Source organism: Ahaetulla prasina, chromosome 2, assembly GCF_028640845.1.
Source record: "Ahaetulla prasina isolate Xishuangbanna chromosome 2, ASM2864084v1, whole genome shotgun sequence".
NCBI classification, from domain to species: domain Eukaryota; kingdom Metazoa; phylum Chordata; class Lepidosauria; order Squamata; family Colubridae; genus Ahaetulla; species Ahaetulla prasina.
In genome coordinates this window covers 156,424,284-156,556,879 of record NC_080540.1, presented here as the reverse complement: position 1 = coordinate 156,556,879, position 132,596 = coordinate 156,424,284, and the positions used below count along the sequence as shown (strand labels likewise).

General features: G+C 40.7%; 2 protein-coding genes across 3 annotated transcripts; one reads left to right on the top strand and one right to left on the bottom strand.

Annotated features, from left to right (window-relative positions):
• Positions 1-12,990: 12,990 nt before the first annotated feature.
• On the top strand, positions 12,991-90,215 carry ANKRD52 (ankyrin repeat domain 52). Of its 2 annotated transcripts, none has more exons than XM_058172820.1 (28): positions 12,991-13,369; positions 21,813-21,896; positions 26,729-26,807; positions 28,372-28,442; positions 32,052-32,252; positions 34,224-34,311; positions 39,655-39,797; positions 45,010-45,222; positions 45,344-45,422; positions 46,154-46,268; positions 47,104-47,186; positions 48,332-48,449; positions 49,337-49,405; positions 50,040-50,180; positions 51,162-51,239; positions 52,797-52,908; positions 55,140-55,211; positions 55,413-55,614; positions 55,750-55,837; positions 58,005-58,122; positions 59,525-59,744; positions 61,836-61,923; positions 62,232-62,315; positions 65,514-65,659; positions 67,400-67,482; positions 69,905-69,987; positions 71,820-71,941; positions 73,993-90,215. In XM_058172820.1, the coding sequence occupies exons 1-28, from the start codon at positions 13,343-13,345 to the stop codon at positions 74,235-74,237; spliced, it is 3,252 nt and encodes a 1,083-aa protein (XP_058028803.1). In that variant the 5' UTR covers positions 12,991-13,342; the 3' UTR covers positions 74,238-90,215. The 2 variants fall into 2 exon arrangements, with proteins under 2 accessions (XP_058028803.1, XP_058028804.1); XM_058172821.1 differs by having other exon boundaries at positions 13,000-13,369; positions 71,820-71,911.
• A 130-nt stretch (positions 90,216-90,345) lies between these two features.
• SLC39A5 (solute carrier family 39 member 5) lies at positions 90,346-116,378 on the bottom strand. Its single transcript, XM_058167928.1, has 12 exons — positions 116,199-116,378; positions 115,857-116,039; positions 108,308-108,744; positions 106,384-106,606; positions 104,976-105,150; positions 102,179-102,348; positions 101,540-101,677; positions 100,432-100,507; positions 94,807-95,058; positions 94,429-94,509; positions 94,068-94,258; positions 90,346-92,643 (listed from the first exon to the last, which is right to left on the bottom strand). The coding sequence occupies exons 1-12, from the start codon at positions 116,376-116,378 to the stop codon at positions 92,491-92,493; spliced, it is 2,259 nt and encodes a 752-aa protein (XP_058023911.1). The 3' UTR covers positions 90,346-92,490.
• Positions 116,379-132,596: the final 16,218 nt, after the last annotated feature.

Genomic DNA, 132,596 nt, shown 5'->3' with positions numbered 1-132,596 from the left:
ACTACCAGCCTAGCCTGCTTAGCATCTGAGCCAAAGATTCTTTAGAGTGCAATAAAAAATGCCAAGACCGTTGGCTATAAAGGTGCAATGCATATAAGTAACAGCATTGCAACTATCTCTTGACATTTTTTACAACCCCCAGCAAATATTTCTAATCTGAGACATTGTCACCTGCTTGTACAAAAGGTGAAACAACAAGGGAAACCATTGAGAAACCCCAAAACTGTAAACTACATTGGAAAGTAACTAACCAGGAGCAAATCTCCAGAAAGCCAATGGGAATAATTTTTACCAGCAGACTGCACAGAAATATCAAGGAGATTTTCAGGAATCAAATTCAACCTAAGGTGTAGAATAGACATAATTTTTCTTATAGCACGGAACATTTTGGTCTAAGAATTCTCAACCAGAGGGTTTTCTGGGGGGAAAAGTGTGAAATCACACATCTGCTAATAACACATAAATCCTGGAATGTGCATATTTTATCATAATTTCTGTCCAAGTGCGTAATTAGGCACAGTATTTTTATTTTACTCAAACAGCATGTCTCAAGGGTGCAAAATATACGTAACTATCTTCAATATTTATTTATGTATTTTTATCCTGCTATTTTTATTTTAAAAACTTCCTCCTATTTTCCCCACAATAACCCTATGAGTTGGGCTGAAAGGGAGAGTATAATTACACATTTACATATACATTTATATGGATATATATAATTACATATACACTTGTCTGGAATGGTATAGGTCAGGGGTGTCAAACCCGATTTCATTGAGGACTGGATCAGCATTGTGGTTGTCCACCGGAAGGGAGGGGAGGGGTGGTCGCAGCTGTCTGGGCGTGGCCCGGGGATGTGGCCTGCTTGATGCCACTCACATGGGTGGTGCCTGTGAGGGCTGTATGGAGTTAGGGAGGGAATCCAGGGTTCTCTGGTCGGTGGGGTGGTGGGTTGGATGCTCGTCCCACAGGATGAGGTGAGTCAAGGCAAGGGGCGGGGTAACTACAGCTGGTAACCGTAGACCACCACATGCTCCCAGCCTTTGTGTGCAGGGAGGGGGATGGCTTCTGGCTGTAGCTGCAGCCTGCTGGCCCTTCAGCTAGCCGGCTAGAAAGGCTGCGCTGCCAAAATGTGTTCAGTGCACGAGAGCAACGCTTTGCCAGCAGGCCCAGCAAGAAGAGAGGGAGGGTGTAGCGCTTCCCCGCCCACTATATGACCCAACACAAGGCATCTGGCTGAAGCGTGGTGGGTGGCGAGATAGGAAGTGGTGCCCATCCCAAGGCTGGAGGAAGAGGGCCTTTCCGCTGGAAATGAGCCTTTAAGCCCTGCCAGTGTTCTCTGCGCGCCTGCATGCCCGCTGGGATAGCTGGGCATGGGCATAGCAACACAGGTGGGCCCCTTACAAATTACAGGATGGCTGCACAGGCCGGATCTGACCATGTTGTGGGCCGGATCTGGCCCACAGGCCTTGAGTTTGATACCCCTGCTATAGGGCCTCCTGCTTGAGCATGGGGTTGGACTAGAAGACCTTCAAGATCCCTTTCAACTCTGTTATCCTGTTACTCAGTTACATAAGTTAACCATTACTACCTTTATAATGTTTTCAAAAGGAAATTACATTGTATACTTAGACATTTTAATATGCCTTAACACAAATAAGGACAAATAATTAAGATATTAGTTATTTATAATAAAGTGGAGGTTTGTCTACAGAAAAGTCTATCTTGCATAAGAATGAACAGTTCTGATCTGTGTAACTGGGATCAATCACTGCTAACTATAAGAAAGGGTAGTGCTTCAGTTATGATTTACGTTTAAACTTCGGTTTACTTCCTGGCTTCTTCGGGGAGTGTTGGAAAAGATCCGCCTCTGAAATGAAATAGACACAAGAATGTGGTCACATAGGCAACACTTAACCAGCCAACTTACATACAAACTTTTGTGAGCAGCACCCCTGTCTGAACTGCCACTGTCAGGCTCAGGTGGTAGCACACATAAGTGCGGCGCAGAGAAGGCCATTAAAATTTCATTGTGTATTTAAATGTATGACAATGTAGGACAAATGTAGGACAACAGGCAGCCTGTAAAATATAAATAGCCTTCACAGAGGAAAAAATCTTCTGGTTTTGATTGTGGCAGTACCCAAGTCCTTTGACAGCGTGATTGGTAGGACTTAAGTTATGAAATTGCGAGAATTATTGGTGTAAATGACAGCAGGTATTACCAGTCTCAAGAGTGTTTTGTAATACAATTAAGGATTCTGAACTCATAATGCTTCTCTCCCATCCTATATTATAATTCTGAAATAAAGTTGGCTTGGAGAACTAGGTGAATGATTTATATGTGGAAAATTTGGACAAATTAGAAATTCCATTCAGCTCAGGCCTTGAGCTCAGGTTTTGCATGGTTTTTTTTCTTTATCAGTCAAAGTAAACCAATATTTGTAAGGTTGGTTTCCAAACTAAATCAAGTTTTAAATCCAACACCATCTGTAATGCAAATCTATACAAGATGAATATTTTTTTTAAAAACTCTTCATTTTATTTGTGGCAGTTGAGTCTCATTTCCCAGTTATATAATTCTGACTGTTTAAAGGCAGAAGAGTTAGTGAAATGTGCAATTCCTTTTCAGAGCAGATCTTTTGTCAATGTATGAATTGCAATGTGTCATTGCAAGCAAATCCTAAAATTTACTGTCTTGGGAGATTTCCAGAATGAGTGTCCAGTGATGAACTGGAACATAGATAGTTATAGGTCAATAACAAAATTTTAAAAAAGTTCTTAGTCCCACAACTTCCAACCTTTCCTCCATGAACTCTTCTGAATCACTAATTCCTGATGAAATCCAAGCAAGAGCCATCTTGTGTTATGTCACATAGCAAGATAACCATAACATGCATTCCTTGCTTGGCCTCCACTCTATCAACATAATCCTGCTTTAGCATTTTATCACAACACAGAGAAACAACTATTTCCTTCCATTCCTCTAATTCTAAAAGAGTGCATCACAACAGAGAATGTGTAGTTTGTCTTCAAGAGATCCGTGCAAGTTACTCACGATTGAGACAGTTCTACCTCATTACCTCATCTAAAGTGAAAAGCCAATGCAGGTGGTTTTCAACTTTCAACCACAATTGAACCCAAAATTTTTGTTGCTAAGTGAGACAAATTGTCCCATTTTACGACTGTTCTTGCCACAGTTGTTAAATGAATCACTGCAAGTTATTAAGTGAGTAACATGGTTGTTAAGTGAATCTGACTTTCCCGTTGATTTTGCTTGTCAGAAGATCGCAAAAGGTGATCACGTGACCCAGGACACTACAATTGTCATGAGTCAATTGCCAAGCATCTGAATTTTGATCAGGTGACCATACTGCAACGGCTGTAAGCGTGAAAATGAGAAGTCACTTTTTTCAGTACTGTTGTAACTTTGATCAGTCACTAAAACCATTGTAAGTCAAGGACTACCTGTAATATGTATAGGCTCTTTTTCATTTGGAGTGGAATTTATACGTTTGATGTCATAACTAGTAACAGAAGTACAAAATTAATGGTTTGTTTGGAAGCAAATGCTTAATAAAAAGAATAGGTACAAGGAAGTCCTTATACGAACAAAACCAAGTCTAGTGACACCTTAAAAATTATACCACGATAAAAGTTTATTTGTTTTGGTTTAATATCTTGAATCAAGCCATCTAGGTTTCATGTTATCCCTTAACCCAGTGCTTCTCAACCCGGGAGCCACAATCGGTGGTAAAATCTGAACTGGTTTGCTACCGGTTCGCTGGCCGCACATGCGCAATGCACACTAAGCATGCAATGCATGCACATGTGCAGTTCACACCAAACGTGCGCTGCGCGCACATGCACAATACACAACAAAAGGAGGCGTGGGAAGGTAAGTAGAAAAGCTGGGGGGGAGGAATCAGTTCTGGTGCACGATCTTGGGAACCTTTTTAAAAACTTTTTTAAAGCATTTTTTTTACTACCTATTCGCCAGAACCGGTTGTAAAAAAATGTTTTAATTTTTTTTTAAAAAAAGGTTCTGACAATCACGCGGCACAGCTGTGATCTTGGGAACCTTTTTTTACCTTTTTAAAGCATTTTTTTACTACCGGTTCCAGAGAACCGGTAGTAAAAATTGCTTAAAAACTAAAAAAAAAGTTCCGATGATCACACGTCACTCAGCTGATCATCAGAAGTTTTGTTTTACATTTTTTTTACCACTTATTCGGCGAACCAGTAGCATTTTTTACTACCGGTTTGGTCGAAAAGGCCCAAACTGGTAGCATTTAATCCCTGCCCACAATGTTGTCACAGGGTCCGCAAAGGCTTGAAGAAATGTTATGATTTAAATCTTGAGTTAAGTCTTGATGGTCTGTTGCCATGGTCCATGGCCACAAAAGGTATTTAAAGGGGGTACGTGGTGAAGATAAAGTTGGAAACCATTGCCTTAACATATTGAACCATACAGTCTATTTGGGTTTATTCAATAAATTAGGGTTACCATGACATGCAATCCCAGCCTAGCATTCTTTGTCTTAAACAGATATATACAGCAACTGGACTAAAGTTGATGGTTAGACTTTTTGTATTTCCAGATGAGGCTTTTGATGCACAATTGTTCCCCCTTATGCCCAAATATTTTCTATTACTTCTTTCCATTTAAAGACCATGTTTTTCCACCATTAAGGAATATATCTATAAAGAGTGAAGAAGAATTGTTGCTTAATGCCAATTGTTTTATGGTACTATCAACTATATATATGGAAAGACCCTTGCAGTAAATCAATAAAACTTTTTGAGTCCCTACTCTTTAATTGTTCAGTTAGGGAGCAGTCTGATCTTGAAAAGCTAAGTAGGGTTGACTGTTGTCAGAACTTGGATAGAAAACAAAAGGAAATGCCAGATTGAAGACTAATCTGGGAAGAAAATCTGGAATCAATAAAAATCAATATAAAAAAAATAAAATCAATAAAGAGCCATATCTCTATTGTTGCCAAAAATCTACATGGCCATCATGAAGTCATAGGAATTGAGCCTAGTCTAAGAGATCTATGGTATACATTAATACTTAACCTTGTCAATTACTTGAAAGTCTGAAAAGGAGAAAATCAAGAATAGAGTTTTATGTTCACTGTGACATTGATCACAAATACCTGCACTAAATATACATTCAGAGGTAGGGTGTTCCTTAATTCTTAGAACTGACTATGAGTTTGTATTATGACCTAACTTTGTTCATCTCTATTGATCAAATGTATCAATTATCTCAGGTGTATAAATACCTGGGTGAAGGACAGGATTGGATTATAGACACCCATACAGAAGTGACGTGGCAAAAGCACAGAGAGTAAAGATTACATTGATCTTGTACAGTATATTCAAATTGAACATAGTGACCTTTTCCAAGTGTATTGTAGGATTGTCTTAGTCTATTTGTGTTTGTGTACCTTTGTATCAGTGTTGACTCCTGGTCACTGCCTGGAAAGTTCCCTGCAGTTTTCTTCGCAAGATTTCAGAAGTTTCCCACTGCCTGCTTCCTAGGGCTGAGGGAGAATGACTGGCCCAAGTCACCCAATGGCTTTGTGCTTAAAGCAGGGCCAACGTTCAATTTGCTGGTTTCTAACCTGATACCTTACCACTAGACCAAACTGGCTCCAGTGTTAGTCCATGGTAACCCCACATCAGGAGTCAGGAATCTCTAGTGCTTTTTCAGACTAACAATGTTATAGTATTTTATTTATTTATTTTATTTTATTTTATTTTTTTATTGAAAGAGTTTTAAAAAAAACAAAGACATTTCCCCCCCTTTTTCCCCCCCCCTCCCAAAAAACCCCCTTCCCCCCTCCCTTCCCCCCCCCAGCTTCCCGGGTCAATCACAAGGTATTGTTATACATAAACCAAACATAGAATAAAATTTTCCCTTCCAATCCAATTAACCACATCCAAAGCTTTTCATCTCCCAACCCCTCCCCATTACATAAAATAACTTTCTAATTATTCAAAGGCAATCTGATATTTCTTAATCTGATATCTGTTTTGTAGATAATCAATCCATTTTTCCATTCAATTAAATATCTTTCCTGCGTATTGTCTTTTAAAAAGCTGAGATTTTAGCCATCTCAGCCAAATTAATGACTTTCAGTATCCATTCTTCTATTGTAGGTACTCTTCTTCTTCCAGTATTGTCCAATCAACAGTCTTGCTGCTGTTATTAAATTCAGAATCAGTTTAGTCTCAATCCCTGTACAATCCGTTATAATTCCCAAAAGGAAAAATTGTGGCAGGAACTTTATCTTCTTCTTCAGTACATTTTGAATAATCCACCAAATTCTTATCCAAAAGACCTTAATTTTCTTGCAAGTCCACCAAATATGAAAATATGTAGCCATCACAATCACACCTCCAACATTTCGCTTGGATATTAGGATACATACATGATAATTTTTGGGATCTAAGTGCCATCTATAAAACATCTTATAAAAATTTTCCTTAAATTCTGTGCTTGTGTAAACTTAACATTTCTAACCCAGATTTTCTCCCATGTTTCCAACATTATTGGTTCCTGAATATTCTGTGCCCATTTTATCATACAGTCCTTTACCAAATCCTTTTCCGAATCTATTTCAAGCAACACATTATACAATCTCTTTATATGCTCCTGGGTCTGATTTCTAATTTGCTTTATTAAATTTTCCTCCCTTTGCATTATACCAATTTTTTGATCTTCTTTCCATCTAGCACTTATTTGCCCATATTGAAACCAAGTATAATTCCTCCCTTCTTCATTTAATACCTGTAATGATTTTAATTGCAATCTACCTCCTTCAGCATACAAAAGTTCTTTATAAGTAATCATTTCCTGTTTCTGTTCTATATTTATATTCTCTATTGCATGTCTGGGGCTCGCCCATATAGGAATCTTGTAATCTAATTTATAAGAATATTTTTTCCAGACCCGCAAAAGAGCACTTCTCAACACATGATTCTTAAAAGCCCTATCCACTTTTTTTTCATAAAATAAATACACATGCCATCCATATAACAAGTCATAACCTTCTATATTCAAAATTCTTTCCTCCGTTAAATTAAATTTTATTTAAAAGCATACATTTCCAGGGTACTAAATGAATTGCAGCGAGTGAAAACTTATGGCTTTAAATAAAATTTGTGAATCCAAAAAAGGTCTTCTTTTCAACAAAGAAGTCTGCCAGCCTCCAAAGTTGTCTGATATGCATATTGTTTTTTTTATTATTGAAAAAGTTTTACAAAGCTTTCCCCCCTCCCCCCACAAACCCCCCCCTTCCGCCCCCCCCCCCGACTTCCCGGAACAAACACAAGGTATAGTTAAAAATAAAACAAACATATGCTAAAAAAATTTCCCTTCTAACTGATATGCATATTGTTATATGAATGAGGCAATATCAGTATCACATACACCATCTGGTTTAGAACAAGCCTTTGCCCTTTGACTACATATCATAAACAGAAAGTTCCAAAAAGAAATTATTCTAAAACTAAAATTCTCATACTTGCCCAATGCCATAGAATCTGTGCTTGGTGGGTGATAAAACACCTTAAAAAATGCTTCAAATCTTAAATATTTGGGGATAATATTTTATTCTTCTGGTAAGTATAGGGCACATGGAGTGTATCTTCAGAATTTCCCCAAATTATCAATACCCTGCAATTTTTCTATTATTCTACATGGGCATTATTTTTGCTGGTTATTCTTTATATATTTGAAGCAAAAATTAATACATGGCTTATTTTGCTGCCCTTTTAGGTCCATAAGGTTCTTTTGCCTCCTTGAGCAAAGCACAATCTAAATTCCTAAGGGTTATTTTCCAAATGGCAGGAAATGTGCCTAATGTGATCTTTTGTCGTGATTCTGGGTATGATTAGAATGAAAACCAGCATACGGTTAAGCATATTTTGGTTGAAAGTATTGTTTTTCCTGTGACGCATCTGAGCCCTCAACAGCTGTAGTTGAGGCCTAGTCATGGGTCAGAAAAAGCACGTCGTTTTAAAGCACTGTTTCTCAACCTTAGCCATTTGAAAATGCATGGACTTCAACTCCCAGAATTCCCCAGCCAGGATAGATAAGGTTCAGAAACACGGTTTCAAAGGATAGCCATAATTAGGTCCTGAATGGAGGAATATCTGCCTCTCCTGATCATACTGGATTTTTCAGTTGTATTCAGGTAACTTTCTGGATTGTCTGCAAGGGTTGGGAAATGGAGACACTGATTTGGCCATACTCCAAAATCTCAGAGCTCTTTTACCAAGCAATGGTAAATGACAGCATTCCTCCCTCCCTCCCTCTATTTTTCATCAATGATCAAATTATGGAAGGAGAACAAAGGAGGAAAAGGTCACGCTAGAGATGGCCAAGAGCAACAATGCTTGACTTGAGCTAGGATTTAGGCTTTTGTATACGCTCCAGATTTAATTAAGGACACAGTTCACGTGAGCATCTAATATGGCTGCTTTGTAGTTTGAACAAATCAAGAGTCTTTCCTCCACTGCTGTAGAAGCATAGGTTGCCCAATCCATGAAACCTAGTTGAGCATTCCATCCATAGGTTTTAAAAGCAGAAGGAGAAAACAATATGCTTTTAACAGTGATTGCTGAAAGATATCGTTTGGAGAGGGCTACTACTCTCTAATCCAAGTTTATTAGGTTCCTAAAAGCATCCAGCTGGGTTTGGAGTGACACATTATTAAACTAGATGGGGTTGTGGTTTGATTCAGTATAGGCTCTGTTCTCAAAGAAAAGCTATCCCTATATAACCGTTTATAGCATATGTAGTCCCTGATATGTTAGGCAGACATGGCGTTTAAAATAAACATAAACACTTGATTTTTAAATAATTTCTGTTTTTAAAACAGGTGGAGACAGATTCTCCAAAATCGGACCGCATGTTCATTTCCCAGAGATATAATATGGCCATGAGAACTGGCTATATATTAAGTAGCAGTAATTGCTACTGTATACTAATCTAATAAAACAGTAGCTTTATTAGCAGAAATTAATGGGTGAAATTTTTACAGTATAAAGATAAAGCATTATTATCTGGACATGTCTGCTTATTCAACAAGCATGAAAGGTAAAATGATAGGAGTGGATTTAAGAAAGATAACTATAAAACTAGTAATTATATGAGACACTTTTGATCCATGATGCTAGAAGTAAATAAAGAATGGACAGTGCCCTCTACTGCACTCTGCACATCATTTCACAACCTTGGAAAAAGCTTCAGTCCCCATAATCCTTAATCAAAATAGTGCTGTCTATGCTAAATGGGAATCGTGAAAACTAATCTAACATTGTAAAAGGCATTAATGGCAATTTTTACCATTTATTGTACTAAGATCCATTGTACATTTAGAACAATAATTACTTTCCTTTCATATAACTCTTGAAGTTTAGATATTGACCATCAGTTACACGCAACCACAAGTTACAAGGCTTTAGGATAAGGTGTACAACGAAGATCAAGTCTTACCTGCATTGTAGCACTTCAAAGGAATAATATACTCTGCAACCTTTCTAAAACATTGTTACTAGCCAATAATGAAAGGCACACCAAATTTTCACCAAAATTCCAATAAATCAAAATGAAATAAAATCAAATATTCAACATTGCTTTTAATAATACAGTATGAAACAACTCTAATGTTATTTAAGTTTAATAAAGACAGCAACTCAGTATTTTTTAACTTGAATCTCTGCAAGTTTGGAATGCAGTGATAAATGGACAGAAGATCAAAGACTCTTAAAACATGATGAGCAAGAGGCCTATCCTTAAGAAACACAAGGGAAGTCTATAATGTTATATTTGGGAAACAGTCATAAACATTTGTCCGTCATTGGCTGACTCGGTTATAATTATATGCTTACACAGAGTTAAACAGAAATTACAAAGGGAAGTTCTTAATTTCTTAAATAATTATGAAACTGTTTTTATGAGTTGTGGGTAGCATTTGAGTCAGTAGAGACCTTTTTATCTGTATCATGTTCAATTAACCACAAAATCTTATATGGATACACAGAAGATACTCAGTAGAACTTTTCACTTGAACGTAGGCCCTACTGAACACAATTCCAGTAAAAGGGTTTCCTGCCTGGGCAGGGGGTTGGACTAGAAGACCTCCAAGGTCCCTTCCAACTCTGTTATTATGTTATGTTAAAATGCAATTAATATACATCTGGCATTTTACCATCTGCATTTGTGCAACACATTCCAGTGCATGCAACACCATTTTATGAAGGAATCAATATTGTGCGCATGGATAAGCAATGAAACTGCTTACTTAAATGATACATGGAATGAATATATATATATATATATATATGTATATGTATATGTATGTATATGTATGTATGTGTGTGTGTATATATATATATATATATATATATATATAGATCTTTGGTTGTTGGGTTTTCTCCGTGTAAAATTGGAAATGTCTTGGCAACATTTCGAAGTCTCATTCGTCATCTTCAGGCTTCAGCCGTGCTTCTGGGAGCAATGTGATCCCAGAAGCACGGTTGAAGCCTGAAGATGACAATGAGACTTCGTCAAACGCTGCCAAGACATTTCCAGTTTTACACGGAGAAAACCCAAACAACCAAAGACCTACATACAAACACACGTGAAAACCTCAGAAAACAAATATATATATATGTATATATATATAGTGTCTTGGCAGCGTTTGACGAAGTCTCATTCGTCATCTTCAGGCTTCAGCTTCATGCTTCTGGGAGCAATCCCAGATTGCTGAAGCCTGAAGATGACGAATGAGACTTCGTCGAAACGTCGCCAAGACACTTGCAATTTTACACGGGAGAAAACCCGAACAACCAAAGACCTATATACAAACACCCGTGAAAACCTCAGAAAACAAATATATATATATATATATATATATATATATGTATGTATGTATATATATATATATATGTATGTATGTATATATATATATGCATTTTATAAATAACCTTAAGCACTCTAAAGGGAGTAAGCCTCAGATGAAGTTAATCCCATAAATGTTAAAATTTGGAGCGCAGAATATTTTAAACACTCATCCATCTATCCACACTCTACTTTAGTCTAAATTAATAGAGTGTGGAGATACCACATTCTAATTTTTCTCAGTGGAAACTACTAAAGCCACTTTAACTAGTGATTCATATTTCTACAACTCATGACTACATATTTGTGTTTGTACACTATGTTTAAAGGTGAACTCTTGAAAGAGAAAGGAGGTAAAGCAATAGTTAAATAAGGGAGCTTGTCCCGGGTGTGGAAGTGTCCATGTGCTGATTCTAGGGTGATACTTGAGGTATGTGTATATTCTTGTGAACATGCAGTTCCATTGGGAGATCTAATATTTGTGTTTGCAAACATCTTTGAAATGTAGATTAGGTCTGGGTTACTTATTTGGGAGTTTGAAGAATTTTGGGTAAAGGATTTTCCCCATTTGCCGGCTGGCGGCCCCCAGGGGAAGGGCCTTCTCTGTGGGGGCGCCCACACTCTGGAACGAGCTTCCCCCGGGTTTACGTCAAATACCTGACCTTCGGACATTCCGTCGCGAACTGAAGACACATCTCTTTATCCGCGCGGGGCTGGCTTAAATTAGATTTAATGTGAAATTTTATCAATTTTTAAACGGGGTTTTTAGTATGGAAATTTTTAATTTTAGGCTAATTTAAATAAGTTTTTAAAATGGTATTTTAATCTGTATATTGTATTGTTTTATCTTGCCTGTACACCGCCCTAAGTCCTTCGGGAGAAGGGCAGTATAAAAATCAAATAAATAAATAAATAAATAAATTTGCTATTTACTTGATTAATTTCCTTTCATCTTGACTATCAATTATCTAGTGGAGACACTGATTTGCAGACCATTGTGGATTCTGTTAATGTTTTAAAGAAAGAAGGCATAGGACACGGATGTCAAACTCGATTGCGTCACGTGATGTATCGTGACATAGCATGACTTTTTTGCCTTTGTGGAGCCAGGGTGGACATGGCTTGCATGTGATGGATCTGGCCCACAGGCCACCTGTTTGATAGCCCTAGTGTAGGAAGAAAGAAAAGATCCATCTGGTTCAGTTCCAAGCTGGGAGAAAGGTGTTGGAAATAAAACGGAGGCTGAGTGGAAAGGATTCCGTTTTTTGTTGAGCAGAACCACAGCATGCAGTTCTGGGGCAGCTGACAAATTAGCTTGATGAGTGCAAGGATTTTTATCAAGGATTTTTCCAAAACGCTGCAGGGATTGTGCAATGTAATGAGCCTGGTGTCTTCCTTATTCTAATGGCGGTGGCTTAATCCTATTATATCCTAAAAGGTCATTATGTCCTAAAAGACTGGAATCTGGGTTAGAATCTGGGTTCGGGAAAGGTTGTAAATTTTAATCCCATCAGTGGAGGTGAAGGTGTTTTGTTTGTAAATTGGCCCAGGATGTCTTAATCGGCATCTGCTGTAGGCGCTTAAGAAAGACTGGGGGCTGCTTTCTGCCTCTAATAACATGTTTCTCCATTTCTCTTTTGGGGAAATATAATATCCTACCTCTTTTACTATTCCCCAAAATATTTCATTGGGGGGGGGCTTCCCACAATGGAAACAGTATAAAACTTCTCATAAGGTAAAACTCCAGGAATTTCACAGAAAACGAAAGTTGTAATTTTCTGGCAATATTCTGGTTATGGGAGTTTTTGCTCCTGGCTTTGCTTCAAATTGTTTTTAAACTTTTAAGAAACTTCCCACTCTACCCTGGTCTCCCATGATCCAAATATTATCCACAACCCAGCCGGCTTAACTTTTGGAGGGCAAAATCAACCCAGCAGCGCCAGCCTCAGACGCGGCGTTTTTTTTTATTTGCCTGGGTTCGGACCCGCGGATGTGTTTGCACGACACACACACGTGCGTGGCCATGCTTCCCGGAACCAGGGTTGGCTCAAGCCCGTCTCTTGGGTTTCCCGCCCCAGGAGCCGCTGCCTAAGCACGCAGGCCCGGCGTGCGAAAAAAAACGACCCGGGGAGACGGTGGAGAGGAGACGGGAGCGCAGCTGCAAAGAGGAGAGCCGGTTTCAGGGGCTCCCCGGCCTGGTCCCCGGGGGCTGGGAGGAGCGGCTGGGCGGGCTTCCCCGGCAGGGGTCGCTACGTCGGCACGGCCGGCCTGCTTTCCTCCCTCCGGTGGGCGGGCTGAGTACCTCCCCGCCCGCCGCCCCACAAGCAGCCGGAGGGCGCCGCGGCAGCCGAAGCGCGATCGATGCCGGGAGCGCGGAGGAGAAGGCGGCGGCGCTGCTGAGAGGGGGGGCGGCCCCGCCCGGAGATGGGGATTCTCAGCATCACGGACCAGGTATGGCGGGCGTGGGGCGAAGGCGCCTCCGTCTGACCCTTTTCCCGGCGCCCAGCTCTGGCCTCGTCCCTCCCTCCCTCCTTCCTTCCCTCTTTCTGCCTCGCTCGCTGGCCAGCCGCGTCCGCTACGCCAGCCGGGGGATGCACGGCCTAGTTGCACAGCCGCCCACTTGGTTTCAGCGGGAACCAAGCTGGCTTCTCCCTCCGGCGTGCAGCTGGGGCCTGGAGATGGAGCCAAGCGAGAGTCGGCGGAGCTGGCCTGATCCCGGCCAGATGCTTACCACCCTCCGAAGAAGGCCGGCGGCGGTGCCCGGGTTGAGAGCCCGGCTGTTTCCCGCCTAAGAAGAAAGAGTTCTTGCCGCCCTTTTGGCCGGCGCGCCTCGGCTGCGCCTGCTTTTCTCGTCCCCCGAGGCAGCCCTTTCCCACCGCCTGCCTCTGTTTTGGGGCCCTTAATTCTGCCTGCGGACTCTCCTCCTCTCCCCGTCCCTCTTTTCCTCCCTGATTCCCCCCACCTCCCTCTCTCCGGTTTCTGGAGCGCAAGGACTTCTCCCCGCAACCCAGGCAGGTCCTCGTCTTAGCAGCAGCGGCCCCCAAAAGGGAATTTTGTTTGTTTTTTGCAAGCCGTGTAGATTTCTCCTAGCATCACATTGGAGGAGAAAAGAGGATTTGGGCCTAGTGGGGCTTAAAGTATTCTGTATTAGTTCTTAAAGATACAGAATCCTTCTCAGATCGTTTACCGTATTTTATGTCTTCATTCAGGAGCTCGAGGTGGCATATAGAGAGGACTGGTGGTGGCATAATAGAGGACTCGCTCCTCCAGTTTTCCCCCTCAGCAATAACCCTTCTTGTGTGTTTGTGCATGCGTGCGCGTGCATCTGCGTGTATCCGGCATATCCAGCAAATTTGCCTTTTTATCCTTATTCTCCATCGCTGCATCCCTTTCCGCTTCATCCTCGGACTGCTACGTTTCTTTTTTTGGGTACTCTTAGTACTTTGTTCACATGGGGCAAGATACCAGTACAAGATTCCAGTTTTTTTTACTTGTCCCGAAATAACATGTTTAAATCAGTGGATGAGGTCAAATAATTTGTTTCTGGGTAAGTATTTAGTCACACTTTGTGTGAAGCTGTATTGTGATACATTCGGCCAGTTAGAGAAGTATGTTTTGGTCGCCCTTTCTGTTTTGGAACACTTTGGAAAATAGAACTTAAGTCCTTTTTTTCTCATTAGGCCGCTGCCATGTTTGTGATTTGCTTGGTACATTTCTGGTACAGTTTCCTGTCCTTTGTTTCTCTCATAATCTGCATTTCTTTTCATTTGCATTTTTCCTAGGAGTTTATTCACATCAGTTCTTTTGCAATATCCATATATCTATAGCACTTTGGGTTGTTAACCATTTCCTTTCATGGTACCTAAATGGAACGCTGGCTTTCTTTTGTGGGTTCCTTTGAAAGTTGTAACTTGTCTAGTTTTTATCTTAGTCTTGATTGTATGTAGCGCAGTGTTCAGTTGCTCATCTTAACAGGGTTTAAATGAACCTTCCAAGTAGTATGATTGCATAATCACATCATATACTACTTCTCTTTTTTTATGCAGAAGACTATGATTTGATTTTAGCTGAACATGTTATGTGAAGGCAGCCATTTATCCACTAAGCTACAAGTCATGTTCATCTTCTCCAGTGTTCTGCTACTTTGTGCATAATAGAAACATTTTAATACCAACCCAGTTCCAGGGTCTTTTTCTTTTCCTTGGATGGACATTTTTGCTACAAAGTGGTTTTATTACAGTGTACTGAGTTTTAAGATATGCTTCATATAACTATGTTTTTATTAGGATTGTGATGAAGGGATTTCTTGTCCTGCTTACCTGTGGGTATAAGGTTCTTCAGAGGCAGCTCTGACTTGTTTTCCTACATTATAATGGAAAACGTTGAAATGGAATTTTAACAGAAACACGTGTATACCTCTTCATCTAGATAAAAGAAGTTTGATGTTCAAAAAAATATAGTGGAAGATACTTGTTTTGGCGTGGTAGTTGAACATATAATAAATAATATGTGACCAATATGAGTCAGCAGTGTGGTACAAAAAGACAGACATAATTTTCAGCTGCATCAGTAGAAGTATAATTTCCAAAACACAGAACATAATTTAATGCGCTCTGCACTTGTCAGACCCAATACTGTGCTTCTGGGAATTACACTAAGAAGGATCAGAGAAGAGTAAACAACATGTTAATGAAGCACGAAACTTAAACCTGACAAGAAGAATTTGAAGGAAATAAGTATGAGTTGGATTGTTGCACCAGAAGGGTCTTGCTCTGCAGGATACAAAGTGATTGTAATAAAGCTTTAACAGATTCAACTTGAATATAGTAAAACAGTAAAAAAGCTGTTCAGGCAACGTTTAGCTCTGTTTGGTGAACGTGTTTAAATAGAGGCTGCATGATCATCTGTTGAGATTGCTTAATATCTGCTGGATTCCTGCTTAAAAGAGGTTGGATTCAGTGGTATAAATGGTCCCTTTGAACTTTCTGATTCTAATTCTTTGGATCCCATGGCCCCCAGCAGATGGAAGCAATGTCTCAGTTAATATCTACCTTGTATGACTATTGATACTATTTTGTGTCCTACCCCCCAAATCTGGAAGGCAGCAGGTTATCTACCCTATATGTAGAGATTAGGTATTTCCCTTACATCAGCTAGGTATAGATCATCCTTGACTTACCATCACAATTGAGACTAACATTTTTGTTGCTAACAACTGTGTAACAGGGCAGTTGTTGTGAGCTGTGCCTCATTTTATGATCTTTTTGCCACAGTTGTTAAGTAAATTACTGCAGTTGTTAAGTGAATCTGGCTTCCTCCATTGGCTTTGCTTGTCGGTAGCTGGCTGGGAAGATTACAAATGGTGATCACGTGACTCCCAGACAGTGCAATTGTCTCATATACATGCCAGTTGCCAAGCACCGGAATTTTGATCATGTGACCATGGGAATGCTGCAACAGTCGTAAGTATGAAATATGGTCATGACTTTTTCAGTACTGTTGTAACTGTTCACTAAATGATTGGTTGTGACCAATGCTTGTGTACAGTATAGCATTCATATGCACAAACAGAAATATTGCCTCATCCATTTCTTTGAGCTGGAAGTCAGAAAGTGGCTTTTTAAAATACAGATTACATTGACTAATAATCTCCACAGTATAATTAGAAAGTGTGTTAATATTTCTAATTTAACTACATGCCAATTTTGCAAGTTAATTTTTAATTCTCAGTCCTGGAAAAATCCTAGGCTTCTAAATTATAATATCATTAGATTCTCCACCCCCCCACATGCCCTTTCTAGATGTCTGGTTTAAAACATCATTCTAGAATTTAAAATATTTTATTCCATTAACCTGATTCATATAGATGGAAAGTTAATGTGAAGTTTTCAAGGTTCAGCATATCTGATAAAACATATGTGTTTAATTTAGATTTTTTTTGTGGCCAGTATTTACCTTAAGGACAGTGGGCAATACATCATATTAGTTGCTCCAGGAACTTCATGGCCCAAGATCGTAGGGCATAATCAGTTCTATTATTAAAAAAAGATATATATATTTTAAAAAAGATGAATACTGAGTCCACTGCATTCCATATGGATGACTCATCTTTCCCCCTTTATCCTCCCTCTTTTTGTCATTGTGTCCAAGGATTTGGATGGAAGTAAGCCTGAGGTTAGCCGAATTGAAAGACTTTTCTGAAAAGAGATGCAGAGGCTGAAGGTTTTCCTCTGGAAGATGAGATGAACAGATGGGATTAGATCTGCCTTGTACTAGCCTGTGCTGAGCGTGTAGGAGGACCAGGAGGGTATTCAGCACAGTTCTCTGTTGTATGTGTTTTTTTCTTTTTTTGGTGGAGGATTGCAGTTAGAGTGATGCCAGGAAGATAAGGGAGTTGTCTTGTTTGTGTTCTTTGATTACGTTTCTCTTTGGTGTAGGACTTGTGTACAATAAAGTATTTCTTTGTTGTGGATTTCTAAACCACCAAAGTAACACAACCCTTACCAGTAATAGGTTATAGAAATAATCCATATATATATATATATGTATGTATATATGTATATATATATATTTTCTGAGGTTTTCGCAGGTGTTTGTATGCAGGTCTTTGGTTATTCGGGTTTTCTCCCGCGTAAAATTGGAAGTCTCTTGGCGACGTTTCGACGAAGTCTCATTCGTCATCTTCAGGCTTCAGCTTCGTGCTTCTGGGAGCTTTTTTCACATAACAACTGTAGCAAGAAAGGCTGTAAAATGGGGCAAACTCAGGTGTCTTGCTTAGCAACTGAAATTTGGGCTCAATTATGGTTGTAAGTTGAAGGCTATATGTAATGGAGATACATATAGCTACCTGGATTTGGGAAATTGTCATTGGGTTTTAATGGTAGGGGGAGCTGTTAATGGTTTTGAAAGAAGCTGTAGTGTGCCCCTTCTATCCCTGGATCTGATACTCTCAGACAATTACTGCTCGGTCTTTCATTTCAATTTGTGGGGGAAGGTAATTAAAATAATGGTTGGTAGATCAGTTATATGGCATCCTTGAAAAAGTGGATTATGTGGACCCTTTTGAATCAGGGTTTAAGCTTGAATACAGGTCTAAGATAATATTTCTCACACTCCTGGATGATTTGGGCTTGGATAATATAGTGTACCTCTTATGGTTGGAAGAAAAGTGAAGTATTGGTAGAAAAGAATTTTGGTAGAAAAGTGTTCAAGTCGTTATGGTGAATAAAGTATTTGCTGTTTCCCAGATCTTGGTGCAAATGGACTATGCTGTCACAAATCATACCCTTTTTTCCCACTTAAAGGAAGTTTTGGGCCTTTAAAGCTTCTTTTAGCTTGCCATCTAAGTAGGCCTACTCTGCTTTGAATTGTCCCAACTTGTTAGATCAGCTAGGAAGAAAATTGCCATAGTTCCGTATTTCCAAGAAGCAAGGAGGGAGTGGAAGGTAGAGATGCTGCTTTGGAACAGCCTCCCAACAGAGTTCAGGCTGGCCCTCTTCTTAATTCTTTTCAGGAACAGGTTAAAGACTGGGTTGTTGTTGTTGTTTGTTTGAAGAGCATCGTCCATCAGTCAATGAATTTTGCCATCTTTTTATTTTTATTCTCGTTTTCATTTGGTTTGGGGTTGTGATGTATTTTGTCTTATATTTATTTTAAACTTACTGCGATGGTTTTTATGTTTTTCATAATGGTGTTAGCCACCATGTAAATTAATTAAATTAATATGATAGAACTATTATATTTATAGTTTTAGTAGTAAACACACTGTCATGTGTTTCTTTGATATGCAAATATACCCATTGTGGCATAGCATTATGTGCAATCGTTTGCTCTTTGTGTGTGAATGTAGCCATTCATTTTGTTGGTGCCCAACATTTCCCCAGGATCAAGAATGCAGAATGAGGCCTCCGAGTGACATGTCTCCATGTTTTGAATGAGACTTTGACTATTTATAAAAGTTGTTGCTGAATTGTAGTTTTTAAAGTGACTGAAGAATGATGATACACATGAAGAGTAATCATGTTAACTACAATGCAATGAGTACATATGACTTCCTGATAATTATTATTCTGTATTTGTTTAATACTTCTTCCATCACATAGTTACACTGAGACTTGTCCAGAGCTCTTCCACTTGGTGTATAACTTGTTTGCAATTGCATAACCAAGTGCAGTCTTACCAAAAAAAAAGGTGGGCATCATTAGGTCAGTTTGTACCTAGGAAGAAAATGAAGTATATAGTCAGACTGCTGCATGCTGCCTTGTCTTCCATCATGGAGAAAAGCCAACAATCGCATGGAAGATATAGTTGTGGGTATAAACCTCTAATTATTCTATTGCATTTGTTCAAGTTAGGTAGCCTATAGTCTGCATAGGTGTTGCGTATGGGCTGTTGTATAGGATGGAAGACCTTGTGTTCTCTGCCAACATAAATATTCATATTCCTGGAAGGAGGCTACAACAGTGAAGTAAGCAAGTGCAAGAGGATAGAATTTGAAACTGATGAATCTTCACTATGTTTTGCATCAGAGGTATTAAAAAGAGCTTGAGGCGTGTTATGTTATGCCATAATATTTGTTTAATTTTTACTTAGAGTGTTGTGTAAACTTCACTATGGTGATTTAGAAACCGTGATATAATTTTATGTAATTATTTAAAATATTTCATGGAAAGTTACAATCCGTGAAAAATATAATACTTTAAGTTGCAGTATACTTAAGAAACAAGCTGATTTTCAGGTTCAGGTGTCATGGAATTGATAGCAAGAAGTAAGAAAGGAAGTCTCCATTTTAACTTAAAAGGTTTTACTGACAATTTGATTCTTTTGGCTTTCTGATTCATAAACTGGTGGGATAAGAGGCCAAGTAAGGTTGATTTGAGGCCAAAATTTCTGTTGCTAAATGAGGTAGTTGTGAGTTTTGCCCCATTTTATGAACTTCCTTGCCACAGTTGTTAAGTGAATCACTGCAGTTGTTAAGTTAGTAACATGTTTGTCAAGTGAATCTGGCTTTCCTATTGACTTTGCATGTTAGAAGGTCGCAAAGGTGATCACACGACCCCGGGACACTGCAGCCATCATAAATATAAGTTGCCAAGTGTCTGAATTTTGATCATGTGACCATGGGGATGCTGCAACGGTTGTAAGTGAAAAACAGTCGTAAGTCAATTTTTTTCAGTGCCACTGTTTAACCATTCACTAAACAAATGGTTGTAAGTGGAGGACTACTGGACAAGAAGCACAACCAGGAGTACTAATTCTATTTTTATTATAAGGTTACATTAACAGGATCTTGCAGGACTGAAAATATTTCTCCTTTCCCTTTCCGGAAAACTAGGGAGGGTTTCTTTTGAAACATTTCCTATGCTATTCCCTCTTCTATGGCTGGGGCATCTTTTTCATGCGGTTGTCTAGTCTGTAGCTTTCCTTCCTGTCTCCCAGCATCATTCCTGCATACCATTATAGATCTTGATGATGCAGATCAACAGATGTAAAATCTTGCCTTATATCCCATGGTCTTGGCAAGTTGCACAAGAAAGTCTATGCCAAAATGTCTGTCTGCTTCAAAAATCAGCATGACATACAGCTTCCGTTTTCTCTTTCTTTTCTCTTTTGGCTCGAAGAAGGGATTGAGGCCTTTTATTGCAGTATAATCAATGTTGTGTTGTTTTTGCATGCTACAACACATTCATTCCTTCTGTACTCTTTGCAGGCAGGTTATTAGAAAAGAGCAGAATACATAGTTGCCACAAATAATGGGCCAAAAATGATCGTGAAGCCTTGCATCTATAGTGGAAAAAAGGCAAAAAAGATCTACAATAGTTTTCTGCCATCATCTTAAAGCAGTGCTTCTCAAATAGTGGGACGCGCCCCCCAGGGGGGGCGCGAGGCTCCATAAAGGGGGGCGCGTTTGACCTCGGCAAACACTGTCATAACAAGCTAAGCCCCGTGTTTATGTCTCTGTATCCAATCAGAGAACAACGGGAGCATCTGATTGGCTGTCCAAAACCCTTGTGACACGAGCCTGTCGGAGCCATCTTTAGTGTGGGACGTCCGTCCACACTTACTTTGTTGCCCGACGGATGTGCGCATTATTTTTTTTAATAATGATACTATTTACAGTCGCGCGGGGGGCGCGAAAAATGTTTTCTTCTTCCTAGGGGGGCATGACAGAAAATAATTGAGAAGCACTGTCTTAAAGGAACTTGCGCATATGCTACTATGGTCATTTTATCTACTGTACCCTCTTCATCAAATGGTGGTTTATGTTATTTTGTGACTAGAGGATTACAAGCCGAGATGATCAGAAAAAAACTAGCAGATTTGCTTTCTGGTGCATTTGGAAGTGGAATTTTGGTTGTAAATCATGATGGCTATAAGTCGAGGCACCCATGTGATTGGACCCAATTCTACAATTGTTTCTATGGCAGTTGCAAATCACACAGTTGTAAGTGAGAAGGCATTCTCCCAAATGGGTATCTTTTGTGGAAACAGGTCATGTGAACACAGGATGCTGCAATCGGTCATAAAATGTGAGCCGGTGGCCAAGCGCCTGAAGTATGGTCATGTGATTAGAGGGGAGTCTGACATTGTAGGATAGCTGGAAGTGTTTTGCAGAAGGTAGAGCACCCTTTCTGTGGCTATCCTAACTTCAAATGGTCTTTAAACGATCAGTGGTAAGGAGTGTATCCAGAATTCCAATTATTTTGTGTGAGCAGCTATGACATTAAAAGTCAATAGCTGAGGATTCAATCACATCACCCCTTCTGCCTAAGGATTAAGGAGACAGTGGATTTTTAAAAATTCTTTGCTCAGATTTGTGGGTTTCCGCTATTAATGGTTGATTTTTTTTCTTCACCATTCTAAATTTAATCTTACTGTTTTCTGTCTTTTGTAGCCTCCTCTGGTCCAAGCCATTTTTAACCGTGATATAGAGGAGGTACGGTCATTACTGAGTCAGAAGGAGAATATCAATGTGTTGGTAAGTCTTGGAATAACTCTTTTCTCCTGGTGTTTCTGCTTCTCTTGGCTATGCGCACACAGTATATTTTCCCGGAATTGCCCTTTCCTTCCAGCTGGCTATTTTATGTCGTCTTTATCTCCTAAATTTCACAGGTTAGACATTAGAGATGACATTCCCACATCTTAAGAGGGTCTGGGTTTGGTTGGATTTTCAGTGGGCCTTTTTCAAACCATTTTTCATATCTTGGCATTGGTTCCAGATTTGTAAAACGATTATAATCATTAAATAATTCTAAGGTTGGTGTAGTTATAAATAGATAAGGATAGCAAAGTACTTTGTATATTCAGAATTAGTGCATAGCAGAGAGGATTGTTCATTATTGGTAAATAGCGACTTTGTTGGGAATTGGCTGCACAGTACCAGATGTATTGGTCTAGTTGTACTGAGCAGTGGGTGGTACCGGAATTAGCAGTTGTGTTTGGCATGAAGCGTGTTCTGGATTAGTCTTGTGGTCTCTGAGTGAGAACAGCTTGTGTTATAGGTTTTTTAATTTTATTCTTGTACATCCCATGAAGCTGTATTTGGCTTTTCATTTCATTCTGGCTCACTAAATAGAGGCACGTATACAATACAGGCCTATTTAGTACATAAATCTTGCCACAAATTGTGCTACTTATAAACTGCTTTGACCTGGGAACCAGGGAGTGGGATGGAGAGTGATATTTGGAATGACAAAATCCATCTGTATTTCATTCACTTTGAATAAGATTATTCTTTTAATTGGCGTTGAGTTTTCAAAACTTTGTTGCATTTGCTTCTAGGGGCACAGATAATCCCTATTTACGACCATAGTTGGGATCAGAATATTGGTTGCTGAGCGAAGTAGTAGTTAAACAAGATGCCATGTGATTGCTTCATTCAACAACTGCAACCCCAGCAATTTTCTGGGTGGACAGAGTGAAAGAGCTACCTATCAAAGAATTTCAGCTCAAAAGCCTGCAGGGAGAATTCCAATCCTGTTTCTGCAGCCTGCCAAAGGATTTCCCCTCCCCTCCATGCACAAAGCAGAAATCCTTCCTGGGGCTAAAGGGACAGAGATTTCTGCAACCCATTGAAGGACTTCAGTCCTCCTTCAGCCTCTTCCTTTGCAGCCTTTCCTTGCCTGCTTCCTAACGCAATTTCTGGGGAAGTCTGCAGAGAAGATTGCAAATGGTCAGATTGCAAGTGGTTGTGGAGCACTTGGCAGCCAGTCAGTCTGGTTGCCAAGCAGTAAATCTGGTTGGCAGTCTGGTTGCCAAGCACCTGTAATGTGGTCATGTAATTACGGAAGGGAATGCAGTGATGTTTTAAGATGGCCAGAAGTGCTCTGTGGTCCGTAAAGCAACCTTTACAGCTGTCATAAATTTGAATGGTCTTTAAATGACCTGTGGCAAATTGAGGACTATCTGTAATGAAAGCTAGAGTTACTGAAGTAACTGCCAATTGCAGATTGTCCTCTATTTACAACCACGATTGAGCGCAACATTTCTGTTGCTAAGCAAGGCTGTTGTTAAGTGAGTCATGTCCCATTTTATGACCCTTTGCCATGGTTATTAAGCAAATCAGTACAGCTATTTAGTGAATCATGCAGTATTTAGGCAAGTCTGGTTTGCCTCATTGACTTAACTTGTTAGAAGCTCCCTAGGAAGGTCGCCAATGACAATCCTGGGACACTGCAACCATTGTAAATACATGCCAGCTGCCAAGCACCTGGAGTTTGATCATGTGACTCGGGATGCTGTACCGGTCATAACTGAGAACAGTGCCATTGTTACATAACAGTCGTTCAGTGAGTGGTTGTAAGTCAAGGACTACCTTTGGAGGGTCTGTCACAAGTTCAGACAGTTAATAACTAGCCACCTGTTAATTCGAGGCCTACCTGTACACACTTGCAATATTGCATGTCAGTACAGTTGCATTCTTATTTAACGCAGTGGGATTGATTCTGATTCGGCTGGCTAGTTAGATGTTGATTTATATGTCAGAGAGGAAAGCAGAGATGTGAGTGGAAATGTTTTCTGCAGAAGGTTTTCCAGAGCAAAAGTTTCCCACTGAAAGCATTCTGATTCAGGTGAATTTGGGACTTGAGAGTTGTATGAGATTTTGTTGTTTTCTTATCTATTGCTCAATGTTCTTTCCAACATTGCAGTAAAGATATGTCAAAATGTTTAGAGCTTTTTAAAGCTATGATTGCGCCGTTAGTTGCCTTACATTTAATTGCATTTGCCATTCTGAAGTGAGCAAACTGAGATTAACCATCTTGCTACCAGTACATGTTTTATAATATGAACTATTCTGCTTTCTGGGAAATTTGTGTATATAATCCAGGCACATTGGCAGAATGTCACTGTATTGCTAAGGATTTAAACGTATGTACTTGAATACCTTCAGGGATTGAGCCCTTGCTAGGCTTCCTCTTATTTTCTTTCAATAACACGCAATTAAGGTTAAATCATGATTGTGCAAAAATGTCAGTAGTTATAGACTAATTGGCTTTTATAAAAAACATGTTCACAGTTACTGAGTTTTATTCACTGGTGAGCCATTGTTAAGTGTTAAGAAACCCTAGAATTTGTAGGAACAATTTGAAAATACTTTGAGACGTTTACTCAATTCTTTGTAGTTGATTTTTCCTTGAAATTCATCAGGAAGAAAACATCCAAATAAAAGGTAAGATTACATATTCATGACAAAACACCTTCCCCCTAATGAAGATAATTGAACTTGGCTAAGTTAAAATGAATAACTGAACTCAAAAAGCGGCCCAAAAGAGCCAACTTGACATACGAGTTGAAAGAAGAGGTCATGATGACTAGATAGTGAGGACAGTTGGATTAATTTGTACTTTATGTCATCACAGGAGAAAAACAAGAATAGTTGGGTATACTATTATAATAGTTGGGTACTCATACAGGTAGGCCTCAACTTACAATCATACATTTAGTGACTGTTCAAATTTACTATAAAAAAATGACGTGACCGTTTTTCACACTTAAGACCTTTGCAACATCCCCAACATCATGTGGTCAAAATTTAGGTGCTTGGTAACAGGCATGTATTTATGATGGTTATGGGGTCATATGATCACCCTTTGCAACCTTCTGACAAGCATAGTCAATAGGGAAGCCAGATTCATGTAACAATCGTGTTATTAAACAATTGCAGTGATTCCCTTAACTGTGGCAAGAAAGGTCACAAAATGGGGCAAAATTCACTTCACAATTGCCTTGCTTAGCAACAGAAATTTTGGAGTCAATTATTATAGTAAGTCAAAGACTACCTCTATAAGATTTACTGTTACTAACGTTGTATAATTTAGTTTATGTTCTGTCTACTCAAAGGATCCTCAGTTATTTCTGACTTGAGGCAAATTATGTAGCTAATCGAACATGACTGGCTTTATTTATTTATTTATTTATTTATTTGATTTTTATACCGCCCTTCTCCCGAAGGACTCAGGGCGGTGTACAGGCAGAATAAAACCAACAAAGAACAATATACAATATACAAAGTTAAAATCAATTAAAAACTTATTAAATGAGCCTGAAAAATTTAAGAAATTTACCATAAAACCAAAAACCCCATTAAAATTGCTAAAAATTTGAGTTTAAAATTCCATTCAAGCCAGCCCCGCGCGAATAAAGAGATATGTTTTCAGTTCGCGACGGAATGTCCGAAGGTCAGATATCTGGCGTAAGCCCGGGGGGAGTTCGTTCCAGAGTGTGGGAGCCCCCACAGAGAAGGCCCGTCCCCTGGGGGCCGCCAGCCGACATTGTTTGGCGGACGGCACCCTGAGGAGTCCCTCTCTGTGAGAGCGTACGGCTTAAGTATATATGGAAGATATGCTTACTTGTAGGCAGACAAGTTTAATATTTTTGCTACCTAGTATCTGGCATGTTGGATAAAAATAAGTTTTTTTAAAAAACTCATATAAAGTATAGAAATATACAGGTAGTCCTTAAGACTGTAATTGGGCCTGGAATTTCCATTGCTGAGTGATGCAGTTATTAAGTGAGTAGCAGATGATTTGACAACATTTTTTGCCATAGTCTTTAAGTGAATCACCATGCTTGTTAAGTGAATTGCATGTTCGTTAAGTGAATCTGGCTTTCCCCATAGACCTTGCTTGTTGGAAGCCACCTGGGAAGGTCACCAATGAGGATCATGTGACCCTGGGGTGCCACCACTGCCATAAATACATGCCCGTTGCCAAGTGCCCAAATTTTGATCATGTGACCATGGGGATGCTGTGATGGTAAATTGTGAGGACCAGTTATAGCAACTTTTTTCAGTGCTGTCATTAAATGAATGATTGTAGGGCAGGGACTACCTGCATTGCAGTTCTAAGCACAAGATGATTTTAACCACCCAGAGTTACTCTCGAGAGCAAGGGTGGAATATGTATTTAGTCAATAAATAAATATCCTTAGATTATGTAGAATATAGAATGCACAAATATACACACACGCACACATATATACATATACATATACATCAGTAGTGGGTTTCAAATTTTTTTACTACCAGTTCTGTGTGGGTGTGGCTTGGTGAGTGGCATGGCTTGGTGGGTGTGGCAGGGGAAGGATACCGTAAAATCTCCATTCCCAACCCACTCTGGGGGAAGGATACTGCAAAATACCCATTTCCTCCTAATCAGTTGGGACTTGGGAGGCAGAGAATAGATGGGGGCGGGACCAGTCAGAATTTTTACTACCGGTTCTCCGAACTACTCAAAATTTCCACTACCGGTTTTCCAGAACCAGTCAGAATCTATATATACATATACTGATTATTTTGTTTCCCCAAATCAGGACCAAGAGAGACGAACCCCTTTGCACGCAGCTGCATACTTAGGGGACACCTCTATAGTTGAACTCCTAATACTATCAGGTAAGGATGGGGAAATGGTCCCATTTTTTAAATTTTATTTTGGACATGCTTATTTTATCATTGGCCAAACTGTCAGGGATTTAATATTGGAGTGGTAATCAAGTTTCTATAGAGTCCTATTGTTGGCTTTGAGTAGGGGAGATCCAGATGCAGACTTCTGCAAAGCCTCTGGCAATCTTTTAAAAACAGGAAGTATAACTATCTATGACTTGGATGGTCACAAAGAACAAATGAGAGAGCTCATAAGCATCATCATGCTTTCTACCTTAAAAGTGCTGTAGCTAGCAGATTGCCGTTAGTAATATTCTTATTGCTAGTCATGATTCTCAAGCAGCGGAGATTTATGGAAATGTTCTCATTCTGTTCAGTGAAGCTATTTTAAAACTGACAGCCCTGTATACTGTAACTCTTCCTGTGTAGGTTGCAGGGCTGAATTAGCCTTCTGGACAGCAGAGCCAACACAGATGGTTTTTGATCCATGTGCTAAATCTTTCCAAATTAACAGCCATAAAAAACACTGGTTCATGATAACCTAAAGCAAGCGATAGTCTTTGAAGACTGCCAGCAACATTTCCCACATCATTTTTTCTCTTTTTAAAAAAATCTGCATGAAGATTGGAATGAGCTTTGATCCTTTCAGTCCCTTTATTAGGCTGATTAGGCATCAGTAACTTTTCTAGTTACTGATGCTTACTGAATGTCAAGACTCTAGAAAGAGTACAGAAAAGAGCAACAAACATAATTAGGGGGCTAGAGGCTAAAACAATTGAACAGTTGCAGGAATTGGGTTTGTCCAGTCTAGCGAAAAGAAGAGCTAGAAGTGACATGATAGCAGTGTTCTAATATTTGAGGGGCTGCCACAAAAAAGAGGGGGGGGGTCAACTTATTTTCCAAGGCATCAGAAGGCAAGACAAGAAACAATGGATGGAAACTAATCAAGGAGAGAAGCAACCTGGAACCAAAAGAAATTTCTGTCAGTGAGAACAATTAACCAGTGGAACACTGAAGTTCTGAAGTTGTGAGTGCTTCATCACTGGAGACTTTTAAGAAGAGACTGCACAGCCACTTGTCTGGAATGGAATAGGGTTTCCTGCTTGAGCAGGGGATTGGACTAGAAGACCTCCAGGGTCCCTTCCAACTCTATTATTCTGTAAGAGGAATTGTGTGGAAATCTATGGAAGTTAATTCTGGAGATTACATCTTTTTCAGATGTGATTCACAACCCCTCCCCCCCGATTTTTGAAATAAATGGCCCTGATTTAGCATATAGAATGTTTGGCAGGTAATGGGACAATTGTTTTAATTTTCAACCACATTTTTTGAAGACAAGGGATGCCTCTTAAATGCAGTACTAATGTTCTTATTAATCAGTTGGCAGTTTCCTTGGGAAATAGCTGTTTGTTAAATAAGCACTGGGATTAAAAATTAAAAATGGTCTTATTGTTAAGATGAAAGTCTAAGGAATGCCTTGCTATTCAACCAGTTTAATATAGTGTTTGTTTTCTTCTCTTAATGAATCATGCTTGAGAGAACTTGCTTCATCCTTTTTCTTTTCTTTGGATAGGTGCTAACGTCAATGCAAAGGACACTCTTTGGCTAACCCCGTTACACCGTGCTGCGGCTTCTCGTAATGAGGTAAATGTCAGGTCTTTCACAGGGTGCTATAGCCAGGCTGCTAGTAAAGCCACAAAGTAAATTCCAGACACTGAACATAATAAACTGCCGTGTTTAGGGCCAAGTTCGTTTCCCCTCTTGGTCTTTTTCTTCTTCGTTGTACTAAATATTTTGAGAATCTTGTAGAACAGTCTTTATCTCCTTGGACACATTGGGTAGCAACACCTTTTTGGACAGTAGAGTTGAAAGAACTGCAAAAAGGCTTGCAGGCTGTTACTAGCAGTACATTTTCCCATGGGACAAAGGTGTGAGGCAGGAGTATAATGGTGATTGCCTTGCAGTGGCTCGTTCCTGAACATTCTTCTTTACTGAGGAAGCCTTGTGTCTGCACTATATGAAATGTAAAAGAAGATCTACTGGTTTGTTGTATCAATTTATATACTGCCCAATCACAAATTCTATGTGGCTTATACAGTTAAAACAACAACAACAAAAAACCTTCCTTTAAAATATTAGCAACACTGTGATTAAAAAATCATACCTTTCAAACACCCTAATATATATATATATAGTGTGTGTGTGTGTGTGTGTGTTATTATCAGGGGATGTCTTATTTTGGGAAAAACGGTATATATATATATATATGTATGATAATAAGCCCAGTTGGGCTTTCGAGTAAATGGCAATAAGACCAAGCGCTTATTTCAGGGTTCAAAAAAATACAAGAGACAGTCTTATTTTCGGGAAAACACGGTGCACGCTCACACACATACATATCCATACATGCACATATATAAAAACAAGGTCCAAAACCAAAATAACAAATGCCTAATTAGAGCAGTAAGGGTAGCAAAGCGACAGAACTCCTCCGCCCCTCATTGTGTCTGCAGACAACTTTCTGGTGGCCTTGTTTCAGGTGACACACAATTTTGGATAAAGGGATTTTGGAGAACCCCCCTACAAAGCCATCCAGAAAAAAATTGCTGAGCATCTATCAAAGTATCTCAAATTCATTCTCAATTGGACATGGGCCTTGTTGTAAATCCTGAGGGGATGCCCGGTATAGTCTTACCTTGCTATCTGGGAATGGTTTCAACCAGTTGAGTCTGAGGAAGTGTATAGGATCCTTACGACTGTGAGCTTAGCCACCTGTTCCTATGATCCATACCCATCCTGTCTTATCTAAAGCTGCCTTTGGGATGTTGTGTGAGTGAATTCTACAGGTAGACAATTCTTCCTTGAGTGAGGAGATTATTCTTCTGGTTCTTAAGGAGGGGCTAGTCTGCCCCTCCTCAAGAAACCCTCGCTGGATCTCATCATACCGGACAGTTTTCTAAGAAGGGAAGGTGATTAAGGTAGTTGCATTGCAGCTACAGAGACCTGTGGATGGAGAGTAATATATGGAGCCCTTTCAGTCAGGATTCAGGCCTGGTACAGGATGAAAATGCCATTGGTGACATTTTTAGGGGATCTCTGGCAAGAGTGGGACAAGTGTTGTGTATCTGTCCTTGCTGTGCTTGACTTCTCAATGGCTTTCAGTATCATCAACCGTGGTATCCTTCTGGTTTGAATCTATGAATTGGGGGTGGGTGGCACTGAACTGTGCAAGTTCTGCTCCTTTCACTGAGGTCAATAGCAGTCAGCATTGATTGGGGTTGAGAGATTTTGTGCTTGGCCTACTGTAAGAACTGCTGCTGGGTTTGGTGTTCTCTCTCTCCTATTTAATACGTGCGTGAAACCATTGAATGAGATCATCTATTATCATGGGGTAAATTGCTGTCAGTACATTGATGATCCCCAATTATATGTTTTCTCTCTTGGAGAATTAGGCCATACTGTTGATATCCTACCTCAGTCCAAGAGCCTGCAGGGGTCTGGATGGGAAACAACAGGCTGTAGCTGAACGCTTTGGGTTTGGGAGTCTTCTATTTCTGGGACTTTTCCCATGTTTGAGACTGGATGGGGTTGCACTTTCCCTAGCAGACCCAGTGTGCAATCTGTGGGTCCTCCTGGACTCATGATTCCTGTTCAAGTATTGTGCGCCTTTGCGCCCGTTCCTGAACTGGAGGCTCTTCTCGCAATCACTCTTGCCCTGATTACCTCCCAGGTGGACTGTTGCAATACGCTTTTTATGGGGCTGTCTTGAAGAGTATTTGGAAGCTTCAGTTGGTAAAAAATGTGGTGGTGCAGGCAGTTATGTGTGCCCTAGATTGGCTCACATGATGCTTCTACTCCACAAACTGCATTGTTTGCCAGTTTGCTTCTGGATCCAATTGAAAGTGCAAGTTTTTACTGTTAATTGGGACTGCGCTCTTCCCAATTACATGTGCCTATCCCTTCCGTCCTGCAAAAGGGGTATCTTGCAGATCCCAAGATACCTATTAAGAAGTTATATTTTGGGGGGGGGGACTCTGGATGCACCCTGTGGAAGATCATTCCTCTTAAGGTGAGATTGACTCCCATCTCTGCCAACCTTCCGAAGGTCTCTCAAGACAAGGTTATGTCAGCAGGCTTGGGGATCTCAGGTAAACGGAGAACTGGCGAGATGGCTACCCAGTGTTTAATATTGAAGATGCTCCCTCCTAGTCTTTTAAAATAATGTTTCTTACTATGAAATTATTTTTACCGTTTGTATCTTTGACAGTCTGTTTTTATTGTACTCTGCCTGGAGTCATGTTCATGAAACAGGAATCTATGTAGATGAAAAGAATGAATAAATCAACCAAATAGAAGCCAATGAGATTTAACTAACTTAGTATGAACCTAGCTGTCTGCAACGTAATCTGAAGCAGGGGTGAAGCGATGGCGGCGGGTGGTTCGGAGAACCTGTAGCAAAAATCCCTCCCCCACCCACCCATGCCCACCCAATTGCCTGGTCGCCTGCTTGCCGCTTCTTTTAAAAAATGCTTTTAAAAGGTAAAAAAAGTGGCTCTGACGAGCACAGCTGAGCCACACAATTGTCAGAACTGGGTTTTTTGTTTACTTTTAAAAGCGTTTTTTTACAACCTATTCATTTCTGCTCCTAAAAGTAAAAAAAAAAAAAGGTTTGTGCGCCACAGCTGTTTCTGCTTACCCCATGCCTCCTTTTGGCATGCACTGCATGTGCGCACACCTCACATTTGGTGTGTGATGCACACTGCACATGCGCGCATGTGGCACACAATGCGCATGTGCAGCCAGCGAACTGGTAGTAAATTGGTTCAGATTTCACCACTGATCTGCAGGTTTTGTTAATTGGGGTTTCACTATGCTAATAATCCATGCCTCCAAATAGGAGATTGAAGCATTAATTATTCTTTGTGAAACTGCCCAAAATTTCAGGATATCTGAGAATTTAGGGAGAGATACTTTTAAGATAATTGAGCCTGTTTTTAAGGCTACTGTATTGCCCTATAAAGTTGCTCACTGTCCTTTCTTGGAATTGCTAGATCGCTCTAAATTGTAGCATCTTATCTCTTCTCGGTACCTTCCGTATTATATTCCCTATTCTCTCAGGTTTTACAGACTTAGTTTATATTAAACTCCTCCTGTTCATAACACAGTGCTATCTTCTCACTTGTTAGTACTTACTTTTTTTGTAATAGTACTTTGTCCAGACTTAAAAGCTGTCTTATGTTCTTCCCTTGGCAGAAAGCACTTAACCTCCTCCTAAAGCACTCAGCAGACATCAATGCTCGTGACAAGTATTGGCAAACACCACTGCATGTTGCTGCTGCCAACAGAGCTACCAAGTGTGCTGAGACCATCATCCCGCTGCTTAGTAATGTTAATGTGGCAGACCGCACTGGCCGCACAGCACTGCACCATGCTGTACACAGTGGGCACCTTGAGGTAAGGGATGTCTTCGTCCTTCCAGAGACATTTATGCATGACTTCTCCATGGGGTAGAGATGAGGTATAAGGGAGCAATGAGGGACATTTGTTTTGCTGCAAAGAATATTTTCCCCATAGAAAAGCCACTCAGAGTCTTTTGTTAGCCAAACAAACAAATAGTTACACTCAAACTCACATAATAGAGTCTCCAGCTACTATGGTTAATGAGGGGTCCTTGGCACTCTCTGAGCTTAGTTGTTTTCTTGCAGATGTTTCATTACCCAAAATAGGTAACAGCATCAGTGCTAGGAGTAGCGCTGATGATGTTACCTGGTTTGGGTAAAGAAATGTCTGCAACAATATAGCCAAGCTCAGAGAACATCCAGGACCCCTAATTTCAACACTGAGCTAAAATATTCCCCTATATTAGCAATAGCACTTACATAGCACTTCAGAGTGCTTTCCAGCCCTCTCTAAGCGGTTTACAGAGTCAGCACATTGCCCCCAACAATCTGGGTCCACATTTTACCGAAGTCAGAAGGAAAAAAGGCTGAGTCAACCTTGAGCCTGGTGAGATTCAATCTGCCAAACTGCTGGCAGCCGGTGATCAGCAGAAGTAGCCTGCAATACTGCACTCTAACCACTGCACCACCGCAACTCATATTGGTGCTATGGTTAAGGCAAAGCCCTTTGGAACAGTCCTTCATGGCAGTAGATTTGAAGTAAAGAAAGAAAATGAGGAGAAAATATGTATCTTTTCCCCCCCCTGGATTTCAACTATTATAATATTTTATTTTATTTTATTTTATTTTATTTTATTTTATTTTATTATTTTATTTTATTTTATTATTTTATTTTATTTTATTTTATTTTATTTTATTTTATTTTATTTTATTTTATTTTAAAACTGCCCATCTCCCTCACAGAGCATCCCTGGACAGTGTGCAAATAGTTCTTCCTGCTGCCTTTCTGCTGCTTTTCCATGTTAGAAACATAGACAATGTTGCGTATGATGTGAATGAAGCTTTGGCTTTTAGGATACTGTAACAGTTGGACAGAATTCTTTGCTCTTCTAGCAGTAAAGTATTTTCTCTGTCCTCAACTTTTAAGCTAGTAGATATGAGACTATTGGAGAATCATTAGGGCTTGAAGGGGTTGAGTTTCTTTTTGTGTAAAGAACACATCGGGTGAAATGTTTCTGGCTGAACCAGTAGTAATAAAAGCTACCAGTGCGGGTGAACCGGTAGTAAAAAAAAAAAAGCTACTGGTTTGTTTTTGTCAAAACCAGTATTTCCGACGATCAGCTATGCTGCGCGATTTCTATTCATTAGAAAGCAGGAATTCCTGCTTTCTAGCAAATCTAAATTGTGCGGCACAGCTGTCCCCCCTCCACCCCTGTTCTACTTATCTTCAAACGGCTCCTTTTTCCATGCGAAGCACGCATTTGGCACGCACTGCACATGTGCGCACAGCATGCATTTGGCGCACAGTGCACATGGGTGCTCAGCGTGCATTTGGTATGCAGTACGCATGCGCGGGCAGTGAACTGGTGGCAACCTGCGGAGGATTTCATCACTGGAACACAGTGTGTGAAACAAACAATTGGATACATGTGAACTTGTTTTTTCAGAACGTACATCAGAGTATAACTAACATAGAAATAACATACTGATGCATGATTCATTAATTAATATAAATAATAACATAATTCAACAGCCGTAGGCTATTTTGTCTTCCATAGCAAAGTTTAACACACAAAGAGGTAGTATTTGATTTGCAGGCAAGGCAAGGTTTTGTTTTATAATAAGAATGGACTTTCAGATTATCCGTATCTGGATTTCATTGTTCCATTTCCTTGTGAAGCACAGATCCTGCATTTACATACATAAAGTGAGCTGTAGCATCCATAGGGGCAAGTGGCAGGGAACACCTTGTGTTTTTATTTTAGATTATTTAGATTATTTAATTTAATGTCTGTCTTCTTTCTAGATGGTAAACTTGCTCTTAAATAGAGGGGCCAATCTGAGCACATGTGACAAGAAGGAGAGACAGCCAATACATTGGGCAGCCTTTCTGGGTAAGTCCCCCTCCCACCTTTTGCATATCCCATCTATTATGCTTGATAGATTTGATATGTAGGTCTTTCAGAGAAACTATATATATTTGCCTAGTAAGAACAAAGGATACTCAATAGTAGTGAGCCAGCGGTAGTACATTGCTGTTGGCATACAGCTATTCCTCCTCCCCCATTTTGTTTATTAACATTTCTATATATTGCTGTACCTCAAACAATTGATTAACATTAATAAGATCCAGAAACCAGTCAGGAATCTCTAAATAATGGTAACAAGTCAAAATCTTTATGAAATGCTTCCATCTTGACAGCCTTCTTAAATGGGAGGGTGCTGTCTGAATGACTGGGGTGATGCTGTTTGTTTCAAAGGAGTTTGGCCTCTGTAGATAGGTGTTCCACCTCCTAACTCACCTATCCTTCACCTACCACAAATGGCACACCAGCTGAAGGTAGGCAAAGGCTTCTCAAGTTGTGAGTCCAGAAGAATCCCTGCTCTGTTCCTTTGGGGGGCAGTGCAACCCCATCTAGAGTCAGAACTGGACCTGGCAGAGAACAAGGGTTTTGGACCAACAAGATCTCCTTCGGTCAAGACTTACACTACATCTCTGGTTCGGCCAGTGGGGAGGCATATATCTAATGCATACTAATGATACCTCACTCAAACTAACTGTTGTGACCCAGGCCCAAGTAGGTAGTAGGAAACTCCGTCAGTGAAAAAACATACAAACTTTTATTTGAACAGCTGAGAATTATTTCATTCCCAGCGTAATCCAACTAAATTAAAGTAAATCTCCCCCCCCCAACACAAATTTCTCAGTCCTATAGCAAACCTATAGCAAACTTTGGCAAATTGCCAAAGGCCTTTCTTGGCAAATGTTCAGAAGTCACAAAAATAAATGCAAGAAGACGATGAAGCTACCAACATTGTTTTCTGACAAAGCCCAAACGCCATTGCTGGCCTGTTTTAAGCCTTATGGGGAGGGCCAATCATCTCTTGGCCCTACTCCCGAGTTGTCCTCTCTGCTTGAGCTGCTCTTGCCTTCTGGCAGCTCTTCTCATGCGTGCATTAGGAACAGGTTCCTTCTGTTCCTTTGCCTCACTACTATCAGTCTCTGGAGGTTCTGGAGTCCGCACCTCACTCCCTGATGGCCCTGGCCTCACCTCAGCCTCATCGCTGTCCGACTCTGTTGCCAGCTCCGCAGGCTGCTGGTGGACCATAACACTAACTGATGATTTCACCCACGGATTTCACATAGATGGCATAAATGCTAGTGCAGGGGTTCTCAATCCCTGGGCTGCAACCTGGTACCAGGCCGTGGCCCATTGGGAACCAGGCCATGCAAGTGGCAGATGAGCATATGAAACTCCATTTGTACAAGCAGTGGGCATGCGGACTCAGCTCCATTTGCACAATGGTTCCTGCCACTTGTACAAATGGAACTTTGTACGTGAGTCCGTTTGCTGCTTGCGTGGAACCATCCCTCTCTCCCCCACCACTGCTGTCGTCACCACTACCAATCCACAGAGCCAGAAAAGTTGGGGACCATTGCACTAGTGTGGGTGTTAGCAACACGCGACTCCAGAGCAACAGAGGGATGAAAGAGCTGTTGGCTCTTTGAATGTTTAAGGTTACAGACCCCTGCACTAATGGTAAGAGAACCAAAGACTCTGGGACCACCCAGGAGTAACCACAGGCCAGTTCTTCCTCCTTCCACATGCGTGCTGGTATTATGCAAAATTATCTTCCCAGAAAAGGTTAATGGGAGATACATTGGTAGGAGCAGAGATCCAAAGCAGAACCAGGGTGGCCCACATAGGCAGGAACCCAGTGAATCTGCCTCATATCAGAACAATAATCCCAATTAAGTAACTCTGACTGCCACTTTGTGTCCCACCAGAGACAGAATTACCTCAGAGGAATCTGTTTTACCTTCAGCAAGGTGTAGAAAGTCACACTAAAGTAAGTGGCAGCTGTTACTGCTGTTGCTGCTGCTTTTTACCCTATCCATCTTTTAATTCCTATCACCTGCTGATTTCATTACTCTTGCCACATTCAGTCAGCAATCAGTAATGAATTACATAATCCCCACCAGTTAGATGGAATTTAATTCTATGCAGAGGCATTAAGATAACATTAGCATCTGTTAAACTGTTATTTCCCCAGTAATCTCTTTTTATACTTCAGCTGAGAAGCAAAAATTTGGGATAGAAAAAGTTGCCCTTTTTTAATGTCAGGGAACAAACTTGTCTTTTGTATTGTAATTTCTTATTGGAAGCAAACTCCACATCTCATAGAGTTTCAAATAAATTGAAAGTTGGGTATCAAATTAAAGTACCTTTCCCTCATGAACTTGTCTCCCTCTTGAGACCTTTGCTTCATGTGCATATGTTTATGAGCATACGTAATACCTGTCCATCTCCTATTACAGGTTTTCTATGTTTATTCAATGAAATTATTTCATTCTGCAGCAGTAATAGGTGGCATTAATCTTGCTCTGTTTAGCAAGATATTTATTAGATTTGTATGCCACCCATCTCATCTAGAGGTGACTGCTATAACAAATGCTATATGCCAGTGATTGCTAACCTTTTTGCCATCCCATGCAGGGGGGGGTGCACGGGGCTCACGCATGCACGTGGCCACACCCATAATTCTATGTACCCTGTGCATGCACACACAACACCCGCCCCGCTCCTGGCACGTGATGGCCCAGTAGGCCCGTTTTTCTCTCTCACCTGGCTCCAGAGCCTCTCTATGAGTCTGGGGAGGGTGAAAACTGCCTTTCTCACCCTCCCGGAGGCTCTAGAGAGGCTCTGGAGACTGAGGTCAGCAAAAAATGTCAATTCCTGTCCAACCGGAAGTTGGTAAATGGGCCGTTTCTGCCCTTCGGAAGGCCTCCAGCGGGGTGGGAAAGGCAGTTTTTGCCCTCCCCAGACTCATAGAGAGGCTCTGGAGCCAGGTGAGAGAGAAAAACGGGCCTTCCCCATCACCACCCAAGCCCTCTGGAGGCAGGAAATAGCCTGTTTCCCTACTTCTGGTGGGCCCAGAAGGCCCAAAAATCAGACCTGAGCTCACGTGCCCAGTGATATGGCTACGCGTGCCATAGGTTCGCCATCACGACTATATGCTATAGAGATGCTATACTATCACAGACCACAGCCTTTTTTCCCAGAGGCAGTTTCCATAAATGTATTGCAGAAATTTGTGTTACTTGATGTTTTCACTCTTTATGTCCCATGACATTCTTTTAGAATTTTGCTTTATTTACTTCTACCTTGTTTTCTTACTATTTTATTATAGTTGGGACTAAAGAGACATCCCTAATAGAAAATATACAATGATTCTCCCTATCTGTCACATATATGTTATATCTTTCTTAAGTAATTAAGACTTAAGGCTTAGCTTAATTCAAAACATTCACCTTTTATAGTCTAGTTATCTTATACACAGCTTTGGTTACTAAAAATAGACTAACAATGCAATTTGGAGGTGAGTAGAAAAATGTGCTTTTTAAACCCAACGGATGAATAAACTGGGTACATAATGAAGTATATCTTTAAAAATATTCTTTAAACAAGGATATTCTCTTTTCAGCTGTGCATTTATTTCATATATGAGGCTTCTGAGTTTGAGCAGAAAACATCAGGTTTTCGAGTCACAATCAAAGACAGATTAAACCAGCACACTTACTTCTTAAATTATTACACTTACAAACCTTTGATCATGACACCTTTTTGAACTTTCAACTACCAATATTTGGTTGGATGGAATTGACTGTCAGAAAGGAAAAAAAATAGTAAGAGAGACTGTAACAGATGTGTGTACTTTGTGCAACAGACAAAATCTAATTTGCATGATGAATGCAGCCGACTGGAGCTAAATTAATCCACTTGGCCTTTGGGAAAACTACATTTTCTAGTTACTCAGTCTGAGTGGGAGTAGCTCTACTGACTTTGTGCAAAGTAACATTGAACTTAATAAGCATTTCCTCATACACACAGCACTTACACACTGAACCTATGCATTTCCACACACATGTACACACACCACACACATACAACTTTTAAAACAAATAAAACACCAGAACTAAAAAAAATATAGATTCTTTGAAGCTAACCAATATCTTTTATGTGGAATAAATCAAAAGAAGATGAAATATGAATGCTGTAAACATATTAAATGCAGGATGCTAAAGTTGGACCGTAATTATGCTTCCAGAAATGCTAATGCTGCTTAAATTCTTGTCTTGATTAAAATTCTTGTCTTGATTAAAAGAGAGGCATTGGGCTGCTCGAAAACATGTTGCTATTCTTTGGAGGACAACTGACTCCGTCCACCAATTAAATAGTTTGAATATTGTTGCCATTAAAATAATTAGGTTTTAACTCCAAGTATTATTGATCCTCATTTAATGTTGCACTGTGATTAATAGTATAGCAGGAATTCATGCTAAAGCAGACTCTTATTGGGGGGCGGAGGGTAGAGAATTTACACCCCTGCATTATACTCATAGTCTCCTATTCTATACTGCTTGAATAATTTTATAATAATGTACTTGGAATCCAAATCCTGGCTTCTCTTGCATTCTGTATCATGCTCCACATAAGACAAATGGAAAAAATCCTTCTTACCTAGAATCTTTCATGATAAAATAAACTCCCGAATCTTGCAAAATAGAATAGAATAGAATTTTGTATTGGCCAAGTGTGATTGGACACACAAGGAATTTGTCTTGGTGCATATGCTCACATTATACATAAAGTATACCTTCATCAAGGTACAACACTTATAACACTTAATGATAGTCATAGGGTACAAATTTAACACTTAATGATACAACACTTAATGATAGTCATGGGTTACAATTAAGCAATCAGGAAACAGTCAATTACAGTATAAATCGTAAGGATACAAGCAACAAAGTTACAGTAATAAGTGGAAGGAGATGGGTGATGGGAATGATGAAAAGATTAATAGTAGTGCAGATTTAGTAAATAGTTTGACAGTGTTGAGGGAATTATTTGTTTAGCAGAGTGATGGTGTTTGGGAAGAAACTGTTCTTGTGTCTAGTTGTTCAGTTGTACAATGCTCTATAGCGTTGGTTTGAGGGTAGGAGTTGAAACAGTTTATGACCAGGATGTGAGGAGTCTGTAAATATTTTCACAGCCCTCTTTTTGATTTGTGCAGTATACACGAAGTATATAATAAAAATATTATATGATCATTTATTCATAAGATTTGAGTCATCCTTTCAGACTCTTTTCTTATCTAGAATATTGTAAGCCCATTTGCTATAGCGTGGAAGCATTTGAATGGTTTCAGTCTTTTGCATTGTCTTTTCTTAGGGCATTTGGAAGTCTTGAAGCTACTGGTAGCCCGTGGAGCTGACATCACGTGCAAAGACAAAAAGGGTTACACACTGCTGCACACAGCAGCAGCCAGCGGCCAGATTGAAGTTGTGAAACATCTGCTGAGGCTTGGAGTTGAGGCAAGTGTGATGATACTACCAGTTTTAGCGCATGCCTGGTTGCTTTGTACTGTGCCTATCCTCTTTTCAGGCTTGTTCCCTTCAGATGTGCACGCGTATACTTTCCGGCAAATTAGGGTTACTGTAATGATACACATGTGAGTTTATATTAAGCTCATGAGTCAATTTTGTATGCTGCTTGTTTTAAGTAACAGGTAGTCCTTGGGTTACTACAGCTCATTCAGTGACTTGGGAGTCATGCCGAACGAGGGGCACTTATAATGTGTCTTGGGGAATTCTGGCTGTCACACTGTTCCTGTAATCATGTGAGCACAATTTCTGGCATTCCCTGCTAACCTTCCGTGAACAAAGTCAATAAGAAAGGTGGCAGGAAGTTGGAAGTTGCAGTCACATGAGCTCCTTGCTGAACTTTTGCAACCCAAACGCTTGTCACTAGGTGACATGGTCATTAGGGCTTAGAGCCAGGGTACTTACGGGACCGCCTGCTGTTACCGAATACCTCCCACCGACCTGTACGCTCGCACAGAGAGGGACTCCTTAGGGTGCCGTCCGCCAAGCAATGTCGGCTGGCGGCCCCCAGGGGGAGGGCCTTCTCTGTAGGGGCTCCCACCCTTTGGAACAAACTTCCCCCTGGACTTCGACAATTGCCGGACCTTCGGACTTTCCGCCGAGAGTTGAAGACCTATTTGTTTGTTCGCGCAGGACTGGCATAGGATTTTAATAGGATTTTAATTAGTTTTAACGTTTTAATATTTTATAAATTGGGGTTTTATTTTTAATTGTTTTAATTCGGCCATTTGTATAATAAGTTTTTTAATCATGTTTTTATGTGTATTTTGCTGTTGTTTTTTATTATGGCTGTAAACCGCCCTGAGTCCTTCGGGAGAAGGGCGGTATAAAAATTTAATAAATAAAAATGTGATGTTATGCTTTACAACTGCATCTCTTAGCAATAGCAATTTCCAGTCCCAAATGCTACCTGTAGCGTTTAAAAATTGAGAGTAGCTGTCAAGAGGAAATATTTTCATCTAAGTTAAGATGCAATATACAGATTTTATAAGCATTACAGCTTTTCAGATACAGTAATGCAAATCAAGGGAGATTTATAGTATTATCCTATATACAACTTTAAAGGAAGACCTTATGAATTCAGCGGAACTTCCTAAAAACGGGATTTTACTTGATTTAAGCAAAGTACAACGAATATTAGCTGAAGTTTGAAGATTAAGACAGGGTTTTCTTAATGGAGTTGTTGAGAATGTAGGTTGCAGGAATAGCCATTAATGGTTCTTGATTATATACAGAGTCTTTTTACCCAGTTCCTCCCTCTGAGAGAGATTAAAAATTCTTTTAAAATCAAGGGGGAAACTGGGCAACAACTGGAACTGGGTGATCACGTGGCGCAAGATGAGAGCACCAAAATCTGGAATGGCAGAATATTTTTTCTCTGGGAGAAAGTGACAATAGAACTAAAAACCACCCACAAATAGCAGCTTCTGAATTATTTTTAAATCACAAAGAAACTGGAGAATTCCAGGAAGTTAAGGGCCCTGCTATTTCCATAGAAATAGATAATATATCTAGCCAGGAAATTGTGCTAAGTCTTGATCTCTGCGTAATAACCAATTCTCTTTATGTAAGTTAGAGAATTAAGGGTAATAGCATCTATTCATTCTTCAGACACTGTTCAAGAAGAATTTTTTTTCTTTAGGATCCCCTTGTAATAAGAATAAAAAGAGGAATGCTATGAAACATTTCTTGCCTTTGCTTGGATAAAGACTCTTAGTTTGTAGCCGAACAGCTGTTCTGTCTTATTTATTTATTTATTTATTTATTTATTAAATTTGTATACCGCCCTTCTCCCAAAGGACTCAGGGCGGTTCACAGCCAAGTAAAATAGACAATATATAAATACAGTTAAAATACAGTTAACCATTGTATTGAACCATTGTATTTTCTTGTCAATCATGATCCGGACAGTTCTGAAATTTAATCTTTGACATAACTCTAACTTTTTTTAAAAAAAGTTGGTTGGCTTATTGTCAAGATAAGATAGCCTGTCTTATCAATTTATCTCCCAAAGGAGGAGGAAAGGATGAACTTGCTAATCTCCATGCTTATATGCTGCCTGGTTGCTTTGTACTGTGCCTATCCTCTTTTCAGGCTTGTTCCCTTCAGATGTGCACGCGTATACTTTCCGGCAAATTAGGGTTACTGTAATGATACACATGTGAGTTTATATTAAGCTCATGAGTCAATTTTGTATGCTGCTTGTTTTAAGTAACAGGTAGTCCTTGGGTTACTACAGCTCATTCAGTGACTTGGGAGTCATGCCGAACGAGGGGCACTTATAATGTGTCTTGGGGAATTCTGGCTGTCACACTGTTCCTGTAATCATGTGAGCACAATTTCTGGCATTCCCTGCTAACCTTCCGTGAACAAAGTCAATAAGAAAGGTGGCAGGAAGTTGGAAGTTGCAGTCACATGAGCTCCTTGCTGAACTTTTGCAACCCAAACGCTTGTCACTAGGTGACATGGTCATTAGGGCTTAGAGCCAGGGTACTTACGGGACCGCCTGCTGTTACCGAATACCTCCCACCGACCTGTACGCTCGCACAGAGAGGGACTCCTTAGGGTGCCGTCCGCCAAGCAATGTCGGCTGGCGGCCCCCAGGGGGAGGGCCTTCTCTGTAGGGGCTCCCACCCTTTGGAACAAACTTCCCCCTGGACTTCGACAATTGCCGGACCTTCGGACTTTCCGCCGAGAGTTGAAGACCTATTTGTTTGTTCGCGCAGGACTGGCATAGGATTTTAATAGGATTTTAATAGGATTTTAATTAGTTTTAACGTTTTAATATTTTATAAATTGGGGTTTTATTTTTAATTGTTTTAATTCGGCCATTTGTATAATAAGTTTTTTAATCATGTTTTTATGTGTATTTTGCTGTTGTTTTTTATTATGGCTGTAAACCGCCCTGAGTCCTTCGGGAGAAGGGCGGTATAAAAATTTAATAAATAAAAATGTGATGTTATGCTTTACAACTGCATCTCTTAGCAATAGCAATTTCCAGTCCCAAATGCTACCTGTAGCGTTTAAAAATTGAGAGTAGCTGTCAAGAGGAAATATTTTCATCTAAGTTAAGATGCAATATACAGATTTTATAAGCATTACAGCTTTTCAGATACAGTAATGCAAATCAAGGGAGATTTATAGTATTATCCTATATACAACTTTAAAGGAAGACCTTATGAATTCAGCGGAACTTCCTAAAAACGGGATTTTACTTGATTTAAGCAAAGTACAACGAATATTAGCTGAAGTTTGAAGATTAAGACAGGGTTTTCTTAATGGAGTTGTTGAGAATGTAGGTTGCAGGAATAGCCATTAATGGTTCTTGATTATATACAGAGTCTTTTTACCCAGTTCCTCCCTCTGAGAGAGATTAAAAATTCTTTTAAAATCAAGGGGGAAACTGGGCAACAACTGGAACTGGGTGATCACGTGGCGCAAGATGAGAGCACCAAAATCTGGAATGGCAGAATATTTTTTCTCTGGGAGAAAGTGACAATAGAACTAAAAACCACCCACAAATAGCAGCTTCTGAATTATTTTTAAATCACAAAGAAACTGGAGAATTCCAGGAAGTTAAGGGCCCTGCTATTTCCATAGAAATAGATAATATATCTAGCCAGGAAATTGTGCTAAGTCTTGATCTCTGCGTAATAACCAATTCTCTTTATGTAAGTTAGAGAATTAAGGGTAATAGCATCTATTCATTCTTCAGACACTGTTCAAGAAGAATTTTTTTTCTTTAGGATCCCCTTGTAATAAGAATAAAAAGAGGAATGCTATGAAACATTTCTTGCCTTTGCTTGGATAAAGACTCTTAGTTTGTAGCCGAACAGCTGTTCTGTCTTATTTATTTATTTATTTATTTATTTATTAAATTTGTATACCGCCCTTCTCCCAAAGGACTCAGGGCGGTTCACAGCCAAGTAAAATAGACAATATATAAATACAGTTAAAATACAGTTAACCATTGTATTGAACCATTGTATTTTCTTGTCAATCATGATCCGGACAGTTCTGAAATTTAATCTTTGACATAACTCTAACTTTTTTTTTAAAAAAAAAGTTGGTTGGCTTATTGTCAAGATAAGATAGCCTGTCTTATCAATTTATCTCCCAAAAGGAGGGGAGGAAAGGATGAACTTGCTAATCTCCATGCTTATATGCTGCCTGGTCAGGAAACAAGAAGCAAGGCTGGGACTTTAACTAAAAATCCCATAAATTGCTTTTTTCAGTGCGGTTATAACTTTGAATGGTCACTAAATGGATTGTTGTAAGTTGAGGACTACCTGTAATGGTAAACTAAATAAGTACAGTGTATGTATATGTATATGTATATGTGTGTGTATAGATAGATAGATAGATAGATAGATAGATAGATAGATAGATAGATAGATAGATAGATAGATAGATAGATAGATAGTGTGTGTGTGTGTGTGTGTATGTATATATATAGCCTTATAAAGCCTTAGTAAGACTGCATCTAGAATATTGAATCCAATTTTGGTCACCACACTATAAAAAAGAAGTTGAGACTCCAGAAAGAGTGCAGAGAAGAGCAACAAAAATAATAAAGGGACTGGAGGCTATAACATATGAAGAACAGTTGCAGGAACTGGGCATGGCTAGTTTAGTGAAGAGAAGGACCAGGGGGACATGAAAGCAGTGTTCCAATATTTGAGCGGCTGCCACAGAGAGGAAGAGGTCAAGCTATTTTCTAAAGCACCAGAAGGGCAGACAAGGAATAATGGATGGAAACTTAACAAGAAGAGATTCAATCTGGAAATAAGGAGAATTTTTCTGGTAATGTGAACAATCAACCACTGGAACAGCTTGCCTTCAGAAGTTGTGGGAGCTTCATCACTGGAAGCTTTTAAGAAGAGATTGGACTGCCATTTGTCAGAAATGGTGTAGGGTCTCCTGCTTGGGTAGGGGAGGGGGTTGGACTAGATGACTTAAAAGGTCCCTTCCAACTCAATCTGTTAAGATTTCTTGGAGAGAAGACGAGCTTGAGTATAACGGGTTGGGCTGTCAGACAGCAACAGCATATGAATTCCCCACCCCCACCCCTTTTTGGCCAAACCCTGTACCCAACACAAAGTCTCAGCCTATTCAAATGCTACCTTCCTGTGTTTTCTTACAGATTGATGAACCAAATTCCTTTGGCAACACTGCACTTCACATTGCCTGTTACATGGGCCAGGATGCCGTGGCAAATGAACTGGTCAACTATGGCGCCAATGTCAATCAGCCCAATGAAAAGGGCTTTACCCCTCTGCACTTTGCTGCCGTCTCCACCAACGGAGCCCTGTGCCTGGAACTTCTTGTCAATAATGGAGCTGATGTGAACTTTCAGGTATGGCCAGATGTCCTGCATTGAATAAATAGGGCCACGGGGAAAACGAAAATGACTTAAGCATTCCTGGGGATAGCAAATGGACCTCCTTGTTGGCTGACTAAAGCTTTGATGTTTGCAGAGTAAAGAAGGGAAGAGTCCTTTGCACATGGCTGCCATTCATGGACGGTTTACACGGTCTCAGATTCTCATACAAAATGGTAAGTTGTCAGCTATTTCCTGTTAAGGAAAACCATCCTAATATTTTACAGTACTGTTTTTTCAGGCTGAGCTCTTACAAGACTGAAACATCATGTAAGTTTTGGGGATGCTGTTCAAGATTTCAGTTGTTTATTTGTTGACACTCATTGCCTTTAAAAAGTTACCAGTCCCTGAAGGTATTCGAACTTACTTGCATGTGTTACTTTCAGTATTTTTTTGGTCATTTTGAATTACAGCAACTTTGATTTCCTCCAGATTAATTTTCTCTTTATTGTTCTGAAAGTTAGGCACAAAGGGACATGTATGTAAAGTTATTAAACATTCACTCTCAGTGGATCCTACACTGAAGAGAGGGTTGAATTAGATGACTTCTATGATCACTTCCAACTCTTATGACTCAGTCAGTAATTTTGTATCATACCTGGGCATTTTATGTGCTGTGCACCATATCCGGCCCGTGGGTAATCCAGCCCAGCCCGTGGCAATGGGGTGTGTGTGTGTGTCAGGCATTGGCAGCATTGGTGGGGGGCAGGGCGGTGGTGCAAGGGCAGCGACAGGATAGCAGCCCTCCACAACAGATCACGTTTCTCATCTAGTCCCATGTAAAAACAAATCGCCTAACCCTGTTCTATCTGGTACATTCTGATCTCCTGGTGGCTACAGTGGAGTCACCTGTTGCCTCGGAGCGAATTGAAGAAAAAAATATTGATGCAGTCTGTTTGTTTCTCAGGCAGTGAGATTGACTGCGCTGACAAATATGGCAATACCCCCCTCCACGTTGCTGCTAGATATGGCCACGAGCTGCTAATTAGTACTTTGATGACGAATGGTGCTGACACTGCAAGGTGAGGGCATATTTCTTATCCGAATTAATGTTAAGGTCATAGATCTAGAATTCTGACTTTTTTTTTTTTTTTTACATTTATATCCCGCCCTTCTCCGAAGACTCAGGGCGGCTTACAGTGTGTAAGGCAATAGTCTCATTCTATTTGTATATTTACAAAGTCAACTTATTGGCCCCCCCCAACAATCTGGGTCCTCATTTTACCTGGAAGGCTGAGTCAACCTTGGACCTGGTGGGACTAGAACCTGCAGTAATTACAGGCAGCTGTGTTTTAATAACAGGCTTCTTACAGCCTGAGCCACACCGCGGCCCGATCATCAGGGCAGAAGAAACCACACTTACAATTGGCTTAAAGTAATGCTCAGCCAAATGTATACTCTGCTAATTAGCCACAACCAGGTTGAAATGTGAGATTATTGGACTCTATAGTAGAGTAGTGACAGTAGAGTATATCAACACATTGTTGAGGATGATGGTACTTTGGAATTGATGGCATGCAAGGTATTAATAGCAATAGCACTTAGATTTATATACTGCTTCTCAGTGTTTTACAGCCCTCTGAGCGGTTTACAGAGTCAGTATATGGTCCCCAACCATCTGGCTCCTCATTTTACCAACTTTGGAAAGATGGAGAGCTGAGTCAACCTTGAGCTGGTCAGGGTCGAATTGCTGCCAGCTGGTAGAATTAGTCTATAATTATTGCACTCTGACCACTGCACCACCAAGGCTCTAAATGAAGTCAGTGTGCCCATGTGGGGGTGGAGATCACTTTGTTCCTGCTCTGTTTGCAGCCTTGGCCTTCTGCCCTATCATGTTTTCATCTTTTATTCTTCCAGGCGTGGGATCCATGACATGTTCCCTCTGCACTTAGCTGTTCTCTTTGGATTCTCAGACTGTTGTCGTAAGCTACTTTCCTCAGGTAAGTTTTCCATTGGCCTGTGGGGGCTTGGTTCATGAGGAGACGGTTGTTTTTGTATATGTGGCTGAATTCAGAGCAAGCCAACTGTGTGAATGCTTAAAAAAATAGAGGAATTGTCTAAACATATTACCTAGTAGTTGGCAGATCTGAGGCATTTTTTAGCAAGAATCTAAATTCAAGGTGTAAGCCTGTGGCTTCAAGGCTGCCACAGGGACTCTAACTTTGGCAAATGACCAGCAAAATCCCTAGTCAGAATTGCATCCAAATTTATAGTGTTTCGTATGATGGAAGGGGTAAGTTAGTAAGTACATAGTTAACTGCATTTATTAAAATTAATAATTAAAATTAAGTATAAATAGGCATTAAATAATATTTACTTATTTTATCCTAGCTTGATACTTTTTACAGTCCAGCATATAATTTATCATTTAAAGGCCAAATGTAATCCTCGGTGTAAAAAAAAAAAAACTAGCCTAAAGAAAGGTGGTGTTGATTTTAATCAGTGCCAAAAGAAATAGGTTAAAGTGATTTGGTTATAGCAATAGCACTTAGACTTATACACCGCTTCACAGTGCTTTTACAGACTTCTCTAAGCGGTTTACAGAGTCAGCCTATTGCCCCCAACAATTTGGGTCCTCATTTTACACACCTCGGAAGGACGGAAGTCTGAGTCAACCTTAGGTGGAGAAAATAAATGAGGATTGAATTTAAAAATAGATTGAAAGGAAGATGGAAAAAAAATCTGGTTGGATGGAATTGTTGAGATCATCATAAAAAGAGAGGTGGAAAATTTAAAGAACGCAAGACAACATATGAAACAGCCTACAAGCGGAAAGTGAGAATGGTTTACAAGGATTGAAAGTTATGGAGAGAGATCGGAAACAGGATTGGTAGAAATTAGATCATTTATATTTCCTTTTCTTATCTCCTACGTATTTTTTTTAGCTATGTTTTCCATTACATTTTTTTATCCCCAAAGGGACTAGCATAATACATACCTAGGAAGTGTGGCTTTCCTCTATATAGAAGAGGTTGATTGATAATTTCAGTAAATTCCAGAATCATAATTTCCATGGTATCTGCGACACAGTCATGGTAAATTAATCCCATTTCTCAGTCAACTTTCACTCTCTTCTGATTCTCAGGTCAGTTGTACAGCATTGTCTCCTCACTCAGCAACGAGCATGTGCTGTCTGCAGGCTTTGATATCAATACGCCAGATAACCTCGGGAGGACCTGCCTCCATGCTGCTGCTTCCGGAGGGTGAGGAATTAATTTACTGTTCATGTGGCAAGACATTCCTTGGGATAACTCTGAAAAAAAGATTCCCAATCTTATTATCTTTAGATTAGGAGAAAGAACGGTTAACTTTCAGGTAGTCCCCGATTTAACGACTGGTTGCTTAGCCACCATTCAGAATTATGATAAACCTCCCCAGCGGTATTTATGACCCAGTTTCAAAGTTCTGGCCACTGCACGCGCACACACCCAAATCATATGACCATACTTCAGCCACTTGACCACCGGCTCACATTTATTAGCTGTTTGCAGCATCTCACAGAAACATTACCAATTTTACAACATTTTCTGCAAAACCAATCTGCAGCGAACATTTGGTTCGCTTAACGACTGCTGCAAAAAAAAAAAAGGTTGTAAAATTGGGTCAGTCACATGGGTGATTATGACCATCAAATAGTATCTGTAGAAGAGCATCTGTATGCAGTTGACCACTTCTGTCCAGTTGGAGAAAAATAGTCTTGGAGAATAATCTATTCTTGGAATATTACTGTAGTCAGATGGAGACAATTCTCTGTGATCAAAGCAAATATTAGGCTAATCTTTGTTAGCATAGAGTAATATTAATTAATACAGCATTGCCTTTTGCAGAGGTAGATTGATTTTCCCATGCCACATCATCTTCCACTGTTACTGCATCATGCAGTAAAAGACTTAAGAAATAAGGCTGGCATCTTTCTCCATCCCCACCTTTCCCTTCTACACTGGACATGACTGGTACATGGAGGGTGTCTGTTGGGTTAACGTTCTGCATTTGGAACTGAGACAAATTCTCAGCCTGTTATTTCATCTGGGGGAAAAAACCCCACAATGTTATTCAGAAATATCTTCTTTACCCTTTGGCTTCTCTGCAGGAATGTTGAATGTCTTAACTTGCTGTTGAGCAGCGGAGCTGACTTGAGGAGGAGAGATAAGTTTGGAAGGTAAATATAGAACATGGTATCTTTGAGACCCTGGGTGGGAAAGAAATGTCCAAGATTAAAAAACATGTGCTGGGCCTCCTTGAGAAATGAAGTTAGAAGTTCTGTTAAAATACTACTGAGATCGAGGCGCTCGCTTGCATGTGTTTTTTTCTACCTGGCTGACCCTCAGTGCTGTGCTTTTGGGAGTTGGATAGTTGAATTTGGCACTTTTTAGTTTGCTGATGTAACTCAGTGGTAGCAGTTCTGGGATGCAAGATCTGCTTTAAAGGTGGCAGGACTGGAATTTAAAATCCCTCTCGTCTAATAGACTGAATTCTGGATCTGTTAAAATGGCATTCTTAGAACAATCTTCAAAGGTTGCTTTGAGAATAAAACACTGCAATTGTGCAGTGCTTTTTTGTACCGGAGCAGTTTTAAAAACAACGAAAAGGATTCAGACTTCTCATTCCTCCAATATATTACTTGACTAGACTTGGTCGAGTAGCTGCTTCAATCTGGGGCTGTTGTCTTCTAATCCGGATCAGTTTGCTACATGAACTTGCCATTGAGTTGATGAACTGGTGTAACCTGCTTATATGTCACATAGAAACATTATCTGATATTCCCTTTCCTGCTTTTTTTTTTTTTTATCCAGGACTCCTTTGCACTATGCAGCCGCGAATGGCAGCTATCAGTGTACGGTGACACTAGTCACTGCCGGAGCCAGTATTAATGAAGCTGACTGTAAAGGCTGCACCCCCTTACATTATGCTGCTGCTTCAGACACTTACAGGAGGTAGGAAGGAAGGAAAAAAAAGGAAAGAGTATGCCTTAGCTGAGTACAATTAGTTTCAGTTTTCTCATCAGAGAATCTTTCCATGGAATTATCTTATTTGGTTTCCTGGCACCAGAAAATAAGATTGGGGAAACAATTCAACACAAAAGCTCTTCCTAAGAAACACTGTGAATCAAGGAATCAGTGTCTACATTCTATTCTATGAGCTGTTTAGGATAAAGTAGGTCTTCAGTTTTCTATCTGTCTGAAGTATAATGCCCTTAGTCTCACTTGTTCATATGTTTAGAAATCTAAACTCTAAATCATGCTCTAAATTACTGCTGCTTAAAAATATCATAAACTTGAGGCTGTTGTGACAAGGCTTCCTGCTTTTATGATACACTGATTCAAAGAAAGATCAGCTTTGATTCTCACGGTGTTTCTTGGAGTGTATACATTACCTTAATGTCTGTAAGCCTTTCCCCTCTATTGTAAGGAAAGCAGAAGCCAATGATAAGCTTCTGCCTCATTGCCTGGGATTTAGTTTAATCTCATTTGGGTAACTGTTAATTTTTGGTGAGATTCATCTATGTGAAGTTTAATAATCCATTAAGCTGTTGTTGCCATCAGTCCTGATTTAGTATATTTTTTTTAACAAATTCTCATATGTGATTATTATAAAATAAATTTTGTAAATAGATTCTAAAATGCAGAGTTTTATTGGATAATATAGACCTGGGCATTTACGACCCATGAACCACCTCCAGCCTGCAGGCAGCCGTAATCCAGCCTGCTATGGCTTGGGTGGGGCATGGGTGCAGTGGAAGTGTTGGCAGGGCAGGGCAGAGCAGTGGCAGCAGCTGGGTGGTGGCCTTCCACAACAGTCCCAGTTTCTCACGAGTCCTCTTGGGACAATCAGTTGTCCACTAGTGGGATAAGATATTCACACATTATGTGTCTCCTGTATATTGGCTAAACTAATCTAGTTTTCTGCTCTTGCAGAGCTGAGACTCATTCAGGAAACAGCCATGACACTGATGAAGAGCCACTGAAAGAGTCACGACTGAAGGAGGCCATCTTGTGAGTAGCTCATCCGAACTCTCTTTGTTATCCCTTGAATAAACTTGGCTATCTCTTTTCTCCACATACTTTGAATGCAACACAGTTGATGTTTTAGAGAACATTCATCTTCTCGAGATTCCATTAAAGTAACTCACATTGTTCAGCATTCAGCCTGTGTTAAATAGGGATAGAAAATAAACTCTTTAGATGTTCTTTTGTTTTTCCTGCCTCAGCTTACAAAACAACTCTAAACAGATATCCTTTATTTTTTTTTATAAATGCTCGATGGGTGTGCACACACATCTCAAATTTTTCTTGAATGTGTTTTTGTTAAATGCCCAAGTATTAATTTGCTATAAAACAGGAAATCATCTGCGTTTTATATGTGGCGTGTTAACGATACAAGAGAAAACACAGAAGTTTCTTTCCTGGGAGCTTCCTATGGACTATGGCTACTTTTTTGTTGTTGTATTAAGCTGTATGTTTCCAGAGGTGGTGTTTAGCTGGTTCGGACTGGTTTGCCCTAACCAGTAGCGGAAATAGCGGGTGGACCCGCCCACCTGCCCAAGCTCTATGCTAGTGATGGCTAACCTTTTTGCCATTGCGTGCCGTGGGCGGGCGGGCGGGCGGGAGGGTGGGGGGTCACGCGCATGCCTGCCCACACCCCTGCGCATGCGCACGCAACTCTTCCCCCTTCCCGACATGCAATGGCCCTGTAGGCCCGTTTTTCTCTCTTACCTGTCTCCAGAGCCTCTCTAGAAGTCTGGGAGTCTCTGGAGGCCAGAAACGGCCTGTTTACCAACTTCCGGTTGGACAGGAAGTGACATTTTTTGCTGTCCCCAGCCTCCAGACCCTCTCTAGGAGTCTCTGGAGGCTGGGGAAAAGCAAATATGTCACTTCCTGTCCAACTGGAAGTTGGTAAATGGGCTGTTTCTGGCCTCCGGAGGGCCTGGGGAGGGATGGGAAAGGCAGTTTTCCAACCCCCAGATTCCTAGAAAGGCTCTGGAGCCAGGTAAGAGAGAAAAACAGGCCTTCCCCACCACCACCCAGGCCCTCTGGAGGCAGGAAACAGCCTGTTTCCTTACTTCTGATGGGCCCAGAAGGCCCGAAAATCAGCTGGCTGGTGCGCGCATGTGCACTGGAGCTGATCTTGCAGGCCTGCTGATATGATTACACGTGCCACCTGTGGCTTGTGTGCCATAGATTCGCCATCACGGCTCTATGCCATCCTGTTTAGGCATGTTTTTGAGGCTGGGCGCATGCGCGGAAGGCAAGCGCGCAAGCAAAGCGCATGTGCGAAAAACCAGGCGCATCTGTGGAAGGCAGGCGTGCGTGCGAACCAGGCATGCATGCACACGAAGTGAGTGTGCATGCATGGGGCAAACTGGTAGTATAAGAAACCCACCGCTGAATGTTTCCCTATTCCATGGAAGGAGCTACTGTATCTTCTTTACTGTGGTTTGTGTGAACTGGTTTTATGATTTAGTGACCGTAACCAAATCTAGATTTCCACAGAATTTTCAGAGCTTTTATATGTATCTGATGCTTGGGTTCATTGAATTGTATTTATTCCAGTTGTTTAGAGTTCTTACTGGATAATGGTGCTGACCCCTCTCTCCGAGACAAACAGGGATACACTGCTGTCCATTATGCAGCTGCCTATGGCAACCGACAGAACCTTGAGTTGGTAAGTCTCAACTAAAGCTTGGACAATTGGACTTTAAAAGTGAGGAAACTTCTGTGGACACTTGAAAGGATCATAGTTTTCTGTTGATGACTGTTATATGGTTGATTTCTTGTAGGGCATTGGGAAATGGCCAGATTAGAAACAAGACAGGTTCAGATACAGAAATTGGGTTGCTAAATAAACTCTCATGAGTTAGACAGTAATCTCCAAGACTGCAGATAGATTCCTTTTTCCCCAGTTTCCAGTTAAAGCAGCATATCTGTGTTTTAAATACAAAAATGTATACACTGCTGTGTATTTTATTGCTCTTCTTGGTCTTCATTTTAGATGTGCTTCTGCATACATTTTTCTTCTGTTATTATAGTGTTTGTATGTACATATGGTACTCTTTGTTTTTATTTGCTCCCAGCATTATAAAATTAGTAACATAATTAGTACTTCATAAGATGCATCCCCAATTGCCCCTTGTTTTTCCCCAACTGTTTATCCAACATGCCTGGAAAAAAAACCTCTGGTTTCAATTGTACACATATTTTAAAAATGTTCCAAATTAAAATATATATCTGATCTCAATAGCTTATTTTTTTAATATGTCCATCAAAAGTTTTAATATGTCCATCAAAAGTTATAAAAATTCCCTTTGAATTGATTACATTTCCAACATACTGTAAATTTGACACACCATTATACCAGTTTTAAATTTTTAAAACCATTATTTTCCCTTTTTGATCCAGAAAGAATGTTGACTCACCAAGTTGAATTCTCCTATCCTGTTACTTAGAAAATCTCTCTTTAGATACCGTGTTTCCCTGAAAAAAAAGAAAATTATATATTTTTTAATCACGAAATAAGCATATGGCCTTATTTTTGGGGAGGTGTTATTATTTTGGGGCGCATGGAGCTCCTCTTGCCATCTTTCCTGATTTCCAGCTCTGCATTTAAATATTTCCAGGGAGGGCTTATTTTCGGGGGAAGGAGGAGGCTTATTTTAACGCATGTGCTCAAAAGCCCGATTGGGCTTATTATCAGGGGTTGTCTTATTTTCGGGGAAACCGGGTATAAATTAATTACATCCAAAAGTGCTTAAGAAAGCTTGTGCAAATGTTGTGTCTGCAGAGGCTCCATCATAGCTATGAGCTAGATTAGAATCTCTCCATTCCCAAGCGTTCAGCTCACGAGTTGACCGCACAAACCTTAGTTCCTGCAGCATTCTGAAGTGGGCAATTTCATGTCTCCTTTATATCTGGAAAGACAGTGCAGGCCAGAATTCGTCCTCTAGCTGCTGATCGTTATCACAATGCTATCCCTCCCCCACCCCTGCAGGGACATCTGGTTCACCAGAGATCTTCATTTGCAAGCTCCAGGGTGGATACTTGCAATGGAAAAACACTTCCTGCAGTTTGTATATTAAGAGATTTGAAAAATATACAGGTAGTGCTCAATTTATGCCCTCAATTGAACCCAAAACTCCTGTTGCTAAGCGAGACATTTGCTAAGTGAGTTCTGCTCCATTTTATGATTTTTCTTGCCACATTTGTTAAGTGAACCAGTGCAGTTGTTAAGTTAGTACACAATTAAGTGAGACTGGCTTCCGCAATAACTTTGCTTGTCAGAATGTTGCAAAAGGTGTTCACTTGATCCTGGGACATTGCAACCGCCATAAATATATGCCAGTTGCCAAGCATCTGAATTTTGATAATCGTGGGGAATTTGCAACAGTCATAAGTGTGAAAAATGGTCACAAGTCACTTTTTTCAATGCTATTGTAACTTTGAATGGTCACTAAATGAACAGTTGCAAGTTGAGGGCTACCTGTATTTATTTTTTCCTAGGCAACAATTATTCTTGTATTATATATTAAAATGCCTTCAGAAATATAGCAAAGTAATATATTTATAATGTGCTGCTGAAGTACCTTGGGAAATGCTTTCATGATTAGGAATTAAATTTTAGGTACTTAAAAACAAGTTTATTGTTGTCAGAAGCTTTGTGCCTCGCTCCTAAATTAAAAACCTACCTCATCATTGTCTTAATACATATTATTTTAATAATAATTAAATTTTGGGGAGCACATAGTATAATTCCTAGACGAGGTGAAATGATATATACATTCTCTAGTCATTATTCACAGAGGCTCTTCCCATACGCTAAATAAATCTCAGGGGTCCCAAGAGCTAGATTGTTGAAGCGTTTGTATGATTGGAATTAGATTCCAAGCTTTTTCATTTCAGCTCCTGGAAATGTCGTTTAACTGCCTGGACGATGTGGAAAGCACCATTCCAGTCAGCCCTTTGCACTTAGCTGTAAGTCTCAACGTTATAAAACCATATTGGTACATATGGTACAGTTGGGTCAGATTTAATTACAGTAATTAGCATTTGAATGCCAATGTTACATTGGTCAGTGAGGAAAGTGGACCTAAGCTGTAGGTCTGCATCATTTACATTAAATCCCTCTTGATCTATAGCCTCCCTAAATCAGTTTGTCTGTTGATGCGCTTTCAGGCCTATAATGGTCACTGTGAAGCCCTGAAGACGCTTGCCGAAACCCTGGTGAACCTGGATGTGCGGGACCACAAAGGGCGGACGGCTTTGTATCTTGCCACGGAGAGGGGCTCTACGGAGTGCGTGGAGGTGCTCACCAGCCATGGTGCTTCTGCTCTTGTGAAGGAGAAAAAGAAGAAGTGGACACCCCTCCATGCTGCTGGTATGAGAATGGCTTATTTCCTGTGGAGATGCTCTCTTGGTTGCTCTTGGGGGCGTCCACTGGGTCTTTAAAGAAACGACAGTTATTAAGAAGCAGGAAATCCTGTTCATTATAGTCTCATTTTATTTCTTACAGCTGCCTATGGGAACACAGATTCCTTGCATCTTCTCATTGATAGTGGGGAGAGAGTCGACATCACTGATGTCATGGACATCCATGGACAGTAAGTCTCCAGCTCTGTGTGTGTGTGTGTGTGTGTGTGTGTGTGTGTGCACGCGTGTGTGTGTCTATTTATTTGGCCTATAAGTCATTCCAATGGCAAACAGGAATGGGCTTGTTTCTTACAAATTCCAGTTTACTGTACAAATCCGAAGCAGGGCTGCAGGTACTGCCAGCTGGGCTCTGAATGTGTCTAGGCAATAAAGGGCCGCAGAGCCAGCTGAACCCCAGTATAGACAAGAGAGAGATCTTATTCATTTGGGAGTGAGCTTCTACATTGAGGAGAAACACCTGAAATACATTTTCCCCTAAAGATTTGGTTTGCAGTTGGCAAGTCTTTCTAGATCCAGCATTGAATTTGGGGAGTCGAGAAGCATCAGTGAAAAGGAGAAATTTTTTTTTAAAAAAATACTTCTGCTAGTAAATTCCCTTTCTTAGAGGGGAGATAGATGGCTTTGGTGATTTATGTGCTTATGTAACTCCAGTGATTCATTATTATGATGATATGCTTTTTATGGAGCAACCCTTCAAGCTATTCAAGAAATTTCATCTGGCCCAGGATACAGAGCACAGGTAATGAGTGATGCTTCCATATTCAAACAATTTCACAATTTCCAGTAATTAATTCAAAGATTCTGCAAGGGTGGATGTTTTATGTGGTCAAAGACCAAAAAACTGATATGGCTGCCTCTTCTTATACAGCCTGCTCAACGCTCTATGATCATTCACAAGCAGCTTTTGTGCACCCTCCCATAGGGACATCAGATCTCTAGAATATATTTTTCTAACTCCATGATGGGACCCATATGTTGTGGCAAAAACTGTTAGCAGAGTTGAAGACAGAATTCTCCATTTTGCCATTTATTTATTATTAAATTTATTTGCTTAAATAAACTTACATTTGTTTATTTAGGTCTTTTAATAATAATAGTTTTAGTGAGTTTTGTTTTCTCATTATTTTAAAATGTCTTATTTTGTTGTTTTAATTGTTTTCACAAAATCTATTTTAAATTGTATTTCTTTAAGGAGCAGATGGCATACAAAATATTCTGAATAAATTAAAATATTTTCTTTTTTACTTACTTAGAAAAAATATATAAAATATAATTAGAAATAGAACATCATTAAAACCTCAAAAGTAGCTCTGTACAAACCTGGCCCCAAGCCTAACTCCAAATTGTAGAAGTTAAATCTCTGTTTTTAGAGCCTTTCAAAAAGATTCAAGAGAAGGTACAGGGTACTAAACTAAAATGTATTGGAGCACCAGAAGTGTGCTAAAAAATGGCCAAAAGGAATATTTAGCTTTCTGAAAATCTCGGGGAAGAATAAATTTCAGTGAAAATAATATGAGCAGATAATAGTCTTAAACCATGTCCCTCTGTTTGATCCACAAGGAGGTGTCCTAATGAATTCAAATATGTGCAGGTTTTTTGTTTTTTTTTAGAGTTTGGTTCGTTCTGCTAATCATCGTTTTAAAATGCAAAATCCTTTCCTTCTACTTGCTATCTATAATGAAAAAATCCTTAGGACTGAGATCCCAACTCTTTTCTGTAGACGAAGATGCACTGAAATAAGCTTTCTTTAGTGCAAAGCTACAGCTAGAAGCTTTCTCAGTATATTCCACCCAAATGGCTTTTCCATTTCTGCTACTTTTTTCTTTCTTTCTTAAAATTGGCAATAGCACCTAGAAGCTCTAACTCCTTTTGAGCTTGATTTCCTACCTGACACATTGAATAAGAATGCTCAACTTAAATTTGTGGAATTCTTACAATTTTAATGTGACTGCTAAAAATGGGAGAATAACCATAGCAATGGTATTTAATTACATTTTAATCAGAATTAAATATATGAAGTCAAATTGAGTTTAGCCCTACTGCCACTTTCTGAATTACAGTCTCTGGCATGATGTTTGCCAGTCCTCAGATATATATCTTTATTTATATGGATCGATCGATAGATTTTTTGACCCCTCAGAATTTATGAGACTAATTGTTTTGTAGAAACTTCTTGAAATTAAAGACTTTTTATTTTTGAGTTTCCCTCTTATTTTAACATCTGGGGTACTCTCAGTCCATCCTGCCCTTCATAAAGATAGGACTTATTTTCTAAATTAGGGATAAGCCAAATTAGTAAATCAATAGGTGGCTGACCTATTCTTGATTTTCTCACAGGACCCCATTGATGTTGGCAATCATGAATGGCCATGTAGATTGTGTCCATCTCTTACTAGAGAAGGGATCCACAGTGGATGCAGCAGACAGAAGAGGCAGGACTGCGCTGCACCGAGGGGTAAGTGGAGGAATAGCTCTATATTGAATTGATTGAACAAGGTCCTGAAATAGTCTTGTAGTTTTGGATGTGGAAGATTAAACATTTAAGTGTTCCACACTTCAAGCCAACTGGATCATAGTGAGTAGATCATTGTCTGTTCCTCATCTTTGAATTGTCGCACTTGCCATTGAATCCAGAGAGTGTGCTTTGAATTTGGTGTACTTTACAGGTATTGGTCACTTCCCAACCATTTGTTCTGTGACCAAAGTTACAACATTGCTGAAAAAAATAGCTTCACAGATCATTTGTAACCTTTGCAGCATACTTCAGTCGTGCAATTGCCATTATAGTCAATGCAGGTAGTCCTGTGTCTGACCTGTGGTGTTTTTTTTTCCTTTATTCCCTTCTTGCAGAGCAGAGAGATTGGAGACAAATCTCTTCTTGAAACAGATTTCAAGAGAGTAAACTTAACTATTCATTAAAAGCAGGGCAATCATACTGGCAGCAAAGAAAGGGTCAGGCAAAGGTCTATCAAAATTGCTTGCTTTTTTTTTTTTTTTTTGGCCTCCCCTTTCTCTCGCAATAAAGTGAAGCGATTGGAGCAAAAGGGATTTCAAGAGCACGAGTGGGTTGCATACGGCATCCATGGCTCCCAGCCTCAGCTGTGGCACAATCGCATTGCTTTTGATGTGTGCGAGACTGGAAGCAGGCATTCCAAAGGGCAGGGTGGTGGTGGTGGTGGTGGTGGTTAGAAGCAAACAAGAATCAAATATGTGAATCAACAAGAGTAATTTTGTCTCCTTCCTGCCAGTTGCGGTCATGTGATTTCCTACTTAGCTATTGCTTTGTTTAGTGGTGGACTTGCCAATCCCAGTTAAAGTTGTTAAGCAAGGACTGACTACCTGTATGAATACTGAAAATATATTTGTTTAAATATGCTGGAAAGGAATATTTAGGTAAAAGAAATGCTAGTTGAGCAGCATCAGTTTTAATGCGAAATAAAACTTTCTATTGTTTATAGTGTAAAATGTATTGTTATTATTACATGGTACTTGGATTACAAGACTGATTTACTTCGATCATGTCATGAGTGCAAATTCATTGGAGAAATTAATGATGCTAAGAAGGGTTAGTGAAACAAGAAGAAGGAGCAAGCAAATAGCATGCTGGCTTGATAACATCAACACTGATACAAAGATGAATTTCAAACAACTAAAAGAATCCATGCTTGACAGGGTATCATGTCCTTTAATCATACCTATAAAGTCACCAACAGTCCGATAGAACCGAATGATTAAAACAACAACTTGGAATTATTATTGAGTAAAGAGAATATTTTGAGTGCCTGCTGTGCAAGACTTATTTCAACTTGTGATAGATACTTCATTTTTTTTTCATTGCTTGCTGTTCTTTTTTGTAGGCTGTTACTGGCTGTGAAGACTGCCTTGCAGCACTGCTGGACCATGATGCCTTTGTATTGTGTCGGGATTTCAAGGGCCGGACCCCGATCCATTTTGCCTCGGTGTGTGGGCATTCTGAAATCCTGAGGACCTTGCTGCAGGCAGCGCTCTCTACTGACCCTCTGGACTCTGTAGTGGACTATAGTGGCTATTCACCAATGCACTGGGCTTCGTACAGTGGTAAGAATGTAGAGATTCATGCATATCTTCCTTTGTTATTTTCTTGTGCCAGGGAAAGGCTAAGATCTTACGGGTTCGGTTAAATCACAACTACAACACTGAACAAAGTTAATTGCTATAATATGACATGATGTTTACAGCAGAAGACTGTGATGGCTAAAACTATGGAATGTTCAACAATTTTATGTATCTGATTTACCTGAAAGGTGATTATGTCTCCAGCAGATTCAGTGGGTCAGTAGATTGTAGGACAGATCTTTCTTTCTCCAAGTCATCTGTCAAGATTCTTTAGACTGTTGTTGTTAGTTGCGAAGTCATGTCCGACCCATTGCAACCCATGGACAATGTTCCTCCAGGCCTTCCTGTCCTCTACCATGTTTTGGAGTCCATTTAAGCTCATGCCTACTGCTTCAGTGACTATCCAGCCACCTCATTCTCTCTCGTCCCTTTCTTCTTTTGCCCTCAATCTTTCCCAGCATTAGGCTCTTCTCCTTCCTTCTCATTAGGTAGCCAAAATATTTGAGTTTCATCTTCAGGACCTGGCCTTCTAAAGACCAGTCAGGGTTGATCTCCTCCAGGACTGCCAGTTTGATCGCCTTGCAGTCCAAGGGAGTCACAGGAGTCTTCTCCAGCACCAGAGTTCAAAGGCCTCAATTCTTTGGCGCTCAGCCTTTCTTACGGTCCAACTTTCACAGCCATACATTGCAACTGGGAAAACCATAGCCTTGACTATACACACTTTTGTTGGCAGGATGATGTCTCTGCTTTTTAGTACGCTGTCTAGATTTGCCATAGCTTTCCTTCCCCAGGAGCAAGCTTTAGATTATTTGTGGCAAATACCTTATGGCTGAAAAGTTCAGTTTAATTTCTTTGGATTCCCGAGTGCTGTGTGTTGTATAGGAGATTGCCAGCAGGGTTGGTGTCCACATTTTCTACAGGGGGGATTTTGGTGGGCAAAATAGGGAGTTCCAAAACTCTCCAAAGCCTTCCAAAAATCCTACTTAAAATCTGCTCTCAGGTCCAAAAGGAATTCTGTGGGTCACAAATAGCTATGGAATAGTTTATCCATTCTTGTTCTAGATTTTATCTTGTTCATACTGGCTTTAGTGGACGAAAATGGAAGACCGCCCCTCTTCAATATCCTGATCTTTTCAGCTGTTTTATTGCAGGAGAATTCAGTGGTGGTAGGTAATTGTCTTTCTGGCAAGCATATCTGCTATCACTGATTTCTCATTGTGGATCATTTGATAAACATCTCCGGAAACTCTATGGGTTCTTTGAAAACATAAAATTTTTGTGAGGGAATAGCAGTAGTTGCTTTATTATGATCAGGAGCTTTCTTTTTTGCATTAAATCATGGGATTCATGTAGTGATTGTGGTTAATTTGTATTTCCTTACTTAATTCGGGGGGAAATTCTTGCTCTGGAGTATTCTTCTGAAAGGTATCTTACCTTTTCTTTGTCAGGATTTGTATATTACGTTAAAGCAGAAATCTTACCTTAATATAGAAGGTGGGGAAAAGAAGGCATGCAGCTGACTCCCATTCTACCCTACGTGAACAAACCCAACAACACTGATTTCTCCATTTCAATGTCATTTAAATAAACTCGCCGGTATGGCTAAATGCTTGCAAAGAAGCCAGGACTCATAAATCAACTCTAAACTTCAATTAAAATCTGACTTCTAATCCTACCCGGCCATTTAGAAACACTTAATTCCGAGTTGAATGGTGTTGAAGTGTCAGATTCCTAATTATTGTAATGTTTAGGTGAAAGAAGGAACAGTGCTTCATGAAAGACTCTGTGTGTTTGCGTGCATGTTTTGCATTCAAACTTGAATTCATTAAGCCATTTTTTCCTGTTACGATACGCAAACACTGCCTTTGTTACAGATTGGCTCATTTAAATCAAGACTCAAAAAAGTGTGTCTATTAACTTCCAATTTCAGCCTGTATTAAAGCTGCCTAAACATCTGAAAGGTTTAAAAAAAACAGCTCATACATTGATTTTGCCTGTCATACCCTTGATTTTGCCTATAAAAATGCCATGGGATTAGAAGGTGATCTAATAAATTCTCTTCTCTTTTTCCAGGGCATGAAGATTGTCTTGAATTGTTACTTGAACACAATCCATTTGCATACCTAGAAGGAAACCCCTTTACTCCATTGCACTGTGCAGTGTAAGTCATGGTAGGCCCTGGAGATGAAGTGTGTGTTTGTGCAAATGCATTAGGATAAGCTATTCCAAGCAAAACAAGATGTGGATTTTGCTTTTCAAGTAGAGTTTGAAACTGTCACTCAAAACTGCATTCCTGCTTTGGATAACCCTTATGCCAGGGGTTATAGAGATAACCTATCTGTTTTGGACCTCTGAAACCCAGATTCAGTAGAGAGGTCTTGAAATGCCGTTGCACTTGTTTGTCACTCTGAAATAAATAAAATCAACCGATGCTTGTGTATTGCTTCTCACACTTTCTTTCTTCTCCAGAATTAACAACCAGGATGGCACCGCTGAGATGCTTGTTGAAACATTGGGTGCCAAGATTGTTAATAGCAGAGATGCCAAAGGAAGGTAAGTGATTGTGTTTTCCTGTTCTTGGTGAACACACAAGTTATATTACTCGGTATCATTGATCGGACCAACATTTGAAATGAGCGGTATCCCTACATCAAAGAGACTAAAGACATTCAGCAGCATGAATTTTGGTGTCTTAACTCCTAAAGTTCTTGTCTTACCTAGTGCAAATACCCAGGCTCCATGAAGTTATACGATATGAGATTCAAGACAGCTTAAATCTGTTTTTTTTATTGATTGGGTCAAGTCTTTTTTAAACAATGCTAACAGTAATAATACAAATAAGTATGCATAATCCTGATCTTCCAACTTCAACAGTACCATTCTCTTTATAATTCTTTATCACTTTTCCCATTAATTCATTTAAACATAAATAACATTTCTTTGTGCCATGTATTCATTAGTAACTTAGTAGGGGATAATAAGTTGGAAAATCAGGATTATGCATACTTATATATAATTATGTATGTATTTATTATCCCCTACTAAGTTACTAATAAACAGGACACGGTGGCTCAGGGGCTAGGACATTGAGCTTGTCGATCGAAAGGTCGGCAGCTCAGCGGTTTGAATCCCTAGTGCTGCCGTGTAACGGGGTGAGCTCCCGTTACTTGTCCCAGCTTCTGCCAACCTAGCAGTTTCGAAAGCACATAAAAATGCAAGTAGAAAAAATAGGGACCACCTTTGGTGTGAAGGTAACAGCGTTCTGTGCGCCTTTGGCGTTGAGTCATGCCGGCCACATGAACATGGAGACATCTTCGGACAGTGCTGGCTCTTCGGCTTTGAAACGGAGATGAGCACCGCCCCCTAGAGTCGGCAACAACTAGCACATATGTGCGAGGGGAACCTTTACCTTTAAGTTACTAATATTTAACATTTTGAAAATTACTCATTCCACCATAATTTCAATATCCTAAATGTCTAGGGCTATTAATAAAGCCAAATATTAACAGAATTTAATCAATGGGAATATATCTCAAAATCCCCACAATTTCTAATCCTTAAAAGTTTGTTCACAATATATTTTTGTTGTTGTTAGTTGTGAAGTCGTGTCCGACCCCATGGACAACTTTCCTCCAGGCCTTCCTATCCTCTGGAGTCCTTTGGAGTCCATTTAAGCTTCAGTGACTCCATCCAGCCACCTCCTTCTCTGTCGTCCCTTTCTTCTTTTGCCCTCAATCTTTCCCAGCATTAGGCTCTTCTCCAATGAGTCCTTCCTTCTCATTAGGTGGCCAAAGTATTTCAGTTTCATCTTCAGGATCTGGCCTTCTAAAGAGCAGTCAGGGTTGATCTCCTCTAGGATTGACTTACTTGTTTGCCTTGCAGTCCAAGGGACTCACAGGAGTCTTCTCCAGCACCAGAGTTCAAAGGCCTCAATTATTTGGCGCTCAGCCTTTCATATGGTCCAACTTTCACAGCCATACACTGCAACTGGGAAAACCATCGCCTTGATTATACACACTTTTGTTGGCAGGGTGATGTCTCTGCTTTTTAGTACACTGTCTAGCCATAGCTTTCCTTCCCAGGAGCAAGCGTCTTTTAATTTCTTGGCTGCAGTTCCCATCTGCAGTGATCTTGGAGCCTAGGAAAATAAAATCTGTCACTACCTCCATTTCTTCCCCATCTATCTGCCAGGAATTGAGAGGGCCAGATGCCATGATCTTAGTTTTCTTAATGTTGAGTTTCAAGCCAACTTTTGCACTCTCCTTCTTCACCCGCATCAAGAGGCTTTTTAGTTCCTCTTCGCTTTCTGCCATTATATTTCTGCCAGTATACTTTAACACACTATTAATATTAATATTAATAATACAATTAGATTACCTAATCCTACTTCCACCTACTAGGACAGTTGAAATCTGAATTGCCATTGTGTGTATCAAATGCTAGCCAAATGGATTTTGATCTGATATGCTCTAGCATCCTTATATGTGAGTGGCAGGATCGCTAACCTTTTGCAAGCTTGGACCTGCTCACAAAATACTGTGCCTTTACACTCCCTTAATTTACTGAACTCTCACAAGTTAGAAATCAGGCAATTATTGGGAGTCCAGCAGACATTACATTTGCCAACTGTGGCCTTGCACTTTCAAATAGTGCTAAAAAATACTATTGCTACTAATAGTTGTTCAAGGGACCTACATTCAAGTTTATGATCAGTTTCTTAACATGTGTCTGTGTGTGTATTTATTATAGGAAATACGTGTTTGCTGCAATAGCAATGTGGTAATCTATAGTAAACCAATTTATGTCCTGCCGTTTATTCTTATTCTTGTTTTCTACCTCTTTAATCAATATTCAGTTAAGTTTCATTAAAGTGTGGCAATTGAAAGTGAGTTTTAATTTGGATTTTTCTATATACTACTGGGCAAGAAATAGATACACAGAAAGTTTGCTTTCAGTGGCTACTACGCACCTTCTAAAAATAGAGTTGAGAGATCATCCAGTGAGAAACTACTGAGCTTCTAAAGAAATTGAATGATATCAAAACACATTGTAGGAATGTGTATGTGTCTTTTAAATGCCAAAATAAATAAATAAAGTATGTAGCATAAAATTTTTAAAAATGACAACAATGCTGTATAATTTACAATTATGAGAATAGAATAGAATAGAATAGAATAGAATAGAATAGAATAGAATAGAATAGAATAGAATAGAATAGAATAGAATAGAATAGAATTCTTTATTGGCCAAGTGTGATTGGACACACAAGGAATCTGTTTTTGGTGCATATGCTCTCTGTGTACATAAAAAGACAAGATACATTCGTCAAGAATCATAAGGTACAACACTTAAGGATAGTCATAGGGTACAAATAAGCAATCAAATCATACTAGGAAACAATATCAATATAAGTCATAAAGATACAAGCAACAAAGTTACAGTCATGCAGTCATAAGTGGGAGGAGATGGGTGATGGGAACGATGAAAAGACTAATAGTAATAAGTAATGCAGACTTAGTGAATAGTTTGACAATGTTGAGGAAATTATTTGTTTAGCAAAGTAATGACGTTTGGGAAAAAACTGTTCTTGTGTCTAGTTGTTCTGGTGTGCAGTGCTCTATAGCGTCGTTTTGAGGGTAGGAGTTGAAACAGTTTATGTCCAGGATGCGAGGGGTCTGTAAATATTTTCACATCTAAAAAATAGAGTTCTTTTTGAAAGCATGTCAAGTCCATCTTTCCTCTTCTTCCAAGGACCCCCCTTCACGCTGCTGCCTTTGCAGACAACATCCATGGTTTACAATTGCTTTTGCAACACCAGGCTGAGGTAGATGGAACTGACCAATTGGGGAGGACCCCTCTTATGATGGCTGCTGAAAATGGCCAGACAGCAGCAGTTGGTAAGTGGTGCATCTCCTGTATTTATGCTTTTCTCTCTCTTTTTTTTTCCAACCATACTATTATATCAGCTTAAAAGAATCCATACAAATACTAGGTTTGTATCTCTGAAGTCTTCTCTTGGTCCAGCATAGATCCGATTCTATGTGGTTCAGTTTCCTGCTAAGCTCATTTCTGATAATATATCAGAAGGTGGCAGAGGTGGTTTTTCAAGAGACATCTGAACTTTCTGGTTTCTCTTTGATGATGTTTCGCTTCTCATCCAGCTCATACTGAGCTGAAGAAGCTTCTTGGATGAGAAGCAAAACATGGTCAAAGAAAAGCCAGGAAGTTCCGTTGCCTCTTGAAAAAGCACCTTTGAGACAACCATGACCTGGAAGACTGAGAATCTCCATAGACATTTGACTAATTTGTTTTGTAAAGATGTAAATATTGTAGATATTCTGTTGGTTTGGGGAATATCTTTCTGTAGTTACTTTCAAATTACGTTTTCCTTCTTAAGTCTACTGAAGGGTGGTCTTCTTTCTGTCTATCATCATCGTAGGGAGGAATTAGGAGCTCATGTGAGCACTTCCATGAATTTTGCATGATATTTTTGTGCCTGAGATCAATTTTTTTTCTCCCATCATCCAGAAATAGCAACAACATGCTGCGTTCTTCCAGCATCTGTGACATAATATGAATAGCTACACTTTGCCTCACTCTAGACCAGGTGTCCCCAACCACCAGGCTGTGGCCCATTCAAAACCAGGTTGGGCAAACATGCATAGCTCCACTTGCACACCTGTTACTTGCGCAAATGGATCTGCACGCGTGAGTGCGCTCACCCGCTGCTTGCATGGAACCATTCCCTCCTCGTTTCCTGCCGCCAGTGCCGGTCCACAAAGCCAGAAAGATTGGCAACCGCTGCTCTAGACACAAGCCTGCTTTGACTTGCAGGGGGAAGCAGGAAGTCCATCTGAAGGGTCTCTGGTTATTTGAGTGCAGGATTCCTTCCAACCTAGAGGATGGTTAAGAAATATCTGAAACACTCTTTGCAATTTTGGAGTGACCTAATTATGCAAATCATTCGCAAACAGGTTTCAGGCATACTACCATTATGAAGGGCTATGGAGATTCTCAGTCATTCAGGTCATGGTTGTCTCAAAGACGCTTTTCAAAAGGCAGCTGGACTATGTCTTGGATGAGAAGCAAAATGTCATCTTCTTCTTCCTCAAGGGAAAAAACTAGAGTCCAGTTGCCTTTTGAAAAAGCACCTTTGAGACAACCATTATGAAACCTTCCTCCATCACATTTTGTAACATGTAAAGGTTAGAACTGAGGAATGGTTTAATGTTATTTGAGGGTGAAATGTATTGTCCCATAAAAAGATAAGAGGGAAAAAGAAATGTCACAAGCCAGTGCATTGGCTCTCTGTATCTTGAGATACAGAGTTCTACTTCAGTTCCTTTGCTTTTTGGTTGACCTTTCTGCCTTGATGCTAGAATTTTGAAATGTCTTCTCCAATATGATTCCCCTTCTGGCAAAAGACAAATTATTTCAGAAGAGGACGGTGACATCAATCTAGTGGTATAGAAGTTATCTGTCTTGATTTTTGGATTAAACTGCCCTCCTTTTTCGTTCTTCTCATTTGCCATTTTAAAGTTGGAAGTTGGCTTCTATGACTTTGGGGTGAATGGCTTATAAGAATCTTTTAAATAAATATAGGCACAAATTTTCATGTTGCATTCCACAATTTTCAGAGTTCCTGCTGTACAGAGCAAAAGCAGATCTAACTGTGCTGGATGTCAACAAGAACACAGCTCTTCACCTGGCCTGCAGTAAGGTACAATGTCCAAAAGTGGGACCTATAAAATTGATTTTTTTGTGGGGGGATCATTTTCTGTAGAATTTAATATGTAAAATTGGAAGATTATGATGAAAGTGATGCCAGATGTGATTAAATATTTCCAAACAATGAGTTTATGTAAGTTGATTTTTATGGGAAGAAGAAAAATAACCCACTAGAGTTTTTTAAACAATTGATTTTTTTAAACAATAAGATTTATTAAGAATTTACAGAGTAAAAAACAAGGCAGGTGGAGGGGGGAGGAAGGAAGGAAGATTATGAATTATAATGACTTTTTCAATTTTAATTGCAATAGTAAAAACTAATGCAAGTAAAAGAAAAGTATAAACATAGAAAGAATAAAAAATGCAAAGAGAAAAAAGAAAAGGAAAAAGTAAAGAAATAGAAGTGACTACAAACCTTCATCACAAGTGCAAACAATTTTAGTATCTTTCCATCTTCTTTTAAATCACAACAAATAATCTCTTTTTTGCCACACCCCATTTCTTTATAAACAAATCCATAAAACATTGTAATTTCAGTCATGATGTCAGCAAAAATCCATTAAGGGTTACCAAAAATAACAAATAAATAAACTTTATATTCATTTCTTTTACTTCTAACAATCTTAATATTTAATCTATTCAGATGAACTTGATTTCATTTCTTTTTTGTTTCTTTTCATGAGTTTCTTCAAAACTTTGATAAGATTCTTTTTTAAGTCCAATGTAGAAAAATTATCCAGGTTACTCTTATTTTATTGTTTGTATATCACTTTTAACTACTAAAACAACCAATCTCTTCTATATGTCCGGTATAACGTCTTTTTCTATGTCACTCTTGTAACCTGTCATTTGTAAATCCACATTCAGCTCATTCTGTTTTGTGAGGTAAAACTTATTCCTCTTCCATAATACCCTTTATACAGTCTATCCCTAGAAAAAGATATTGCTGTTGACATTGTTAATATTAACCTGACTCCACTTTTCAAAAATGCCCTTCAATATTTCCAGTGTTAGAAAATTTTGTACCATTTTGTAACTATTAGTCAAGTTTATGTGTTCTTATACTTTAATTGAAAAATTTTAGTATCCAGAATTTTAAAAGCTTACCTTACTTAAAATGTTTTTAAAACGATTTGACTTTCCTATGGAAAGAATTGTTCGTAATTTCAAATTTATCTGGAACCACTTATAACTTTCTAAAATCAGTCTTAACTAACTTTTTGCTCTTTATTTTTTTAAGTTGTTAAGTTTGTTGATTTTTTTAAAATTAAGGATTGAAGGCACACTCATCCAGTATTTTCAGACTTGTCTCTCCTAAGGTTTCTAATAGCAGAAAGGTAGTTAATAAGCAATTTCTAGATGTGATTAGAAAAGAAACTTAATGTCCTTTTAAAGCTGCCGTCCAAGGTTTCAGCAAGATCACTATTCCCTCGTTTCCCAGTGCTTAAGACCCACTAGAGGCCGTAGTCTCCTTGCAAGGAGCAACTGCTGAAGTGTTTTTGGGTGATCCCTCTTTGTGCAGAGAAATTTGAAGAATTGTTCTACTCACTGACTCTTCATTCGTTGCTGTGATTATGAGCTCTGGTTTTTTGCAAAGCCATCTATAGCAGAGGTCTTAAAGTTGCCAAGGTTGGAGACCTCTGATCTGTGTACCTTTTCTACAGAATGAATGAATATATGAATGCAGGAATTAAAAAAAAAATGAAACTACCTAAAATTATGACTTCTGATCTTTTCCGTATATAATTACAATCTTACAATCCCCACTTCTCTTAGATATTATCTTATACAAGTCTCATCACCCCCTCATTTAATTCATATTTTTAAAAAATCTTCAAACCCATAAATCATTTTGTTTCTTCTTTTAGCAAAAATTCTACATAAGTTTTCCATTCTTTCAGAAAAGTTACCCGGGAATGATTTTTATGGTTGTAATAGAATGATAACTGAAGGCCAAGAAATCTGTCCAGTGAATGGTAAATCCTTGAAAAAAAAAACTTTTGGTAATAGATGGGCAGTATTTTTGGTTTCCTGTTCTATTGCTGAACTCACACTAATAATACAGCAAATGTAATCTTCTTTTTCTCCCACTAGGAGACAGTGCAGCATAATTTCAAATAGAAACAATCCATGAGCATACAATATTTTCCAGCTCCTTTGTCATACTTTAACCCTGCTCTCCCCAAACCATTGCTTAAAGTTTAAGTTTTTCCTATTGGGTCTTACGTATTCCTGTTTCTGTTCCATGTTAATTCTGTCCTTTATGTCCAGGCTGACTTTACTGTAGCCCGTTGTGGCAAAGCACATATACTTGCATGAAAAGGCCATGATAAAAAACCCATGTCATATTCCTTACCAGAATTAAACTGCAGAGCTGAGTGCAATTTTGGACTTCTTTTATCTTTTCTTTCCAGGGTCATGAAAAGTGTGCCTTGTTGATTCTGGGGGAAACCCAAGACCTTGGCCTTATCAATGCAACAAACAGTGCTCTACAGATGTAAGTACTCACACAGCTTATGGAAATGTAGAGTTGGATTATGCCACAGAGAATTAAATGAGAATGGAGGCGCAGGGTAAATTATTTCCACTTTTGACAACTTTTCTGCATTAATAGACAAGATATGGAAAAAGGACAAAATGTTGCTATTCCTATGATTAAATGTCAGTTGTACTGTCTGTAGCAGGGATGTTGGACCCACAGCTGCAGGATGCATGTGGTCCTCCAGCATACAAGTAATCCTTGACTTGCAACCTTCATTCAGCAACTATTTGAAATTACCATGATGCTGAAAAAATGGACTTAGGACCTATGCCCAAAGTCATCCGTTGCAGCATGCACTCACACATGCGTGCGCGCACACACACACACACACACACACACACATAATCAAAGTGTAGATATTTCGTAGCACCCACTTTAAACTGCAGGGTATTTTTATCTCCCCTCCCCAAACTATTTTATTTATTCAAACTTAGTCATTGCCCATCTCACTTTTCAAATGAGTCTGGGCAGTTTACAAGTCATAAAACCATAAAAGAGAGACATTGTTAAAAGCAAAAACAGAGTGAAGAACAAAATAAGAACAGCGTTTAAAGAAAAAACAAGTTAAAAGATAAATGCCCACAAACCACCCAAAGAGCATTGTGTGTCACAGCGCTCTTTCGGTCACCATGCACAGTGGCACTCAGCAGCAGGAGGGCTGGGAGACTTTCAGCAGTCTCAGCCATCTGCTCCCATCCCCAGGCCTCTAGTTCAGCCCCTGCCCTGCTGCCGCCACTGAGAAATGCCAGCTCAGGGCCCACCTCATGAGCCTTCGCTGCCAGACACCATTCTCCAAGCTGTGCTTCCCATTCTTGCAATCCTTCAGAAACGTCCTTGCTTTTCCCATGTCTTCCAAGAACAAGAAGTGTTTTTTTTTTAATTTGCATTTATATCCCGCCTTTCTCAGAAGACTCAGGGCGGCTTACACTATGTTAGCAATAGTCTTCATCCTATTTGTATATTTATATACAAAGTCAACTTATTGCCCCCAACAATCTGGGTCCTCATTTTACCTATCTTATAAAGGATGGAAGGCTGAGTCAACCTTGGGCCTGGTGGAACTAGAACCTGCAGTAATTGCAGGCAGCTGTGTTAATAACAGACTGTCTTATCAGTCTGAGCCACAGAGCCCCAACTCATGTGTCCCATTCGTTCACATTCTCACACCATCCTCATAAACAGTAGGATGGGAATAAGTTAGAAACTTATTTACTTGTTTCCATGATTTGTGTGGCCACCCATCTTAAACAATTCTAGGTGGCTCACACCTCAATCCTTAGGCTGACAAGAGTTGCAGTAAAGCTCCATATATGTAGAGCAGGCTGAGGGCAGCTGTTACATTGAGCCCCAAAGTACACTTAGTTTTTCTGAGCCATTTTTTCCCTCACAAATTCTTCCAGTGGCAAATTTCCAGTTGCTACATGGTATATGTGCATAAAAGAGACTTAAAACAAGATGGACCGACAACATCAGCAAATACTGCAGGCCCTGTTGGCAAAAGAAAGCTCAGGACCATATAGGTTGCAAACATGCAGAAGAGGCCTTCATCCTGCAGTGGATAGACAATGGCTAAGATGATGATGATATGACGTATTTTTGAGGGCACACGAAAGTGAGCTGTGGAGAAGGTCCTGTTAGTGCAGTGGCGGTAGAATTTGAGAATCCAAGTAAATATTAAATGTTCCTCTTTGCAAAGAGAGAGCAGTGAAGTGAGATTGGGGTGCAAGAGTCCTCCTCTTGAATTTGGCCAATAGCATAACCATCCTTTCTCTTCCCACTGCACACAGGCCACTCCATATTGCAGCTCGAAACGGATTGGCCTCTGTTGTCCAGGCTCTGCTGAGCAGAGGTGCCACTGTGCTTGCTGTGGATGAAGAAGGTATGCATCATTCACATCTGGAAGCTCAAGGCAAGAGTTCGTTTAGTATGGGGAGGGGACAACAAACTTTGATGCAGTGAAGATGCTGGTCAAGGCAGGAAATCAAGAGTCCAGGCAGTTCAAATGAATACATAGGTTTATTATACGCTAAAACACTATAAGAAACTGAACTACTAACAATCAAAGCAAATTGGTGGTAGAAAAGAGTCAATAGAATTCAAGATGGACTGGACTGAGATCTCTTGTGGACATGAAGGGACTCGAGACTGATAACATGTTTGACTCCCTCCCTCAGACTCAGCCTGGTCAACTCTTGCAATGCCTATCTTAGTCTGGCTGAGGCAACTTTCCAATCTGGCACTCTGCAGATGTGTTGTAACTATCACACAAATCCCAGCCTTCACAGCCAGTGGAATTATGAGAGTTCCAGTTGTAAAGGTGGAAGTTTGGTATAATGATTCTTTGTCTCTCAAGACAGAATATAACATTGTGAACTATTGTGTAGAAGGATTCACATTCCTCAGAAATAATATTGTAGAGTTGGATTTTCCTCCAGCCCTTTGATTAAGGTGGATGGTGGGCCCCATGGTGAAATGTTTGTTTAACAAAATGTTATTTTGCTAATGCTATGTACACTTGTTATTTTTTCCAGTGGTGGAAAAAAGATAAGTGTTCTTATCTATTTTTAGTATATTATGCCTCCCAGAGTCAATATGAAGCCTGGTAGCTTTATAAAGGACCTGCATATTATAAAAATGTGGATTTATAAGAGGCATTTCTTACATACCCCACAAAAATGAAACTCAGTGACTGGTGTTAAGGACAAGAAGATTTCTGAGAAGTTAAAAATGATTTGCACAGCACTTGGTTAAACGGTGGTGTTTGTTGGCATGAGTTAGTTTGCGGATGCTCCACTTAGATTGTTTGAAAAGGGGATGAAGCAAATTCATGGCTCTCGGAGCAGGAAGTCCTGAACGAAACAGTCATGTGACATCTTACTTAATGATTACTTTGCTCAATAACCAAGATTCTGCTCCAATTGGGAGCAGAATCTTGGTTATTGAGCAAAGTAATCCTTAAGTAAGATGTCACATGACTGTTTCGCTTAGCGACTGCAGTCTGGCAGTTCAGTTGTAGCTGTTGAGCAGTCTCATTCATTAAGAGGATGGAGTCCCATGTAGGGAGTATGGAGTGCCTGGGGTGGATGGACAGAGGCTGTGCATGAAGATCTGTCCTCTTAGGAGCTGAAAATTCTACCTGCCAAAACCTAAGCAGCATTTTCAGCCTATAGGTTGGAGAGACACTTGTGTGTGATCTATGCTGGGCCTCCCACATCCCCCCTGAAGCACCCCACATTCCTTATATTACCACACTGCCTCTCCACTAAGAACCTCTCATCCCTGGGGACTGGCTGAAAGAGTTTCAGCTCTGTGTCTGCTTGGATTTCAGTAGGGAGCTCTTTCAGGCCGTCCCATAGAGACAAGGAGGAGCCTTGTCAGCAAGTGGCAGCCAGCGACATGCAACCTTTCCTGCTGACTTCCCCATTGACTTTCTGGGGAAGGCAGCAGAGAAGATTGCCCATTCTGATCGCATGATTGCAGGGCGCTTGAGAAAAGTGCAGTCAAAAGTGAATAAGTTGCCAAGCATCCACCAGATTGCAATCACATGACCTGTGTATGAATGAGAGACAGACAGACAGACAGACAGAGAGATTTTGCAATGGTCCAGATGTATTTTACAAGCTGTAAAGTACCTTTCCTGAGGCCGTTGTTAATTCAAACCATTGTTAAGTGAACTTTCAGGTGACAAATCAAGGACTACCCGAACCACTTAGCCTTAATGGCTGTCTCCTGAATTTTAAGCAGGATGTGTGTTGTTTTTTTTAAATGAAATAGAAACAGTATCATCTTAAAATACCTGCTTTGTTGAAAATATATAGTCGACATTTAATGTAAGGCATTCTGAACAAATAGTCCAAACCGGCCCTTTTAATTTGTAATCTGCTGGCCTCCTTTCCCCAGGAATGGCTTTGCTTTTGTCGTTGCTGCTGCTGTGGAACTGAATTTGCTTGTCTTTTCCAGGCCATACCCCAGCCTTGGCTTGTGCCCCCAACAAAGACGTTGCTGACTGCCTGGCACTTATCCTTTCCACCATGAAGCCTTTTCCACCTAAAGACGCCATCAGCCCTTTCAGCTTCAACCTCCTCAAGAACTGCGGCATTGCTGCCAAGACAGCCGCCTGCAGCTCCCTGCCCAACGGGAACAGCTGCCCCTACACCAAGGATAGGCACAATGCCATCGGCTTAGATGGCTGTTATTCGGAATAGCTTAAAAAAAAACAACAACGATGATGGGTGATCTAGTATCTCTTCTATTTATTTAGGAATTCTATCAATATAGGACACTTTAAAGGAGAACAAGACTGGGAATGGGCCTTCTAAAAGGTCCTAGGAACCAAAAAAAAAAGGAAAGGAAAGGAAAGGAAAAAAAAAACCCTAGAGAAAGTGATCTCAGCTTCTGCATCCTACCTAGATACTTGCTTTGACCACTAGCATTTCTTTTGCTATCAAAATTAACAAAAGGAAGTGTGGGTTTTCGAACATATTCATCCTTTTAAGACATTTTTGTTTAAAATTACTCTGTGAAGCTTTTAAAAAAAAATCTGCTTGTATTCTTCTTTCCCTTGCTGTTTGCCAAAGGGCTCAGTTCTTCTGAGTTCAATGTTTTTTAAGCAACCCACATTTTTTTCAGTCCAAATTCCTTAAAGCTTGATGCTTTGAGTGAAGAGCCAATTCAATTTGTTTCATGCACGGGGTTGCGGCGGCAGCCAAAGGACCTGAATTTGATCATCTGGATCATCATCTTAACTGTGTCTCCCACACTTCCCCTCGGTCAGGCCACCTTATCATTTTGGGATCATTTTCTCTATGCCCTCAGAGTAAAAATAATTCCGAGGGACCCAGCAGTGTAGGCAGGGAGCAGAAGCCTGAATTGCTGCTGCTTTTTGTTTTGCATTTTGAAATCAGGACAGGGAGGACCGCCAAGAAGGGCAGCAGTTGCTGGCAAAGTGCCACTATCATTGCTTCTTCCCGTATGGTAACGTTTGTTTGTTAGTTTGTTGTACTCGCCCTTTTTGATTCCGGTGAAAAACACTTGAACTGAGGACTACTGTACTTGGATACTCTGATATTTTAGGCAGCTCATAGTCCCTTGCATGCACCATGGATGCTGTTGCCCAACCAACGCGGTTCCTCTTTAAAAAAAAAAAAAACTTAACGTATGCGCTGCCAGAATTATCCCAACCACATCAGGCACTTTAGGGATCTTCTATTTTTGGAGGCTGGTTTTTTTTATTTTTTTATTTTTATTTTATTTTTTTGTGGTGGGGGAGAGGGAAGGTTATCGGGGTTGCAAAACATTGGATCCCCAAAGAGATTTTTTTTTTGTGGTTCCCCCTGCCCCCTCCCGTCTCTGTGTTGTGCAGCGTTTCCCATTAGACAAGTCAGTGTTGCCTAAAGAAATTATTTATAAAGAAGCAAGCATTTTCTCTTTTGAAAAATAGCAAAAAGGAAAAAAAAAAGGAAAAAAGCTTTCTGCAAGGAGAGAACAATGCACTTCAGAATCTTACAATCCTACATTTGTATTTATAATTTTTCCAACTAGAATAACATCCAGCAGATTTCATTAGGGTGTGTGTGTGTCTGTCCGTCCATCTATGGGTGGGGCTCTAGTATGAGTGCGTATTTTTTATTTTAAAATTCCTATTTATTACACATTTGAGCGTGTGCACTGTTTTTCTTTTTGTACTGTAAACTGTATCATGTGTAGAAACTAACAAAAAAAAAAGATTATATCACAAAGTATGTTCAAAGCCAAAGATTGGGATGTAGCAATCAGATGAAAGCTGCTGGGTCAAAACTTTATGACTTAATAATCTTTTCCATCGCTTTCCCAGTCCTGCAGAGCTGTGGTAGGCTTGGGACTGCGTTTAGCAGAACATGTGAATTTTCAGAAAGAATTATCCCAAGGCATAGTCTGTTTGGACCAGCAAGCTTTAAGGCTAGTAACCCTGGGAAACAAACTGGCTTTTATTTCCCCCCCAGGGTATCTTCTTACAGACTATCTTTGATTGTTAAGGAGAATATATGAGCCAGCTGTAGACTTGAATTCTTTTGCATCACCGTGCATTTTACATTTCGAACAATGTATAGGAATTTAAAACCCAGAATTTAAATGGACAGGCAAGCTATACCTCCTCTGCCCTGGCCTTTTCATTACCAGATTTATGATGCAGAGTGGACACCGATGCAATTGCTAGAGCCTTATTTGTTTGCATTGACTGGTTTTCCAAAAATAGAAATAGAAGAATCGGAAACGGCCAATTTAGAGAGTGCGGCTAATGGCTAGATCTTTCAAAGAGGAGAGTTGAATCGGGAAGTGAGAAAAGATTGCAATGAAACAATAAGTGTAGACAAGACACAAATCCCTTCCTTTTGGCACTGTTTGAATTTACCAAAGCCAAATTCCTACAGCCAAATGACACAGCCACTATCTTGCCCTTTGCCAAACAGTGCATTTTTAAAAGGATACGATCACTTTGTTTTTCTTCTCTTTTTATGGAGCCTTCCACTGCCTCCATCCCTTCACACCCAGCCTCCCTCCCCCTTCCCCCCCATGGGCTTTGTCTCAGAGATTTATTAGAGATTTATTACACGTCATTTGGGATCAGTACTTCTAAGCATTTGCTGAATTACTTTGTTTGTTTCCTGCATATGGATAGATTGCAAAAAAATAAAATAAAAATGGGGGCCTTAAAGGTAGTGAATTCTAGTCTTCAAACAAACCTAACAATGTCCTTCGACTAAGCCTTCTTCAGAGACTAGGGCGCTACTAGCTTAGCTGTTTCTTCTTTCTTTGATGCCCAAGGAATCTTAAGAAATCTTTTCATTTTTGCAGCTGCCGGGTAATGAGCATATTAAAATTTTCAATGCACTTGCCAAAAAAGCACAGCGGACAGCCTGTTGCAGATTGGCCATTAACGTTTTTCACTGCACTATGGTTGGGTTACTTTTCTCTGCCCTCGGTTACTCCTCATTCTCTACCTTGAAAGAAAGTGTTAACCTTTCTACACCAAATACCTCACTGTTGGAATAGAAATGAACAAAACTTGAAGACTCCTCTTCTCCCCTGTCCCCCACTTTTTGATGAGAAAGGTCCTTTTCGGCATCCTGTAGATGGAGAGCTGAAAACAAAACAAAAACAAACAAAACAAACCACTTGTTTACATTTTATTAGGTACTAGCAATTTACTTTTCAAATTGCCTAATTTTATTTTTAGCCTTCTAAGCGCAATCCTTTTGGGGTGGGGGCTCCCCCCCACAGAAGGGCAAAGAGGACATAAGTTGGGAGGGCCAAAGTAAGTCTGAAGCCACTCTTGGTCATTGTTTGATTTCTTTTCAAGGGCTAAATGAATAATCCTCTAAAGGCAGAAACTGGATTGAGACATTTGTAGGGAAATGGGTGGGGGAGATCCAGTGTTTCTTGCAGCGCTGAGAACTAGGAGGCCTTCAGGTATTCTGTCTCTTCCCACAGGTGCAATGGTTTAAACCAGGGGAGGGGGGGGTGTCCAACCTTGGCAACTTTTAGGACTTGTGGACTTCAACTCCCAGAATTCCTCAGCCAATTCTGGGAGTTGAAGTCCAAGCCATGTCTTTGTGGCCTAGAGGAATGTGGACTCATTGAGAAATCCTAGCGCCTTTTGTTCTTTTAGGAGAGAAAAACCCATTTTTCCCCCTTTTACTCCTGTGTATTGAATTGTAGTTGCTTCTGTAGCAGTTTTGGGGAATGAATATAGCTTGAATGGTTCACAATTTCTACAAGAGGTCTTGAACCAAGGAGGTGAAGCTTCCATGGACCACAGTCCTTAGAGAGCAGAAATGCTCCCTTCTCAGTTTTTCTGTTTTATTGTTTTTAAAAAAGCAGGAATGAAATTTGAAGGAAGGGGCAGAAGCTGAGATACAATCAGCGTTCTGAGATAAGTTTTAGAATAAGGGAATTTCCTAACCCTACTGCCAGATGAATTGGGCCTGCATCAATTTTATTTCTTATATTACCTCTTTATATTAGAACTGTCATCGGTTTGTGCAGAACTTCTTTTGCTGAACTGATGAAAAATAATCAGGCAGGATCGTCTTTTTAATTGCATTCTTGCAAAAAAAAAAAAAAAAAAGGCATTCCCTTTCTTACATTTCACCCTAAAAATGGAAGATATGACAATCAATGTGATCTTTTTAAGGGCTTCAGCGTACTTAGCTCTGTAGCATCGCACATTATTATATTTTTAGTGTTCCATTTAACTTTTTCCTTTTCCTTAAAAACAATGACAAAGAAAAAAAAATGGAGTGGAAACAATTCCAGCAGCGCATATCTAAATTAATATATTTTGTTGCTTTTTTAAAAAACAACACAAAACAAAGAAATGGAGGCAGCAGTTGGGTTGGGTGTAAAGAAATGTGGCCAGCTCTGTTTTAGTTGCCAGTCTTGTTCTCCTTTAATGCTGTAACATGTACATTTTGACAGCACAGCTTGACAGTTTTAAGTAATAATTCAAATGTCTGGTGGTAATAACTTGCATTATTGTGCTAAGATGAGAGTTGGTTTTCCCTGGGTGCATTGCAAAAGAGGGCTGGAGGCAAACTTCCTTTTTTACTTCCTCTCTTTTCTCCCACCACCCCTTCCCTCCAGTATTCTGCAAGCACATTTGACTTCCTGGTGTGCAGTATTTTACACAGGGTTGGGAGGAAACCCGGGAGTGGGGCAGAAGAGGATCTTGGCTTACGGCGTCTTTCTGTTGCCATCTTCCTTAGGAATGGCATAAAAATCTATTTTAACCGTGCATCCTTCTTTGCATCTTAGAAGACCCTGCTCCTAATATTTCTGGATGGTGTTGTTTTTTTTTCCTCCTTTTCACTCGTCTCAAAAAGCAATCAAGGAGCTTCCCTTCTTAACCAATCCAAATAAGGAAGTTTTTCTCCAACCACCTTTCTCCGAAGCACTTGCTTTACAAGTTTAAAAAAAAAAAAAGCACTTTTGTTTAAAAGCATGAGGGTCTCATTCCCACTTTTATAGCAACCTATAGGAGAAAGGCCAGCAAGGGAATAATACGGGATCAGGAAAAGCCTATTTTCCTTTTCGTCCCTCCCCCCACTTTTTTTTTAAATTTTATTTTTTTATTTTTTGGTCTATGTTGGGTGGGAGGTGGGTGGAGAATTCTTTTAATTTACTTCAGGGCTCTAGAGTCATGGTTCTAGGGTTCAGAGAATTAGAACAAAGGGAAGTTGTGTTTTAAAAAATAAACAGCACAAATACATTTCAGCTTGACAAGTGTATTTGCACTGCCATTGTTAGATAAATGGGCCTTCCACTGGGAGCCCAGCTGAGCCATATAACTATTGACAAACACTGAATGTAAATGTCCTTGTAGTGGGCAAGTACTGAGAAGCGATAAATTGATCATATATTCCTAAGTGGGCACTTCAGCGAATTTAAAATAATTGATCCTGATAAAATGATGATGCTGTTCCTTTTTTTTCTAAAAATGACTTTATTTTGTTTACTTTTCCCCAGAGGTTGCTGGAGCTTAAGAAAACCCATTTGTAGCATTGCTATTGTTCATTACTTCTACATTTATTTGTCCTCTTTCCCCTACCCTGCTGCCCAAGGAGTTCAAAATCATGGGATATAGACATCCCCCTCTAATAATTCTAAAGAGCTGTAATGTAAAAAAATAATAATGAATTTACAGGATTGGAATCTGTGTCCCTGAAAGTGATTTGTAGATTAGCACCCACAACCCTTGTATATTACTCTAGCCTGGTTTCTTGGTTCGGTGCAGTGGATTACCAAAGGGGCCTGCTTTTGGCCAGCTTCTGTACAGGTCAAACACGCAAGAGACTTTGAATCTCCTTTAGGGCTAATGCTCACTTTGTATTGAGAGCTAGATCCAAACATTTGGCCTCCTTCTGGTAGGAATGTGATAGGATAGGAATGTCCTTTATCCAAGGACCTGTCAGAATACCTTGCAGGTGAGGCAAATTGGGGTGGAAAGATTTCTCTAACGACAGGAAGTTTTAAACTCCAGCCTGCATAAGGTATTCTGGCATAGCTATGAACCTTAATGTGAGCAATCGTCTTCTTTAAAAAAAAAATCAGTTATTAAAACAAATATCCAAGCAAGTAACCTCCCTTCCTCTCCTTGCTGAGTATTGGAAAGTATATTTATATATCCCATATTTAACTCTCCTTCTCTCTCATTACTCCACGTATTTTTCTCAAAAACGTTTTCCATGTCAAATTGTGGTGTGATTCCGTTCTGATTAGCTATTCGCCCAATAGTGCCAAAGAGATGATGAGATTAGGAAGGTGGTGGAGAGAGATTCGGTGATCTTTCATAGCATACTTGGCTTTTTAAAAACAAATTATTTAACCTCTAAGCTCAGTTCAGCTTGGCCTTGAGCATATTTTTATGTGCAGGGAAATGGTGGGGAGTCGGGAGAGGAACCACCATCCGTATTGGAAATGTAAATGTGAAAACCTTGAATTGTTTCATTGCTTTAAACCTTCTCTTGGTGGATTTTTTTTTTTTGTAAATGGGTGCTTCAGTATCAAGCATGTAGCATTTGAGAAAAAATGTGACTTCAGCATCGCTTAACTCCTACAGAGTCAATGTTAAAGGAAGAGATGGGGATATATAGATTATTTTTCCCCACTGAAGCAAGGAGGAATGTTAATTGCAGTTGGGATTCTGTGAACTTTGAAGCAATGATTTCATTCGAATCATGAAGCTGGGGGACAAAGAAAAAGCTGTTAACGTTACAAATAGGTAGAAAATATTTTGGGCTGGGTTGGGAGGGAGATAGATTTCTAAAGTCTCCCGTAAGGCATCTGTAGCAAGTTCTTAGTGTCTTTCTTTCAGTGATCTATATGTAAATGCTGCACCGATGTATATTATGCACATAAAAACATTTCTTTGAATAAGATAGGACAGACCTCATCTCCAGTCAGGTATAAACTATTCTTCTTCTTTTGTGTGTTGGTTTTTCTCTGTGTGTATGTGTGTGTGTGTGTGTGTGTGTGTATACCTGTATGCGATGAGCATCTTTTCAAATTCACTTTTGGTGCAAAAACAAAAGGGATGAAAAAGAAAAGAAAGAAAAAATAGCCTTACTTTTAATTCCAATCCTATCTTAGTTTGTCAACTTGAATATAATAAAGCAGAATTGCATGAAAGTCTTTGAAACTAGCTGAGCCTCGTGTGCACGGTGAGTGGCAGTAAACTTTTTTCTAAACAAAAAATTAGTATGCAATTTCAGCCACATAGCTTTTAGAAAAATCCCTGCATTTTGTTTGTTTGGGTTTTTTTTGGTTTGTTTTTTTAAAGAATGGCGCGCGGGGGGGTTGATTATACCAGCTTGTGCCTGCTTTGCCTTCTGAAAAACTTGGGAATTTGTTCCCACTCACTCACCCTTCATGCTGACCAGAAGAGAAATTTCATAAAGAACCTTACATTGTTGTTTGTTTGTTTTTTAATGAAACCAATGTTTTCCAGATGGTAGTAAGACCTTAGATAACCTCTTTGGACATCAGGTTTACTGACAGTATAGATTAACAGCATGTTTAGTTATTGGAGATAATATCATGGGAGGGGGGTGGTTAGGGAGGAAAATAAGGATAAATAATATCAGCAGATGTTTCAGATTATCTGCTTTCCAAGGTAATGCCTTAGGGTTGCATCCTGTTTGGCCTGTATAAATGATTACTACATTTTAGATACACTTGCATTTTGCACTTCTATCAGCAGTAGGGAAAAGACCAAAAAATCACTGGAAGCGTGGAAATTACTCTAGTTCAGGGCTGTTAAACTCGCAGCCCATAGGCCAGATGCCTCACAAGTTTGACAGCCCTGCTCTCTGGTCTTTTGACCTGCATGGTGGATATATGAATCTATTGTGTAATTTTTGTCCCAGGCATTTGGTTGCAGCACTGTAAATCTGGGATCCCTTCTGTCAACTTGATTATGAAGATCAAGAAAAAGGTTAGTTTCAAGTCCTGCCTCTTTAAGGTTTGTCAATGTACAGCTGTCCCCTCTAAATTTACTATTCTTAACAGCAGTCCTCTATGATTGTTCATCTTTAATTTAGGAAATGCAAGTAGCCTGGATATTTGGGGGAGGGGAAAAAATAAATGGAATGGCCTCACAGAAACAAAAGTTTCAGACTTGAGAACAAGCCTAGGTTCTTACATTCTGGTAATTTATTTGGTATCTGAAATTTGCACTAATCGATTAAAGATCCCTTAAGCAAAATTGGAAATAGAGGCATTAACCAGCAGAGCACACTTTGAGAGATGCGAAGTTGGAGATAAAAGATCAAAACCAAAGGGAAAATTGGTACTGTGGGTTCTTGGAATTTGACACAGAGAAGACTTCCATATTGTGTTGGGCATCTTGTAGACAATATTGAGTAGTTTGGGTTCACTTTTTAGAATCCCGCAGTATACCAAAGTAAACTCTTTTTATACTGACAAAAAACAGAGGCCAGTGAAGGAATTAGCTTTTAAAATGAGAGAACTAGAAAAGACCATTATCAAAGGTAATATTTGGAAGCATAGCTTTATGGACTAAAAGTGACTAGGGCATTATTGGATTGTGTTAGTTGCCAGTTATTAATATTTTGAAAGGCATTTTTCGTTGATCCACTTGAAGATATTTATTGAAATGGCTGCTGATAGTTTTGTATGCATGTCCTTACTTGAATGTTTTGGAAAAATAATAGTGAAAGGAAGTTCCTGGAATGCAATTGCAGTTAACCTAGGTGTTACGTCAGCGTCTCTGGCTTGCTGACATTGGAGTAGGGAAGGAGTAAGACCGAGGGAAATGCATTTGAAGGCAGCCTGCTGGCATTTCTCCAATTCCTTTCCTTGCTTCTCCTCTATCTTGAGATTACTCTTTTGGCACTATCAAACTGACTTCTGATTCTTTTAGAAAGGGAGAATGTTAATCCAGGCAGCTAGATTTAAAAGTAGAAATTGAAACATATATTGTATTGAAAGAATACTCTTAAAAATGTTAACCATTCCAGACGCCTTAGCTACCTGACATGAATGTAGCTTGTTTACCTTATGAGAAGAAGCACCTTACAATGTTCTTCTATCTTCCTTGTAGTGAAAAGGCTAATTCAGCATTGATAGGTTACATTCAAAGCCCATTTTGGTAGGAAGGATTGCACTGTATAAGGGGAGTATGATGGTATTTGGGTCAGGTCCTTCTCAAGTATGAACTCTAAATTGGCTACCCCATCTCGATTATTGTTTTGCCTAACTTCACTTAACTCTTATCCTTCATCTCATAAAGAAAAGCAGGCAGACGATTTAGGATTTATTTTTATTTCCCCTTCTCTCAATTTTCTCTTGTATACCAAGGTGACGGATCTCTTGGGGTTTTCTTTCCTAAAGTGAGCAATGCTTAGTCATAAAGCCTTATGAAGTATGCCAGCTTAGTCCATGTGAAAGTTGGATGATATTGGATCTCAGGTGGAGTGGGATGATGCAGGACGTTAATTTAGCTTCTTCAAACCTAACATTGCCTTCTTTCTGTTTCTGCAATCCATACATATTACTCTAGTACCTTAAAAATTAGTTGCGGGTATGGTGACTCCATTCTTTGTATGTTTGGTTCTGAGATGTGTAATCCCACTTTTCTGGGGTGGTTTTGAGATTTATAATCCAACTTTTCTGGGGTGAGAACACCAGCTTTGGAAAAGCTGAACTAAAACAAAATGTGTTAATTCTTGCTAGGGTAGTTTTCTTTCTGCCCTGCTGTAATATGATGCTATGTTGTATAGATTCAGAGCTTTTAAAATTGCACTAAATATGTATGTGGCAATTTCTGATTTTTCACTTAATTTCTCTTCCCCCCTCCCCCCCCCCCAAGAAATCAAGCCGTTCCTTCTGTTAGTAGGGAATGGTATCAGTTATTTGCCATATCTGTTATTCTTTTTGGCTTTCTAATGGCTCTTGCTTCCTTTCCCACTAAAGCAGCACTGTATCGAACCTAATGCTGAATTCTTCAGTTTCATTCATTATTATTATTTAATCCTTGTGCTAGTTTATTTTACAAATTAATATTTCTCTCCCTCCGCCCCATATTTGCAAGTGATTTCAATGTATAGGAACAGGGCTACAATGCAAGACTTCAGTCCCAGGGCTTTGGGCCCTCCAGGCTTCTACCAAAACACAGATGGAGGTTTATATTTACAAGTTTATATTTGCAAGCAGAAATTGAGAAATAGAGTTTCTCTCCTCCACCACCAGCCCTTCCCCAACTGCTAGCTTTTCACATGGGAAATGAGGATACAAGCTATAGCTGAGATGTCACCCTCTCCTTTTCTGGCAGGAAGCTTAGGCCTTCCACAAGTGGTTTTTTTTTTTTTTCCCCAGAAGTAATGGCTAAGTAGAACCTAATTTTGTGCTGAAGAATTGTAGAAAAGTGGGAATTACTGGTCATATACCGCTGGCTAAAGCCGCCTGGCCCTTTTCTCCTCAGCACTTGGGCCTTTGAGGCTGAACTAATTTGGAGTGAGAATAGGGCCTCCTCCTGCTTCTCTTAAATATCCATGTTCATAGAATAAAGCACAAACAGGGAAGGGTTTCTGTAGTAGATTAATTAGCAAAAGAAATCGGCAATAAAACTAGGCAAGTGCCCAAGCGCTTGCTTAATAAAGAAATGAGAATTATAAGCAGCCAGGCAACTTTCTAGGATCCTATAAACTAACACTATCCTTATAATAGCACTCCCAAAAGTGATGATAAGAGCTACTATCCTCATAGTAGCAGTCTTAATCACTTTTCAGACTTATGTTGCAGTGAGAGTACACTTAGAAAAAGAACACCCGCTTTGACGATTTGTTGAGAATTTGTTGAGGCAAATATGCCCAACTATAAGTGGAAGTGGCTTGAACTTTTCGCAAGTTTCATTCTTTGTTCTTTTCACAAGAATCTGTCAGAAGTTCGCCAGTTGCATTCATATGTAAGAAGTAATTGTGTTATGCACCCGCCTTTAGACTGTTTACCTTCCAAATTAAGAAAAGACAGGAGAAATGTTATATTGGTGCTGATTGGCTAAGACAGAGGTCTTTAAACTTGGTGGCTTTAAGACTTCGTGGACTTCAACTCCCAGAATTCTGGGATTGAAGTCTTAAAGCTGCCAAGTTTGAGGACCCCTGGGCTCAGATGTGCTTAGGTATTTTTATGTTAAGAATGCAAATGCACCTCTCAAAGAAATAGCTTCATAACATTATTTTTCCACTACTACTTATCCAAGTCCCATCTTAGCATCTTCCAGATATTCTGGGTGCCAGCATTCATCATCCTCACCCAGTGTGGCCATTGGCCCACAGACCAGAAATTAGAGAGTTGGTGCAAGAAATTTAGAGGGCACCAACATAGAGAGAAGACTATCATCTTGTGTAAATTTCAGATCTAAGCCCCTTCTTTAATTAATGTTATGGTGAGGGATGTATAGAGTAGCTCATATTCCCCACCTCCCCCAAAAAAGGTAGAGGACTCCTAAACTTCCTAAAGTCTAATATGAATGCTAGAACTTTCAAACCCACTCAGGTGTGAGAAAACAGTATGTCCTGCATGTTGCTCAGAGGGAATAAGTTACATCAATGAGACCTGCAGATTGTCCTTAATTTTTCTCCCCCCCACTTCCCCCCCCCTCCAGCAGTCTATTTTGAATCTAGGATAGGGAGACCATGTTGACAATCTAACTAGAGTGTGCCTGCCTTTGTTTTCTTGAAGTAGAACTGTGGACATAACTATTATTACTTTTAGCATTCCTGTTGCATGTTTGTTTTGAATTACTGGGTCATGCCTTCTCTGCAATTTGGAAGTCATGAACTGGGGTGAAATTGGAAGCTCGGGCGGTTTTCCTTTGAAGACCTGGAAGAGTTGCTTTCTTTTCCTCCCGTTGGGTTCATGACAGACGCAACGCACGCCCTTGTAACAGCCAACCTGCTGGGTCTTTTTTTTTACTAGTCGTGGGCTTGTCTTATAGCAATACTTGTTGGCTGTGAGCTTGCGGGCAACTTAAAAAGTTACCTTTGCTTGAAATAGATTTCTTCTTTGGGAGCAGCAATAAAGGGGATAGTAGGAGGGGAGGGAGAATAAAACTGATTGCTGTGTTGAGGGTTTGTAGTCCATTCTTATAGTTTGTACTATTGGGTGTTTCGTGTTCTGTTTTATTTAAAAAAGAATTGGGGGGGAGGGTGCATTATAATGATAAATAGAAGGATTTCTAAGTATTGTGATAAGATTCTTTATAAGCACTGATTTTCAGCCCCAATGGGAGCTTTCTGCTTGAAAGCTTCGATGACCTTTGATCTCTCATGTACTGTACCTTCCCCATAGTTGTCCTCGTTGCTTTTACCAGTTCTTTCCTTCTCCCTTGGTTTCTTTACCCCGAGATGCACAAATGGTATGTACCTTTTAAGGGGGCACCCTAATTGTGTTGGGTTTTTTTTGTTGTTGTTGTCTCTGTAAGGTAGATGCAGCCAATATTTTGTGACCGTGTTTGTTAGGGGTGACTTAGACGATATAGTCTTTCTGCATGAGCCGCAAACTGTGCTTCTCTCCCCACCCCCTACTCTGTCTTCTCTTCCCAGCCGTAGCTGCAAGTATGCAACAAGAGTCGGGGAGGAAAGTGTGAGGGCATTGCACACATTTTACACTTTCCTTGTTTTAGCTAGGGAGGGAATACACACGTGTATTTTCCAGCCTGTCTTCTAAGGATTGACAAAGATATCTTAACTGTCAGTGCTAACTTTTAGCAGATTGTGGAAATAATGGTGCAATTGTTTCAGGGTGGTTTTAATCAGCAGAAGATCAGGTCAGGCGTATACATACATACATACATACATACATACATACACACACACACACACACACACACACACACACACACACACACGTTCATATATATTCTTGTATAAATAATATAAAATCTTAAAATATGAATTCACTCAAACACCCTTTTGCCTAGCTCCTTTTTCTTGGCCGCTGAGCACTTCTCAGTTTCTTGCATTTCAGTCTGGGACCAAAAAACTTTATAACGTAGGTAGCCCATAATAGCTAGGAGAACCACAATATACCGTCAAAGGAAATCTTGTCACATCCACTGAAAATGGAGACAGAGCACTAAAGCAGCCTTTTCCAACTGCTGCTGGCTAGATGTGCTAGATTTTAACTTGCCCATCCCTTCGGCTGTGCTGGTTTGGGCACTGTGGAAGTTGAAGACCGACCAGCTAAAGCTCAAAGGTGGGAAGGGGTGCCCTACAGTATTTTTTTCCCCCCTGCTTAACCTGTAACTGCTGCGTATAAGTGGAAGGCTTTTTGTCTTCCGTGTTGAATCATTTGGTCCAAAGGCATTCAGAGAAGAGTGTATATTCTGACACCACGTCAGTTTAAGCATTCTGTTAGCTTTATCTGCACATTTGGGGCAAGGTTTTTAAACCTTGGTTAGCATTACCATAGTATTTTCTCTTGATTGCATGGAAGCCAGTGTGCTTCTCATTTTGGCTTCGGCATCAGTTCTTAAGGGAACTGAGAGGGAAATTGCACCAATTTAGAAGTTGTTTTACTAGAATTTTTCCTTTTCCTTTTTGTCTGTTACAGCCAGCTGCAGGAAGGCAGGAGCCTTGAGGAGCCCTTGGCTCTACAATAAAAATGGTTCTCGTCCTCCTTTGATTAAGCTCTCTGCATCTGTGGTCAGACCTGTAGTTTCTGTCTACAGCAGGTCAAGGATTTCCACTTAATCTGTGTCAAAAAAAAAACTGATTTGGAGAAGAGGAATGGATCTTAGCATTTCCCTTTAAAGTTGCTTGCCCTTCGTGCAAGCACTTCACATTGTGTGCATGGGTATTTGCATGCAGAGTCTTCATATGTATTCATGACAGGTGGTGTTAAGATTGGCTAAAGTGGTAAAGTCAAATCTTCTTTTAATTCTTTCATATTTAAAATTAAGAGTTTTAGGGTCCCTCTGATAAATAAAACATTTAGTTCTAGAAGGAACTCTGGGAAGTGAGCTTCCATGACAAGAGTTTTCTGAAACAAAATCATCCTTTGTTACCTTTACCACTTTAGGTGCGATCTGAATTAATTCTAATCCGCATAAGTTTTATATTTGGGATATTTTATCTCCCATTCCTTCTCCTCCTGCCAGGGTGGGAAAGCTCTGAAGGATGATAGAGATGCCTGTACTATATTAAAAAGGATGGGTGTCTTGATAGGGAAGTCAGTCTATATTTCAACAGTTTGGTTAGGGTATGGAGAAAGAAAGAATGGGTCTTCTTACCTAATTCTTACAGTAAAAACCTGAGCAAATCAGGGCACACAAAACCCCTTCTTGCTGTTAAGATGCTTCACATCTTAAAACACCAGGCAAGGAGGGAAAATCTATGGGGTGGGAAATCTGTGTTTCCCATGAAACCTTTAATGAGCATTAATGTGGGAGGAGGAACGGAAGGCAGTTCTTAAATCAGCACCTCATATTTACTGTACCTGTTTTGTATTTGGTCTTTTGTATTTAATAGGGTAGAATGGGATTGGGAAATATTGTGTTTTCACCTTCAGAGCACTGAATCTACAACCTGCTGATCAAGACCAGCATGCAACCATGTTGACCTCCTCTGAGGCAGGGGCCTTAATTGGGATGGTTTAGTTAAGCAGATATTTTTAAATTAGATGCCTCTTTGTGTGTGTGTGTGTGTGTGTGTAGGTGTGTGTGTGTGTTTGTGTATGTGCAGGCGCGCATACGTATGTACGTATGAGTGTGTGTATATGTTGTAATAGGTGAGTGAAGATGGGAGTATTGTTCGAATGGTAATATTTTGGGTTTGGGGATGAATGATGGGTTAGTGGAACAAGAATGGAAGTGCTGCCTGTGAAGCATCGCCCTTCTCCATTGCTTGTACCTTTGGAACCATAATGATTGTGTGGAAGTTTAACTTTGCCCCCTTATCTTGGTAGTTTTGGAAAGCTTGGACCAATGTTTAGAAGAGATTATTAAAAAAATAAGCATTCAAATCAGCTCACAGGCTTGCCTTCTTACTTGCAGACACATGATCTTCCTTCAAACACTGGTTTAAAGCACAAATATATATATATATATATGCAGGTTTTTGTATGTTCGGGTCTTTTCCCGTGTAAGATTGGCAACGTTTCGATGAGATCTCACTCATCATCTTCAGGCTTTGGCTTTGTTCTTATGTGACCAAAGCCTGAAGATGATGAGTGAGATCTCATCGAAACGTTGCCTAAATACTTCCAATCTTACACGGGAAAAGACCCGAACATACCAAAAGCTGCATACATATACCCGTGAAAACCTACGAAAACAAATATATATATATATATATATATATATAAGAAGGGGGTTGTTTGGTTACAGGGCAGGAGTTGCCAAGGTCAGTTCACATTCCCCAAAGTCTGCTTTTAAGCCCAATGCAAAGGAAGTTCCTGATACGCAGTCAGAGTGTTGCTCTTTTGAGATTGATTGGCAATCTCCCTTTCTTATAGATCTCCTTGCCCTCGTTTTTTCCACTGGAAGCAGTCCCTTCAAGGATATTTTTTTTTACAAAGTAATTATGTTTCCCTCAAGAGCAGAGGTCTTCAAACTTGGCAGCTTTAAACTTGTGGACTTCAACTCCCAGAATTGAAGTCCACAAGTCTTAAAGCTGCCAAGTTTGAAGACCTCTGCTCAAGAGTTTTATTCTTAGATAAGGCAGGTCTATCAAACCAACCATCAACTATTCTTCCTTTTCTTCCCACCCTGACCCCAGCCTGGTTGTTCCATGAAATGAAAACATGTTAAAGAGATCTTATGTAAAATCATATTGAATAACAATGCAGTGAGGTATCACAAGCCATCCATCCCCCTTTCTACACATCTCAGTCTTGCGCACAGTGTGGAAGCCACCTTGTATAAGCCCTTTACATGAATTCAGTGAATGGTTAACTTTTTTTTTTTTTGTCTCAGATGATATATATGCATTTTCAAAATTACTGCATTACCTTGGGGGGGCGGGGAGGTTGGGGAAAAAGGGTTAACAGGAACTTAAAACTAAAATTAAAAAAAAAACAAAGCATTCAGACTTGATCTATTTTCTACAATGTATGCTGCGACCAGGTCCTGTTATTCATATTGTGGCTTTGAATCAATTATGTTGATTAAAATGCTGTTGCTTCTATTTGCCTTGCTTTTTTTGCGTCTCCAGATACAATGTAGGTAAAAATACAAGAGATAACAGGTGAGAATTCTTGATGATGTGACTGTAATTTCATAATCTGAGTCAAAAATACATTTTCAAACCACAGATAATTTTACAATCTGTAAAACAATCCCCCCCCCCCCAATCAATATCCTTTTATACCATTTTGGCTTGTAGCCCAGACAGGGCAATTCTATTTAATCACCCTTGAGGTGCAGAAATATTTTAAAAAACCATTCCTATGCAGGAGCTTGGTTTTGACTGCATGAATTCAAGATATTTCTATAGAGGTACATGCCTATTCAGTGTGGTTTACTTCTAGGTAAAAAGTAACAGTTCCTTTGTGCTAAGAGAAACTTGAATAGGATGAAACGGGGGAGGGATTGGAGTATTTTTGCTACTTGAGAAATGAATTCAACTCAAGTGATACCATATCTCAGAATGTAATATACCAGCGAACTACTCTAACTTAAAACAGCGATAGAACAAACGCATGAGAAAATTATATGACAGTCTAATGTGGCTACTGCCACTGCCATGCTAGAAACAACCTACTTGGAATTCAAATGGTCAGTAAAGCTGAAGTTGATGGCAGCTCAGTTTCTCACCACCACACACCCCCAAAAGTCACCAGAAAGTAAGCAGGGGGAGTTTGACCAGAGTGTGTTTGTAACAATTGCCTATTTCCACACCAGTTATGGATTCCCAGAAACAAAGACAACCAGCACAGAAAGCAATCCTGCACAAATACTGAGGGATCATTGCCTGTTTCGGTATCCTGGGTATAACTCCAGAGCCTTTCTCTTTAGATTTACAAGGGTGGGGAACACTGGCCCTCTTAAGACTTGTGGACTCCAGCTCCCAGAATTCCTGACCCAATCATGCAACTCCCAGAATTCTGGGAGTTGAAATCCGCAAGTTGACTTTGTATATAATATGCAAATGGATGAAGACTATTGCTAACATAGTGTAAGCTGCCCTGAGTCTTCGGAGAAGGGTGGGATATAAATGCAAATAAATAAATAAAAAAGTCATCAAAGGGCCAGCTTTCCCCACCTCTGCTTTAGAATATGATGTCCTCCCAAACCGAAGACCATTAAGAATGTTCTGGCTGTGGCTATCAGAAAAGGTCCCCCTCTCTAAAATAGGCCACTTGGACAGTCCTCCCCTTGTATCTCAGCTGCTTTTACCCATGTATTATCTTCCTGCCTTTTGCAGTTGTTTATTCCAACACTACTGGGCCCTTCCTTGACATCTTGGAAATCTTGTTCTTTACAATTTGTGCTGGAGACTTTGGAAGTTTCCTGATTTAAGAGATTGAAATTCTGCCCCATTGCCTCCAGCAACCTTGCGCAGCATATGAAGTGTCCGTAGCAGGGACATTTTTCAGATATTCTTATTGGTAGTGTCAATGAATGCTGCTGAAAAAATAAAATTTAAAGACAAATTTCATCTCCCCTTTTAGCAAGTGCTTTTTATTGCTTGTTCTAGGACTTTCTTAGATTCCTTCAGAGGAGACATTAATGCAGGGCTGGCGTCTGAGCGTCTTCCTGTTTCTGCCTCTTGTAGCTGGAAAAAGGTAGCCCTTATCTAGCTTTTCTGTTCTATATTTGTACCATGCACACACCTACAGGAATCCTCTCTTCCCATCACAGAAAATCAAATCTCAAGCTCCTCTTGGATGTTGCCTCAGGTTTAACTGAGGTGTTTGTGGCTTTGAAGACCCAAATTTCTAACCTGGGATAACTGCTGCTTTTGAAACCATTATTTAACCAAAATGCAGCAGGAACCATGAGTACCTGGTACCGTACTAGAACCAACGGGTTACCTAGAATAGGTACACTTTCTTAAATAATTTCACTTTGCGTTAAAACAATACATTTAAATTAAGTCCACTCTCTCTTAAGACAACTTGCCCCCTCTTCCATTTAACAAAGTATAATGGGTTTTCAACATGCTAATTTTAGTGGCAACCTGCTTTAGTTTATAATGTCAGGCAGGCTGAATCAGACATACATTTTCATGGCACAAAGTTTTATTGGCACCATGCCCATTAACACAGGTTTGGGGCAGTTGGCAAAAGAGTTTTTCACTCTTCCAAACTTTCTTTAGTTTTCTCCAACTTCCTTGGATTACCCAATTACAGTAAAGGATTTTACAGCTGCCTTTTCAGCTATAGGGAGAAACAGTCATAACTGACAACAGAGCCAGGAGTGCATTTCGCCTTGCAGCTTGGAACTCCTTTTGAAATGTCCTACTCATTCATGCGGACACTGATATGTTCTTCAAAGAGAGCAATGCAGAGCATAAGGCCACCTCCACTGAGAAAGCCCAAGTTCTGAAGAATGAAGTGTCTGAAGGATCTTTTTTTCCTGCTGGTAGAATGCCGCTGCAACAGTTCGGGTAGCTAGAGAAAAACAACCAGCTGTTATCACCTTGGCAGCATTCATAGTCTAGACCAGGGGTCTGCAAACTTGGCTCTTTTAAGACCTGTGGACTTCAACTCCGCAAGCTGGCTGAGGAAATCTGGGAGTTGAAGTCCACAAGTCTTAAAAGAGCCAAGTTTGCAGACCCCTGGTCTAGTACAAACTAATTGACAGGATCTTTGCCTGTAAGAAGTCAGCAACAGCAAATGTATCAGGGGTGAAATCCAGCAGGTTCTAACAGGTTCTGGAGAACCGGTAGTGGAAATTTTAAGTAGTTCGGAGAACCGGCAAATATCACCTCTGGCTGGCCCCAGAGTGGGGTGGGAATGGAGATTTTGCAATATCCTTCTCCCAGGAGTGGGGAGCGAATGGAGATTTTGCAGTATCCTCCTGCCACGCCCACCAAGCCACACCACACCCACCAAGCCATCCCTACAGAACCGGTAGTAAAAAAAAATGGTTTTCACCACGGGGAAGAAATTTTAATATTCCAAATAAATGGTTTAAAATCTCAAGAGACAAGATGCTGAATTCAGAAAGGTAAACTTGACCTCATATTTCCACTTGAACCTCCCTTGGATGTTGAAAAGCTACAGCAGATGGAACTAGGCAAGAATCAGGGCCAGATATACCAAGGTTCAAAAAAAAAATAATCCTCAAATTTTGCATAATCCCTTCCCATTGCTTGTTTGAGGTTAAAGCTTTAGATTTAAAAAAAAAACACATTTTAATACCCCTGCAATTTGGACATCATTGTCTCTCTCCCAATTTAACTACAAGATTGTTAGATTAAAAAAACCGCTTTGTGCTTTCCATAAAGAAGGGTGAGGAAGGAAGGAATAAGTAAGAAGGAACATTTAACATTCTGTGGTCTCCCGAGTGACAGTGTGATGATTGGACTTGGAGAAGAGAGGCCTGGTTCAAGGCTCCAGGTGCCTACACAGTTCAGTGGGTGACCTTAGGCCCTCTGGTGTCAGCCACTCTTTCATTGCTACCATCAAGATAAAATTAGGGAAGACTCCCGCATATGCCACCACGGAGGTGGGTTTCGGCAGGTTCTGACCAGTTCTGGAGAACCGGTAGTGGAAATTTTGAGTAGTTCAGAGAACCGGTAGTAAAAATTCTGACTGGCTCTGCCCCCATCTATTCTCTGCCTCCCGAGTCCCAGCTGATCGGGAGGAAATGGGGATTTTGCAGTAACCTTCCCCTGGATTGGGGAGGGAATGGAGATTTTACAGTATCCGTCCCCTGCCACACCCACCAAGCCATGCCACACCCACCAAGCCACACACACAGAACTGGTAGTAAAAAAATTTGAAACCCACCACTGCACCACTCAAGGTCAGGTAGTAATAAATAAATTAAGGCTTGTACCATACAGAGAGACATGAAACATAGTCCTTACCATATCAACCAGAGCTACGTAGAGAAAAACACCAGCTGTGGTGGCAAAGATCCAAGGAGTGACTTGGGAAGTGTTCTGACTGACAACTGTCCCTAACACCATGCCCCAATAAGCCAGGAAAGCAGACAGCAGGTTAAACAACAGCACCCATCGGAGTGGCATGCCCGCCCGGATTAGGACAGCACAATCTCCTGCCAAAGAGAGAAAAAGTTAAGGCTACCTCAACCCCTCTGGAAGCCAGCCAATGTCTAGGCATGAACCTGTCGTGGCAGGTATGACTACTTTTGCTTTCCTGGTGCTTTGGGCACCAGGCAAAAAGATCAGGTAGTCCTGAAGCAGGATTATCCCCTTGTTCACTCACCCAGTTCATGGGGTAGTTCGTGGCAGAGGACTGCCAACGTAGTGCTTAAGCCGCTGGAGAGTCCATTCGAGAAGGCAGCCCCTAGAGAAGAAGAACAGCATAGCAAGGCATGTAAGCCTAAAAGAACCTATGTGGTGTAGCAGTGTTGGGCTAGGAGGGAGACGTTCCGGGTTCTAATCCACCCTCAGCCATAGAAGTTCCCTGGCGACTGTGGGATGGTCACTTCCTCTCACCCCGGCCTCCCTCAGGGTTGTGGGGGGAGAGGAAAAGCAGGAAGATGTTTGCCACCTTAAACTCCTGAGAAAAGGTTCTGCGAGAAGGAGATATTTTGCTTTTCTGTCACAGGATGGGAGCAAGGCGTGCTTAGAAACCACTGACCTATTGCCAATCCATCTGTGAAATTGTGTACCCCATCCCCAAGGATAACCATCCAAGCGATGTCAGCTATCCCAGCCTTGAGAGTCCCAGCTGGGCTGTGGGAATGACCATGGTGATGTATCTCTTCTGTTTGCTTTTCCAGGCTTGTCCTGTGATCTTCCGAGTTGTGAATTTGAATGGAGCAGTCCTGGATTTCGCCGTATACATTTCCAGTGTCCTCTTCTGGCACTCTCAAACTCTGCAATTCAGCACCTGAAAAGTTTAGACCATATTAAAAGAAGAAGAAAAAAGCGGTTTAACTTGCCTCTTTGACATGACGTCTTAAGGTCTTAGAACGTGTGACTGAGAGCCTAGGAAACGGAGAACATGCCAAACAATGCACATTGTCTAGAGCAAGGGTGTCAAACTCAAGGCCCGGGGGTCAGATCTGGCTCATGGGATGCTTAGATCTGGCCCACAGGGGAAACATCAAAGTACCGGCCCACAGTGCCTCTCCCAACATGTGGCCCTCCCAACATGTGGCCCTCCCAACATGTTTTCGCTGGCAGAGGGTTGCAGGAGGCCGTTGCAGCCAAAAATGGAGCTCAGGAGCCCATTTTCACTGGCCGAGCACTCAGACCACCACAGGTGCCCCCAACACAAGTGACATTGAGCTGCCCACCCCCAAGGTCAAACACAACCCTGATGTGGCCCTCAATGGAATCGAGTTTGACACCCCTGCTCTAGAGCTATCTCCAAGAATAGAGGAGCATAGGTTTGGAACAGCAGTTTGGCTTGTTTCCGAATCTGATTCCATTTGAGAAATAAAGGCACTGAGGTTTCAGGGAAACATGTTAGACCTTTGACCCACCTATCAATCCATTAGGACCTAGAGAGACTGAGCAAAGACACAGGTCAGATTCATGCCATTTTGCTGATGAAGCACAATATTCTCCCTCGATTGTACTGGATGGCAATTGATCATTTTAGAGATTCTGGACTAGGCCCTTCAACAGATGCTGCCTGCCCCACTCTCTAGTCATCTTGTTTTATTTAAAACATTTATATGGTCACCCATCTTTCAGCCAACTCTGGGTGGGTGGCTCCCAATCAAAGATTAAAAAACATATAAAATGATTTTTAAAGCTATAAAACCAGTTAAAACAGAAAACATTTTTTAAAAATCTGGCACCAATCTGTGTTAATGTGCTATCATCTAATCTTCTCCCAAAGCCTGGAGGGAAATCCAGGTCTTTAGGACATTATAAAAGATTAAAAGGTGGAGGCCTGCCAAACTTCAGGTGGCAGGATGTTCCATAGGGCAAGGGTTGCCATGGAAAAGTCATGCTTCCTAGTTCCCATTAGATGACAATATTTGGAGGAAGGAACCAATGGAGTGTGCCCATACTATTTGACCTGGTAGATGGATAGATGTCCTCAGGGAAAGGCGATACATTAGGTAGTCTGGTCCTGTGCCATATTCAGTACTTCTATCTATTGAACGAAAATGGCCCTTCACAATTATGGGATGCATTCTATAATAACATGGGATATGGGAAACATATTACCTACTAGTGTCTTTGTGTTACAAATTCATTTTTGTTTCTTCACTCAGTTCTAAATATATTTATTTTTGTTCCTTGCTGTATGTCTTTGAATTAACAGATTAGCTTCTAAAAGCTTCCTCAAACCTAACTATTTATTTATTTTATTTATTTTATTCGATTTTTATACCGCCCTTCTCCCGAAGGACTCAGGGCGGTGTACAGCCAAGTAAAAATCACAGTATAAATATTAAAAGAAATTAAAACAAACATATTATTAAGGTGGCCGAATTTAAAACAATTTAAAACATTAAAATATAAATAACCCCTATAAAATTTTAGGCCAGTTCCTCTTGAATAAATAGGTGCGTTTTCAGCTCACGGCGAAAGGTCCGAAGATCAGGCACTTGACGTAAACCAGGGGGAAGCTTGTTCCAGAGCGTAGGAGCTCCAACAGAGAAGGCCCTACCCCTGGGGGCCGCCAGCCGACATTGTTTGGCAGATGGCACCCTGAGAAGGCCCTCTCTGTGGGAGCGTACGGGTCAGTGGGAGGCAAAAGGTAACAGCAGGCGGTCCCGTAAGTACCCGGGCCCTAAGCCATGGAGTGCTTTAAAGGTGGTAACCAAAATATTAAAGCGCACCCGGAAGACCACAGGAAGCCAGTGCAAACTGCGCAGGAGTGGTGTTACATGGGAGCAACGAGTTGCTCCCACTATTACCCGCGCAGCTGCGTTCTGGACTAGCTGCAGCCTCCGGGTGCACTTCAAGGACAGCCCCATGTAGAGAGCATTGCAATAATCCAAGCGGGAAGTGACAAGGGCATGAGTGACCGTGCATAAGGCATCCCGGTCAAGGAAGGGGTGCAACTGGCGCACCAAGCGTACTTGGTGGAAGGCCCTCTTGGAGACGGTCGCCAAATGCTCATCAAACGACAGCCGCCCATCCAAGAGGACACCCAAGTTGCGCACCCTCTCCGTTGGGGCCAGTAACTCGCCCCCCACAGCCAGCTGCGGCTGCAGCTGACTGTACCGGGGTGCCGGCATCCACAGCCACTCCGTCTTGGAGGGATTGAGCTTGAGTCTGTTCCTCCCCATCCAGACCTGTACGGCTTCCAGACACCGGGACAGCACTTCGACAGCTTCGTTGGGGTGGTCCGGGGTGGAAAAGTACAGCTGCGTATCATCAGCGTACAGATGATAACTCACCCCGAAACCACTGATGACCTCGCCCAGCGGCTTCATGTAGATGTTGAACAGGAGGGGTGAGAGAATCGACCCCTGAGGCACCCCACAAGTAAGGCGCCTCGCGGTCGACCTCTGCCCCCCTGTCAACACCATCTGCAACCGGTCGGAGAGATAGGAGGAGAACCACCGATAAACGGTGCCTCCCACTCCCAAACCCCCCAACCGGTGCAGCAGGATACCATGGTCGATGGTATCGAAAGCCGCTGAGAGATCTAACAGGACCAGGGCAGAGGAACAACCCCTGTCCCTGTCCCTCCAGAGGTCATCCACCAACGCGACCAAAGCTGTCTCCGTACTGTGCCCGGACCGGAAGCCGGACTGGAACGGGTCTAGATAGACAGCTTCATCCAGGTACTGGGGAAGCTGCCATGCAACCACACTCTCTACAACCTTCGCCACAAAGCGAAGGTTGGAGACTGGACGATAATTACCCAAAATAGCTGGGTCCAGGGAAGGCTTCTTGAGGAGGGGTCTCACCACCGCCTCTTTCAAGGCGGCAGGGAAAACCCCATCCAACAATGAAGCATTTATAATTCCCTGGAGCCAGCCTCATGTCACTTCCTGAGTAGCCAGCACCAGCCAGGAAGGACACGGGTCCAGTAAACATGTGGTTGCATGTAACCTTCCCAGCAACCTGTCCACGTCCTCGAGAGTCACAGTCTCAAACTCATCCCAGACAACGTCAACAAGACGTGCCTCCGCCATCCCACTTGGATCATCGCAATTTTGGTCTAAACTATCCCGAAGCTGAACGATTTTATCGTATAGATAACCGTTAAACTCCTCAGCACGTCCCTGTAGGGGGTCATCCCGCCCCTCCTGGTGAAGGAGGGAGCGAGTCACCCGGAACAGGGCGGCTGGGCGGTTATCTGCCGATGCAATGAGGGTGGAAACGTAGGAACGTTTCGCCTCCCTCATTGCCACTAGGTAGGTCTTAGTAAAAGACCTCACTAGTGTTCGATCAGCCTCGGAATGGCTAGACCTCCAGGTGCTCTCTAGGCGTCTTCTCCGGCGTTTCATCTCCCTCAGCTCCTCAGAAAACCAAGGAGCCAATTGAGATCTACGCCGGGTCAGAGGCTGCAAAGGCACGACACGGTCCAAAGCCCCAGCCGCGGCCCGTTCCCAGGCCGCAACTAGTTCTTCAGTCGTGCCATGGGCAAGATCCTCAGGGAACGGCCCAAGCTCCGTCCGGAACCTCTCAGGTCCATCAGGCGCCTGGGACGGAACCAACGCATTGGCTCCGTCTCCCTGTGGTGGTGAGCGGCGGTCCGAAAGTCTAGGCGAAGGAGAAAATGATCTGACCATGACACCGGTTCCATCACTAAATCTCCCAATTCCAGATCATTAATCCACTGTCCAGAGATAAAAATCAAGTCTAGTGTGCCTCCCCCCGTGTGTGTAGAGCCATCGGTTACTTGAATCAGGTCCATGGCCGTCATGGAAGCCAGGAACTCCTGAGCTACCGTTGACGACAAGCCGGCCGATGGCAAGTTGAAATCCCCCATGACCAAAAGTCTGGGAATCTCAACTGCCACCCCGGCAAGCACCTCCAGCAGCTCAGGTAGGGCTGTAGTCACGCAGCAAGGAGCCAGGTACGTGATCAACAGACCCATCTGATTCCTATGGCCCCACTTCACAAGGAGGGATTCACAACCAGCTATCTGAGACACAGTGGACTCCCTCGGCTCTAGGCTTTCCTTAATCACAACCGCCACCCCCCCACCCCTACCTTGGGCCCTCGGCTGATGAAATGCACGGAAACCTGGTGGGCACAGTTCAACCAGGGGAACACCCCCCTCTGTGCCCAACCAGGTCTCCGTAATGCCCGTAAAGTCAGCAGACTCCCTCTGGATAAGATCGTGGATCAAGGAAGCCTTATTAACCACGGAACGGGCATTGCACAGCATCAGCCGAAGACCCAAGCTCTGAGGATCCTGACCATCCGGGGAACGAGTAAGGACTAAGGGGCCGGAGCACGTGATCGCTTTAAGACATCGAGCACGTGCTCCCAGAAAACGATACGACCCCTTGCCTCCGCCATATCTGCCTCTCCCACTTACCGTACAGATGGGATAACACACTCCGCTCTGAACATCCCCCTCCCCCCCGACTTCGGACCCGATGAAATAGTGCCGTGAGCATGCACTGGGATTGGCGGTCCCCTCCCCCCCTTTAAACCCCCCCCCGACGGGCTACCCCCATTACCCGACCTTACCCTCCCACCCCTTAAAAATTCCCTATTTAAAAAACCCCACAGGCTCTTTTTTTTCACATGCCACCTCTTTACTTATTTAGCTTTTTGTTTATCAGATTTATTTACTGCCCATCTCACAATTCCAGGCAACTTTATCTAAAACTAACAGCTTCTTGTCATGTACATCTTGTCAGCTAAATGTAGAACTGAATCACAATTTTGAAGGGACAAGTAGTATCAGCTAGATACTGATCGCTGAGACAATTTTCAGCTACTGTGTTTTCCCGAAAATAAGACCCCGTCTTATATTTTTTTGAACCCTGAAATAAGCATTTGGCCTTATTGCCATGTGCTCAAAAGCCCGATTGGGTTTATTATCAGGGGATGTCTTATTTTGGGGGAAACAGCGTATCTATCCAATAGCTGGACAAAAGAAAGAAAGAAGTCTTAGAAAAGAGCTGCCACTCAAATACATATTTTTATATATTTAAAATGCATTTATTCAAGTGGGCTCAAAGGTGTATAATCATTGAATCATGGCACATAAATTCCTTTGAAACCAGATTTCTAGGAGACACACATCTTCCCTGCTAAAATAGAATGTAAAGCATAGCAAAATACTAATATGGATTTGACGTACTGTACTAAGTAATTTACAACTCACTATGCAAAGTCCTCTCTGCGTCATTCTCATCCACCTTAGTAGACGATTGCTCCGGTTGCTTTCTAGCCGCACGTTTCTATCCAGAAAAAGCAAAACTTTTTTTAAAAAGCATGTTGAGATTTGAACCCCGCCCTAATCATGCCAGAGGGTATCGTCTCCTTGTAGTGGAGGGAACATGGCCATAGTTCAGAGATGCTTTTAACATTGATTGTACTTGATGGCAATTGATCATTTTAGAGATTCTGGACTAGGCCCTACAACAGATGCTGCCTGTCCTCTATGATTAGCCCCACTCTCTAGTCATCTTGTTTTATTTAAACAAATAACATGGCCATAGTTCAGAGATGCCTTTTCTTGTTCTAGGGCAGCGGTCAGCAACCTTAAACCCCCAAAGAGCCACAAAGGTCCCAACTGGAAGCCCCCCGTTCAATTCTGGAACTGACAGGAAGTCCAGTTTCCCTACCATTGAGTCTCCTCCTAGTACCGTGTCCTTTTTCCTCTACCTGTCCTAACCAAAAGCCCTATCAATTGTGGAGCTGATCGGAAAACCCGGCTCTTGCCATAGAGTCTCCTCCTGGCACGCCATGCTTTATTCCCTCCCCCCCCAAACCGGAAGCTCCTCTCAAAATTGTGGCACCAACCAGCGACAGGGAGCTGCAGCAGAGGGATGAAAGAGCTGCATGCAGCTCTGGAGTTGCATGTTGCCAACACCCACGCTAGTGCAATGGTCCCCAACCGTTCTGGCTCTGTGGATTGGTAGTGGTGACGGCAGCAGTGGTGGGGGAGAGAGGGATGGTTCCACGCAAGCAGCAGGCGGGCTCACGTGCAAAGTTCTATTTGTGCAAGCGGCAGGCACCATTGTGCAAATGGAGCTGAGTCCGCATGCCCACTGCTTGTACAAATGGAGTTTTATATGCTCATCCGCCACCTGCATGGCCTGATTCCCAATGGGCCACAGCTTGGTACCAGGTGGCCTCCAGAGCTGCGGGTTGCTGACCCCCATCATATAAGACATTTTTGTTTGTTTGACTTAGATTAGGCATATGTATATGAATAACACATGTCTTTTCCTGCCCTGAGGAGTGTTATAATCCAGTGCACTTCTTACCCTCCTTGCACGAATTTGGTTGAGGGTTCCCATGAGATTCTCAGTGAGGAAGAGAAAGTAAATGCCTCCTAGGACACATAGACCCTTCAGAATGCCATCGTCTTCCGAGGACAGCAAGCCATGGGAGCCCACTTGTGCCTGAATAAAAACAATTGTTCTGAGCAGAGAAAGGAAGAATTCAGAGCAGAGATTAATCCTTTTAAACCACTTTAAAATAGGACTGGAAAGATCTGAGCAAAAATCCCCCCATTTGTTCTTCATGGAAACATGACAGGAGTTCAATTTTGATTCTTTGACCCTATTCACCTGGGAGCAAGTGCAAGTCCCTCTGAGTTTAACTCCGCTGAGTTTAACTCATCATTAACGCATTAATGATGAGAAATCCTGTTTTCAAGAAAACAACTAAAAGGGAGGCAAACCAGCAAGTCCTGAGGAGTATTCACTGAGTTGAAACGTGGGACATGCCTCATTAAAAACAATGGGATCAAAGAGGACAAAGTATTGATGAGAATGATGTGAAGAGGGCAGAATCCCAACGTCTTAGGTGGGCTTCCCTGTACAAGGTTGAGATGGTTGGGTGGTACCTACTTACCTCTGGACAATTGTACCCCAAATGGAAGAAAGAGGGGTGGTACATACATGTGGCCAAAGGTGCAGCAAAGCGTCCCCACATAATGTCCCTACAGCCAACGCCACCAGAAAAGTCAGGAGGAACTGGAAGATTTCTCGACTGAATAGGGGCACCAAGATGATGGCCAGTGCTGAAGGCAAGCTGGTTAGGGTGATAGCCAAAAATCCCCAGCCCAGGCCTGTGGAAAGCATAGAGAGTGACAGGAATAAGAAACACAACTAGCAAGTTGCACACAGTGGTGTCCCTATTAGCTACACTTTCCTGGGATGGAAGGACTAGAATACTTTCTCTCTACAGATTGCAATGAATAGTTTCTTCACAAGAGAGTAATGAAGGCAAACGCAATTATATATCTTCTTAAAATAACTCCTAGAAAATAGGTTGGAGGCACAGGATGTTGGGAAAAAGCCAATTTGCTGAAAGAAAAGTTGAATCAAGAAACAATGAATAAAGACTCAGGCAAATTGAGACTTGAGTATGATTTTGGAAGATATTTTCTCTTATATTTAATAAGGATTATCTGAGGAACAATTTGAGTGACCTTGAAGGGAACATGTGGAACAGGGGTGAAATCCAGCAGGTTCTGACAGGTTCTGGAGAACCGGTAGCAGAAATTTTGAGTAGTTCGGAGAACCGATAAATACCACCTCTGGCTGTCCCCAGAGTGGGGTGGGAATGGAGAGTTTGCAGTTACCTTCCCCTGCCACACTCACCAAGCCACAGCACATCACGCCCACCAAGCCACGCCCACAGAACTGGTAGTAAAAAAATTTGAATTTCACAATATTGTTTTACATATTTTAAATAAGTATGCAGCAGTGTGGATTTACAGAAGAAATGTGGAATTCTTCACAAGACTAGAGAGAATGGTAAAAAAAAAAAAGAAGGAAAGAACTGAATGCTGTAAGGAAGCCACGCTGAATGACTGAGGGAGTTGTCTAGGGAAAAGGAGGGAGGAGAAATAAGAGCACAAAACTAACATTGCTACTGCATTTATATAGCAGCTTATATTTATAAATTGAACCTTCTGCCATGTCTACACTTATTTTGTTTATTTTTCTAACAAAATATATTGTTTTGATGAGGTTGGGTAACTGACCACCCCCTGACGTGACCCCCGCCACAGCACCCAATTTACAATTTGCCACATCCAGAATTTTCAGCTACTCCTTTTGATAAATTAAAGGTAGATGTGGAAGTAGGAAACCAACTGCTACCTCACACATTCCCCAAACTATAAACAGTAATAAACACCCTCCCTCAAAAATCACATCACCAAAATCCATTGATTGAGGCACCCAAAATGAATGCGTCTTCAAGGCTGGGCCTGGAAACATTTTGCTTCCCCCTGCACCTCCTACTCCCTTTTCAAGCTCTACAGGTAGTCTTCAATTTACGACCAAAACTGAGCCCAAAATTTCTGTTGCTAAGTGAGACATTTGCCCCATTTTACTGCCTTTCTTGCCATAGTTGTTAAGCGAATCATCGCATTTGTTAAGTTAGTGACTGTTGTCACTAGCAGCGGAGTCAGACAGTGAGGAGGCTGGGGAGGAACATGGGCCAGTCCTAGAGTCTGGGGAAGGCCCAGTCAAGGGCTCTGCATCAGAGGCAGAGATGGGGCCAGGGACATCTGGGAGTGATGCGCGGACTCCGGAGCCCCCAGAGTCAGACAGCAGAGAGGCAGAAGAACAGGAGGAGCATGTTCTTAGTGCACGCATGCGCAGAGCTGCCAGAAGGCAAGAGCAGCTAAAGCAAAAGGGACGACTCGGGAGTAAGGCCAGGAGATGATTGGCCCCTCCCATAAGGCTTAAAAGAGAAACAGAGGCACTTGGCCCTTTTTGCAGGAAAGCAACATTGCTAACTCTGTTTCCAGTCGGCGTCTCTTGTTTGTTTCTGAACTTCATGGGGCTTTGCCAAGTAACGCCTTTGGCAGGATGTCAAAGAAGATAAAGGTTGGTAATTATCCCAAAGGACTTCTTCCGAAGGACTTGTTTTGCAACTAATTGGGACTCAGCTGGGAATGAACGTAATTCTCAGCTGTTACAATAAAATTGGTTTATTTGGGACTAATTGTGTCTTGTAATGAGTCAGAAAGCCTAGGTCACAACAGTGACACGGTTGTTAAAGTGAATCTGGCTTCCCCATTGACTTTGATTGTCAGAAGGTTGGAAAAGGTGATCATGTGACCTTGGGACACAGCAACGGTCATAAATATGAGTCAATTGCCAAGCATCTGAATTTTGATCATGTGATCATAAGGATGCTGGAACAGTCCTAAGTGTGAAAAATAGTCATAAGCAGGGGTGAAATCCTACTGCTTCGGAACAGTTCGGGTGGACCACTAGGGATTATAGGCATCAGTTCACCGAACCAGTAGTACAGCACAGACTGAGGGAAGGATGGTAGGCAGGAATATTCCCCTCCCCATTTTTCTGCCATTTGCGGCAAAAAGTGGCTGGGAGGGGAGAGGCCAGTGAGAAGCCCCTCAATGTGAGTGATGTCGATCGAGTTGGCCACACTCACCCAGTCACATGACCTCCCCCAACAAGCCATGCTGACAGAACCAGTAGGGGAAATTTTTTAATTTCACCCCTGCTCATAAGTCACTTTTTTCAGTGCCGTTGTAATTTTGAACAGTCACTAAATGAACTGTTGTAAGTTGAGGACTACCAGTAAAGTGGAGGGGACAGCTTTGACCATGCCTCCTCCCATGACATCACTAACTCCGCCTCCTACTGCTCACCCAGGCCAACCTCACTGGAGATGTGCCAGTCGGAGTGATTTGAGAAGGGCGGAAGGGCTTACCAATCCAGAGGGAATTCCCGGCTGTGTCGAAAGTCACATCGTCCAAGTGCTGGATGCAAACACGGCTATCGATCTGGTAGAGCAGGGCTGGGCACAGCAGGGTGAACTGCTCTGGGGTGATTTTGGAGACGGTATTCATGCCAAAATTGACAAGCAGCTGAGACACATTGAGGCACTGGAGAGAGAAGGACAACCAGGAAGGCTGTTTATTGTGGAATTTAGTAATGGGACTAAAATGGGCTTTCCCCCCCCCCCCAACCAGGAAAGAACGCACTTCCACTGCAATTATCCATCATCCATTTTTTTGTGGGGGGCACTCCTGAGCAAAGGAAAAAACCACTGCCCAGCTTGGGAAGGGAATTACAATAACAGAAATGGGTAGCGTGGTAAATCAGAGATACGTTGTGCTTTCTCTGGGAGCTACAGAAAAATTCATCATTCCTGAAAAGCGGAGGTAGGATTCTACACCAGTCGGGCAACATTGAATTTCTATGTGAGTGTGGTGGTGTCTGTATGTGACTATATCAGAGGTGGGTTTCAGCAGGTTCTGACCAGTTCTGAAGAAGTGGTAGCAGAAATTTTCGGAGAACCGGTAGTAAAAATTCTGACTGGCCCTGACCCCATCTATTTTCTGCCTCCCAAGTCCCAGCTGTTTGGAAGGAAATGAAGATTTCGCAGTAACCTTCTCCTAGATTGGGGAGGGAATCGAGATTTTACAGTATCCTTCCCCTGACACGCCCACCAAGCCACACCCACCAAACCATGCCACGCCCAGCATGCCACGCCCACAGAACTGGTAGTAAAAAAATTTGAAACCCACCACTGGACTATATGGATGGGCACCTATTTTAATAGGACCTGTTTTTATAGGATGGATTTTGAAAACAGATGTCTGGTTGCATTGGTTTAAGTCCCATCTATTCTGGGGGATAGCTGGTGATAACCAAGTTTCTGTCAATTAGCTTGAAGACCAGATGCAGTCTGAAGGTCTTCTATAGGTTACCATCCATAGGTGTTGAGCTGTGAGTGCCCCATTTCAAGCACATATATGAGTTCTTTCCAAGTGAAATATGTGCTCAGTATAAACAAAGAATCTTGACTCATTTTCTTTCTTTCAGTCCATAAAATACAATTTATAATCTCCCCACTCCCGCCAACACATCCGCAGGGGTCTCCAACCTTGGCAACTTTAAGACTTGTGGATTTCAACTCCCAGAATTCCTCAGCCAGCAAAGCAAAACTGGCTGAGGAATTCTGGGAGTTGAAGTCCACAAGGCTTAAGTTGCCAAGTTTGGAGACCCCTGCTTTAAAGCATAATTGCTTCCCTGCCAGCCCAATATGGTCATTACACTTGATGCGGGGAGGAAGGAAATCTTGAGAATGACTCCAACCCATCTCCAATTCTTACATCTTCATGCAGGTGATTGAAGACCGAATGATCCAAGGCAATGACGCCCTCCAGAAGGTTCAGCTTAGAATGTCCGTGGGGAGACATGAAAACATTTTCCTCTTTTTCCTTGACAGGTTTCTCTCGGCCTTGCCCAAAGCTGGGCTTGAGGTCATGGCTGGCCTCATGGAAGGTAGGAGACACTGAGGTATGGAGTTCGGGCTCCAGCAGAGAGAATCCTGGCCTGAAGGACACGTGAAATCATCATCAACTCAACAGGGAAAGATTTCACTGAAACGTGAAGAAACCATTTGATACCGTAAGGCTAACTAAATCTCCCTGAGAATAATCAGAAGGAGAAATAGAACTAAAATACACAAAGCTGCAGGTTTGAAGATAATTATTATTTTCAATGTATACCTCACTTTTATACCTGGAGTTCATCAGGGTGTACATAAATCTCCCTCTTTCTGTTTTTCCTCACAACAATCCTGTGGGGTAGTTTGGACTAAGAGTTAGTGAATGAGGGTGGGATTTCCTAGTCGAAAGCAGAATCAGTGCATTGCATTCCTTTCATGACATTTCTTAATTATTATAAAATTTAACCAAATAATATATATGGGGTCCTCGCTTAGACTGCGGCACAGCAGCTTTGGCAGTTAGCAATGGTGATGAAAATATAACCTTGTGACCTGTTCGCTCATTTACAGACTATAGACTGGGTCTGCAAAGCAAAAGAACACTGAAATAAGATCATAAGTACGGTAGCAGTTTTGTTTAGTGACTGCTTTGGTTAATGACTGAGTTGCCAGTTCCAGTTGGGGTTGCTAAATGAGGACTACCTCTATCTTTTTTGAATTTATCTCTCTCCTCCCAATGTAATGTTAGCCCAAATTGTTTGAACTGATGGCTGACAGAGAAGAGCTGCTGCTTCGTTTCCTTTTTTCTCTTTCAGTGGTTGAAGCAGGCCTATCATTGCTAGCTTTCGGCTTCTTGAAAGACAAGAAATATTTCAACAGCCCCATTTCAGCAGGTTGCCTGGTTCAGCAAGATCAGAACGCTGAGGCTAGCAATATGTTTATTTTGCTCGGGCTTAGATGTGCAAGATGTTAGCTGCCAATCAAGAGCGTAACAAACACCATGCTTTAATTAATTCATTCTTCAATGGAAATATGCGCTGGCAATTTTCCTTTGTGTACAGACGGAAGTATCTTTCCCTCACGCTGTAGAACCAGGGTGGCTAATTTGTCACAGACCTCGCTTGGCACTTGCCAGGTTGGGTCTCTGCCCCACCTGACTTTAACATTTTCTTCAGATTCTTTCCTGGAGAATAAATATAGCAGCGGGAAACAAAGAACCAGCCCTTAGCATCAGCTTGATTTATCTCTGGGTGCCACAGAGGTATTCTTAGCAAACAAACAAGGTCCGGATTTGCTTTGTTTGGAAGTACATCCAGCCTGCCCAGAACAACAAGGTAAAGGTACCCTGAAATCCTCTGGAAAGGCTACGGGGAGTGTGTGTGGGGGGAACGCTCCTATTTACCTTCTGACCGGGGGTGCTATTCAGCAGGTTCTGACAGGTTCTGGAGAAGCGGTAACAGAAATTTTGAATAGATCGGAGAACCGGCAAATACCACCTCTGGTTGGTCCCAGAATGGGGTAGGAATGGAGATTTTGCAATATTCTTTCCCCAGGAGTGGGGAGGGAATGGGGATTTTGCAGTATCCTTCCCCTGCCATGCCCACCAAGCCATGCTCACCAAGCCACACCACACCACCCCCACAGAACCGGTAGTAAAAAAAATTGAATTTCACCACTGCTTCCAACAAATGGATCTTTGGGGACTGTCCATGCTCACTTGGAAAGCTGTTTTATGAATGGACAAGCCCTCCCCAGGGCGGCCATTTTTGCCCGCTGGATGTTTCCAGTCTTTAAAATATGCCCACCTGGTGGCGGTGATACTCTCCACTTGAGTCTCGGCCCCGTGCTCTGTCTTGCCGATGTGGTCCAGCGCTGAGTGGGAGTGCAGGTGCTTGTTCTCCTGGACCTCAAGGATATCCAGATGGGAGACATGACCGTGTCCCAGTTCCTCGTGTTCAATCTCTACCACCTGCACTTTCCCCAGCCCCAGGCTTAGCAGGAGGCGGGTCAGGCCCTCGAAGGACAAAGTGCCGTTCTCACCATACTGCCCAAACAACTGCTGCAGGTAGTAACCGTGCTCTTGGGTGGCGTCTTCCAGCGGAGGCCCCGCAGCTCTGCCAGCCAGCAAGTCATGCGGCTTACCCTGGGAAAAATGGCATATGGCCTGCAGGGAGAGCCAAGCCAGGCAGAATCTGGCCAGAGGGAATCTCAGAATCCGCTGGTCCATCAACAGGGGCCTGCACTGAAAGGGGGGGAAAAAAACCTCTGAAGGAGAATTGCAGTCTTAGAACTGTGGTACTTATCCACAGATCCTTATTTGCTGACATCTGTTAGGACAGAGAAATCCTTGCCATGACTGGCTAAGAGAAGAACTTGCAAGAGGACGTAAACTTCTCAACCAGTACAGTAGGAGAGACCTTCTATGCATCTGTTCTTGATAGGATTCCTTGAAAGTTCTCAAAGGTTTTGGGCTTGCACAATAAACATCTCAATTATTTCCTCCTAGTTCTGATCCATGTTTGCATGTAACTAAATCTTGATAATTTTTCTATTTTTGGTTTCTATGCTGCCACAATTAAAAAAGCTCTCCAAGGCTCCATATGGAAAATACAGGTAGCCCTTGAGGGCCCTCAAGGCTGGGCCTGGAAACATTTGGCTTCCTCCATACCTCCTACTCCCTTTCCAAGCTGTATAGGCAGTCCTCAACTTACGACCATAATTGAGCCCAACATTTCTGTTGCTAAGTGAAATATTTGCTAATATTTTACGACCTTTCTTGCCACAGTTAAACTAATCACTGCAGTAGTTATGTTAGTAACAACACAGTTGTTAAGTGAATCTGGTTTTCCCCATTGATGTTGCTTGTCAGAATGTCGCAAAACGTGGACACACTGCAACCGTCATAAATATGAGTCAGATGTGTCTAAATTTTGACCACGTGACCATGGAGATGCCGCATTGGTCATAAGTGTTTTTTCAGTGCTGTTGTAACTTTGAATGGTCACTAAATGAACTGTTGCAAGTCGAGGATTACTTGTATAATGGTAAAGGTAAAGGTTTCTCCTGTCCTGTCATTTCTGATTTTAAAGGTGGTGCTCATCTCCGTTTCCTAGCTGAAGGAGCCAGAGTTGTCTGAAGACATTTCCATCATCATGTGGTCAGCATGACTAGACACTGAGGTGCGCAGAACACTGTTATCTTCCCACTGAAGTGGTACCTATTTATTTACTCATATTTGCATGCTTTTGAATTGCTAGGTGGGCAGGAGCTGGGGCAAGTAACAGGAAGCTGATTTGAAAGTATCCTGGTGTTGGGGGCATGGCTAGCATCGCGGCGAGATGACACATCTCTTGGAAACTCCGAGGGGCAGCGTCGAATCCACCTTATCTATTCCGATTGCTTATATTTGAGTTTCAAGAGCTGGCTATTTAAAAATAAGACTTTAAAACATCCTTATGCACCCCACCTCCGTTTTCAGTTTTCAATCTAAGCAACTTAGAAATTTATATTCATTATTAGTTATTTATTAATTTTATGTGCTGCCTGTCTCACAGAGTGACTCTACACCGACCTGATTTCTCTAATTTTAAATTAAAAATCCAACTTCCTTTGACCTGATTGGGGGGGGTTTGTCACTAATTCAACGGACTCTGATTTGAGCCTCTTTTTGATTAATATAGAAAATTAATGACTAGTTTACAGAATTCAACTTTTGAAAGGAGGATATTTCCAATAAATAAAGTAACTTTATTAAATTAGATAAGAGAACAGGGTAAAAATAACATTTTGCTTCTTGTACATATTTTTTTTTCAAGACCATCTATATTCAAAGTGGTCATATGAGCTGACCTATATTTACACTTCTGTCTGGTATTTAGTTAACCTGCAGCAGGTCAATTTGCAACTGTAGAGTGTTCCTCCCCACAAGATCATCTTCCTGAAATTTGGTTTATGCATCTCAATGGGATCCCTTCACAGACCATGTTAAGCCAAAATGAAACTACAATCACATAGCTTGGTGTAGTATAAGAAGCCATACATTCAGTGGTGGGATTCTGCCGGTTGTACCCAGTTCGGTCGAACTGGTAGCTGGGGCTTGGGAGGCTCCACCCACTCGCCCGGACATCATCACATCCTTTTTTTATGCTCTGCGCATGCGCAGAAGGTCCTGTGCATGTGCAGAGGTGTCATGCGCAGAGGTGGTTGCTCCAGAGGTGAGTTTCAGCAGGTTCTGACCAGTTCTGGAGAACAGATAGTGGAAATTTTGAGTAGTTCAGAGAACCGGTAGTAAAAATTCTGACTGGCCCTGCACCCATCTATTCTCTGCCTCCCAAGTCCCAGCTGATCAGGAGGAAATTGGGATTTTGCAGTAACCTTCCCCTGGAGTGAGGTGGGAATGGAGATTTTACAGTAATCTTCCCCTGCTGTGCCCACTAAGGCAAGTCCACCAAGCCATGCCATGCCCACCAAGCCATACCCACAGAACCGGTAGTAAAAAAATTTGAAACCCACCACTGGGTTGCTCACATTTGCGAACCAGTTGTTAAGATAAGTCAATACTGCCCCTGCATACATTGGATTGCAAAGTCAAAGCAGAGGTAAAGACTGGTTTTTAAATGGATCCCTTTTCCTCGTGCATCAATTTCATAGCTATAATTTTAACTAACCAAAATAATAAAGGAGACAGTACTTTGTACAAGCCTTTGTCATCTCCGTGACCTAGAGATTTCACGAGTCTTCTAGCAAAAACAGCTACAAAGTTGTAAACATAGCAAACATAAAAACACTGAAGCAAATACTTAAAGAATGTAATCAAAGTACCTGACCCTCTCACGATGCCCAGGCTAGGATAAAATTTGGAATTGCTGATCAGCCTTCAACCGTTTTGAATATCTGAGTAAAGGAGATTCAGAGGAGATGCTCGTAGATAATTTCACCTCTTGGTTGGTGCCTGCTTTTTCCGGCTGCCTTGAGCACCAAGTCAAACAGCAACTCTAGAGCAAATAACAATATCTGAGTTTGGATCTGCCTGAAGGATGGGTGGATTATTTTGGAGCAGAGTAGGTGGGCCTGCCAGGCATTAGCCCCTCCTTCTGTCAAAACAACAGGTGGGAACTGGGGGCATTAGAGGATTGTTGGACTCTCCCCAGAAATGTAGAGAGATAAGTAGGAACAAATATCTTTTGGGGACCACTGAGAAGGAATGGGACCACTGAGAAGGAATGGGAAAAGAATTGAGCAATCAGTCAAAATGTAAATATGCATCTCTTTCCATGGGTACAGCGACCCCTTCAGTTTTTCCAACAGATACAGGGCTTCCTGACCACTAGGGAGAACGGCCTTCCTTCAGCCAATGGATTCCAGATGTGTTAATTCAAGGCTACTGTTCCAGCAAGGTTGTGTGTCTGTAGGGCCAACAGGACTTTACGTGGTAGATAGCAGGCTAGAGAAGTGAAGTTGCAATCCTTCATCCATTTCCAAAGGCAGTTCATATCAAATAAATATGAATGAGCTGTTTGTATGACAGCCGATTTGGCTGAGTCTGTTTTATATATTTTCCCCTTTTCAATTGCTCATAAAAAGGTTAAGGTTCCCTTCGCACATATGTGCTAATCGTTCCCGACTCTAGTGGGCGGTGCTCATCTGTTTCAAAGCCGAAGAGCCAGGTCTGTCTGAAGACGTCTCCGTGGTCATGTGGCCAGAATGACTAAACGCCAAAGGCGCACGGGATGCTGTTACCTTCCCATCAAAGGTGGTCCCTATTTTTCTACTTGCATTTTTTATGTGCTTTCGAACTGCTAGGTTGGCAGAAGCTGGGACAAGTAACTGGAGCTCACCCTGTTATGCAGCATTAGGGATTTGAACTGCTGAACTGCCGACTTTTTTGATCGACAAGCTCAACGTCTTAGCCACTGAGCCACCGTGTCCCTTTCAATTGCTCATAGAAGCTACCTATTTGATTGAAGAGCTGTAGGATTAGAGGGGCTGAAATAAAGCATTTCTTTGTACAGGTAGTCCTCGAGTTATGACCACATTTGAGCCCCGTATTTATGTTGCTAAGTGAAACATTTGTTAAGTGGGTTTTGCCCCAAAAAATGCTTTTTGCCACAGTTGTTAAGTGAATCGATGCATTTGTTAAGTTAGTAACTTGGTTATCGCATGAATCTGGATTCCCCATTGAATTTGCTTGTCAGAAGGTCGCAGAAGCTGGTCATGTGATCCCAGGACACTGCAACCCTCATAAATATGAGTCGGTTGCCAAGGATCTGAAGTTTGATCATGTGACCATGGGGAGGTTGCAACAGTTCGCAACGGTCATAAGTCACATTTTTCAGTGCCATTGTAATTTTGAACAGTCACTCAATGAACTGTTGTAAGTCAAGGACTACCTGTATGATCCGATCATGGAACTTACTGCTTAGAGGTGAATGTTTTAAAAGAGATTAGATATATTGATTACGGAGAAATGTATTAACTTTTGCCAGTAACTTAAAGAAGGCTCTATTAAATTAGAGCTTCCAGCTTCACAGTCACTCTACCTCTGAATATTAGTTGCTTGCTTTGAAAGCAAATGATACAGTGTAGCCTGTTTCCATGTTTTGCCTGCAGGCTTTCTGGAATCATCTGACTGATCATGATTTACGCTGGACCAGATGGAAACTTGCTCTGATCCAGACAAGCTTGCAATATATATTCCTATCCCTTTAAGGCAATTTTTCTCAACCTCAGCAGCCTTAATAGGCATGGACTTCAACTCCCAGCAAACATCAGACATCTTAAAATTGCAGAGGTTGAGAAACGCTGCTTTAAGGCATGGAAATGGCTTCCCGCTGCAGTTCTCTTCATACCAAGCCAACTTGGTAGATGGATAAAGAAAACAATGGGAGCTGTAGTCCAAAAACATTTGGAAGGCTGCAAGTTCTTTCTGTTCTAAGGTGTCTTTTGAAACAATAACTTTTAAAAAGGTGGGGATATTGCTTGTTCTAGTCTTGCAAGCCACCAATTGGTTTATCTGGAGGAGTTAATGGTTCATTTGCAGCCCAGCAGGCCACTCCAAAAATGCAGATAGCTCTGTTTGTGGCCAAACAGGATGTATTAAAGGTCAATTTTTAGTTGCAGAGGTATGTTTTTATAAAAGGCTTGGAAATTGGGAACAAGCAGATTTATTTCTTCTATTTGTTTGGAAACATTTCTCCTCCCTTCGTGATATTTCTAGCATTCCGGCAACAGTGGGAATAAAAGTCTCCAATTGAAGTGATATCAAGATGTTGTTGTGAGCCTGTTGCAGGATATTATTATACTCATGTAAATACATAACACTGAAATAAAAAACAACAACAACAGCTCAATGCAGAGGGATCTCCAGGTGGAACTGACTATTGTATTGAAACTTAACCATTTATCAAACACTAAGCTAAATTAAAATAAATATTTTATATCATATTAGCCAGATTAAAATTCATATATTTTTGTGTGTAAGGAAGATCAGAAAGCTGTTGGCAACACCTAGCCTGCAGATGCCGGTTCTTAACAATTGTCACATTGAACATGAATCTTTAAAAAGGAAAGCAACAGCTGTTGGGAACACAGAGTAACTCCTAGGAAGTTTTTTTGCAGGTCTCTTAGATCAAATAGGCCTTTTCCACACTATAAGGAAGGTAGCCCAGTTGATGCATCATAACTGATATTGAGTCTCTTGGAAATAAAAAGTTCGAACTGCCCAAAGCACTGCTGATCCAGTTCTACAGAGGAATTATTGAATCTGTCATCTGCACCTCCATAACTGGTTTGGCTCTGCAACCAAACAAGACAAACACAGACTTTAACAGATAATTAGAACTGCAGAAAAAACAATTGCTACCAACCTGCCTTCCATTGAGGAGCTGTATACTGCATGAGTCAAAAAGAAGGCAGTGAAGATATCTACAGACCCCTCACATCCTTGACATAAACTGTTTCAACTTCTACCCTCAGGGCCCTGCACACCAGAACAACTAGACACAGGAACCATTTTTCCCCGAATGCCATCACTCTGCTTAACAACTAATTCCCATAACACTGTCAAATAATTTACTAAGAATGTATTCTTCTGTTCCTTACTAGTATCTCTTTCCACTTATTACTATAACTATGTTTCTTGTATCTTTCAATTTATATTGTTTTTATTTGTTTCCTAGTACGATTTGATAGCTTATTAGTAACCTTGACTATCACTAAGTGGTGTATCATATGATTCTTGATGAATGTATTTTATTCTCCTTATGTACACTGAGAGCATATACACCAAGACAAATTCCTTGTGTGTCCAATCACACTTGGCCAATAAAGAATTCTATTCTATTCTATTCTATTCTATTCTATTCTATTCTATTCTATTCTATTCTGTTCTGTTCTATTCTATTCTATTCTATTCTATTCTATTCTAATGTTGAACAGCCTCATTTGCAATAAAGGTATTTCAGTGCTGTGACCTTATCATCATGAACTGTAGTATGTTAAAGAAGCCCACGCTTCATATTGGTTGTATGTTGTCTTGCATTATGTCTGGGACACCAATCATATTGCAGGGTTCTCCAAACTTGGCAACTTTAAGAGTTGGGGACTTCGACTCCCAGAATTCCTCAGCCAGCCATGTTGGCCCTGATATAGGGGAACTCTTTGTGACTGCAATGTCTTTGAATTAGTTGGGGAGGAGGTAGGTAGACAACTCTCTGGCTGCTCTTTCGCAAATGGAACCTCTGGGAAGCGTTAAGATAATAAGGAAGTTAAGAAAGAAACTGCAAGGGCAGACTTTGTTACTTCTGCGTTCTGCTTCTTCCCAAATGGCCAAATAGATGCTTTGTTGGACCCAGGAAGGCAGGACTTTTGTTTGTGATGAATAGAATAGAATAGAATAGAATAGAATAGAATAGAATAGAATAGAATAGAATAGAATAGAATAGAATTTATTGGCCAAGTGTGATTAGACACACAAGGAATTTGTCTTTGATGCAGAAGCTCTCAGTGTACATGCACAGCAACAGAGTCATAATAATCATAATAATGATGCCAATAAGAGGGTAAGATGTAAGGGTTGCTGCAGGAAAGAATGAAAAATGAGGGTTGGGGGAGAAGTGTCTTCCGAGGCCAAAGTCTTCTGATAAAAGCTTAATGGAAGTCTTCCATGGGTCTTCCATGAGATCGTTAGGAGTTGTCAATCCTGATATGTTCAGGGTGGAACAAACCTGTCTAGACATTCTATCCAACGTAGAACATCTTGTACATGGAATAGAAAACCCAGGGCCCTTGATTAGATTCTCATCAATGGGTCCCAGAAAAAGAACACTATCTACAGTTGGCCTCCATGAGAGTTACCTTAGAAGTTTCAGCCTCCGAGAATGGCAGAAGTTCTTGCTTCCAGGGCTTGAAGGGTTGCCTGTCAGTCTGTCTGTCTGACACCAGGAAGGGATAAAGGGCGCTCTGGCTCTGTTCAAATGCTGCTCGATGACCTGGGAGTGGTAATGTGGAGGCAGGCAGCTGAGGAGAACTAGGGAGGAGCTTGGAAATCAAGAGTTTATCTGGTTCTTGATAACGAAAATATTGGGTTGCCACATTTTTATCTCAATTTTTTCTCCTTCTACATTAAAGCAACCAATCATGGATTAAAATGTCCTGGGCACAAAACAGAATACAAAATAATGGTCATCTTCTTCCTACCTCAAAGGATTTTGAAAGCAGGGCAACACGGTCAGGAACTAACACAGCATTTTCACTCCTAACTTTAAGCCAAAGGCAGTTTAGTGGCAAACCTACCCATCCAGGTTTGTTAATGGCTTTGGTCTCAGGAACAGGGAACTTGTGACTCTCCAAATGTTCCACAGAAGAAGCTGTAGCCATGGATGTCTGCACTAGTCGCAATTAAGAGCAGAAAAAGGGAAGTGGTTGGCAAACGAGATTGAAGATAAGAGATTAAAGAAAAGGAAATACTGTAAAGCTAAGTACAGTATACAAGTCCTCGATTTACAACCATAATTGAACCCAACATTTATGTTGTTAAGCAAGATGTTTGTTAAGTAAGTTTGGCCTCCATTTTATGACTTTTCTTGCCACGGTTGTTAAGTGAATCACTGCAGCTGTTAAGTTAGTAACAAGATTGTTAAATGAATCTGTCTTCCCCGTTGACTTTGCTTGTCAGAAGGTCGCAAAAGGGGATCATGTGATCTTGGGACACTGCAATGGTCATAACTATGAATCAGTTGCCAAGCGTCTGAATTTTGATCACATGTCCCTAAGGATGCTGCAACGGTTGTAAGTGTGAAAAACATTCATAAGTCACTTTTTTTCAGTGCTGTTGTAACTTTGAATGGTCACTAAACGAACTGTTGTAAATCAAGGACTATCTGTACAATAAAGCTAAATATACGATATATATATATATATACGGTGGTAAAGGTAAATGTGCAGTATATTTACGGAAAAGTTGCAATATTTATACTGTATGAATACTGTAAAGCTAAATATATATGCAATAGATGCATATGTCTCTCTAAAAGAAACTAGAACCAAGAATAACAGGTAGAAGTTGCAGCTATCCTGATTTCATTTAAATATCAGGACATTTTTCCTGATCATCGTAACACTGAAACAGTCCATTTATTATTATTATTATTATTTTAATTTGCATTTATATCCCGCCCTTCTCCGAAGACTCAGGGCGGCTTACACTATGTTAGCAATAGTCTTCATCCTCTTTGTATATTACATACAAAGTCAACTTATTGCCCCCAATAATCTGGGGGGGTTGAGGTTGCTGATTTTAAAAAAGAGGTTAGGACATTAGAGGCTAGATTTTCCTGAACGTCAATGATCCTTATGGTTCCTTCACAATTCTGTAAATGTTTCACATCCATTATCTTGGCCATTTTTCATGCCAGGGCTAAAAGAAGAGTACGATAATTTGTTTGAGGATTACAATTATAGGCAATGTAGGAGTTAGACTGTGGCAGAATTTTTTTTCTTTTTTCTTTTGGCATGTGGTTCAAACCCAGGTTCAAACTCTGTCATTTCTAAATAAGGTAAGAAGGCCTTTTTGTACCGGAGATCCCAAAGTCTCACTGATGGACTACTTGCCAGGTCTGGAATAGAAGAATGAAACATTCTCCCTCTGCTCCAATCTTCCCAAGAGACCAAAAGAAGGCAACTCACCTAACGCTAGTTTAGTCAGTGAATTTGCAAAAGAGATGATATTTAAAGAGGCACTTCCTGGTTCATATCTCAGTTCTTACACCATCCCGCTGTTTCACCATCCTGCATTTTTTTTCCTCCTTACTTCCCATGTAATTTGGCACAGGAATGTCCAAGGTCAGTGGAAAAATCAACAGCTACCTCTTGATCTTTGAAAACCTTGCTCCGTCCCTCCTTGGGGGATTTTTCTTAGCGAAATCTACTTGAGAGCTAGAAACTTAATATAATATAACAACAGAGTTGTAAGGGACCTTGGAGGCCTTCTAGTCCAACCCCCTGCCGAGGCAGGAAACCCTACACCATCTCAGTCAGATGGTTATCCAACATTTTCTTAAAAATTTCCAGTGTTGGAGCATTCACAACTTCTGCAGGCAAGTTGTTCCACTTATTGATTGTTCTGTCAGGAAATTTCTCCTTAGTTCTAAGTTGCTTCTTTCCTTGATCAGTTTCCACTCATTGCTTCTTGTTCAATTCTATGCCGGCTCTTGGTGCTGCTGAGAGGAGTTGGCACTACAAAGAAAAGACCAAGGGAGATTGGTATCAGGTGGTCTTTAGGATGTCCCACTATGAAAAGTCCTCATTTTCTCATTTAGTTGATGGTTCTACCTTAAGTCCTTGAATCCGCCTTAAAAAAAAAGGAAGAGAAGTTCTGGAAAGGCAGCATGACTTGGCATCCTTTTGGCCCAGCACCTGTTAGGGGGCTTTTCACCATAAGAGGAAAGACTTCCTGTAGCTCAACATCTGAAAGATCTTTTCCAACTGGATCAGAGCTGATGAAATGAGCTACTGTTAACAAAAGCACATTCCTTTTAATAAAGTTCATTATCTGAAAAGATACTACCAAACTCCTCCGGAACATTCTCAAAAGAGGGTTGCTTGCATCTTCTTCCAAAGGCTGAGAGAACATATTTATAACATAACATAACCTTATGCCACCAGGCTTGAAATTTTGGACCTGGACAATCTAGAACTATGCCGCCTACGGTCTGACCTAAGCTTAGTACACAAAACTGTCTGCTACAATGTCTCACCTGTCAATGACTACTTCAGCTTCAACCGCAATAATACATGAGCAAACAACAGATACAAACTCAAAGTAAACCGCTCCAAACTCGATTGCAGAAAATACGACTTCAGCAACAGAGTGGTCAGTGCCTGGAATGCACTACCTGACTCTGTTGTTACATCCTCAAACCCCCAAAACTTTAACCTTAAACTGTCTACCGTGGACCTCACCCCATTCCTAAGAGGCCTGTAAGGGGCGTGCATAAGCGCACGAGCATGCCTACCGTCCCTGTCCTACTGTCCCCATTTATTCGTACTCATTTATTATGTATTTACTTATACCTGTTTTTACTTATATGTTTATATGTTATGTTCATACTTATACTTGTTTTCTCATACATGCTTGACAAACTAACTAACTAACTAACTAACTAACTAACTAACTAACTAACCAACTAACTAACTGTAATCATCCAGATGATTTCCATGCCTACCACAAGCTAAAATTCATCTTTCCCTGCTCCTCAGCCAGCCCTGAGCCGCTAGTCCAAGTCAGCTGTTACTGGCATTTTAAAATCCTTTATATATTTAGCTGGCAGGTGAAGCATAGCAAAATTGAATCTAGCTGACAAAGAAGCAGAAAGACTGCATTCTAATTGCTTGAACCCCCAATTGCCTGATACGAGAGGTGAAATAGGAGGGTTGCAGCTTTAAATCTCTTGCTGTATTTTGATCTTGTAATTCCGCCCCCTCCCTTTTTTTTTATAAATGAATGGAGTTTTATTACAAACACCTTCAAGGTTTCTGTTGTGCCTCTTTTAGTTTCTCTCTGTTATCAATCTGCATATTTGATGGGTGGACTCTTTCAACCCAAGAGACACATTCTGACCAACATGGCCCTTTCAGTATGAGGAATTCTGATCCTGTTCCCTGGGCCATCCGTAAAAACGAATTGCAATTCTTACATGAGTGGTCAACTAATTAATAAGGTCAATCAGGGAGAACCTCACAAGTGGCTTCCAGATGATTGCAGTCACACTGTTTGGTAAGCAGCCAGTGACCCTGACAGCCACAGGAAAAGATTACCATCTATAATAACAACAGCCAGGTCAAATAAATGGGCAGGATTTACACAGGTAGCAAGAAGATAGCATTAATGCCATGCTAATGAAAGTGCACTATGGAAGACCGGGTTCTAGTTAACCCTTATGCTCCAATGAAAGTTTCCAAATCAAGCAAATATTCCTAGGCAGGACAGAGTATTCCGATTTGGCAAAGTTCAGATTCCAGAAGGTTTCCAGCTAAGTTCCTCTCTCAGCTGAAGATGACTGAAGCAGACGCAAATGCTGCTTCTGCTCCAGAGGGTCTGACTGGAACCTGTACAGGACTGTATAGCTCAGTCTGGATGGGCAGCTCCGTTACTGCACCATATAGAAGATCAAATGGAGGATCCTAGTTCTGTGGAGCTTACAAGCGAGTGTCCTTGAAGATATTATTATGATGAGAAAATAATTCAAAACAGGTGTGTATTCATAAGCAAATAGGGATAAGCTTATGAACCTAAATCAGATCTGTTCCTGAGGTAGAGGATTATAACAATAGTCTTGAAGAAAGTATGTAGCAACTATTACAAAAATATCAGCTTAGCCCAGAAAGGCAGAAGAAGGTGAGGAGGAAACTCAAAACTGGGTCACCTTAGTGCTCTTTTGTATAGAGCAGGGGTGAAATGCTACCGGTTTACTCCGGTTCGGGATAATCGTTAGTGATAAAAACTACCGGTTCAGAAGAATCGGTAGTTAAAAATGCCACTGATTTGTCTGAACCGGTATTTCTGAAAATCAGCTGTGCTGCGCGGTTTAGCTTTGCTAGAAAGCAGGAAATCCTGCTTTCTAGTGAAGCTAAATCGCATAGCACAGCTGTTCTCCCTCCTTGCTTTTCTACTTACCTAGTAAAGTCTTCTTTTTCCGCATGAAGTGTGTGTTTGGTAAGTACTGTGCATGTGCGCGCAGTGTGCTTTTGGCCCGTACCATGCACGCGGAGGCAGCGAACCAGTGGCGATCCGAAGAGGATTCACCACTACTATAGAACAATGTTTTTCAAACTTGGCAACTTTAAGAAGTGTGGACTTAAAATCCCATAATTCCACAGCTGCTGACTTTAAGGACTTTTAATAGAGAATCCATAACATCTTGAGCCAAATAAGAATAAGAATTAATAAGAATAAGACTTAACAAATAAGGCTGTTGTATTCCCCTCTGATTTAGTAAAACTTAGTTTCTTTGCAACTGCCACAAATTTTCCTGCCCTGGCGCAACAAAAATCACTCTACCTCATCCTACCTTACCTGAAAGCCCTTCAGATATTTGGAAAGCTTACAAGATCGTTCCTAATCTTTTCTTCCTCACCAGGGCAAACATTCTCAAGACAAATTCCAACTCCACATTCCGGCCATCCCTTATCAGAGAAAATGGGGATTTGGAACAAAGCATGTCCAAAATTCAGAGAAGATGTAGAATAGAAGTGGGCAATCCATAGTCCAAGAGTCACATATGACTATGTGTCCTATTTCTGCATCCTGCAGTCTCTGATTCAACTCACCGTGATGCTTAATTAACGACGAAGAGCAAAAGTTGCTGACATCATTTTAGGCTTTCTTAAAAATCCAATTTTATAAATGGACAACCCTAAGAAAATAGGAGATAAACTTTGAGTAATGTCCCTGCATCACCATAGTGCCCTCTACGGAAGCTTATAAAGAGGGCAAACAAAATGAGGCAAAAGAATCAGTTGCCCAATGCTCAACTATTCTTGAGATAGTTCCTAGCAATACGATCCAAGGCTGTATGGAATTTTATTTAAAATTCCATACAGCCTTGTATTATTTGTATAAATAATGTTTTATTTAAAACATTTTATTAACCAAATAAAAAGAACCTCTGAGTCCTTGTATGAGATTCCATGATTTGATCATGGTTGGGGATAAGTAGATTAACCTTCAAATAATCCCACAAGTAGCACCTTGATCCTCAAAACACAAATGTCCTGCAGCACTTTAAACGCTAACCAATTTCCTATGCTAGCAGATTTTGTGGACTATTGCTTATTTCATCAGGTTGCAGTCTCCACACTCTGAGACAGCAATGCAATAGTTAGTCTTTCAGAGGCCACAAGGTTTGCTGGGTTTTACTGGTTTCTCTTTTGATGCTCGGCGGCCTTTAATTTCACTGCAGATTCATTCATCCTTGACAGACATTAAAAGCTGGCCATTATTGGCAAGGCAATTGTGTCAATGGAGGATCTCCATTGCTGGCAGCGCTGTTGATATATAAACATAAAAATAATTTGGATACATGAAAAAAGTAAGCAAAAAAGGAATATTAGGATAGGGACGGTAGGCATGTGGGTGCATTTATGCCCGCCCCTTACAGACCTCTTAGGAATGGGGTGAGGTCAACAGTAGACAGTTTAAGCTTAAAGTTTTGGGGGTTTGGGGAAGAAACCACAGAGTCAGGTAGTGCATTCCAGGCATTGACCACTCTGTTACTGAAGTCGTATTTTCTGCAATCAGGTTTGGAGCGGTTTACCTTGAGTTTGTATCTATTATTTGCTCGGGTATTGTTGCGGTTAAAGCTGAAGTAGTATATGAAGAAGTATATGATGTTCTGAACACGGGCATACAATCATATGGTAGTCATTTGGAACGGTACTGCCACCTTGTGCTGAACTGAACAGTTCATACTGTGTAACATGTCAACCACGCTAACACACAATTGCTTACTGGCATTATAGTTAATCTTTGATTTCCCCTCTACGTTTTAATACTATGTTTTAAACAAGGTTTGTGGTCTCCAAAACACCCAAAGTCTGCAATTTGGGATTTGTGACAGATTTAAGTTACAAATCCTAATTTGCAGGAACCTCAGCCTGGAGCCTTTTCAGCTCCAAATTTAGCTCAAGTCTCAAACCTCGAAATAGGAAGTGACGTGGCAGCAAACAAATGTTCATTAATGAGGTGTTTTCCCATCCTTTCCAGGGAATTGGAATTGGGACCTGCCTCAACACTGAGTCAGATGCATTTTGATGATAATTGAATTAAGCATTTCCAAGGTTCACACTGTGCGATTCATCTAACTTTATATCTACTATGAACATTATATACTCACCCCATTCCTAAGAGGACCATAAGGGGTGTGCATAAGCGCACAAATGTGCCTACCGTTCCTGTCCTATTGTTTTTCTTTTCTTCTTCCTATATATATATATATATATGCTTATACCTCCTAATATTTACTCATATATAGGTTTATATACTATATAATCTTTTTATATGATGTTGTGACAAAATAAATAAATAAAATAAATAAATAAATAAACATAGTATGAAGTTGCAATAGGACAGAACAGGGGCAGATAAGAACTATAGTACATAGCTTTGTTATTATTTAGTCATACCTTTCTTCAAACCTAAATTATGAGCCACCCTTTGGAGAACTTCCAGGCAAACTGCAGCACACAAATTAGATACTTTAACACTGATATGGTTATTTTTTACATAGCACAGGTATGTAATATACAGTAAATACAGTGATATATAGTATTGTCCTGCTAACCAGTGATCTTGAATAGCTGTATAGACAAGAATAGCAATAGCACTTAGACTTATGTACTGCTTCAGTGTTTTTACAGCCCTCTCTAAGTAATTTACAGAGTCAGCATACTGCCCCCAACAATCTGGGTCCTCATTGAATGAATGTTGAATGAATGAATGAATGCAAACAGTTGTGATTGCCACACAATTTGTGGATAGCTATTTCCTTAAAAGAATTTTGAGGAGGACTAGGCAAATTTGTAGAACATTGAAATACTAGTCACAATGACTGTAGATAACTGCCAGATTCAGACCATGTTCCTTGGTACTGCTATAAGGACAGTGGTGGAATTCAAATAATTTAACAACCAGTTCTCTGTCCTAATGACCGACTGAGTGGGCGTGGCCATGGTGGGCACGACCAGAGATGTGTGACAGGCAGCACTTGGCCTCCTGCACCCCCCTGGGAGCAAAAATGGGCTGCAGGGGGAGCACTGCCCCCCCGTCCACCATTTTGGGCCTAGTAGGCCTCCGTGCAGCCTTCTGGGAGCCAAAACAGGATACGTGGGGACTTCTGAAAGGGGCGGGGAGGGGAGGGGAGGGGCCAGCCAGCAATTTAATAACCGGTTTGGCCAAAGTGGTACAAACCAGCTGAATTCCACCACTGTATAAGCGGACTTGGTTAAAGAGGGATAGAGCGCTCAAATTCACCTTGAAGTCTTCCTAGAAGGCTCTAGCATAAAATGTTGAATTTCATTATTATATATATTTGGGAAATCATACAGACCTTGAAGGTACTAGAGCTACTAAATATAACTCTGCCCATGTTATATTAGTAGAAATGGCTGGATGAATAACGTTGATACCATTCAATCAGTACAAAGAAAAGAGGACAATCATCCCATCTATGGATTTTTGTGCTCTATCATTTTCTAAAGCAGGAACAAGTGAATTTAACCAATTTCAGTCCTACCTGTCCTTTCAATTTTTTATTGATGATACGGTATAAATTATGACCTGTTTGCATCTGCTGCAAATATATATCTTTCAGTGCTGTATAGCTGTTAAGCCACATAAACCAAATACAAACTAAGCCCAAAAAAAGAATAACAAGAATAAAAAACAAGAATAACAAGAATAACATCAACAAATGAAATTAAATAGTCCCTGAATCAAATCATTCATCAGTAGCCCTCTGGAATAACTCTTTTCTTTTTTATAACAATTTTTATTAAAATTTTAAAATAGGAAGATAAGAAGCTAATACAAACTAAGAAAATTATGAAAAAGAAAAAAGTCCAGAGAGAAAAAATGGAAGAAGAGAAAATATAAAGAAAAATATATTTAAAGAAATGACTTCTCTCTTCATCAAAGGAACTGCAAACAATGGTATGGACAAAGATGTGACACAGGACTTTAAAATGGAACTGACCGATGTTTTAATGACTAAAAGGAACATGCTGATAATATAAGTATACAATGACTTGTATATGTGGATTTCAACTCAGAAGACTGCCTTGGACAGCTTTCTTACCTTGGACATGCAAAACAGATGTGTTATACTCAGGGGTGAAAGGTAAAATTTGTTACTACTGGTTCTGTGGGTGTGTCTTGGGGAGATGTAATGTGACTGGGTGGGCATGGCCAACTTTTTTTTTTTTTTACTTTTAAAAGCATTTTTTCTACAACCTCTTGAGCCGAAGAGGTTGTAAAAAAATGTTTTTAAAAGCCTGTGATGATCAGGCAACTCAGGTGGGATTGTCAGAGGAAAAAAAGCATTTAAAGGGTTCTGATGATCCCAGCTGAGTTGCCTGATTGCCAGAACCTTTTAAAAGCATTTTTTCTACAACCTCTTCGGCTGAAGAGTTTGTAGAAAATATGCTTTTAAAGGGTTCTGATGATCCCAGCTGAGTTGCCTGATTGCCAGAAGTTTTTAAAAGCATTTTTTCTACAACCTCTTTGGCCTCAGCTGGGATTGCCAGAGGAGCCTTTTAAAAGCTTTTTTTTTCAACCTCTTCAGCCAAAGAGGTTGTAGAAAAAATGCTTTTAAAGGGTTCTAAAGATCCCAGCGGAGCCACTCGATCATCAGAAGCTTTTTTTTACTTTTAAAAGCATTTTTTTGGCCGAAGAAAAAATGCTTTTAAAAGTTAAAAAAACACCTCTGATGATTGCGTGGCTCAGCTGGGGTGGGGGGCAGGGATTTTTGCTACCGGTTCTCCAAACCACCCGCCGCCATCGCTATAGAATCAGGCAATCCGGTCTGAACCGGGAGCATTTCACCCCTGGTTATACTGTAGTTATAAAGGACTTCCGGAGAAAAGATTAAAAAGAAAAAAAATCAACTTTTAAGACACTATTTTGTTCCTTTAAAGTATGCCCCAAAAACGGATTTTTCATTTTTTTCCCTTTGCATCAAGACTTTTGAAAGCAAAAGTAGGAATAGAGAGTTGGCTTATTTGATCAAGATTAAAACTATCTGGAATCTTTATCAGACATTAAAACCTCTGAGCAAGTTCAGAAGTATTTACAAGAAAAGTTCTTGCGTTATTTTGTCCATAATAGAATACCTTATGCTACTAGGCTTGAAATTTTTGGTTTGGATAATTTAGAATTGTGACACTTGCGATCAGACTTAAGTATTGCATCCAGATTGTACACAGTTATGCTTTACTTGTAAATGACTTTTAGACCTTTAATTGTAATGTAACACGTGCAAAAAATCACTTTAAACTTAATATAAACTGCTCTAAACTCGATTGTGAACAATTCAATTTTTGTAACAGAATTGTCGAAGTCAGTTGTCTCAGCCATTAACTTTCACAGTTTTTAATTCTAACAACTTCTGTGGACCTTACTCCATATTTAAAAGGCCCTTAAGGGGCATGTGCTCAAGGGCACTGGAGTGCCCAATCATATTTTGATTTTCTTATTTTCTTTGTTCAAATTTGTAATTTTGTTTGACATTTTAATGATTTTTCATGACCAGGACTTAATGATGAGACTTTAAAACATTTGCTTATAGGCAAGTTATGGAAATGGGAGATTTTCTGTTGTTGTATGTTTTAGAGAAAGTGATAAGTTACGGTATTAAAATTGAAAAAAAAATGTAAAATTTGTGAAGGAGTTTCTGAGAGAAGATGAAGAGAAAATGATAAGAAATGATTTTACAAGTCACTATTTGAAGGGATTAAAGATTAAGCTTTTCAAAATGTTGTTCCTGGTAGATTTTAATATTATTTTTCTTGATTAATTAAATGATAAAGTTTTAAAGTTTTATATATAGATATGAGATATGGGTAGAAGAGACCTTTTTGTTATATCTTTACAGAAAATGATAAACAAATAAAACAAATATGAAATCAATTTGTTTAAGGCTATAATGCATATATTGTTATTTCTGGTAATGGGCTTTTGCTGATTAAAATGAAACATTGAGGCTTTATTATTTGTTTACAGATGAAATATGGAAAGAAGAGATCTTGAGTTAGGGTTAGGGTTATTTGGCTAACCTTTCCAAATGTTTCCAGAAACTTATTTCTAAGAATTGCTAAAGTTACAGCTCTAAAAACATTTAATAAATTTAACCCTATAGTTACATCTTAGCCTAGTATCTAATTAAATTATTTTCTTTCCATTTTGACCGTAAGTAAAAATAGCTTCTTAACTTACAATAGTTCCTGAACTGTTTTTTTTTTTGTCTTGTTCCAGAAAATACCTCACTTTACTCAGAAGTAACTTTAAGTTATCCTATATTGGGAAACATGCAGAAATGCAAATGAAACTCCCTGTGGTCAGTAAGGAGAAGAGTGTTGATTCCCACACTAGCTTTACTTCTACAAAAATCCTTCTGAGCTCTAATGAGGTCAAGATTCTATTCTTAATCACACTCAGTAGGTTTGGAAGACTTCAGAATGCTAATAAATAATTATTATATCAGAAAACAAGCATCTCCTCTCCCAAAGGTACTGTATATAATATATATCCGAGAGCTTACGGCACTCATGCCAGAGGTGGCATTTATTTTATTTATTTATTTTATTTGTCACATTATATATAAGCATAAGCATGAAATAACTATACGATTTATAAGCATATATATAATCATAAGTATGTAATAACTATATGAAATTGGATATAATCAAAGGGAACATTAGGCACGTTGGTGCTCTTATGCACGGCCCTTACAGACCTCTTAGGAATGGGGTGAGGTCAATAGTAGATAGTTTTTGGTTAAAGCTTTGGGGATTTTGGGAAGAGACCATAGAGTCTGGCATGCAGCGCCCTTTCTGATGGCACGTGAGCTGTCGTCCCAGTTCAACTCTGCTGCGCATGCGCATGCGCTTCCCACCAGCCAGCTGGTCTTTGCGTCTTTGCTGTGCACATGGAGGGTGTGTACGGGAGGAGGCACATGCACATGTGTGTGGGCAGGGTACGCAGGGGAGGCACTTGCGCATGTGTGGGGGGCAGGGGGCATGTAGGAGGCCATGCACTCATGTGTGGGGAGATGGGGGCCAGGTGCGCATTGTATTTTGGGGGTCCGGGCACACATGCACGCATTCATGCGCACACGTGCATGCCTCAGGCACTCGGTCTGGAAAAGGTTAGCCATCACTGATATATATCATAGGCGAGGAAGGAAACCGCTATTGCTACTAACGGATAGATTTACTTTGAAATGAAAACACACACTTCAAAGGTGGGATCTTAGTTAGAAATCACAGCAGTTGTACAATGGAAGAAACACAAACTGCTGTAATTTGCAGAATATCTAACTTGGTCTTGAGATGAGGGACATTTATGCAATTTTCCTCAACAGCTGCCATCCAAATTGTAATTTTCTCAATTAGCTCAGCCAGTGACTATGGCTGGCCAAAAAAAAATGGTAGTTATAGAGCAGGGGGTCACGTTTTCATCACATGACGTATCGCAACTATTTTCCCCCCTTTGCTAAAACAGGGTTGTCCAGCACGTGACGCATCTGGCCTGTGGGCCGCGAGTTTGACACCCCTGATATAGATCAACACATCTGGAGGATAGATTGTAAGTCCTCATTGATCCTTAAATGAATTAAAATTCACATACTAGATTTGTTTGTGTCAAATGGGTCTTGTGAAACTGGATCATCTTGGTTTGGGACAATCTTCCCAGGTACCGATATTAGGCTGACTGATCTGTAGTTTCCTGGGTCTGTTCCCCCCCCCCTTTTTTTTTTGAAGATAGGAACCACTTCAGCTTTTTTTTCAATCCTCAGGTAATTCCCCGGTGTTCCAGGATTTTTGAAAGATGTGATACACTGGTTCTGAGATAACATCTGCCAGCTCTTTCAGAAACTGGGATGTAATCCATCAGCTCCCAGTCAAGATCAGATGGGTGTTCTCTATCCATTTTCTTGCTTATTTTAATTTTTATTTCTAGTCTGTCTTTTACAGTTACGTTTTTGGTAGACTGGGCTATCGTTTCTTTTTGCATAAAAACTGATCTCTATATATCACATATATTCTCAGATTTTGCAGTCTTGCATCCATCGGGACATCAGCAGACAAAATGGGGAGCAAACCCCAGAATGAGCTTCAACAGTACTTCTCCTAGAGAGCCAGTGGGTTAAGGCACCAGGCTAGAAACTGGGAGACAGTGAGTTCTAGTCCTACCTTAGCATAAAGTCAATTGGGTGACTGACTGAGTTAAACAGCTCTGCTTTCTCTCTGCTGCCTGTTACTTCCTTGCCATCTTCTCTCTTAAGTGCACCTACCATTTCCTTGACTTTTTTCTTGTTATTTACATATTGAAAGAAACTTTTTAAAAATTATCTTTGACTTATGGGAAGCCCCTTCCCAGAAGAATGAAATATTTTGAGAAATATTAAAAAGGCAGGATAATATATTTCCCCTAACGGAGAAATTAAAAAAAAATCTTAAGGGAGACAGCAACCAGTACCAGTCTCCCTGCCCCCAAGCAGAAACTGAGGCGGCCAGCTTTTAGAAATGCAGATTTGGTAATCCATTCAAGACAGGAAATTTTGAAACTCCAGCTAACAAAGGCAGAATGGTAGAATTAGAAAGCAGCCCCTCATCGAAGATCCAACAAAGGAGAAAAGCCATTCGCCACAATAGGAATTGCCCAGCAGCCTTTCAGAACACAAGCCCCTTCATTGCACCACCCCAAGAGCAGTCCAAACTTCAAAGTCACAAAAACCTATAAAGATCCATCCACTCATTCAACCATTTTGTCAGCTGCCCAGAATCCCATGTGCTTGGTTGTTCCGCTTCATCGATAAACCTTTCTTTCCCATCAGCCTCCATGTTTCCAGTCTCTTTCTCCCAGCTTGGAACGGAATCGGATGGCTTTTCCTTCCAACAGACTTGTGTTGCAAGTCTTTGTTCGTTCTGGGCCTTGGCTTTCCTGACTTCACTTTTGCAGATTCGGGCTATCTGCTGGCATTCCTCCTCAGAGACCCGTGAATTAGGCTTTCCCCCACTGACTTTACTCATCAGAAGCCCCCTGGGAAGGTTCGTAAATGGTGATCACATTATCCTGGGATGCTGCAACTATTGTAAATTCATACCAGTTGCAAAGTGCCTGAATTTTGATCACATAACAACTGGCAGTAATTGTGAGGACTAGTTTTAAGTACTTTTTTCAGTGCAGTTGTAACTTTGAATGGTTGTAAGTTGAGAACTACCTGTACCAATCTTTGGTCCAGGGGTGAAATGTAAAATTTGTTACTACCGGTTCTGTGGGTGTGGTTTGGTGGTGGTGGTGGTAATGTGACTGGGTGGGCGTGGCCAACTTTTTTTTTTTTACTTTTAAAAGCATTTTTTCCACAATCTCTTTGGCCGAAGAGGTTGTAAAAAAATGCTTTTAAAGGGTTCTGATGATCCCAACTGAGCCACGTGGTCATCGGAAGCTTTTTTTTTTACTTTTAAAAGCATTTTTTCAGCCGAAGAAAAAATGCTTTTAAAAGTTTTAAAAAAACACCTCTGATGATTGTGCAGCTCAGCTGAGCATGGGTGGTGGGGGGAGGGATTTTTGCTACCAGTTCTCCGAACCACCCACCCCCATCGCTATAGAATCAGGCAATCCGGTCTGAACCGGGAGCATTTCACCCCTGGTTATACTGTAGTTATAAAGGACTTCCGGAGAAAAGATTAAAAAGAAAAAAAATCAACTTTTAAGACACTATTTTGTTTCTTTAAAGTATGCCCCAAAAACGGATTTTTCATTTTTTTCCCTTTGCATCAAGACTTTTGAAAGCAAAAGTAGGAATAGAGAGTTGGCTTATTTGATCAAGATTAAAACTATCTGGAATCTTTATCAGACATTAAAACCTCTGAGCAAGTTCAGAAGTATTTACAAGAAAAGTTCTTGCGTTATTTTGTCCATAATAGAATACCTTATGCTACTAGGCTTGAAATTTTTGGTTTGGATAATTTAGAATTGTGACACTTGCGATCAGACTTAAGTATTGCATCCAGATTGTACACAGTAATGCTTTACTTGTAAATGACTTTTAGACCTTTAATTGTAATGTAACACGTGCAAAAAATCACTTTAAACTTAATATAAACTGCTCTAAACTCGATTGTGAACAATTCAATTTTTGTAACAGAATTGTCGAAGTCAGTTGTCTCAGCCATTAACTTTCACAGTTTTTAATTCTAACAACTTCTGTGGACCTTACTCCATATTTAAAAGGCCCTTAAGGGGGCATGTGTGCTCAAGGGCACTGGAGTGCCCAATCATATTTTGATTTTCTTATTTTCTTTGTTCAAATTTGTAATTTTTGTTTGACATTTTAATGATTTTTTCATGACCAGGACTTAATGATGAGACTTTAAACATTTGCTTATAGGCAAGTTATGGAAATGGGAGATTTTCTGTTGTTGTATGTTTTAGAGAAAGTGATAAGTTACGGTATTAAAATTGAAAAAAAAATGTAAAATTTGTGAAGGAGTTTCTGAGAGAAGATGAAGAGAAAATGATAAGAAATGATTTTACAAGTCACTATTTGAAGGGATTAAAGATTAAGCTTTTCAAAATGTTGTTCCTGGTAGATTTTAATATTATTTTTCTTGATTAATTAAATGATAAAGTTTTAAAGTTTTATATATAGATATGAGATATGGGTAGAAGAGACCTTTTTGTTATATCTTTACAGAAAATGATAAACAAATAAAACAAATATGAAATCAATTTGTTTAAGGCTATAATGCATATATTGTTATTTCTGGTAATGGGCTTTTGCTGATTAAAATGAAACATTGAGGCTTTATTATTTGTTTACAGATGAAATATGGAAAGAAGAGATCTTGAGTTAGGGTTAGGGTTATTTGGCTAACCTTTCCAAATGTTTCCAGAAACTTATTTCTAAGAATTGCTAAAGTTACAGCTCTAAAAACATTTAATAAATTTAACCCTATAGTTACATCTTAGCCTAGTATCTAATTAAATTATTTTCTTTCCATTTTGACCGTAAGTAAAAATAGCTTCTTAACTTACAATAGTTCCTGAACTGTTTTTTTTTTTGTCTTGTTCCAGAAAATACCTCACTTTACTCAGAAGTAACTTTAAGTTATCCTGTATTGGGAAACATGCAGAAATGCAAATGAAACTCCCTGTGGTCAGTAAGGAGAAGAGTGTTGATTCCCACACTAGCTTTACTTCTACAAAAATCCTTCTGAGCTCTAATGAGGTCAAGATTCTATTCTTAATCACACTCAGTAGGTTTGGAAGACTTCAGAATGCTAATAAATAATTATTATATCAGAAAACAAGCATCTCCTCTCCCAAAGGTACTGTATATAATATATATCCGAGAGCTTACGGCACTCATGCCAGAGGTGGCATTTATTTTATTTATTTATTTTATTTGTCACATTATATATAAGCATAAGCATGAAATAACTATACGATTTATAAGCATATATATAATCATAAGTATGTAATAACTATATGAAATTGGATATAATCAAAGGGAACATTAGGCACGTTGGTGCTCTTATGCACGGCCCTTACAGACCTCTTAGGAATGGGGTGAGGTCAATAGTAGATAGTTTTTGGTTAAAGCTTTGGGGATTTTGGGAAGAGACCATAGAGTCTGGCATGCAGCGCCCTTTCTGATGGCACGTGAGCTGTCGTCCCAGTTCAACTCTGCTGCGCATGCGCATGCGCTTCCCACCAGCCAGCTGGTCTTTGCGTCTTTGCTGTGCACATGGAGGGTGTGTACGGGAGGAGGCACATGCACATGTGTGTGGGCAGGGTACGCAGGGGAGGCACTTGCG

Coding starts and splice junctions, on each gene's coding strand:
- ANKRD52 (XM_058172820.1), top strand. CDS start 13,343: ATGGGGATTCTCAGCATCACGGACCAG. Junction 26,808..28,371: donor TGAACTCCTAATACTATCAG/GTAAGGATGGGG, acceptor TTCTTTGGATAG/GTGCTAACGTCAATGCAAAG. Junction 55,838..58,004: donor GTCATGGACATCCATGGACA/GTAAGTCTCCAG, acceptor ATTTTCTCACAG/GACCCCATTGATGTTGGCAA.
- SLC39A5 (XM_058167928.1), bottom strand. CDS start 116,378: ATGGCTACAGCTTCTTCTGTGGAACATTTGGAGAGTCACAAGTTCCCT. Junction 105,151..106,383: donor TCAATCACCTGCATGAAGAT/GTAAGAATTGGA, acceptor TTCTCTCTCCAG/TGCCTCAATGTGTCTCAGCT. Junction 102,349..104,975: donor CGGGAATTCCCTCTGGATTG/GTAAGCCCTTCC, acceptor TGCTTTCCACAG/GCCTGGGCTGGGGATTTTTG.